A 144,179-nucleotide genomic window follows, 5' to 3' on the forward strand; every position below is an offset into this window, starting at 1 on the left:
GGAGCTCTGGAGCTGGAGGGCTGAATTTTAATACCTGGAAAATCTGGAAAAGGCCATAGTTCTGATTGTACAGCAGAAACCCCAGAAAGTCAGGTTCAGTTAAAGAACACTGCAACAGTTCATAGCAAAGCAAGCATGAAATCCTCTTTCATAGGACATTTTCTTTGCCAGTTTGGCACCGTCTCCACTTTTTACCCTTTTTGCCCCATTGATAAAGGACATATACTTCCTGGATAATAGTTTAGAAAACATGATTCAGTCAGATTCTCAGAACAGAAGTTTACATTTCTGATGCCCTCTATCCCCTAAAATTAGGCCTCTTAAAATCATAAAGGTGAACGCCTTAGTACTTTTCTGATATCAAACCGAAGTCAGTAAGAAACAAATTGTACTGGAGTTTGATCCCAAGCCAACTGTAGTCCCTTTGATCTTTCCATTAAATTTCAACCTGCCTTGGTGTAAGTCCTTGGAAAACACGCACGGTGAATGTTGGTGCTCTCTGAGGGTACCACATGAATGCTATGATTCTCTTTACAAATTGTTTTCTGGTTTTGTGTCTCAGTTCACGTCCGCTGTCTATTAAAACTAAAACATGACCAATGTTTTGGTACCAGCCGAAAGGTATGAATCTGCAGGCAGTACCTAGGTGTGGAAAACAGCGACATACACAAAGGTTCAGGCAGAAGTCTATAAAAACACTCCAAAGATTAAGTAAATGCTATTATGTTCTAACATCTGAAAGAAAAGTGCTCAGAAAATATATGCAGAGGAACCTGTGTGTGTACCAGCGTAGACAGCATCACTGGGGGTCAGCAGTTTTGTGTCTGCGCTTGAATGGCTGTACAAGAGAAGAGTCTTGCTGATGTTAACCTGTTTGCATATTCAGTACACGCGGTGAGTGCAAATTGGAAGCATTTACCTTAAGATTGTAGTAGGACCAGCCTGTAGGACCAGAACTGACGGGGAACCAGCAAAGAGACAGGCTCGGTCAATACCAGTAACAAGAAAGGTGTATTTAGGTTCACAAGTGAAGGAGATGATAAAATCAAAAAAAAAAAAAAGAAAAAAAAAAAAAGAAAAAAAAAAGAAAAGAAATCCAACCTACTGAAGGTAAGGAGAAGATTCACAATTATATTCTCCAGCTTTACCAAAAGCACCACAGTGAATTTTGGTGCTTTTCAGGCATCACATCGCACGTCCACCTGGTTATAGTTACAGCAGTGGCAAACCAGGTTCCGTGGCTGGCATGTGTACGACTACAAAGCCGGTAATTTTCCATATCCAGTGGGAAAGGCTGGCGTGAAGAGAAGCAGGATCAAGGTTTACTTCCAGGCAGCAGACTTAAAAGTTGGGATAAATTTGGACAAGCAGCAGGGCTGCCAAACAGATCAGAGAAGCCGAAGGGATACGCTTCCTAAAGCAACCAGGGCGGTGGGGAAGGTGGAAGAAGAGAGGACTTTGAAGGCAATTGTGGGCACAACTGCATTTGTTCCAACGCTGGCCCTCCCTTCAGAGAGCACTGAGCTCATCCAGAATTAGTCACCCCGCTGCAGCCCAGGGCAAGCCTGCACACATGTCCAAATGCAATCAAACCTTTCCCCAGTGATCGCACTGCCGCAAGAAGGTGTATACGGACTCTGCAAGGAGAAGCAAGTTAATTCTGGAGCGATTCAAATCTGAAGAAGGCTTTGAAATGGGCAAAAAGTAGGCCTGCGTGCACGCATCTATCTGGGACAAAGGGGATTTCTTAGATGTCTTCATTTCCTGCTGCAGAAGCCGAGACTGATTGCTTATTCAAGCCTGCTGTTGTTTATAGCCAGTCTCTGCATCTCAAGAGAGAAAGCAAGAACCGCTTCAGAACAAAACTGCATTTCCTCCCGCACGGGCCCGCGGCGTCTGCGCTCTTAGCAAACGCCTTGTGCAATCGCCCGCAGCTTCCCTCCTGCTCTGCGGTGCCAACGCACGTACCAGCGCGTTGGGGTGGGCCAGCACGCTCCTAATAGCGCTATCTGTCACCAGCCCTTGATGATACTTCATCTCCACGGCTCCTCGGTGCATGCTCTTTGTCTGCTTTCCATCATTATTATACCGTACGCTGCAATTATTTTGGCTGCTCTCTTCAGTTTGAGTTGTTCCTTCCTTTTGTACGTGGGCTGAGGGCATTTTTTTTTTTTTTTTTTTTTTAATTAAAGGGTTTTGTTTTCCGTATATGGTTCTTGACTGAGGATTTATAGCAGGCCCCATAATTATAATAGTCCCAATAAACTGCATGGACTATCATTTACAGCTACAGCACAGTGTTAAAAGTTATTTATATGCCAGGAGAACATCTCCACTATGTCGGACTAAGCATGCATCAATGCACTTCAAGCAAACCGGATCTCACAAAACCAGCTACTGCTGAATTGCAGCTCTCTTGGAGGACTCCTTTGCATTTCCTCTCCTCAGTGCCAGCAAATACCATCCAGTAGGTTAGGGAGAAGAAGCTTAGGCAAGCAGAAAAGGAGGGATGGGCACTAAATTCCTTTCTTTATAACAAACCAAATGTAGCTGTACTCCTCCTCCCCTAAAATACCAGCATAATGCCAGAATTTCACAGCCCATTTTGATGAGCGTGATGTGAGACTTCTGGGGTAAACACACAAATACTGACCATGTCTTTTCCCCCTCCCTGTTGCAGAGTTGCAGCCACTTGGCCCGTTTAAATAGATTAATATTTCAAGATTAATAGATTAAATAGAGGGAAGGAGAAAAGGTGTTCTTGGAGACCACGTGCAATGGGGCAGGAAGTCAGTAGAGAAGAGCCAAGCACAGGAGAAGCAGGATTTCTGGAAACTCAACCACTTGAATGGAAGCAGTATCAGTCCACACGGAACTGCGTTAGAAAACACACAAACAAAATCATTCATCTGACTAATCATCAAAATAAAACCACTGCACTAACAGAAAAATAAGAAAACAAATCAACTTAAACTAGAACTGAACTCTTCCCCCCCCACACTTTTCTTTTTTTTTTGAAAAATGGCCAGAGTTCATTCCATTAGCATGAAGTGCTTCAAAGGATGAGCATTGAGTAGGAAAGCACTGCCAGTTCTTACTTACCTCACCAGAGGATCGTGCCATTCAGCAAGAATGGCATTACTTCTCGTTAAGCCACCATTCAGTGAAAACTCCATCACTGCAGGTGGTTTACAAAGTTTCAGAACCGACAAGACGACTTTCCAGGGAGCAAGAGGAATGCCAAAGACAAATGCATGTGCATTTTCAAGGAAAAAGTGTCAGGGGGGATGAAAAGAAAAGAGAGAGGAATGAAGAGGAAACAGAATAGGGAGAAAAAACAAACAAACAAACAAAGTAAACTACAAATCTAATGTTAATTTAGAGACATGAGTCTCCAGGATCACAGTTAAAAACAGGAGATGTTATTACCATCAAGGGGACCATGATTGATGACTGGCACTCTGACAAACATTCACCACGTGGCAGAGGACTGAGCTAAGACGGCTAATGTCTGAAACACCTTCAGACCTCTCCCTTTTGCAGAAGAGGTAAGACCAAACAGCATCAGAAGGCTGACAACATAGGTGTGTGATATACTGTATCAGAAATGACAATACTGACAGCATTGGCTAACTTCTTCAGTTAGCCAGGGTAAAGGACTGAAAAGTAACCCGATTAAAAGACTCCTCCACGGTACCCATCTATTACTGGTGAACGTTCATTTATCAGCTTGCTCTTCACCTCAACTCTGTGCCTAGCCAGTTGTACAAGCGTCGCGACTGCATTATGGCAATTTGCTCTAAGACAATCACTTTGTCTTAATGGAGACAGGTTATGCCAGCATGAGGTCAGGCTGACACCGGTGCAAAGTCAGGTAAACACCGAGTATCCCACTTTTTACTGGGATATAAACCTAAAAGGATTTTCAGCAGGAAAGCTGGCACCAAAAAAAAATAAAAATAAAAAAAAAAATCAGTACTCATATTCACTTTCAGACACTGGCTGTGCATATTCAGATGGAAATAAACGTTCCACAGAAACCTTCAGATACTTGCTTCGTGATCCCAGAAGCCTGTTCACGCTGCCTGTCTGCTGATGCCCTTACCCTTGACTCCTTCTTTGCTGTATTATCATCATCTACAGACTTAGTATTCTAAACATACCAGCCACCACAACTGAAGGACTTCTTTGCATTACAAATTGTAATTGCTCTGAATGCACTACTGGTTCTGCAACATAAAAAGGAACAAAAAAAAATAATCATTACCAAGCTTATTTCAACTTTACCGAGTTGAACTCAGGTGAAAAGCCAAGTCAGTAACCCAGGGTATACACTGATCAATTACCATATAGAAATATGTATCCTATCTGAAGGAAATCAAAATAAAAAAATAATAATAATGTAACCCATTATTCACTACCACAGTTTCAATTACAGCTGGGAGGCTAATTCAGTTTTTATCAGTGAACTGGCTCACGCCTTAAGAGATGCTTCTCAGAAGGCAACATAAAATTTGTTCAGATGCAGAATTTGGTTTGAAATCTGAAGCGAAACACCTCTTCATAGGCCTTCCTTCCACAAGTGTTTCCCTCCACCCCCCAAAAAAAAATCAAAATTGAAGTTGCTCCCTTTTGAAGATCAGCATTGTTTTCTGAGTATGATATTAACTTTTTTTTTTTTTTTAAAAAAAAAAACTTATTATGATTTTATCTGTGAAATACAGCTAGTGGTCACTCTCAGGGCAAAACCACCTTTCAGGGTGTTCAGAAACCACACAATGCTTTGTTTCATCAGTAAGAGATACAGCAGCGAGGTTTAACATGTGACACATTAATTTGTGAACCTTTCTAATGCTTCATGCATCAGTGCCATATGATGTCAAGCTGAATTCCAAGCTGAATTCACTCAAGGAAATAGAAGAGAACATTTCTTACCTGTAACTTTTTCCTCATAACTGTGGACTCCCACTACTGAAGATAATCTGTCAATTTAAAGACCTTTTTTTTTTAAACCTCCCACTCCTAAACCACTTAATATTACCACATAGGAAAGAAAAAGCAAAGAAAAACGTGTCTAATATGTGAACGGTTAAATGCCACTTCTCTTAGTCAGCTTCTGCATAGGAGCTTGGGTAGGTACCTCAAATAAAAGAGGAGACAAAAATCTGTTTTATGAAAAGAAAAGAAGAATCAAGAAAACATGGAAGAGAAACTGGTATTTTAAAACATTACAGCAGCAAAGGACCAGAAAAAATAACCTCTATATAATATGGCTTAGGCTATAATCTTCCACATTAGGTCATTTCTGCTCCATAAACATTCTCTGTATTTATACATTATATCCAACTGCTGCAGATATGAATACCCAACTAAACCAGACAATACCAGACAATCTTCCTTTCATCCTGAGACCCTTTATTCACGTGGTCCAGGTGATCTATAGCGCTACCAAGGCCTGTGCACTCTGCACTCTTGCTGCTTTACACTTTTCCACTTAAAAACCAGCAGCACATTTTGTTAGGACTGAAGAGAAAGGAGTAGGAAGGCTCACGGCGCAATTTTCAAGAGCTGAGAGTTACTTCAGCAATTTATCTTTCACAGCTTATCGGGATGAACATGTTAACAAGTTTCCATTTAAAAATGAGTCAGCCTACCCTCCTGGAGTAAGAACACAGAACTCATCAGATTCAGACTCTGGAGAGATTGCGCAGGTTTCCCTTACTTCCAAATTACTGAACTGAACTTGTTTAAGACCAAGAAGAAACAAATGTCCTTCCAATTACTTAGCAGGTTTTGCCAAGCAAAATGCCAGACTTAATCCCAAAAGAAGCGTGGTCCCTTTTCTGGTTTTATTTATTTAGAATTTAGGCAAAACCTGATCATTTTTTCTAAGAAAAATTTACAGTGGTTTTATAATGTTTCAGCTTTGATATAACAAAACTCATCATTTAAGTGTAGATCTCGATTTGCCCTTGGTGAAACCATTAAACCAGGCAGTGAGCTTTACAATATAGGAAAGCTACAATAAAGGCTTGGAAGAACAACTGTAAACTTAAAATTTCAGACAAATTTGTAAGATAAATAAATCTGAGAAAGCACTGAATAGAATTATTAAAGACCATGACTTTATAGTCCATTCATACAGTCCATATTCATGTTAATTACCCAACCACCTCTTCTCTCCCAAAAGGGAAGGCTAAGCAAACCCTTTGCTTTTACGGTACAGTGGGACCAAAGTCAGTTTACCTGGCATGCTCTTGGTTCCTCCTTCACTTAATCCTTCAATAATCTGCCTGCAACTGCTGTGTGACTACCTCAGATCTGATACAGGTCAGCCGTGGCTATCTGGAACCAAACTGTGTTGTATTTTGCTGACAGACACCCTAAATCAGCTGAAAGCTGCACAGCTGTCTTAAAACAGTTTCTGCTGTACTTCTTCGCAAGCCTTGTGGGCTGAGACTCAGCGGCATGCTCCAGGCTCACGCTTCTTCCAGTTTGGAGCTGGCTAGAAACTGCCTGGCTTGGGGTCTAAGGAGAAGCCTATGTGCATTCAACTGCGAAACAGGGTAAATCCTGAAGCTCTCCCAGCTCTTTTGCCAAATACCACCATCGGTAACAGCAGCATGGCAGCGGAGGCACTTTGACAACCAGCACCAGCTCCGAGCTACACACACGGCTCCAAAGCGGCCAGAAAACAGAAGCAAAACATCTCTTTGTCTTCCCTCCAAAAATAAAACAAAGCACTGGTGATAGCCAGGCCCTACTCCACACCCATCTGGAAACTTTGTGTATACACATACTTTTGTAAGACTCCACAGCATAAAAGCTTAGACCAAGGACTAAGATATTTAGGAAGAACAGTAACCACTGCATCCTTTAAATATAACATCCTTAGGAAAAGAGTGCTACAGAATTGAAGGGCAAGGATGTGCAAGTTCAGAGGTGACAGGATTTCACCATTTTTTTGTTGTCAGAAATTATTTGAGCCTTTAATGAAAACTGCAGTTGAAGAAACTCAGGTAACCACAATTCCTATAATCTACCAAAACCAGGCCCTAAGTTTTGGCAAAGAGGCTTTAAGTAGTCAAAAACCAGGCGTGCAGTTTTGTCAAAAGATAGGAAAAGGGAGGTAGAAAATGAGGGGGGAAAAAATCCATGTCATACTACACCTTTATTAAGCTGTTACCACTGAAGATTTTTAATGCTTAAGGCCCAATCCAGAAAACGAGGTCAAAAAGGCAGCAAAGCTTGCAGAAACCTATCTTAATTAGCAAAGACTGGGAACGACTGAAGACCTATTAATGAGCTCGCTGAATAGACATCATGTTGATTAAATACAGCGTGGGCAAAAACAAGATGAAGCTTGTTTCAAAAAAAATAATAATTTGAGCTAGTCGTTCACAGTGCTGGGTCATAAATTAACTAACTGCTTCCAAAACAAAATACTTCAACAATTTGCACCTCTATACACAGAAGCTCTTCACAAGGCACCAGGTGAAAAAACAAACAAAATTCAACAAGATTAAAAAACCCTCAAAGTATAAAGCATACGCTAAAAGCTTCACTTGGAAGTCTATTTGATTTAGTTCTAAGTTAGCAGGACTAGAAAGGAGTTAGGAACTACCAGAGCTTGTAAAAGAAGCTAGGAAAAAAAAAAAAAGGTGGATTTTTTGTTTGTTTAAAAAACAACAACATAGCAAGTATATAATTGACTTTCATAACATCACATACTCAAGGTACACGCTTAGATTTACCTAAATAAAGAACTAGATGTTAGATGGCAAAAAAAACCCTACTTTCTCTGCAGAGTTCACTTGTGAAGATTCAGAAGGAAGCCACTGTGCTGTCCTTCTGCAAGCAGACTGTAAACAACTGGCGCTTCTCAGCAACTCCCCAAGGAAAGCTGCTCTGTTCCCAGAACATGGCCATAGGTAGTGCTTGCCAGAATAATGCACGACTGTTCTGGGCTGCCCTGAAACTCTGCTTTCCTTCACGAGGCTGGACCAAGCAGGAGTTTCAGTGCCCAGTTTTTAGTTAACACACATACAGAAAACTACAGTTGTTAATTTGGATAATCTTACAGAAACAAGATTTCAAGAGCATTGGGTAAATAATATGCATGTAGAAGTTGACAAATCGTACCTGCCTGCCAGGGCTGAGCAAGAGGATGATGGCACTCCCAGAGGTACCAGTGCAGTCTCCTGGCAATGTTACAGTTTGCACCACAGCAGGCCGGTGTCTGCTCTGCCTATGCTGCGGCTGTGCACGTAACACTACTGGCTGAAATATAAAATCTGTAAGGAACGTGTTTTAATCGAGAAAAGGTACCAGAAAACATCTCCCTCTTGCAGTTTTCATTAAATCTTTGAACAGACTTGTCACAGAAAGAATGACCATGGAGGTCGTTAGACACTGCCTCGTATCAAACTGTACTCCACAGTGGCAATTTTTTTGTTTTATGTCACACAAATTCCAAGAGAAACAAACTCAGACTTTACTCCAGTTCACCTTGCTAAAGGAACACCGGGACTACCACCCAAGGATAAATGCAGTACTCCATCGTGACATAATACCTTTTTTATTACAATATCCAAAAAACTGAGTATGCAAGATTTAGGAGATCCTAAGATCCCCTTCTTCAGTCTCAGGAGTGTGCCATCTAAAGACTGTATATTTAAACCATAAAGGAGTTTAAATGTAAAGAAAAGAGAGAAATGCATTTTCTTCATAAACATTCTGTGTGTCTCTTCCTACCAATCACACCATCCTCTGTAAAACCTGAAGATTTCTTTCTGTAAAGCAAATATATATATAGTGTTGGTAGCCCGCCCCACCCAGCCCAAGATCATTTTTTTTTTTATTAATCTTCTGTATTAGTGTCAACAATCAGCTACAGATACATATTACTTTGAGAATTAAATACATAATTGTTTAATTCAAACAAGCAGAAGGGCAAGAGGAAAAAGCATTATGTGGATGGCACATTTGGTTGTAGATTACCAAAACATTCAGTCTTTACATTTCAATGATTCTTTCTCTAGTAATCAACTTTCAAATAAAATTTCTCTTTGTTGCAATTACAGACCAAAATACACTAGATAGTTTTCTTTTACTACAATCTTACCATAGTAGTTTAGGAAGTACTATTACAAAACGCTTTTAATTAGTGTACTCTTTGCGAAGAGTCAGAGAGGCAATGTAATAGCAGAGTACAGTGTAAAGAGTGCTTCTAGGAGCTAGGAGTTTCTGTAATATGGGAAGCAAAAGAGCTACAGAACTCACAGCCACAACCGTCATGTCTACTGCGTCTCACTCACTCAGCTGCAGCCTCAGTGCATTCAAGCTGTGCCCGGTGTCTCTTAGCGAAGAGTTCTGTCTGCGGGAGCCGCTGGAAGGGGGTAACACTGGGCTGAATTGCAAACCCCCCTCCTTCATCCGAGCTACCTCCGTAAACGTACACAGGCAGAGGAGGGGGGTTCAGAACTCGCTCCCGCAGGCGAGCGCTGGCAACGGCCACCTGGTGAAGGGCTCGACCTGAAAGGAGGGGATCTGAGATGGACAGAACTGAAACACAAAGGTAGGCAAACGAAAAAGGACAAATAACAACCAACAGAGCAAACACGTTGGAAAGAGCCTACTCCTTAAGCCTGCTTCAGATATTGCTCTGCTCTATAAAAGTGAATTTAGGACCTAAGGCTTGGAAGTTAGAAGAGGCCTGGGCGGCCGAGTCCATCTTCAACGTCACTGAAGTGCTTTCACAAGATATAGCTTTTCCCCGTGTTCACTGGTGAAGATGGGAGCCTTTTTGTAGTGTTCCACCAACTCATCCATAGTATTAAAGCGACGCTGCCCAATACAATAGACATTGTCCACGAGCTGCACCTTGAAATGTTTGTTCTTCCCCGATGCCTTTAGAGATACCGAGAAGTCACTGGGCTGTTGAGAAGAATTCAAAAAAAAAGAAAAGAAACAGAGGATTACACAAAAGTCAACAAAAAGAAGGCACGATTTTGCTGTTTCGGGAACAAACTGTGTAATATAGCTGATGGTGTAATTTATGCTAGCCTTTGTGCTCCACAGCTCAGTGCTTTAGCTACTTAAGAAACCCAATAGTCTATTATTCAATAAATAATTGCCATTGTTATTAACATGCACAGTTAAGTCAGTTAAGTGAAAGCTCCCCAGATGCACAGTCTGAAGTTGCCAATTACCTGACTAAATTGCAAAAATTACCTTAGTTCCTCCATCTAGAAGCACGAGAATGTCAAGCAGAAGAGAAAAAACTTTCATCATTTTGGTTTCTTTGCTAGTTAGGGTGCCCTGGAGAGACCAATTATTGCAATATCGCTTGGGTGAGGTGAAGAAAATCCCCCTATCACTTCTTTTTTTTTTTTTTTTTTAAATCCATGACCACTAGAGGGCCGTTCTTGCTTTGAATTGCAAAAGAATAAAAAAAGGCACCTTTTATCTTCATCACTACATGTATGAGAAATAATTTCTCCTACTGAGCACACCTTTTTCTTAACACGATAAAGCTCCAGAATTAAAGCACGAAACGCACCGTCAAGCCCCCACCCACAGAAGACAAAGTTTCAGCACTAATTAAATTATCCAGAACGGAGTAATTTCGCACGGTAAATTTCTTAGGTCTTCACAACAGGTTGCTTTAAGGAAGAGAAGGGACGATAGCCTTCCCCTTTCTGCACCACAGAGGCAGAAGGGGAGGAAGGTGCCAGCTCCCCGGCTCCCACCCTGCTCAGCACCCTCGCCCAGGCAGAACGAGACCCATGAGGCTCTCGGCACCGCTGCTTGGGGCTGAAGCAGAGGTGTGCACACACACGAAGCTCTGAGCAAGCCCTGGGATGCTGATGCTTCTGACGGTGATCCTATGTCAGAGGAAAACCAGCAGCTGGAGGGCCCTCGTTTAAAATGGAAGTTCATAACCTGAACCAAAACCATGCTTTGTTTGGTGTCAGAAACAGGAAAAGTCTTTACGACAACGGTTAAAAACCAAAATAATCACTTTGTGCTTCACAAATCTGTAATGTTTTCTAACCACGCAGTTGTTTCCAGTATGCTAACAGTATGGGGTTCTCCAACTTCCTTGCACTCGCTACAAATCGTCGCCTTTAGCCCAGCAAGGTCACAGCACTGACAAACAGAGAGGTGCTGGAGCAGCCCCTAGACCTTTCTCCCAGGCTTAGATCTTTGTGAGGTGGCCTGCACAACATGTTAAACCCATTTCCTGCCATTTTGGTTAGGCACTTTAATGAATGAATGTCCTCCCGAACTGCTGTCCATTCTTCCCAGCCTCTGAGCTGCTAATTAGATTCGTGCATAAAGAGAAGATATCGTTATTGCTGATTTTTTTTTTCCCGGAATATATGTCACAAAGTTGCTCTTTTCATCCCCTAATTTAATTTTTAAAATAGCGGAAAGGCTGATCTAACTCTTTTGAGAGTCATCATCCGGTGCAAGGAGATGGAGGAGCCTGAACAGCTGTTGCAAAAGCCCCGAAACCCCTTCTTGGCCTCCAATTAGGATACGAGAACAAACAGCAAAAGCACCCGGGCCTTGCGTTTCCTTTTATTTTGGTACTTTCCCACTGTAACAAATATGCAAAATGATTAAAAAGATTATCTCAAAAAAAAAAAAAAAAGATAAAAAAATCTGCACATCAAGTAGTGCTTTTAACACTGCTGTTCCAAAGTATGCTGGTTCGATGCAGCTTGAATCGGTTCCCTGCTGTCCTCCTTGGATCTGCTCCAAGCCTGTTTATTTTATTTACTGTTTAAGCTATTTTGTTTCAACTGCTGGCCAATTTTTTTTCTCCCTTCTCCCTCTTCAATTAATTGCTCCATTCGGGTGTTTGCACACGAACTTTTCCAGGGCTAAAAGCCTCACGCACGCTGAACAAAGGCGCATCAGAAGTTAAGCTTCAATCCCTGCGATCTACGGGGCTCCCGATGACAATGCAACAGAAGCACAGAGCACAGCCCCGTGGCAGGGAACCTGGGAATATTGTTGAACTGTCATCACTGGGGAGACCTAGACCTGAAGTTAAATCGATTCCTACCACAGACTGTTGAAGATCAGCTGTTACGCGTTTGCAGCTCCTCAGTTCAGGTGTAAAATTTCTGATGTTCTTTCAGAAACCTTTATTTTAACTCTTGCTTAAGGATTAAGGCAACGACAGGCTGCTGGTGCACGTGGGAGGCATCAGGCAGGAAAATGTTCCTTTATTTTACTTCGTTGGTCTTACAAGGGAAAACAAAGCAAACCAGGAGATTGTAAAATCTCCATCTGAGAATCAAACAAGACGCTTTTATCCTAAGTGGCGATGCTGGGAAAATACCCCGTTCTGAAAGCCTTTTACTGATCCCATCCCTTAACTTTCCCATTCAGTCCATTTTCTCCTAGCACCACCTTTCCCTCCATGGAAGATTTTCTCATTTTGCAGGTTAATCCGTGAGCCTGCTCCCCAGCTCCTTCACGTTACAAGCCCAGGTTTCCCTCGCTCCTCCTCCTAATTCAGTCACATAGACATTAAAAAAAAAAAAGAAAAAAAAAGAAAAAAGCAAGTCATAGCTCAAAGGTCTGTCGCCAGGCTGGAAAAAACAATCTGGGAGGGTTTAGACTTTGCTTATCTACCCCTCCTGTCCTATTCAGATACACACAAATACCTTTCTTCTTTCTGTAACATCCACCACGGTCTCAAGTAAACGTTACACAGGGAAGAAATGTGAACCAGCTCCATCGGTTTCAAACGTAGTCCTAATAAAACTCCTGTTCTTCCATTGAAATAAACCACTGGGATATATCCTCGAGCCTGTTTTAAAGCTAGGCTCCCTCCGTCTCTCTGCTGCAGTTGTCAATCACAGCATGTCACGGAGCACCAAGTGCTGCAGGTTTTGAACAGCTGCCGCGTTTCATCACTTCTACCTGATACTTGCAGGATTCAGACTCCAGGATAATAACACGGGACACCCCAAATTCTACCAAATTAGCACCTCAAAAAGCATACAAGCCCCCAGCCAACGCCTCGGTCCTCTGCTGTCGCTATGAAGCAGCCCTGCCTCTCTGGGGGCCCTGCATAATTTCAGGCCCAGCCGCAGCAGAGCGCAAGGAGCCCGCAGGTGCTGGCAGAAGCTCCCTTGGGACCCCAGGGCAGCAGCAGGATCTTCCTTCCAGATTTGCTCCTCTCCCAGCAGAACCCAAGTCCTGGATCTTCAAAGCACAGCTATCACCCATCCAAAAGGATCAGCCCAGACGTTGCCTTGTGCACGTGTTACAGTGAAAGCACAAACCCGACTCCTTGCAATTCAGAATGGGTAAAAAGTGGCTCTACAGAGACTCTGCAGAGATTAAATCTGCCTTAGTTGTTAAAGAGTGCTACTTAAAAGAGACAAACCTTTTATTTTCTTAAATCGGCTGAGCAGCCTGCAACAGGAAGCACAAATAAAGCCATCTTCTGTGCCCTGCTTCAGTCTCCACACCAAAAGCTAAGGTGACATTACCTCCGTGTACCAGAGCTGGCAGAAATCTCAGCAGCAGGTAACTGTGCCTGTTACATAAACTGCGGGCTTAAATGGTTCAAACAGGTTTGTGATTCTAATAATAGCATTTCGTAATTAATGAAGATAATCAGACTGCCCAAGAGTTCATCTCAGGGTATTCTCCAGTGCAGCAGCACCCCTTAGATCTGAGTGCAACCGAGGACAGCAGTTTTGGCTAAAGGAATCTGGCTGGGAGACAAACACCTGGTAAGTCAAATCTAGAGAAATATTGTAAAATATTGCATAGAGTCAAGTTTTAAATGGAAAAAAATGACAGTCTCCTGCTCATTCAGGGGAATGCAGAAGAACATAAACCCTCACCTATCCAAACAGAGCTCCTCATAGCTAGCAGCAAGCACAGAACTCAAAAAAAAAAAAATCTAAGACAGACTTCCTGTAATTATGTTATGTTATTATAAAGATCAGGCACAAGAACACCAGGATGACTCACGTTTATCTATGGGCCTCTTTAGAAAGGGAAAAACCCTATACATTCAGCTTTAATGGGTGGGTTCGTACTACCATGCAAGGGGAAGCACCGATCTGGTGGAAGATGGAGCAAATGGAGAGCCAACAACTTCCCTCTGCTCAGCCCCATCTTTCTCAGTGAGATTTCCCCTGATGCTATCGAGTGCATCAATTAGCTTATTAGATGATTCCTGGTACTTATGGAAAAATGAAAACAATCTGGCAGTCCCTAATACTTTTCTAATTAACGTACATTAAGAAATGGCACGATAATATAACATACATAAAAGATTAGGGCAGAAAAAATCTTGGGATATAGTAAAATATTTCTTTAAACCTAACAAAAATTCAAAGTCCCAGGCACCATCACAAGAAAGCAGGCAGCTTCATGCCTAACTACAAAGCCTCTCATTGCTTAAAAGAGCCACGTACGGGATCTGCAAGACCAGATCAAGATTGAAAAAAGAAAAAAGATGAGTTCTTCAAATCAGATTATTTCTTATTTTGTGTAAAAAACCTTGCTGTAACATGAACTGAGTAAACTCTCTGGGATTCCCAGAGGTGTTAGATGCTGAGAACACCGCAGTCTGAATGAATCTTTTGCCTCACAAAGCAACGACTTCCCCAGTAACAATGAAGAGAACAAGTCTGGAAATGCTTTGAACACCAGTGTGTTCAGTGTTATGATGCCATGTTAAATTAAAAGGTTGCCGTGTCCTTTCAAGGAAATGAGTTTACTCAGGATGTAGGCTGCTACGCGCAAGGAAATGAGGTGTAACGTAGTGGCCAGTGTGACACAGAACGCACCAAGAAATGGGTGAGCATTTCTGTATTTTAAGCAATGCATCCATCTTCAAACTGTCCAAGAGCATTGGCCACTACCAGCCAGGATAACCCAAAATGCAGAATCTGGATCTGAAAGTCAGCCTCCATCTGCTGGACAGATGGACCTGGCAGCCAAGGTGCTGGGCTGAAGGGACATCAGGACTGCTGCAGAGCAATTTAATGCTCACCAGCATCCTCCAGTAGCTTGCCCGTTTGGAAAACTCTGTGCCCTACCTCACTCTTGTTGGCTAAACAATCTCAGTTCTGTCAGCCTCTGTTTATAAGTCATGTTTTCTACATTTCTTTTTTTTTTTTTCCCCCAACCCCTTCTGGGTCTCCTCTGATTTATTTTCATTTAACCTGTTTTCCCCCTAGTCTCCCCTGATTTACTTGCATTTGTCTTCATTTTGTGATTACAGTTAACTAATAGGAACTCAACAAGAGAGCTTCAAAGAAAGTAGTCTGACAGCTACCTGTCTGCTGCAGAGAAAATCAATTGAGAAATGATGCCTGAAACTTACTCAGACAGTTTTCTCTGTCCAGAAAAACTCCTGGAATATTACAGATTTCTATTTTCATCAATACGATGTCAAAATTTCAGGGAATAAAGAAACAGTAATGGTGAAATACCAATGTTTTTCAGAAATCAGAAAGCATTGTTTCATTTGGATTTAGAATATTCTACAGAATTAACAATTTCTTTGTCTTTAAGCTGTTTTTCTACCATCACTAGAAGCCTCTGTTCATCTCTCTCGCCAGGAGCCAACATGCCAGCCAATTCCAAAGTTTAGTTGTTATATTAAAAATACAGGCTCTGTTAATTCAGAAGATATTCTGCTGGACTAGAAAGCTGCCTTTTAATTTATTTAAGGAGGGGAAAGAAGTCTTATTATGAGGGGATGAAATGCGTGCTACCTGTCTCAACCTGCCTCAGTACTACCTGAAATTTTGACTTCATCCTGGGACCTTTTCGGAGTAGTAGAAGTTATAATTCAAGAACAAAATCAGCGAGTGAAGGATCTGAAATATGCTTCAGAATATATCAAGAACCAAAAGAATCTTTACTTGCAGATTTGAGCTCAAGCATCTTTCTCCCTGTTACTTAGAGCCTGCTCTTCGTTTCATGCCACAGCCATGCCACCGCGTCCTATTGACTGGTTAATGAAATCACTTCTGTGAGGAACACTCCACGGGAGCAGCTTCTCCTCCGTTCACAGGCAATTATGATAAAGACTACCACCAGTTCTAACCACAGGTGATTTATGCAATCAATACAGTCTCCTGAAGACACAGCGGAGCCAAGAAGTTGACTCCGCTTTAAATTAAGTTCAAGGCAGTTGACGCTGCTTTAATTTTTATTTGCAACCCGCGCTGCCAACCAGCACAACCCACAATAGGGGGGAAACCTGCAACAACTATAGCATAAAGATAGATGTCTGTAGCCTCCTATATTTTGGCAGCTGTATCCCCTCAAATTAAAAGGCTGAGCGGATATAACTGTATTGATTTCGAATTTTTATATCTGAAGCAGCTAAATACTTAGGTATGAAACAATTTGTCCTCAAGGAATAATGGTCCTACAGTTGAAGCAATGAATGCTGAGAAGCCCCGATCCCAAATTAAGACTACATTTATCTTCAAAACATATCTATTTCTGTAGTGTTAGAAAGGTGTTTGTTTGGGAATTATCAAAACCTGTCATCTTTTAAAAATCACAGCAAAGGGATAATTAAATTTTGTGTGCTTTAACTATGCTTCCCCTGGCTTCAGCATACATATCACAGAATCACAGAATTTCTAGGTTGGAAGAGACCTCAAGATCATCGAGTCCAACCTCTGACCTAACGCTAACAGTCCCCACTAAACCATGAAATACATGAAGGGCCTTTCAGTCTAACTTTAAATTTGAACTTTCGGAATTATACTAATCCCTAATCAGCATTACTTACATCCCTCTGATGTCATCAAGGCTCAATTTCCAAGTAATACGAGCTACTCACTTGGCCTTTTTTGTTGTGCATCATAATCTTAACAATTCGATACAATAATAATTTTATCCTATTACAACCTAAATCATCTAAGTAGAGCAGAAACACATGAAAATGTTTTTAATCAATAGTTTATATAACCTACACTATTAACCTATGTTAATTAAAGGCAAAACAAAACTGATCAACGCAAACATCCCATTTTAAATTAGCTTTAAATTCAAATTAAAGACTAAATTTGCACTTTGCAAGATCTTATTTTTTTCCTTGGGAGTGCTGTAAATTTCAGAAGGACTGCATATGAGGAACACAGGAAAAGTCGGATGGAAGCTTTAAGTATCTAGTTTCTTGTCTGCTAATTAAGAAGCCTTGGATAATACAGTCCGTAGCTGTTAAATTTCAGTGTAAATGTCACTGAATTTCTGTAAGAGACTGATTCTCGCACTCAGTACACGTATCAGTTTGTAGCACTGCAGCATTGCTTGTTTCTTTACGGATTAAAAGCCTTTTTTTTTTTTTTTTAGGGAAATGGTCCTGATGAGCTTCCACAGCTGTTAAGCCAAAAATTATGTCTTACAAAGACCACGGCGCTGAACAGCACTTACCGAGGATTCACTATCTCTAACAAGGAAGTCTCCTTCCACTCCCCTCTCATTTAGGGCACATTCTGCTTGATGTCGGGTAACATTCCCATAATACCACTCTCTTCCAGCAAATCGTCCGGTGGAAGATGGTCCCGTGTAGCTTATCTGAGGTGGATGGGAAGTGTTAATGGTGGGACCATCGCTAACGATTACTACATAGTTTTTAGGAACAAGACCAATTTGCCCTCTGGAATTTTTACATTTCCACCATTCTGGGTCGTTTTCTGGCTTTTCAATGACTTCCATTGTTTCCCCTTTTTCAAAATTGAGCTCTTCTTCTGTGACGGAGCTGAATGGGTACAGTGTCTGAACAACGTGGAGAACTTTGGTGCCCTGGCCGTTACTCATGGAAGCGCCTTTCCTCAAGCTCAGGAAGCTCGGTGAATCTGCAGTGGCCTCCTCAACTTCCTCCACCACATAGTTCGAAGGAAACCAGCCGATCTGCCCGTTGTAGCTCCCTCTCCACCAGCCGTCGCTGCACTTCTCCATGACGATGACCCGGGACCCCTTGACGAGGGACAGTTCATCCTCTCTCTCCGCCACGTAGGCGAACTTGACGTAGGCGGGAATGTTGAGGTCGTAGATGCGGTCCGCGCTGCTGCCGTTGGACGGGTACTCCGCATCGGTGCTGGGAGTGGGCGAGGCGTCGCGCGCGCTCGTCTTCCTCTTCGTTTTTCCCAAGCCTGTTAAAGAAAAGACAGAAGCGTGAAGCGGTCACTCAGCGTCCTCCCCGTGCCGCGGACGGCTCCTGTGTCACTCCGCATCTCAGCTCGGTATCGGAGAGCTCATTTCCAACCCTGCAGACAGTCAGGAAACGTCAACACATTTGAGAGATAATCTTTAACATCAAGCTTACACACCATTAGGCATGGTGTAACTGGCATTAAAATTGCTCTCCTCCCTTCCTGACAGCACCAGAGCCTTAACACACACTTTAAAACGCATACTTTCTTCATTATGAACATTATGAATAGTAGTTTTGCATAGCTCGGTGTTATATCTAAAAACCCAGTCAACTGATCATGCCTTTTCATTTCAGTGATAGCTTTAATCTGGCTCAAGCAAAACAGGAAAACAAAAACCCTCTGCAAAAATAAACGAGGAGAGCGATAAAACTTTCGTTTCTCTACAGATTACGTTCTGCTTTCTTCATTCTTTGCTTCAGTCCCCAGGCAGCTACAGCTGCGACCATGTCCAGCTGCAAGCCCTCTTGTGAATCCTTCGCATCCTCCTCCAAAGCCCAGCCACGTATGGTAGAAGTGCAGACCTCACAGTGAAGGTGACTATTTGAATACGCTCCTCCTACAATGTGCAAGTTCCCCCATAACTCTCGTGGCTTCAATTACAGCATGAAATACAACAGACAGGATAAACACCAGTATCATTAAACGTGTAACTTTTCTTTAGGGGCCATGCTAATGTAAGTTTACATACGGAAGGAGGGCTGCACAATTCACTTCCCAACTTTTGCAGCAAGGACTGCTTAACAGCTTATACATAAACAGAAAGATAAAGTGAGTAAAGTAGCCTGAAACCCAGCTCTGAAAATTGAGAAGATAAATACAAAAGATGAAATCTCATTATATCACAAACCAAGCAACACCCAAAATGTCGTGCCTTGGACAGAACACAACAAAAAATCAACACAAATCAGGGCTTTTGTACTTTTCTTCGTGCTTCGAGGTCCTTGCCGGGAGAAGAGAGACTCACTTGAGAGGCAATGAACGCAAACTGATTATGGAAGACTGCATGAAAAGGACAGGACTTTTGTTTCTTTAAATAATCTCACTGGAAGAAGATGCATGCAATTTTGTTTTAGCAATTCGGGGCCAGTTAAATCGGGCCATGCCACTGCTGAAGAGCGTGTGCATTTTATATTTCTATATATACACGTCCACACTTACAGAGCAGAATAGCTCATTTGGAAGGGACCTGCGGAGATCCAACTGCCAGACCACTTTGGAGCTGGCATACAATAAATAAATTCTGCAAAACTATTTTTTCTTTTGTTTTGTTTAGAGCAATTGAAACTATCAGGCATATTTCACAGGTTTAGCCAAACACCACACACCAAAAGCGGAGACGTGACCACAAACGTAGTGCCTGCTGCAAGTGCTAACCATGTTAACTCCCAGCCTTAACATCTCGGAAGACGGCAGAAAATGACGACGATCCTAAAGAGTTTCCTGACCTTCCCGAGCAGTTCCTTGCTTCCTGTTGGAGCCTGCTTACATCCTAATGTAATTCTGAGCAGATAATTGGAGCTGACAGCCGGTGGCTGCCCTTTCGGGCAAAATGACAGCGACCCACTTATTGTGCTGGGGGAGACAATCGCAGGAAAACGGCGCCTTTACTCCAAGCGAGCCCTAATCGGAAATTGGCCAGGGGCAGATCTCTGCCAAGAGTGAAATTTTTCATCAGTTCAGAGAGTGTTTTCAACCAAAAGGCAAGGAGGTGTAATAGCACAGCTACGGGGCATTAAGTTGGGGTAATATAATCAAACACAACTTGAGGGGCGTTTAGTTAGGAAATCCTTGTCACAGCCTCATGCAAAACAAGCAACTGCATCTCAACAGATCCAATCCACACAAAACCCTGTGCTAACATTGAACCTTTTCAATTAAAAGCTTAGGCTTTGATGAGCTTTGTAAGGGAGATGTGCAGCACCACACCTTGGGTTACAGCAGGAGAACTAATAAAGTGAAAAAAGGGAGCAGATGATGGAGTGGCTGGCCAGAATGTGACTACTTAAAAGTCAGAGCACCAGAGATAACTAGAAAATACAGGGATGCAGTGTGATAAGAGAATGCCATGAGCAGAAGTATCTACAGAAAACAAACAAACAAAATGTAAACAAACAATTAGAAAAAAATTGTCAAAAAAAATCATCAACCTGAAGTCTGATAAAGGTGACTAAACGTTTAGGAAAAGGTTATCATCCGCGCACTTCCTTGGAGTTTCATAAGCTGCATCTTTTTCCACAAACTTTCCAGTGCTGTGCCTGACATTATCAAGATGCCTTTCCATTCTCCCCATTTGAAACAAACTATGACCGTGTAGGAAAGAAAAAAACACAGGAATTTTGCTGGTTTTCTTTAAAAGTTAGGGCAAAGAGAGTTTTTCAGTTTGAGCTCTAACATAGCCAAGCGTTTTAAGGCTGACAACACGCCCTCTGCAATAGCAGCAAGGTGCAGCGAAACCTTGGTTTCCCACCAGCCTGGTTAAGGTGAGGACCACCCCGAGCCCCATCGGCAGCCAAGCACAGCGGAGGGCGCACGCGGCGTTATCCGCTGCTATTTTTAAGGCAAGGTTGTACCACCCGTAGCCACGTCTATGGCAGAAGAGGAAGCAGGTTGTTCTGCAAGCACAGCGAAGGAAATCTGCTCCTGTTTTTCTCCTTGCACCGCCTGCCGCACCATTCCCCGCTGTCTGCCCCGTCTCTCAGCCACAGCCCCCTTACCAGCCGGCTGCCTTGGCTTCTCCGCGTCCTGCTGACTCCTGCAACCCCTGCTGCAGCCTCCAAACTGCCTCCAAACTACCTCCATCTCCTCACTTGGGGTTTTGCCGGCTGGCCACACGCTGTGCACGGCTCGCTGTGGCTCCCCCAGCAGAGCCACAAGCCAGGCTTGCTGGGGCTGGGCTTGCTGGTGTCAAGAGGGGACACCACAGCGACCCTCCCAGCCTCTGAGCTGCGCAGAAGTCCCTCCTTTGGCTCCACCAGTCTGTCAGGTTTGCTTGAAACTGGCGGAGTTATCGAGGGCAGGCAGATGGATGGCCAGTGACAGCTGACTGTGTGACAGCATGACTAGCACAAGCCTCGCTTCCTTGGGAAACGAGACTAAAAATACCAGTCAGTAGGGTGGCCGAGCAAGAATGAAGTTAGGGCCAGTGTAAATCTCACATACATCCATAACAGAAATCGTAACTCCATTAAAAAAGTGCACTCTAAGTGTAATCTGTAGAAGAATCAACGCTGCAATTGCTTGCTGCTACCAGAAACCTTCATTTATAGCTATTTATAAGGGTACCCCTATTCCTGTCTCCAAACTGAATGAAGCCCATGTGAGGAATTTCATGGAAAATTGAACATTTGGGCACTTCAGGAGTCACATCTGGATGACCTGAGTACTCTTGTGAGTGCAGCCATCATTTTGGCCTTCTTCCTGTCCTTGTTGCACTAGCAGATGTGCTGGCATTAAAACACAACAGTATTTGCACAGACCAACTCACTGGTCGCCGCTCACCTGAAATGACAATCCTGGGTAACACAACTGATCGTTGTGAAGAGAAATCCAGAAGGATGCATTGGCTTTCACGTGAGGAGAAAACGAGTGGGGGCACAGCAGAGAGCCCCTTTCATGTTAGGGTGCCTAGCAGGAAATAACACTGTCCGTAATTTACAGTTGCCCCATGCTAAACTAATTCATTTTTATTTCTTACGAACAAGTTGCCCAGGACTGTGAGCAGCTTTAACGTTTAGGTTGATATATTGCTGAGATTAAAAACAAAACAAAACAAAAAACTGGCTGGCACCATTTTTAGAGTATGTTCCCATCCATAGAAAGGATCCACTGCAAATCTTTCTTCTCTCTACAGAGAACCATGCCATCTGGCCCCAACACCCCTAGGGAGACCCAGACGCATGCCTCCCACCTCACCTACCCTCTTCCTTTCCTCTCTCAGTCGCAGATTTACAGAGCAGGCTGTTTTCTGAGTGGCAGCACGGAGGAAGACCTCTTTCGTTTGAATTTGCTTCCTGTCTCCCCTGCCTCATTGGGAAAGCCCAACCTTGCACACTTTTGCTACCAGCTTGTCCCTGCTGCGGCACCTGGGTGTCCTGCAGTTGTATCCTGAACTTCACAAAAGGGGAATTTCCTCCCCATCACCCCTCAGACCCAACGCTGTGGCACTGTCAATTCTCCAACCCTCATCTGCTGCCCCTGGCCACACAACGTGCCCAAAGCTTTGCTGACTGGCAGACAGTCAGTAGAGATGCTCCTTACCTGAGCAGTCCAGCCTAGAAAACAAAAAGAGGATTTCACTTTCCTCCTCCTGCCTCCAGTAAAGGCACTAAAGCGAGGCTGCTTGGCTACATGCTGTTCTGAAAACTGCTGCTTAGGGTAAAAGGTTGAACTGGCTTAAAATTGCATCCTACTTTACCAAATGTGCACACAACGCTTGTATACTAGTGGCAGAAAAAAGCCCTTTCTGAAAGCTTCTATTCCACTTGCTAATCGTGGTTTATATTACTCACCGTCTTTGCCAGACAAACGCCCATTTACAATGCAGATCTATTTGCTTCGTTTCAGTAAGAGTTATTTGCGAAGGCTTTTCATGCTCCTGCACGCTGCTGCCTTTGCCTGAAAGTGATGAGCGGCCACGTTCTGCATCGTAACTGCTTCTCCTCGTCCCCAGAGGTGAAAAGCCCAGATTCACTGATGTGGCTGCGTAATGCATCTCCGCTGCCTTATCAATACTTCCATTTATTTTATTGAGTTCTCTTGAAGAACAACGTGCACTGCACACCGGAGGTATTTGTAGTCAAATTGCCCAGCATCCCCACACCCCAAGACTGCTCCCTAAGTTTTACTACGGCTCTCATCTAGCTTAACATTAAATAGACCAAATACAGCTGCATTTCTTTTCCAAAGGAATTTGAAGGCTGTTTCATACCGCAAATACTGACTTATCCATTCCTCCCATCTTACGTGTATCAAGCCAGACAGCTCCCAAAGCCCATTTCTGAAACATATTTGGCTAGTGAAACTAGTGTCACCTGAATTCTTACAACCTGTTCTTTCTAAAACATTCTCTGATTTTAATACATAAAGCACAGACAAAAATATATTCTGTAGCTTACTGTATACCAAATCAACTTATCAACTTTACAGTAAAGAAAAGAAAGAAAAAAAAAAGACGACCTTGAATAAAAAAGCTGTAATAGAGAAAAACTGTATTGCTTTGAGAAATCATCAAGGCAATGCTAAACCGTTTCCCAACCAGAATTTCTCAATCGAGAACTCATTGAAAGAGACCATGTCACTAAATATGCTACATATGATTACTTAAGAAACCACCAAAAACTTATTATTAAAATATCAAGAACAATTAAATACTTTTTTTTTCCATTGGCCTCCCCTGTTCCTCAAGTGAGTGAACTTTAAACTCTTAAAAACGTTGCAACAACAACAGAAGTGCCTCAAAACAACAGAGTTCTTGGAAATGACTTCCTCTTTAAGTGACTAGATTTCTACTAAATGGTGTCCTTCAGATACCCTGTACCAGTCACAAGGAATGGCTGAGGCTGTCGGGGCCCTGTGGAGGCCACCAGGCCCCAGCCCTGCCCCGGCAGGGCCACCCAGCGCAGGCTGCCCAGGCCCATCTCCAGGCGGCTTTGGAAGGCCTCCAAGGAGGAGACCCCACAGCCTCTCTGGGCAGCCTGTGCCAGGGCTCCTCACCCAAAGAGACTTCAGTAACCAGGTTAGTAACCCAAATCAACGCATTATGCAAGGCTCTGTCAAAAACTGGCCTGACTGTAGTGAGGTAACGCAACCCCCCAATCTTGATGCATCAGCCAAACACCGACATCTTCTTCGGTTCCCTGCTGTCACCAGTCCTGGTCTTGGGACTTGAGCCTTGTGGTCTGCAGGGCTGGGTGACTCAGTGATTTCATGTGATTAGAGCTATTGCCCAACTTCCCAATTTGGGCTCGGTGACAACGCCTTTCAGAAAGATACTTCATTTCAACACTGCTGGTCAATAACAAATGGACTAATGCATGAAAAGGAAAGTATGAAAAGAGATGGGAAAACAATGATGTCTTCAACTACTGCCTTAAATCTTACCCACTCCACCACAGCTCTCATGCAAAACTCAGATTTTAAACACCAATGATGATTCAAAATATATTTATGGGAAAAAAATATAATTTAAATAAAAGGATCTCCCACTGGTGTTGCAAATAACTGAAATTTCTTTATATCACTGGTAATTTTCTGAATTTAAAAAGTAAACTTTCTTGTAAATTTTTTCATACATCTTTTAATATATTTCAATTTGTGTGCTCTCCTTTTAAAATAAAAGGCTTTAAACAGTACTATTTGCTTTACGGTTCAAAATTCAGCACAGAAACCATCACAAAAAACACGAGCAGAGTACTACTTTTTTCATGAAACTATTTTCATTTTAATCTGATTTTTTTATTTAAATATTATTTTTCGTCCTGAAAGTAAACCCATTATAATTCAAATTGAAACCAGGCACTCCAGAGCTGAACAATGTAGTGTTACATAATCTATTAAGACAACTTATATTTATGTTCAAGCAAAACATGTTTGTGGCTGAAAAGCGTAAGGAAGCCAAATGAGCTAGCAGAAATCCTGGTATAAATACCTAGGGCAAGAGCTCATTTAAATCCTTAATAGCAACAGTAATCTCTGAACGAGTTAGTGAAATATTGTTTGGGAAAACATTTCCATCGATTTCAGTGACTTACATAAAAAGTTAAGAAATTAATTTCAGCTGAAATGGAAATAAAGTTTTCTTTCCCCCAAACATAAAACCATATATACGGAACAGATCTTCTACTTCTAAAATCCAAAAAGACAGGGTAACCAGAGATTCCCGTGCAATTTTCTAATTATTTGTTTGGTGTTAGATGCAGCAGAAATGAGCAAGATCGTCAAAAAACACATTTATTTAATCAGCATTTTAGTTTAAAGGTACTTAAAATCATGATTTTTTTTTTTTTTTTTTTTTTTTGCATTTAAACAGAATCGCAATTCTGCGTGGCTTCACACACACGGAGCCAAAACAATTCCCCCTTTCTGTTTACCAAATAAGTTATTCATTTCCTTTGACTACGGCTCTGAATAAGTGCATATTAATGCATACAGCTAATAATTATCCAAAATGTACAGTGCCGTTCTTAAACAAAACCCGAATTATTTCAAGAAAGAAGTAATTAACTTTTCAGGACAATTCTTCAGAAATACATAAACCAATTTAATGTAACTGCTTAAATGAATTCAGCCACTACAGAGGTAAATATATTAACTCTTTGACAGCTGGAATGTGCAGATCACACGTTCCTGGAGCTTTATCCTAGTGGTTATTATCTTTAAAACTGTAAATTAACTTTGCTTCGCTATTAAAAAGGCATTCGGTAGACTGAAGTTTCTTACATTGAAGGGAAAGAAAAAAGTTTCTGCACATGTCCAATCTGCAACCTCCCACCTCCTTCTCCCCCTCCAGCTCCTGAAGCAATGCTCGAAGGCCAAGTGTCCATACGGGACAGGCGGTATTTCAGATGATCTCCATCAACAGCATGCTTTTTAAAGGAATTCGCTGCTGTAAATTCCCCTCCAAAAATCTTCAGCTGAATTTGTGCTACAGAAACGAAGTCTCACAGCTCTTGTAATGATTTTTTTTTTTTTCCGTGCTCTTTAAGAAGCTCGATATCAAGAAAAGTCTCGCTAGGACAAATCAGAAAATGGAAACTCTTCTTTAAATGTCAGCGCCAAGTTCTGACATTTCTACAGCCCGGCTGCTTTATTGCTGGCTGCCCACCCCCACCCTCCCCTCCAAATACAGGAAGAGGCATTGTCAAAGTTTCCCACATATCAAACGCTGTGTGCTACGGAGCTTTCCACGAGAAATCAACCCGACAACTGCACGAAAAACAACGACTTTAATTCTTTTTGTTTAGGTTAAAAGGCTTCCATCAACGGCCTCGTGTCTGTTCTTACTCCAGTGCAGAAGTGAATTGGATTAAGTCTTACTGGGGAAAATTGAAAGGGCCTTGGGATTTTAAATTCCCCGTGGAACCAAAAAAAGGCACATAAAATGAACGGGCTTTGTTGAAGTCACCAATGTCTGTGGTTCCCATTTCTGCCTACAAACTCAAAGACAGCCTACTTTAAAATAGAGTCTTCGCTTTCAAACAGGATAGTTTTAAAACGTTTCCACCTACTTTGTAATCTGAGTGAGGATGCCCTACTGGGTTTCGTAGGATGCCCTGGTAAGAAAAAAATAACCAGGACTACCTTAACCTACAGTAGCCCTATAATTCTAGGAATAGGTGAAGAGAAAAGGATTTCTAAGGTATGGGAAGAAGGCACGGTAGCCCCACAGGGCTTCCAAGCACCTTCTCTTCCCTTGATGTAGAGAACGAAAGCTGCAGATTTGTCTCTCCTTCGCAAATATTCACAGAATATTGACAGACCCCCCTACAAAACCAACCAAAACAAGTATGGAGGAGGTGCTCCAATGTGTCTACCCCAATACATGTGCCTATCCCTCAGTATATATATATATATAAATATATATGTATTAAAATAAAATAGATTAAAATAGATTGCATTTCCCATCTGCCTCCAGCATTTAATGTAAAGATGATTTGCATTCAGATAGCTCACATTTATTAGATGAAGTAGAAGTGGATACAAATGAAATAGCTTTGGATAGAAATCCAACTTGCTACCATGAACACACACAACCTTTCTTTATTTTTTAAAATAGTACTGTAAATAGAAAGGTATTTGGTAAAGGTGTACAAATAGCCTCAATGAGAGATGATGACCCTCCAGCTTGAAGGCTCTTGAAGATAACTGAGAGGGAATAATTATTTTTTGGATACAGGTGAATATAGTATTAACATGGTATTTTCAACTATTGGTAGCTCAAATTTGTTCTCAATTCTACATGTGAAAATGGAAGGCTTAATAGGTGTTACAGATACAGATTGAAGTTCAGATCATCAAGCCCAAATCTAATAAGATAAATTACAAGACACTCATCATACAGCTCCTCAGCTCAAAAAAAAAAAAAAAAAAAAAAAAAAGGTTTGGAGATGATGATGCAAACACGGACTGAATAAGAGGAAACTCTCAGCATCAAGCAGCATAAGGTAGCCCATCGTGAAGCTGCCACGATCAGCAAGTCTTCCTGTTAAGAATGTTTTAGTCCATCTGGCCCACACCCAACACCTGAGGGTGCAAGAATCAAAACCAAGCATGATGTAAATCCGCAGCACTTTACGAGAAGGTCAGACTGACAATGCCATAATAAACTAAGATTTGCAAGCACTAAGTAGCAATGCACAAGAAAATCCAAGGCGTTTTGTTTTCCCTCTCTCCTTGGAAACCATTTAGGAGCATCTCACAGACGGTGCAATTTCATTCAAAGCCCCTTTTATGAAAGGAAAGCAAAGTAAATCCCACCTTTTCTTTACTAACTTCCTCTCTGAACATCAATGTCCACAGCTTCGTTAATCAAGGGCTCTCAGGTTACTTGCTACTACATATGCAAAACCTTCCTGTTACAAAGGGAGAAGTCACAGGGGAAAATGGCTCACTTACCAAAACAGCCCATCTCCTCCTCCGTATTTTCCTATGAATGGCATTTTTCCCCTATATGAAAATGTTTTCTTTCTTTTTTTCCCCCCATCCATTTAAAAGGTTCCAAAGATTGCTAAACAGGATTGACAGCAATGACTGTATGTAGTTTATATGGTCCGTAGCCAAAGTCCTAAGTAATTTTTCTGTTTCAAGCTTCTGCAACAAGCCCTCACCTAGCAGTAACAGCACCCTGAACACCCACCTTGTCAAAGCCAACACTCATCCACATTAAGAGCTGTGTCTGCCTGAATCTGTTTGTGATGTGGACACCAACTAAAAATACACTAAAAATACTTGTAAGCAAACAGTCGTATTTAATGTTGAAGTGACTCTTAAGGAGAGCCATCTTGGTCACTAGAAATCCTATTTCTCAAAACAAGAGGTGCATACCCTGTTTTTCATCTGCTGTATTCTTGCACACATAGCCTGAATTTAGATTGCTGCTCGATGGCACACTCCACAGCACGAAACATCTCTGAGACTCCGGAAAAGGAAGGAAATCTTCTCTTGTACGTGGTAAGACAAAACCCAATTGCTTTTTGGCATGAGTGCTAGTTTAGAAACTTTGTGCAGCATGAAAGTACATCAGTGGATGGACACCTATTGTCCAAGTCTTCAAAAAAAAAAAAAACCCAAGGGACAGAGAGACAGAGACCTATGGAACCTGAGTGGGCCCGTGCACAGAAAAAGAAAAACTGATGCTCTGAGAGCTCCTGGAAGATGTAATGTAACGCAGCCTGAGGCCTCAAGAAAAAGAAAGAAAAATCACCAAAGAGATCCAATAATACTGAAAGAGTTACTTGGGGATGCACGCTGGAGGAAATACTTGTATCTGAATCAGAGGAAATCCTCCCGTGATGCTACAAGAGCATGAAGAGCAGCCACTGCCCCAGCGAGAGAGAAAAATAGCTCACCCTTTGAGTCAGTGGCGTGCGCTGGGAAGCGGTGATCCTGAGAGTGCTCCTCATGCACCTCACACACACGAGGCTTGTGTCAGCCACCGCCCCTTGGGCTGCATGGGGTCACAGCTCCGCATGGCATATCAGGGACTGCCTGGGATGCCTCTGCTCCACAGGGAGCCATGAGCTGGGGTCTCACTTTGGGGCTTGCTACAAGGCCAAAAGCAAGCAGGTGTTGAAACCTAAGAGGCTCGAAGAGGCACCAGCAAGGCCCTCGGACTGTGAGAGTTTAGGGCAGCGACAGCGCCAAAGAAGCCACCACAGGGTGCTCAGCCGAGCTGTGCTCCAGGTGCCAGCTAACACTGGAGCTCAGGGGCACTGCAACAAGCGGCAGGCTCAGCTTTTGCTGCCACCACCTCCGACTTCACACCTCGCATCAGATAAAAGGCCTCTTGCACGCATCCGGCGTGAGGAGCAGCAGTGCTCTGTGCCTTCAGTTCTGCCAAAGTTACCTGCTTGCTCTACTTTCAAGTCTTTTGGTTGCAGGTAACAAAAAAGCGCCACTTTTGGTGGTTTTTCCCCAGTAGCCTGCTCTGGAGTTTCAGGGGTTTTTCCTCCTTAGCACACGTTCTTTTAGAAATTATAACCTGGTATTTTTTGAGAAAGTCTGGGTTTAGTTCCACGCAACACGGACTTCAGTTTGTTTAGTGCTATTTTTACTGGACATAGTTTACTTGGCATAAAAGTTATATGATTTATTTTTATATTTTTTTACAGCCATATACTATGTCCTTACCCATGAATTTCTCATTTTCTTTTGCATTCTAGCACACAATGCATACATTCTTCTGCCATTACGTATATACCAAGCACTGAGACAGCAGACCTACCATGTCAGCAGTATCCTCTTGTATCATGGCCCATGGACAGAGCTACTGCTGTTCGTTGTCTCCAGGCCTTCGAAGGTCATCAAAGGACTAAAAATAGCTGGTTAAGGAAGGCAAACTTAGGCTTTGATGATGATCATGAGGCACACGTATTTCCAGCACATCATCTGCTACCACTAGTGGTATCAGCACTGCTAGCTCCTAACCCTGCATGCTACAGGTGGGGATGCAAGAGCCGTATTCCCAGCGTTGTGAAGTCATTGCAAGCGACTCCCATTTCTCCCTTCTTGGCATCCAATGACTTATTATTGTTGTGAATATAGAAAAAAAAAGCAATTGTTCCAGCTTCCTCTTTAAAAGCACAAAAGACACCACACCTAGCCAGTCTCCATCTGCTTTTGCCACCACCACGACACCACGTTCCTCAATTTCATCACCAGGGGAGTTGGTACTTTTGCCAACTCACAAACCAGCACACTTATTTTGAGCAATGCAACTACAAAGCAGGATGTGGTGCAGCAGCAGAAGTGCTTCTGTTAAGGAAATGCAGCTATGGAATAAGTGACTTTAACCCACACGTTCAAGGAAGCTTAGCAAGAACTTGTACTGCATATGAAAACCTCCACTGCTGCTTTTCTCTAAATCTGAGCCTAAATTCCTGTACAGCCGCTGCTTAGCAGTGCCGATACACGCTGGTTTACGTAGTCCTCCCAGAGATACAACAAGACACCACTATTGCCACTGTATGCCTACATTTTCTGACAAACCAGAAAGCTTAGAAGCATTATCAAGTGATATAAGAAAAACACTTCCTGTTGTTTTCCTACGGGAGGATTTTACTCCTAACTCCAGCTAGAAATTCCATAGAAAATCCTGGAATCATTTAAGTTGGACGCTTAAGGTCATCAGGTCCAACCATCCACCTAGCCACCAAGTCCACCTCTAAACCACATCCCGAAGCACTTCATGAACACGTCTCTTAAATACCTCCACGGATGGCAACTCCACCACCTCCCCGGGCAGCCCGTTCCAGTGCTTGACCACCCTCTCCATGGAAAAAAATCTTCTGAATACCAAATCTCAACCTCCCCTGGAACAACTTGAGACTATTTCTTAAAATAAAAATTTTAACAGACTGGCCTCGGTACCAAGCCCTGGGGAACAGCACTTGTGACTGGCTGCCAACTGGACTGCACTTCATTCACAGCGACCTCTGAGCCCGGCCATCCAGCCAGCTTCTTCCCCAGCACGCCGCACATCCGTCCGAGCCATGAGCAGCCGGTTTCTCCAGGAGAAGGCTGTGGGAAACAGCATCGCATGCTTGGCTAAACAAAAGACTTCCTATCATTCTTTCTTTGAAATCCTCATAGATGACTAATAACTTGACAACCAGCTCCGTTCTGCAGAGAAGATCAGAATGTTGTTTTGATTTAAAGGATCAGATTTATTAAATGCCTGCTCTTGAGTGGGAAGACTACCGCTTCTTACACGACTGCAACAAGGAAGTCCAACAGCACTGGGAGCTCAGTTCTAAAGAGAATAAAATAACTCATGTTTGTCTTATAAGGCAGGGCTGTTTTTATTAAAGCGAGCTCTGCAAGGTTTAAGAGACCGTGATGTACACAAATGAATTTATTATACAATAAGAATGTGTTTATTCTTATACTCATCATTTTTTTTTATTCTGTAGTAAATTTTACCAGAAGGTGTCCAGAAAATATTGGAATTGAAAACAGCTTATTAAGAACTAATAAAAGTATTTTCAAAGTAGTACTTGACCATCCTGTCATACTGCTAATTTAATGTATTTTCCATGATACTACGGCTAATAGTGCTGTGGCAGTTAGTAGATAAATGACCACGAATTTATCAAGCTAAGTTTATGGAAGACAATTTATAGCCAGGCCTGTGACAGAAATACTGTGTGCATTTCTCATGATTACAGTTTCTAAAATAGTGTTGAAAAAGTGGAAAATGTTCAGGTAAGAAGCACAACAGGGAAAAGTCAAGCAAGCGAATTTCACCAATGAAACACTTAAGTTGTAATCTAATTTCAGGACTCAATAAAAGATTTAGGAGTGATTTGACAAATGTCGGAATACAACCTTGAACAAAGAAGAGTTTTCTGTTAGTGGATAGCTCTTACATCCAGGGGAAGGAGTTATGGAGAGTGACAGCCAAATGGAAGCTGGAACAAATCAGGTAAGGCAACAATTTTTTACATGAGGTTTAACTACAGATGAAGGAGCTGTTTTCTGAAACCAGAAACTGAGTCAAGAAGGGTCAAACTTTGAGAGATATTTTGGCTAAAACATAGCAGCCTAACTGGGAATAATCAAACAGGAAAAGAAGAAAATAATCTTGGGCATGTGCTGGTTGAAAAAACCTTCAGCTGCTGCTGGCATCTGTCAGAATCTGGGTAGAAAAGAAAAAAAAAAAAAAGTAGGGCATAACATGCCAGAATTACCCAAGTTTGGCCACTAAGAGTTCATTTTTTCCCTGTTTGTTTGTTTTTTAAATCCTCAAAGCCAAAACAAGAAATAAAGACTGACCCCCACACAAGTTAAAGGCTGATGACATATTCGTGGAATTAAGATTTCATGGCAACGGTTTAGCTTTGAGTTGAAATATTTGTACTAAAAAAAGGAAGTACGCCAAGCCTCTTAATCAACAGTGCTTTCCAGTGTTAAAGAAAGCAATGCATTAGAAATGACCTATTCTGTATTTCTACATTTTACTAAAAAAGAGGTTGTTTAAAGAAAAAAAACAAACCACCTCTCCTGGCAGTTTCCAGAAAGGCTGCATTAATTTGCCCTCATATAGGAAAATGTTAAGAATACGTGTGGGGAAAAAAAAAAACTTTTTATATAATTACATAAAGGAAACCAATTTGGGGAGGGGAGAGGTGCAAACCCAACGATTTCTAGAAGTGATGATATATAAGCACTCGGGAACTGATGCACAGATCTCCAGACTGACACGGGTGCACAGCCCGGAGGTTGACAAACACAGGAAACTGTCCCGTACACTCCCAACACGCTGAAATAACGCACACGGAACGGTGATGCAAGGAGGGACTCTTTGCTGTGCTTTGCATCTCATCTGGCAATTCTGACTTTCCATGCGAAACATCCGGCATCCTGAGCCAACTGAATCAAAAACAGTTACGGAAACGTTCTGCTGACACACACAAGCTGAGAAAAGAAGGAATTTGAGGAGTCTCTCAGACAACTTGAACACTTCCATCACATCTTAACAAGATGACTTACTTGCTTTTCATTATCTATACTCTTCCCCAGCATGTCTCTATTGTTCCTACGCATACCACGTACACTTGTCCTGAAATGTTGATGTCCAATCTCTCTGCCTTCTGACAAACCTTTGTTTTCTTTCATTGGGCATCTGTTAGAACAAAACATTAAGAACACCACAAAAAAAAAGTCTAATTTCTTTTGTTTTTAATGTGACTGCTTATTAAAGGAAGCAAGGTGAGGCACCTTTAGAAACTACCAGCATACTGTACTGGTTGTGAAGCAAAAGCAATGGACAGGAAATCACGGATTCACATGAAACACTGGCACGATGCTTCCTGACCCCCCTCATCACTCACTTTTGGCAGGCTGCTGTCAGAGGAGCTGTACTGGTGCTAGGAAAATGAGCTGTAAATGCGTAAAAAAAAAAATGCTGAAGTGTTTTTTTTGCTTACACAAGCAAGTTCTTAAATATTTTTGCTTTCTTCAGGTACTGCTTCTATTCAGAATGACAGAGATGAACCAGAAGATGCAGATCACTGATGCCACAGAAAAGGGATCTTGTGGCCGTGGATGCAGAGAACTTGGAGGCAGCTCTGGGGTGGCACTGGCAAACACCCATTCGGATCCAACCAGAACCAGGATCCCTTCCAACCTCCCAACGTGTGGGAATAATTATTACAGAAGATCTCAGTTTGGAAGATGTGTGCTGAAGGTCTCTTGCTTAGTATGACTTAACTGAAATGTGTAAGAAATAAATACTGTACGCAATACCCCACAAAATAAATACTGTACGAGGAAACTATTTTAAACTTCGTTATAATGAATGAAAATGAAATTTTAATCACAGGCCTGGAAGCTGGCTTTTGCCTAAAGAATAGTAATAATTACCAGATTTCATTCAATATTAGCAAACACAAGACAGTAATTTGACATGGCTAAATTGCCATTAACTTTCTACTCTCAGCATTACTCAGTTAAGACAGAGAAGGGAATGAGAAGTTAAATCATTTAAAATACTTAGCAGGTGGCCTATACTCTACATTTCCTTAATTAAAATGGTCAGTTGTAGCTACGTGCTAGGAGAGTTCACTTGAGAAAGAGACTTAAGCATACAGAAGTAATATCAGATAGAAAAAAAAGATGGAAAAAGACAACCATCAACATAAAAATCACAAGTGTTGAAATCTCTTAAAGTCATTTTGGGAAGCTGAGAAGTTTGGGAAAATTTCCCTTATGTCGGGACTGAAAGACGATACAAAATAACAGAGTAAGCCCTTAGGAGGAGGAAAAAAAAGGCTACTGGTGCATAAAAGGCTCTTGTTTTGCAAAAAGAGTAGGATATCTTGTCAGAAATTACTGGGGGTCATGTGGGATATGAGGTGAGCTGGTTTTCTGTCCAGCAGTAACTGATTTAACGAATGTATGCCAACAAGTGTTAATCAGCCTTTTAACGTGCATCCAACACATTTAAAAGAGCTGGCTCTGAAGGCGTTTTATTTGCTGCTATTCTTTTTGCAAGATGCTGGAGTACAAGGGAAGTTCCAGAAGACTACCACAGTGCTCAAAAAAGGGAGGTATTTTAAAACAGCAAGCTGCATGTCCCAGGTATGCACACGCTCATTAACCTCCCCTGAAACCCACGCCAAACAACAGCAAAGCTGATGGGATTCCATTAATAAGGTGTTAAGGGTCTGAAACCCAATTAATGACAGTCAACAGTTTTAGGAAAATCAGTTTTTATCATCAAACATGCATGAGTTAATTCTCTGATGAGATTAAATCTTTTTTCCTGATAAAGGCAATTGCATAGAGGTAATAAAACTTTTGTAGTGCACTTGGCTTTTCCTGTATGAGACACCGATGCATTAACTGGTGCCATAAACTTTCGTCAGAACACACATTACACAGATTAAGAACTCTTTAGCTGATGCATCTTCAACAGCCAACTACGGAGGCTATTAATTAAACAGCCATAGATCTTATGGGGTCTGTCACAATTTGAACTGTGACTGGCGTTTTCTTATTTACTGAGAACTGGGAAGTATAAATCAGCCACTGCTGGGGATAACTGTAAGACTGGCAAATAGTCACAGGCAAACTTATGAGGTGGCTGCCCCATCCCTGGAGGTGTTCAAGGCCAGGCTGGATGGGGCTTTGGGCAGCCTGGGCTGGTGGGAGGTGTCCCTGCCCATGGCAGGGGGTTGGAATTAGATGATCTTTAAGGTCCCATCCAACCCAATACCTTCTGTGGTTCTGTGCTGTACTGCACAAGGCACTGCATCACTTGTGTGATAACAGTGCTGTCACACAAGCTGTGTTTAAATACAGAGCCATGCTCTACATTAAGGATGAGGTAGGGAGAAGCAGATCTCCGGGTCACAACCACTTGCTGGAGCGCCAGGACTGACACCCATGACCACCGTTCCCATCTGTGCTTGGTCAGTGGGTTTTTAAACGTGAATTTTCTTGTGATCTTAGGAGAGGCATTTGACATATTCCTCTAAGGAGAGCCTGAGAATTTGTTTCCTTGGACTCAGCAAAACTTCCCCAAACTGCTTCACTAGATCAAACATTAGTCTTCAATTAAAAAAAAGAAAAGAAAAGCACAAAAAAGCACATTCTTGCTGCTCACTCAGAACAAAGGATCCTCTAAGGAAGGACACGCACTCTCCTTGTTCTGAATGGGAAATTAGTCCTTAAGCCTTGCCCGTCTTGCTGTACAGTAATATTTACTGATGGACTTCAGCTCAGAAAAGGCAAAAAGAAAATTGTACAGATGTCTGGTACACGGCACAGATTGAAGTTTCGTTATGCTAAGCAGTTCACTTTACTAAAACCACGAAGAAAGAAAACTCAAGCATCTGCATTTCTGTGTGTGAGGGGATGTCACGTTTAACGTGAGCCAACTTGTGGGCTACACATGGCTAAGGCAGTTTCTCACCATCACAGGATGTAGCACGAGAGCTAGTCTGCACTCCGTACACTTAGCAGGTACACGTGGTCACTCCAAAAGAAAAACCCTGGCCTCTGTTATGTTTTTTTTGGCCTCTATTGAATAAACTTAACACACAAATAAAATTACAGGCACAGGAGGATCGGCAGATTGCAGTTGTGGTCCTTCAGAACTTCAAAGTCTGTGCTGAGGGTTAAAGACGTGACATGAGGGCAGGTTCAGACACGAAACCACCAAGGCTCTTTCTCACACCATCTTGTTGGTCACTGCATGAACGCAACAAAGAGCCCTGCAGCGTGCACCTCCCTTATGGTCAAAGCGGTAAACGTGACCGCATGCTGGGACGCTTCTGCGTTCCTTCACAGAAAAGAGAAGGAACCGAGGAACACATTGCTGTTGGGGATAAATAACAAGTGTGTTCATGTTCATCTGGTAAATGCTCTGCACATTTTACTCTAACACTTGGTGCATTATCAGAATGGAAAAGCAACTGGTTCATAACATAACTTTCAGAAAATATATACACACGTGTGTACACACACATATATATTTAAAATAAGTCCATAGAAAGGAGCTTAAAATCCCAGCTGGGATTTGGATTTCAACTAGTTAACTTCTGTTGGAGCTTATTCTTCGTACAACTCTTTGGAGAGACATCATCACATTTTCTGGTGTTTTAATGAATATATCATGACAAAAACTGCGGAAAGGTCTATTGTTTTAAATATTACCACTGTACATTTGGTGATAGCCTGCAACCCATTCTGTCCTCGATTTCCACATGCTTCACGGCAGCTCAGCAGTGGAAGACATGGTAAGGACAAAGCGACCAAGAAATCGAAGCTGTTGGAAAACAACACTAACACTTGACACCCAAAGTAAACCTGCATGAGCTCTTGCCACGTTACTTTAAAGGTTTTAATGAACCTTTTCATTCTCTAAGAAGTCCAATCCAAACACTATTTTTCTACTAACGAGCTGATACTTTCTACAGAAAAATGCAGCAGAATGAGTTTTCCCTACGCAAGAGTTTGCAAAACACAGGCAGAAATCCAAACACATGCAAAAACATCTCCAAAACACCTCCGGGTACGTTGCTTTATTTATTACATCCTAAAACACCACTAGCAGGATTTTTGGCCTCTGTACGCAAAATAACCACTTATCACTGCGTTTAACTGTTAACAGCCCTATGCAAAGCCCTTCAATTTTCAGTCACTAAAAAATCATTGCAAAACCAAGAAAAACTCATTTCACCTGACTTTCAAGTACATTTCTTCCAAATACACTCAACGTGCTTGAAAGGTATGTTACAACATAAGATGATATACTGTCAAGAAAAAAATAAGTGCAAATATAAAACAGAGCACATATTAAGAACTTGTAAGCAGAAGGATTGTCATCTCAGACCACAGAAGCAGAACGCCCTGACACTGTGCATGGCCACACTACATCACCCCATTCACGAAGTGATCTGGCTTTGCTCTGGTAGCTATGCTGAACAACCCATCTACACCCTTGTATTTCTGAGTGAGAGGACTTGGCGTGAGAGGAGAGGACTCTGCAGTTTGCATCTCAATGAAAACATTGATCTTCAGCCACTGAAAACATATGACCTCTAACAAACTGGAACAGAAGTAAAACATTATTCTCCTGGATGGGATGTGAGAAAACCAGTTACAGGCCACATCATTCTCCCCCACCTCACACACTCTCTCCTCCCTTCCCCCCTCAGTCATCCAATGTCACCTAAGAAAAAAAGCATGTTAAAAATATTTACATGCACATTGCCAATCTGAAGCTCAGCAAGCCTACTAAAATTCCAAAATATAAAAGGACTTACCCAATGTGTCTTTCAGATTTTTAACCAGAGAACCTTTCTTCAAGCTGTTTTTTCGCTCCACATAGTTTGATGGCACATATCCCGTTTTGTTGGCCGCGTTTCTTACCCTCCACCATGTCTTTGAATCATCTAATAGCCAAAGACGTTCATTTTTCTTGATGTCAAGTTCTTGGTCCTGCTGTGCAGTGTAATCCCACTTTGCAATAACAATAACTTCTTCTGTCATCTTTCATGGAGTCCTTCTGCAACAAAATAATGTAACATGTTCATCAATACATTACATCATGCAACTCTTGCTCAAATTTTTCAAGTTCTTCTGAAATAGGCCAGAAAAGGGAAGGGAGAAACAAGAAAGCCACAGAGAGATAAAAATCTCAGAAGGGAACTCCTTTAAAAATAAGGAAAGTACCACTGACCTTTCTTGCTTTTTCTGCCACTGAAATATGACAACACCCTGATAAGGAAGTTTAGTCATAAGTTCTTTGCTGTATATGAAATATTATTCAGATACATATTAATATAGTGTAAGTTATAATCCCCATTCAGTTTTTGTAAATATTGTTATAAAACTACCCCAAACCTGGCATTTGAAGTCCTGATTTGAGAAAAAAATATAGCAGTATTCCAAAGATGTATTTCCTTCCACCCTAGTTTTCATACTTAATACACAAATCCTATACTCACACTCATGCAGACATATTACTTAGAAGTTCTCTGCATTTAAAGTTATCCATCTTTAGGTAGGAAGTTAGGAGTATTTCAGTATTCAATATATTGGGTAATGTATTTTAGTGGGGAAATCTGTATTTTAGTGGGGAAATCTCTGCCACCACAAGGGTACTGGTGCAGTAAGCCTTTGTCCAACTCACCTCGTAAAGGCAGCACATGAGTGCCATTTTAGAAGCCTTTGCTTCTGCTTTGCTGCCAAGAGGAGCACCCACTGCGTTTTCCTGGACCTACTGCCATTTATTCCCTACACTAAACTTCTCCAGAGTGCCAGAGAAGCCCAAACAAGCAGTCTTTTTGACTTATCTGTTGCAAGAACTGTCTTTTCAGAAGCTATTTGTCACCTGCATGCCTCCACATCTTCCTACGCATCAGGTAATTGCCAGGAACAGAGCAGCTCTGTGACAATCAGCGAGCACAATAGTGAGCAAGGAAGAGAGGAGTCCCAGGCCAGTACCACCAACATGCTAGGACATTATAATGCAGACCAAAACAGGGTTACTTTTATCCCCTAAATTAGAATCACAGAATCATCAAAATTGGAAAAGACCCTCATGATCACCCAGTCCAACCATCAAGTGAGCTGCTGAGCCCCATCACTAAACCATGTCCCTTAGTGCCACGTTCCCACGTCTCTCAAATACCTCCCAGGGATGGGGACTCCACTGCCTCTCCAGGCAGCCCATTCCAGTGCCTGACCACCCTCTCCATGGAAAATTCTTCCTGATATCCAATTTAAACCTCCCCTAATGCAACTTGAAGCTGTTTCCCCATATCCTATCACTTGTGCCTTGAGAGAAGAGACCGACACTGTCCTCGCTGCAGTCTCCTCTCAGGTCTCCTGCCAGCCTCCTCTTCTCCACTAAACAGCCCCAATTCCTTCAACCACTTCTTGTTAAATCATTTTTTCCAGAAATTCTTTGAAAAACTTCTGAGAAGTCGCTTCAAGTTCTCTGATTGCTGGGTTTTTGTTTGTTTGCTTTTGGGGGTGGAGGAGGAGGTCAGGAAAGAGTGGGAGATGAGAATTTATTTGAAGATCAGTGTAGCAGACTACTTTTCTAAAAAGCGAAAGCTGTGCATTTACAATAAATAACAGTTTAGTAGAAGCAGTTTCCTGAGTACTTCAAATTATTCATGTCCAAAGATCTTTTTTGCATGATTTGACTTTGTTGCTTAATTCTTACCAGTCCACTAGCCCATGGTAAACACGGACACTTTAATAGTCTACTTGTCAGAGAATTTAAAATCCATCATGTCATTCAGAAATTGTTCTGTTCAGCTCGTAAGTTACACCACTTCTCCTCAGGAGTGATATTGCGTTCTGTTCTGCAATTTGTAAGTGAACGCTCACCTTTCCAAACAGAAAATGCAGAGGAATGTACAGCAGTTACAAACACAATTTGAGTACGGGTCTTCACAGCTGACAGCCCCAAGATGAATTCAAAAGGAAGCTGTGATGTTTTGAACAATAAAGAAGAAACAGAAGTCTTCCAGTTCAAAATGACTGTGGTGCATGCATATAGAATTGTGATATTTACAAGAAAAATCATTATACCCTTAAAAAAATCCCTTCCTAAAACAGCAATGCTGCCTGACAGTGACAAAGACAGCAGAGCCTGAGCTCTGGAGCGCCGTCTCCCATAACACGTCCTGGTTTCTGACTCGCATGCAGGGGGCAGATAGCCTGCGGATCGATGCGCTGATGTAGCCACAGGGAGACTGCAATCAAGCGTGTGCTGGATGCCGGTGCCATCGATATAAACTCTCTCCCCAGTCTACATCGATTCGTTTTTATCTCGGCAATTGTAAAATGGTCAATCCGCACTGTTCCTGGGGGTATGGAGAACATGGAGAGAGAGAGAGAGCTCTCTCAGTGCAGCTGGCTGCTGGTGCTCCCACACAGGTTCTGCTTCTAAAATGGTTATTTTCACAACACAGGCAGGTTGAAATTATCTATCTGCATTACAATCTGTTAATTAAAAATAACACATTAGGTATAACGTTGCACTAATGATTGATGGAAAACTATTGAACTCCTCCCATTCCTCTAAAGCTTAAAAAAAAAAATCCCTGAGCTGTCTGCTGCCCTACGGGTCACTGAGCTTTCCCCAAAGCATTGGGCAAGAACAGAGTGCAAGAAGAAAACATGCGTCAGGGCTGATGAGGTCAACTATAGGGTCCTTGGAAACTCCCTCAGGACAGGATTTCCATAGCTCCAGCTTGGTGTTACACAGGACTGCCACTCTGAATGAGAACTGTCACCATGTCACAAGCAGACCCCTTGCGTCTGTAGACATGTAGGATAGCCACGTTGCTCAGGTGCCGTGCTCAAACACAGCCCAACTCAGTCAAGCAATCTGGGTTTTGCTCCATGTTAATGGCATCTTTGCCCAACAGGGGACAGGAATGACACATTTTGACCCTTTATAAAAAAAGGAATCATACAACTGCAGTTAAACATTTGTCCACTTAAAGCTGTCTGCGTACATCTGGAGGGGTTTACTTTGCTATTTTCTTTTTACTTTTAAGTGTGAGGGAGCAGTATTAAAGTTCTTAAAGTTGCTTTCTTAGGGTTACTTAATTTGACTTGCTCCATCGAGGACAATCCAGTTCTTCCTGTGACATTTGCAGAGCTAAGATTTCCTTGGACGTGAATAAGGCCACATTTGTTCTCCAGGAGGGGGGCTGCAGAATAAATGGTTTTGAAATGTTTCTGCCGCACAGCAATGTGCCGAACAAAGGGTTAGAAGCAACGACATAACTCAATCTGGGGGAAAACGTAAGGAACAAAAAACAAAGCAATCTTCCAAAGCTTCTCAGTGTCCCATCTAAGCTCGACATGCACTCAGAAGGCAAAAATTCTTCAGTATATTGCTTCTACACTGCACAACCAAAACCACCGCAGCCCCCGTAGACACTAATGTTAACACAACTCTTTCATACCAAGAAAACCCATTGCTGCTAGAAGCCTGCAAGCTTCTGGCACGTTCCCCTGCAAAAAGCTCAGAAGTCCTAACACCGAATGACCAAACCTCCTCCTCACGTCAGATACGACAGCAACTGGCGCTTCAGAAAGCGCCGATAAGAAGCTTTGAAATGCCTATGCAAGGAGCGCCAAGTTCATCGAATGCAACACAGCCGCTTCTCACTACAAAGGGTTGTTTTGCTTTAAAAAGCGTGTGTGTGGCCTTGGGTTTTCAGCTTACTGCATCCACAACCCACACCTTCAAAAGGTGATCTCAGTGTTAGCTACAGGACGTAACGCTGCCAAACCCTCTTCTGCCTTCCTTGTTAGCAGGGCTAGTAAGCTACTTGGTTTTACCAACGCTGTATTTGCCAAAATGTTGTAACCGATCAGCTGGAAGCCACAAGTTCTGTGCTTTCACTGAATATTCATGGACTATAAAAGCTAAAGCCAAGCTTGTTCAGCAGACAAGGGCTTTTGGAGATGGCATCCAGCTCTAGAAATAAAAACGAGTGGTAAGTGGCAAGGCTTCCAACTGGACGGGAGCACACCCCTCACTGCTCAGGCTTAAGCACTGAAGCAGAAGAGCAACCGGGCAAGCTGTAGTTATATCCCCAACACAGCTGCGAGAGGCCCAAAAATAAAAACTAGCTCTTTTCCAGAACATGAGGCTGTTTAAACCTGATTTCTCTAGAAAATACATCACGTTTCTTTCTGGAGATTACAGCCAGAAGTTAAAAATGAAGCATGGAGAAGTTGAAAACGATGATTACAGTGCTCTGCTCTGCAGGAGAAAACTCTGAGCAGTGGGTACTGCACTGAAACGACAAGTAGTTTTCTTAGGGGGACTTCAAGCAACTCCACTGTAATGACAATTTCATTAATCCTATCAATGAAATTGAAATTCCAGGGTATCCTTCCACAAACTTCTGTGTCTACGGCTCCTGAGGCAGCAGCTAACTCGAGAGGTAACATCTGCACCGTGTTTCACCCAAGCAGCCATTAGCAGATAAAACCAAAGATAAAACACCTCAACAGCAAACCAGCACGATGTTGTGTGATTCTAAAAGAGCTGCAGTCTTTGAACTGAAGACAGAACTTACTGACGTATAAATGTCATGGAAAATGTCTTTGGGTACAAGAAAATTATTTTTTAAAAAAATTAGTTAGCTAGAAGTAAAAGAGCAGCTTTTGGCAGCTACAGAAAAACACACGCCTTGGGGAAGGAAGACAAGCAAAAGTGAGATGGAAAAACAACTGAGTTATTGAGAATGGATTTCTAATTCATGCATAAAAACAACAGCTACCAGAGTTTCCACTCTGGTCCTAAATCTGGATGGTTCTGAATCAGTTTCCAGAAAAACTGCAGCAACGCTCGGAATACCTGCCTGTAAGGATTGGACCGAGCTCAGCTGTTTCAAACACTTTGTGTCTCTTCTCTCCAGCTGATGGCTTGGTTAGGAGACAAGGTCCTCCTTCAGTGGCAGCTGCACCACTCCAGAAGGCCACATGCAAATGTTCTAACACAAATACACCCCTGAGGCTGGAAACTCTGCTAGGCTAGGATGGCAGTGAGCAAAATCCCAGCCAAGAGAAAGCCAGTTTTAAATAGACTGTACTGAAGTCTGCTCAAACAGGTGAGGGACATTAGCTAACCCTGTGGTAGGACAAGGCAAACATCTGATACTGCTGCTCCTTTATCAGAGGAAAATCTGGAAAAGAGGTGACATCCAATAACTATCAGTGCTTCAAGAATTTAACAGTGTTGGGAAAAAAGACAACCACCCACTCATGGTCTTTGGAACCAGTGCTCTTAGCACTGAACCATGCAAGCAATATTTAAGACTATTCATGGGAACTCCAACGTCGAGAAACTTAGTGTGCTCCCACAAACTTGTAAAGCTGCTAGTGATTTGTCATACAAAATAAATTACTTGCTCAGTTGATAGCATCGTCAATACAAGACTTCCTGAAGTTGTTACACAGATCTCACTCTCTACAGAGGTCCCCAGGCCAGGATTCTTTGTTTTCCTCTCCAGACAGGAGTAATGGGTTTCTTCCTCAGCAATAAATAGATACGGGTACACTCTGGTATGCCATTCAAACAGGAACCTTCTGCTTGAGCCTGACACAGGCACAGAGAGCCACCAGCTGAATGCCTGGGCCCAAGAGGCAGCAAAACATCACCTTCTCTTGCCTGCAGGAGGAAGGCTGGGGGCTGAGCAGGGACACACGGGGTTAGTGAGGACAGCACGCGCAGGAGGCACGGCTGAGCTCTGAAGGCACCCTGAGAAAAGAAGCGGTTGCTCTCCCCCTGCGCACGATTCAGTTTGCAAAAAGGAACGTGACTGAAAAATGACTGACAGTAATGGCTGAAATGTAATCCCTCAGCAAGGGAACAAGCAAAAATGCTATTAATAGGCGGTGACAATGCACATAACAGGCTGTTCTGGAATTGGATGTGCTCCTAAGAAAAGAGAGGCATTATGCTGAACTGATACTGAGGCTCCTAGGTGACACTGATGTGCATAAGACAATCACTATACAATATTAAGTCAACTCTCTTGGGTCTTGGAGGAATGAAAAGCTAACTAATGAAACAGCAGAGTTTTCCCTGAGACCTGAGGGCTGAACAACCTTCCCTTCTCCTACCCTGAAACTTTAAAACTGGGTTTTGAACCTGCAGCCTGTGCTGCTGAAGACCCAGCCACCCGCTGACCCCTCACTTCCTCTTCCACAGGCCACAGCAAATGAGCAACGCTTGGTCCTCCAAGGCAACACAGCTGTGGAAAACAAACATTCGAAACCCGTCTTCCAACTGGGACTCTTTCACAGTAAGTGGATGGGCCTGCTGCATTCAGTAATTAATAAAATAGCTTTTATTGTACCACTTCATCTGAAACATACTCTATTACACTGAAGACTTCCTATTTATGAAGATGCAGTCTACACGAGCCTGCCCACTGCGTCAGGAAGTTCGAAGCTTCATCTTCACTTAAGGTTGTTTTTAATTTGTTGGATGTGTGGTTTCTTTTGTTTTTGTTCTTTTTTTTGTTTGTTTGTTTGTTTTACATGTGCACCTGGATGGATAAACTATCCATTTCATACCGAAGGGGTTCAATAAAGTGCTGTTCTGCATTAAGAATAAGTTTCACTATACCTGTGGGGATCAGGCAAGCACTGAAGTCAAAGACCAAATTCAGAAAGAATTAAGAAGAACAGAAAAGCACATTCAAATGAAAACTTGTGGAAAGGAATACACTTTTTGGACGTGCTGTTAGCTATTTCTAGTAGAGTGTAGCATTTCTGATGTTTAAAGTATGTATGTTTGGGGAAAAACAAAACAAAACATAAAAATACCATCTCCTTCATTCAAAAGCCAAAGTTACCAAAAAACAAGCACAACGTCATACTTCTAATGATTGCTACAAGGATGTCTCAAAATGCAGAAGTTTAGGAAGAGTAAACAAACTGGCCCAAATTACAGCAAATAGCAGCCCTTTGCTGAAACTGATAAAACCCTTTCCACGCTTTGTCACGGCAGCTCTTTGGTGGAGCTCAGAGAAGTGGAGGTGGATCACATAAATGCCACCTTTTCTAACTGCTTCCACAGCTTAACACTTTAATACTGCATGTAATGTGTGTCAGTCAACCTCGGGAGACATTATTTCTTTGGAAAGAGGTCTGTGCAACAAAAATTATAGCAAGGATACTTCCCCCACCATTTTCTTTAAAGAAAGTTTCAACTAAATAGCTTTAGTGACCAAACATTCACCATTTGGCTATGCAGTTTTGAGGTGTCAAACAGATACCTGAGCAGAAAAATCTGCAACAGGATAGAAGAGAAACCACAATGGAGACTCACGTTTGATGCTTTGTTGGACTTGAGCTCAGCAGCCCTCAATCTCAAGCTTTAAATTCAAGAACTGCGACTGACCATCGAAATACAACCTCACAACTGGAGATTTAAAACCAATGGATGCATTGTTTTTATCAAAGGGGGAGTTAAGAAAAAGCTGAAAATGAACAAAGACCTCTCTTCACACTTTAATTTAATGACTGAGGAACAACAGAATTTGAATGCTTAAATATCTATACATATACTGAAAGCACCACTATGTAACTACAGATACCAAAACCTGTTGCAAACATATATATACACACACAAATAATCTCATACATATCTCACATGCATACAAATATGTACACATCTCACTGGAAACCAGTGAAACAGTTCCTAGAACACTATCAGAACATATAAAATACGCAAACAGACAAAAAAAGAAAAAAAAAAAAAAAACAAAACAGAAATTTAAGGAGGCTTCAGACTGGGGACGGAGGAAAGTGATAAATACTAGCACAGAACGCACGGTTGAGTATAAAAACATACCCGGACTGCCTAAAGTTGCTGACTTTTAAAACAAGTGTGACAATTAGTTTGGGGATATTTCAATGCTAGGTCTTATTAGGATGCTCTGACTACTGAGCTAAAAGTGATAGCTAAGTAAGTGCAAGTGATTATCATTAAATTTAATTTGATGTGCATTTGATGGCCAAACAGTCACAATCCATACAAGCTGAAGGAGGTTTAAGGAGGAGGTCAGTTTCCAAGAGCTGAAAACAATGATGAATGGAAACTGTAATGTGAACAAGGATGTAAATAAGTTGATTAACTCTGAAGGAAGAATGTTTTATTACATTCCCTAAACTACTCTCACAATTTTGCATTTATGAAAGAACTATTATATGGTTAAAAGGACAGCCTATTTTTTAAAAACAAGAGATCAAAAGCACTGAAGATTTTCTGTGTCCCCTCCCCCTTGCTCCTTGTTTCTAAAAAGAAAAGTCTGACAACAACCAGCACAAACTTTTCTGGAAATGCAAACTGTAGTATCAAAACAAGTACAGTCCATCTAACTAAGAACCGCAAAACATTCTTAAAATGTGTCTGGCATAAATTAAACATCAGCAATAAAATTCACATAAAATTAGAATATTAAGTTTCTTAAACACAATTTAAGAAAAATTAAACATGATTAAAAAAAAAAAAAGTGTTGAATATGTATTTCTACACTGTGGGATTATCCTACAGTGACAACTATTTTCTGTCCTGTCATTAAATAGGGTAATAAAAATAGTAAGAATAATTAAACAGTTAATCCTCAAATACACCCTAAAATAGCAGAACTGCCCACAAAGCTTTTACAGTTTCAGTATCAACTCTGAAGAAAATGTGGAGCTGTGAAGAAGTTCTAGAGAATTGAATCCGGGCCACTAATTCAAAAGCATAAATTGAATGTCTTTGGTAACACTGCCAAGCAGTCAGCTTAAGCCTAACTCCAGAAAAAAAAAGAATAGACTAAGAATCCCACAAAAAACACAGAGTATCAACATATTACAGATGTGTAGTTAGTATTTATTAAAAGGGTTTTCAGGAAGACAGGCATAATGATATAAATGTATATATTTCATTTCAGCTGCTGATTTAGGTCTATGCATCTACCCAAGTCCACATCCAGGAGCTGACTGGCAGCTCCAAGGACTAACTTCCCAGCCAGGCTCAGCAGAAAATGTGAATGCTTCCAGAAGGCCCTGAGCCATTTGCTCTCAGGTACAACAGCACAATAGCACTCAGATTTGAGTCACCTGGAGAACAAAAAGAATAACTGCAGATAAACGCTTGAGGGAGGGCGATACAACCTGGTGGACTGGTTAATTACGTCTGAGATTTTTTTTGGCCTGTTCACTGCAATGATCCATTTCTGGTCTACTCTAAAGACTATTCAAGTGCCTTTTTTTTTTTTTTTTTTTTTTTTTTTTATTAAGACGCCAGTTCTTACTGAAGCATAATTGGGCTGTGCATCTTCAAAAAAAGTGAAGGATTAGTCTTAATCAAGCAGCAATTCGAAACTAAGCCAGCTAAGTAACATTATCGTGATGCTATCAAAACCCCTGCCCACACACATCTCGAACCCTCTTCCCCTTTTTTGTCATCTATTGTTTAATGGCACAGTGCTGTGAGGTTTTGTTTTTTGTTTCTTCAAACGGATGCCTCTGACAGCTTTTAACCAGCGCTTGCTCCTCTCTGCCCTACCATGTATCTGGTGTCCCCATCTCTAATACGCCGAGCTACACTACGGTGCCTTGCATCTTGGGTTACAAAACAACTGCAAACAGGAAACCTCAAGACTGGTTTGGCGGTAACGAATTTCTGCCTAGCTCCAATAGAGCACAAAAGTTAAGCTTGTTTTCTGCCTTAAGAGTGGTTTAGAAGCCTTTTGAAAAGCTGCATAAAGGAGCAGAGAAGAATACAAACGAAACACACCCAGAAAAATCTTCCTTCCTGCCAAGGAGCCCGTGCGGCCTTTTACCACTCGGCAAGAAGCCTCGCTTCGTGCACGTTCATGTAACAACACGCTGCAAAAAGGCGTTTGAGAGAAGCCTCGCAGCCAGTGTTTTCATGAAGCCTGCCCCATGAATCAGCCTGTCCAGAGGAAGCGAGCAGGGACAGACCAAAAGGCTCGTTCAACACGTGGGCTCCCCGTTGAGGAGAGCAGCACGGCCCGCAAAGCGTGAGGTGAGGCCCTAAGGACGGCCGCCGCGGGGGGACTGGGCCCTGTGGGGCCGGATCCAGCTCCCCAGCTCCCACCGCTGGGAGCAGGGAATAAATTGGTACCATTCATTTGAAAAAGCAACAGGTTAAAGGGTTACTTCTCTGCCTGAAGGTAGAGAGAGAAAACCCTGGGCAATTACCAGAGAGGCTTCTGCAGTGACCAAGAGCACCAACCCCAGTTCAGCCTCCTATAAATTCACGCAGTGATGCCTTAATTGTACGGGGCGTTCACTCTGCTTCACGTCGTAACCTCCATACCATCTTCCTGATTTCACATTTATCTTTTTTTCCAATTAACGATACTGCTATGACCCAAAGTTTCCTGGTCTGGGACACTTCAAGACACAAACACATAACAAACCCGACACTCTAAAACACGGAACGCAAAACGCTTCTTATCCTGTTTATGTGATAAGCACCGAGCTGTTCTGGGAAGGCGAAGTTCTACAAATTTTCTGATGCCTTACTTGAAAAGGGTATTTCTCTACCCTCCCTGGAACAGCATGCCTATTGTGAGGTAGGCAGTGTTCATTTTTAGCTTCTGACAGGTGATTTAAATTTCAGATTTCAAAAGACAAAAGCTGGGATTCTACAGGAACAAGCTGGGAGCACATTAACACACATTAAAGTTCAGCACCTTATAACTTAAAACAAAATAAAAATAATAGAAGTTATGGAGAAAGCGCTCCCTTAGGTCTTAGCTAACAGAGGATGGTCACCTGTGCACAAGACAAAGGGTTTGTAATAAAAAGCAATCTCAAGTCCTTCCCTACCGATGAGATCACTATTAAGCGATCACCCAAGGACAACCTTCAGGAATTTAAAACCAATCCAGCAACCAAAAAAAAACAACCCAAAACACCATATTTCAGCTTGGTGGTTTTCTCTCTCTCTTTTTCCTTTAGAAATCTGTCATTACTTGCATTTTTATTTCGTTAGTTAATCTTTCATAACAACTATTAACAGCCATTCCTAGCAATCTTCTAGAGACCAGGCAGAAAATGGAAGTTTTTTGTAGAGTATTTTTGTAGATGACTTTAGAAGTGCTTCAGCCAACCCAGATGGCGTTTTTGGAAGTAGGTATTTCTCTGTATCTTAAAGACCACACAAAATTGCATCTCTTCCTGTCCCTCTTATTATATACACTTACCAGAGAACACAATGAGCATCAGTTTAGCTCTGGTCTCAGTCTGCTGCAAGAAATAAAAGAAAAAAAAACAACATCTGACACTAAAGCACCTCCAACCGCAGATAGCCAGCTTGCATCACTTCTTACCCATTACTTCCTCTGCCCCCAGCTCCCCGTGCTCGCCCACCTGCCTTCAGAGCCAGGCCCTGCTCCTCAGGCTGGGGGCTCTCTCCTCCACCCCCCCAGAGCCCCGTGCAGCTGCAGCTACTACAGCTGAGCTGCTGTGCTGTGACTTTCTCCACAACCGGGTGAGGAGCTGCTTCTGGCTTTGTTCTGAACAGGCTGCCATCACGAGCAATGCTCTTCTGCACTCTGGATAGCGATGGTGCAACCCCACAGTGTGCAGAGAGGAGGTATTCAGGCTCTTCAGCTGCACGCAGCACGAGGCCGCCGCGAAGAAGAGATCTTTTTTGGCTGCAGAGTAAACCAACCAGAACCACAGCCTCTGCCTTACTCTTAGGTAAATATGGCAACAGCAACAGAAAAGAGCAGCAGCTTACCTTATACTGATTTCTTTTAAAAGCGTTTCTTGAAAAGCCACTTGGTGCAGTTGAGCTGGTTATCAGCTAAAGGAAACTTTTTTGGGGGTTGGAGGTGGACAACAAGCCCTTGCCTCTGCTCTATAAATAGCAGCAGCGATGAATGGCCCAATCTCAGAATTATTTTATGGCTGTTTCTGAAAGTCAGAGCTACGGACAACCTTAATGTTTGCTGGTGTTTAGATCGTTAGTTCCTGGTTCCTCCCAGCAGACAAGACTTAAGCCTACTTGCAAATTTGGAAAGAGGTGAAAACCAAAAGATAGAAAAGAGGGGAATATCCTGGAAGAACACAACACCCATGAAGTGTTTAGATGAGATGAGATGAGAAATCACTTCCCAAACAAACCTCTCCCCGGTCCCTTACAAAAGCAGGGTGTGGGAAGCCAAACACACAAAGTCACAGAAAAACAGGCACTGCTTTCAAGTCAACATTTAGGTAGCACTACCTACACGACAGACTGACGAAACATGCTCTGTGGAATAACAAATTAAGCTTGCTGCTGCTCATGCACTGATGGTCTCACTTTCACAGCAGCCATCAATAAGGCTTCTCTCTCGCCTTGAAATTTCAAGTCAGCCACCTAGGACACGGCAAAGGTTATGAAATTTTATAAAGGACGCACGCTTTAATTCCTTCAAGGACTCAGAAAGAAGTGTTTGAATGATTTGCTTCCATTGTTTCTTCTCTTCCCTTAGCTCAAACATTCAATGATCTGTATGAATTATATTTCATTAGAAGGGCTTGTACATTTATGCACTGTACGAACAAAGAACGGTCCTCAAATGTAAGAAGTTTAACCTTGATCCTACACAGAAGGACACAGCTCAGAATCACTGTAGATTGCTACGTTTTACAGCTAATCCCTTGAAACACTGCTACCTACTTTTCCAGGGATTTCACTTTAAACTGTCTATAAAACGCTGAAAATAAAATTGAACTGCTGACCTTCTGTTCCCCAATAGAAAAATCATATATTCTAACTAGGAAGAGGAGGAGATGTTTTTTTCAGTTCAAAAGAGCATTTATTCCCACCAATAAAAGCTGTTTAAGGAAAAAAAAAAAATAAAAAGGACATTTTTAATTTCTAGGCAATACTCCTTTTACAGTTTTAAGCAATTTATCCGTCACTTTACAGAAACCCTCATTCAATCTACCTAATGACATATTTTGAAAAATATGTAAATTAAAACAATTTTTAACTTTCTGTTTCACAGAGAACTGAGCACTTTAAAGTCCCTGTCCAGCCTCTGTTCCTGTGAGCTTTCCAGTTTGCTGCTATTTCAAATATTGAATCACTTTTTACGCTTATGGTTTTATTTATTTATTTTACTAAGTTGCCTGGAACAGGATTTTTATCCAATATAAAAGGTGTGTGTGTGGTGGAAGGAAGACAAATATTTCTTCAGTGAACTCTCACAGCACAATTCTGTGCAGAATCTCACCAGAGCTCATGGTTACCCTAACACCTATTGCCCAAATCTAGAACAGAGTTTCTCTAGACAGAAAACTACTTTCCAGAATCAAGGTCTTTGACTGCTACAGGTTAAAATAATCACTAGATATAAGATATCATCATTCTTGATTCCATGTGTAACCAAAGAGGCAGCTGGAAAGATGTTGTATTAGATTTCATCAAAAGACAGCTAATGCCATTAAATTTATTCCTGTGTAAATTTGTGCTTCGTTCTGAAGAAAATCAGACCCAAGACAGTTACTCAGAAACCCATCTTTTTAATTTCCTGATAAGAGATGTACACAGAGAAGGCATGATTTAAATGAAGAGACCTTCTTGCATGTTGTGTGAGATATAAGCACATGCTACATCACCACAAGTCACTTGCTGGTCAAATCAATGACCGCTTTGCTAATGCTGCACAACCCAAAAAGCACAAGCACGGGTGAGAAAGGGCTGCCTGAGTCTCCCTCTGAAGTTCTCTGCTCCCGTTTGAGCTAATAACTTTGCAGAGTCAAAACTCTTACTACTCCCAAAACACAAATGCAGATGAAACTCTAGCCATCCCCCTTTTCCCAATAAAAGAGGCTTCAAACCAACCTGTCCTGTAGATCTTAAAATCATTTAAATTTGAAGTCAAGACAGAGCTCTTGGTCTGGAATGTCAGCAGCATTCATGTATTTAAGAAAATTATTTCTTACGTGTCCTCCTCCAGTTCGAATGAGTTCCTCTTCCAGAAGAAACAGCACATGTGAATGCTCTGCCACATGACTACAGCAGGAAGCCTCTGTAAATTCCTCAAAGGGGAGGGCTACAAGGCAGCACCAAAAAGCAACACCATTCACAGAACAGGGACGTTATTAAAGCATTTCTGTAGAACATGCTCCAGAGAACGCAGATTACCGTGAGCATGCTAAGGAGTGCACTTGATACTGAACTCTTACCTCTCAGTTCAAGGGTCAGCTGCTCTAACACCGCTTACACAGATAACATAGAAAGTCAGTGCACTGCTGTTAGCCCTGATGTGATTCTCCACTGCTCCAGAAGCTGAGCTTCTGAAAGCAAACTTTCACCAGGCAGAGACTAGGAGTATCTGCCTTGTTCCATACAAACAGTTAACCAAGAATAAGTAATTACAAGAGCCTACGTTTCTATCAATGAAATATATATCCAACAGAGACCAACACTGCCTGGCAGTGCTGGGCTCTTTTTTCTTCTTTATTCCTACTCTCAGCGCCCATGCTTGAACAAAATTGAGTCTTCCCAAACTCCTCTAAATATCCTCCTACTGTTTTATCTTCTGCCAGAAACTTCTCCTCAGCTCACTTCTGAGTGAAATCCGCCTGCAATAAGGAAACCAGTTCAAAATTAAACGTTTGGCTTTGGCTGCTACATTGCATTCCCTTTCATTTAGAAATCTCACATACTCTTACATGGATGGGATGTCCTATACTCGTGCACTCCCCACACGTTTTCATCCTTCCTCCCACCAGATAACAATAAAACGCATCAACAAATGTGAAAGGAGAACAGTAGTAGCCAAATTTCCAAACATGAGAGAGTCTCTGAAGAATAGTATCTGTGCTAGAAACAAAGTTAAATAGAAGAAAAACAAGTTCAGAATCACACAGCTCTGAAAACTGGAAGTTTAGCTACAGACTTATTCCTTCTAGATGAATACAAATAAAAATTTATATTCCTGCTGCATTTCAATAAAAGTGACTATGCCATCATTGTTTCACATATAAATTTAGTTGGGAGCCACATAAAGTATTGAGTGCTCAACAGCTTCTTATAGTACTTTAGTATTGCTTGCACTAAAAATGCAAGAGTAAAACACCACAACTCTGTTGTAAAGAATATTGCAGCAGAAGTAGAGCATTTCTTTGTTATCTGTATCTTTGACCTCACGAAGAAGCCAGTGGTGTTATCAAATCTGTCTGGGGCCTCAATGACTAACTTTTCATGAGAATTCACACACAAATACTGGAGTTACAGAGAAGCATCTGAAAGGAGTGGAAAGCAACAAGCCCTTGGCTCACCAGAAAATAGCATGCTAAGTATATGAAGAATATACCTCTAAGCATATAAAAATTCACAACTTATCTTAAGGTGATGAACACAAGGTGGGTGGGGAGAACATAAAAGCACCCCCTGCCCACCTTGACATCAGGGAGAACTTAAGGACACGTACAAAAACACCTCCTTTCCTGGATCACAGAGCTTGTGAATGTTTCGAGTGACTAATGCAAAGCATTTTTAGTTTATTTGCTCTTGTTCTTGAGCTCCTTGTTGAAAGTTAAGCTCTGAGGAACGGTTCTTGGCCTAAGGTGTTAATTGACACCATGTTTTTGCTCCTCCTGTGTGTAACACATTTAGGTTCAAAAATTCTCAACCCTGAAACCAAGTTTTGGTTCCACAAACGTAAGCAGTCATGTGCATTGCATCAAACACCTCCTTCAGTGTTTCTTGCTCTTATTTTTAAGGATTCGAGAGAATTAGTCAGGTTACTGGCTCAGGAGGCAGAGATGCCCAGCCACCACTTACAGGCCAGGATTTGACCTGGGTTTTGCTTTGTGCTATCATTTTCCTCAGCTTCTCCTAAACCACAGCAGCCTACGGATAGCTCTGCTGCCACCTTTTTATCCTAAGAATAGCAGCAGCTGTTCCTCACACAATTAAGACACATGCACACATGTGGGACCAGAGCCCACCACCACCACCATTTTGGCCACAAGATGACGGTAGTACATGGGAGAAGGAGCACACCTTACGGCTCTCCAGATACGTGTAGGTTTTACAAAGTAGGTTGTAGCAGCTGTGCTCCCAAAGAGTGCCTGAAGTGCAAGTCAGCATTTGAGAAGGCAACTTTCCGTCCTCCCACTGATGGCAACTTTCCACTTCCAAAGAGCACAACTGTCAAAATCTCGTTTACAAGGTAGTTTTCCAAATCAGTTTTATAAACATTTATATATAGATGTATACACACACACATATGTATAAATAAAAGGTTTATTGTTCCAGTGAAAACTTTTAAGTGAAACTAAGGATGTCACACCCTTTGATTTTGAGATAAACGCTTTACCTCATGAAATACCTCAGTCTTTCATTATAAAGCAGCACTCTGTCCAGAAACAATGGAACAGACCTTTCCAGGTCCTGTACAAATCCAGGGCTGGTAGAAAATGCCGTTCAGCAATCTTCAGGGAGAACTAAGAACAAAACCCAATACTTCCTCTGACTGTTTAATCTTGAAAGACAAATTCATTAATCAAATGTAAAGAGAGGCCTAAGCCTCATCCCAACAGCGTTTTTGGAAGGGTACATGGCAACTTGAGAACTAATTAGACAACCTAACTTCCCAGGGCACCAATGGACAAAGAATCGATGATTCTGGTGCAAGACAGAGAACTCAGCATCAGCCTCTTGGGAAAATCCAGATCCCCAAACTACCAGCTGCTTCAGGTAAAGGATTTCTCTGACGCTGCCTCCTGCAGCCTACTTGCACCAGAGGTAAAGCTCAACTTGCACATAGGGATGCGTTGGTTAAGATGTCAGTATTTCCCAGTAATAAAAAAAAGTATCAGGCCATGGGTAGGTTTTCTAGGTTAGTGGGAACAAGGGGTCAGAGGGGAAAAAGAAATGCTAGGAAGAAATGCAAGGACTCAGACCAGCAAGGAAATAAAAATGCAAATAGCAAAGATGGTAGCAGGGGGCCTGCTGGAAGGACTGTGCATGCAGCTGTTGCATGCTCCAAAAGCATTCAAAACAAAGGAGGAGAAAAAAAAAAAAAAAAAGGTGGCAGAACAGGTAGGCATTATGTTGCACAGAGGCTCTATTATGAGTAACAACTAAGAGCAGCTGACATGGGAAACAGCCTCCAAATTAAGTAGGGATAGGATGAGAGCTGCAGGGGATCCCTGAAACAAAAGGGCATGCAGAGAGAGCACAAAGGGAAGGAGTGTAGAACCCAAGAGACTGCAAGGAGCCTACAATAAACTTAAAACCAGGGACAGAAAAATAGAACTTAAAAGGTTTTTATCTGTATGCATGGTATTCTGTGCTTCTTACTACTACTGGCTTAAAAAAATACACAACAGGACAAGCTCATTTTCTCAGTCCCCTCGCCTTAGCACAATCCCAGCTTTGTTACTGCAGTGCAAACAGTAATTGTAATCCAAGATTAATTAACCGAGTTATTAGCAACAGAATTCCACAGCAAATATATCACGGCAATTTTTGAACGTTTTGCTTTTTGAAGTCTACCAACTTTAGCAGTTACCAAGAATTCTTCAACACACAAAAGATGATCCATCAGATGTGAAATAAAATGAACTGCATGTACAGTCCCTTCCCATTCATTAAAAGAAAGAAGGAAGTAAACTTGGTTTTTAATATCATAATACATTTATTATTTCATTTATAACATATCATTTGAATTTTATATTAAATTTATATGTATTTGGATACAGAACCTGTTAAGAGCACTACTGAAAACATGCGCTGTATAGTTTTAGCTGCATTTTTATTCTGGCTTTTTTCTTTTTGAATGCAAACAATGAATCATTTAAAGTTCCCTCAAAACCTCCCGAACAGAAGAACTGTCTTCCAGCAATTACCAAATGGAGAAACAATTCTTCAGCTGATTTGATAACAAGGCCCAATGCCAATGCTGGCCTGCACTGCATTCCCAGCTCTGTGAAGCCCCAAATCCAAAGCTGCCGAAGCGCAGAGCCCTGAAACACATGTGGCATCCCTCAGAAAACCGAGGGGAGGGCATCTCCAGGAAAACTTTGCAAGCAGCAGATAACAGCAGTGCCTTCAAGGGCAGGCCAGAGCTCTTTGGGTAACTAGATCTTGGAGCAAACTTGGTAACGCCAGCCTCGGCTGCCTTGCTAATCTGTTTCCTCCTTTAGGAGGGCTGCGGATTACTGAACTGCCCCGGCGCTGATACAGCCTTATCACCCCGCACAGCGCTGGCACACAGACCAGCAATCCACACATCCCGAGCCCTCCAGTCGACTTTTCCTGACAGATGCCCCCACATACAACACTTACCTAACTAATAAATGCTTTCGGCACCACGGGATCCTCTTCCACTAATGCAGCTTAACTGCATAAGCTATCAGCAAGCGTTTCTATAGATCATATTGTAAACCACGCCAGTTGTCCCTCAGAAGTGCAGTGCGTGCTCCAGCCTTTGCACTGAAACTGGTTTAATGCAGGGAGGTGTTTATTTAGTAACGCAGGAAACATGGGCTCACCTGCTCCAATGGCATTCCAGTTAGCACTGGTCAGGACAGCAGGTTTGCTCACCGAGTATTTCATTGTTAGTTCAGGAACAGGCACAAACTTAATCTTAGCTTATTTGTGTGTGAGTGTATGTATATAGGCATATAAAGAACATACAGCTTAATTCACAGCAACGTTCATAAACTAAGTAATATGCTAGATTCTTTTCAGCAGGCAAAGCTTTTTTTTTGGCTCAGAAAAAAACTGACATGCGGGATGAGAAGACAGCCAAAGCCCATTCCGGCTATCGGACCACAAAGCTACTTCCACCAAGGAAAATGTTGTCACCTTTCCATTCTTTCTAAACTGAATTTACACTTACGGATGAAAGCTGGAAACTGTTCTCTGTGACTAGGAATCGACTAGGAATCCATATCACAGTTAGAGTATAACACAAAGGCTGTTTTGGGGTCATAACAGGTAGTGTTGGTATCCATAACTTTAAATTGCACCTGAAGCTATCAGAAAAAATGGAAAAAACTATAAACAAATGCCTCTTAGTCTATTTTGATATTATTAGTAAATAAAAGCATACTTTTTTCCCTATATACTCAGTATTTATCATACTTTCATGCAAAAAAAAAAAATCTACAATCTGATTACAAAGAGAAACAAAAAAATACATAGTTAAACCATGGAAAAAAAAAAAAGACTTAATTCAATGAAAAACTATTCTGCAATTTATTGACAAAGTCAAGATATTTGGAGGTCTATTAGTTGTTACAAGGGCAAGGGAATGGAATGGAAGTGTTCTTTACCAGCCACAGCTCCAGATCAGAAAGCATTACGCCACCAGCACGAGAAAAGCAGCAGTGTTCCCTGAATTCCATCACTATGCTAAACTTCTGGAAATGATTTTAAGTAACATTAGAAGTTACATCAGAAGGCTTAAAATCAACGCTTCAGGAACTGAGGATAACAGACCTAATTACATGAGATTTTTTTTCCTTAAGAAAAGGAATCTAGACATCTAATCAGTCCAGAGTTTTCAATCACTTAATTACTGCCAGAATAAAAACTTCCCATGAAACCAACTCATACGGGTCATTAAGAACAGCTACTCTTTTCCTCAGGCTTAAACTCCTCAAAAATCCATGAACAACTACAAACACACTGAGCCGCAGAAAAACACCAAGAAAGACTTTGATACAGCATTACAGATAGTCGCATCAAGTTGAGATCTGTATGGTGCTTTTACCTCTTCACAAGAAGATGACAACAGATCTTTCAGATGCTACGAGCCTTGCAATACAGACCTGGCTCTCCACAAAGCGTCATGATACTGTAATCATTGACATCTGATCTCAGTTTGGCAAACCTGCTGAGTATGAAAGACTGAGGAAACTTTGCTTGTACCTGCTTAGTGCTCCTTTCATCAAGCTATCTCCCTTCTGTGTACACATATATCCCTGAATAATCAAACAGGACATTCCATAAGGGTGTATGAAGGCAGGCTTATTCAAAAAAATTGTATTATTGAAGAAAATTTCCCAAAACATGTTATCTAAACATCACCACTGAAAGGTATGTATTAAAACTGTGATCACTTTTTAAAGGATTTTATTGTGAAATACAAGATGCAATCTTTTTGTTTGTTTTATATTTAAAGACACTGTAAGTGAATGTCTAGCAAGTTTGAAAGCACAGAGTACCATTACAAACAGTATCACATTCTGAAATTGTTAAATGCTTTTAGGATAGTTGCAGATTTGCAGCAGCTGAATGACTGCAATAAATTGCCAGAACATTACACTTGGTAACTTCATCCTAATGTAACTGCAGAAGTGACAGAACGTTTTATCAAACAAGCAACAACAAAATAAAGGGTGCCTTTCCATACAGTTCTCTTTTTTTCAAAAAGCAAACCCAGAGAAACAAATAGCTGAAAATAGCTAGTGTGCACAGCTAGATAAAAGATGACTCGGCGGATTCAGCAACCACATACAAATTATGCCATAGCTCTCAGACTCAACAAAACTCTGGAAGGACACACTACTGCCTGCAGTTTGGTGAAGTTTAAAGAACGTTTTCAGTGTAATTTGTGAATGGTGACCAAAGGGCAAAGGCTTTATTATATTCTGATTCTGCAAAGCACTTCAGGTACAGGCTTTACTGAACCTACAACATTCATTTCCATTTTGGAAAGGTATCAGCACGCTCTGTGTTCTGCACAATCATCTTTACCAAGCAGAATACAGGCCACCAGAAACACGCACTTTGGTATATGTGTGCACACAAAGGACAGATAAAATGTTAAATATTAATACAGAAATTAGATTTAATTTTGTTACAGAAATAAAGTATTGCCTGACTGGACATTGCACATGTCCTGGGTACCTATACAGATAGACAGAGAGCAGAACAATAACTGAGATGTCCAAAGACAGACAAAGTTCCTCCTCTCCTACTCTTACTGAACTATTATCTACTTACAGCCTGTTTGGGAAGTATATAAAACCTTCATATGCTGTATACATTTTCAATTTGAGTATTTGTGGTGTTTTGTTTTTTGTTTGTTTTCTTAAGTTGTTGTTTTGAAGAGTAGGAAAAATATTCAGTAAGGCAAATATCACAGAAATAAGACAAGAGAAATATATAGTTTTATGTTAAACGTTTGAAATTAATACAAGATTTGGACCATAGTTAAAAAGCTTAATTTTGAGTTGAAATTTTAGTGGAAGTTAGAGTCATTTAACTATGACTAAGTTCATAGTGTAACAAATCACTGTCTTTGGGATTGTATATTTGTTTTCTATTTACATTAACAGACTTTTCAAGAGTTTTTTAATTTTACTATGTAGGTCTGCTACCTACATAATGCACAAAAACAAAATCAACCAAACAAAAAAAAATTACCAGCATTTCTAATCTAAAAATTAAGCCAGAAGACTTCTCAACATTAATCTTCAGTTATATTCATTTATTATTCAAGACTATACACTCTGATCTGCTGCAGAAGTTAGAGTTATAAATGCATCTTTAAATATAATAGGCAAATATCAACTGATCTGAAAATGTAGTGTAAACGCCCACCCATTTCAAAGTATTTCAGAACTTCCTCTTCTACCTTGAAGGAAACCCAAACATTTCCAAAAATATATGTAGATGTTAAGTTTAAGACTGGATTAAATTCTTAATTCTAACTGGTTCAGCTGCATTTTATAAAACAAATTAAGTCTAATTTTAATGTCTGATAACACTTGACTGAACAACCATTTAACACAGCTCACAGCAAAATCAAGACACACAAGGACTTCATGCATTGCCTTCCATCTAAAGGCTCCAAAATGTCAATAATTATCCATCATAACTTCCTTCTGAAGAGGGTAATGTTATTTTTATTTTATAAACAGAGAGCTTGAGTAAGAAATAATAAATTTGTCTGCTAAAGTAATGAAGTAAAACTGAAAACTAGGATTCCTGGTTTCCTGTTCTGTGCTGCAGCCAGTACAATGCTGAAAGTTCATCCACTGTTCTGCCTTTTATGTATTGTTGGTACGGTTGTAACGATGTTTCATTTTAATAAAAGTTTCTGTTAATAAATCTCGGCTAAACCACGGAGATCAACTACAGTTACTAGAAACAGATAACAAGGTACATGAATTAGCAAAAGGAAGCCAGACATTGCCCCAGAAATGAATCCTATGGAAAATATCAGCTTCATAGCACTACTTCAGGTCCTCAGAGCCTGCCCAGAAGGTACTTTCTATATCTTAAATGCAATTCTGATCTACTCTTACCATAAAAAGAGGACAAAAAGCCTACCAGGGGTATACAAACATTTCAGTATTATATAATTTATTACTTAGTTTTAAGAAATGAAATACTGACCTATATACTGACCTGAGCCTTTTTGCAATAGGCTAGGACTGACCACACCAATATATTTCATCTACAGCTCCTCTAGAGGAAAACTCTCTGAAGTCAAACTAGTAGGTAACAGGACATAGGAGCCAAAAACAGCTGTAATAATATCTAGTGCTTAATTAATAATCTAATCTTTTTTTAAAAAATCTTCTAATCATCTTGCTTTTTTTAAAAAAAAAAAAAAAAAAAAAAAAAAAGAGCTAAATCAGACTTATCTCAGATTGCTGAAAGAAAAAAGACCTGCTATTTAATAAATGATCCAGCCGTTTGAAAAAAAAATTACAAGTACCACACCACATGAAAGCACAACCAAGCAATACATCTAGTTAACTCCTTATCTTTAGTTACAAAAATAAGAGCTGAATCACTCACCTTTGGCACACTGTTAAAAGGATTCAGGCAGTGAAAGGCAGGACTCTCCAACAAAGTTACGTACGCAAGTATCTGAAACAACAAACACGTATCTTAGTTTTAGCACTGAACTTAGAAGATCATTATCAAGGCGATTTCATTTTCAAACTATCCAAATCTGTTAAGAGATTACGAAGTAAGGGGACACGAGCACAGGCAGCAGCCTGAGGGATGGACTGCCTCCAGCCAAGGGACACCTGCAAGATGGCGCCTGGGCTAGGCTGCATGCTTCGGGGCCCTCCAGGACAAGAGCGAGCGAGCTCTGAGGGAGGTCAGGAAGCTGGCCAGACGGTGGAGAAGTCCCTTAAGGGACTCCCTGGCTGGACATGAAGAAGAAGGGTTTCCTCACTGATTACACAGTGTGTAATCCAAGGTGTTCTGGAAGCTTCTGCCTGGAGAGGTTCAAAGTTCACCTTGATGGAGCCACAGCTCTGGCAACCCCAACGAGCCACAGGCTGGACCACACGACCTCCAGAGGTCCCCTCCGGCCCAGACTGCTCTTTTAACTATTTCTAGCCATAAATACAGCATTTCACGAGAGAGACTTCAAAGTATTTAAACAGTTTGTTTCTATTTTCTAATGAGACTTCTAATTCTATAGGATGTCTGACCAATTCAGGCTGTGGAAATCCATGAAGATCCAAATCAAACTGAAGGAAAAAATTCTGAATGTCTTCCTGTGCTTCAACCCTTGGCTTGTAAGGACACACGGTTACAACTCTGACTCACTTGGAGGCTGCGCATGCACAAATGTTTGTGTTCAAAATCTTCCCTGAACAGATTCAAATCAGTTGCCACACTACAAAAGCATCCTATGAAGAAATTCAATTAAAAGCAGAAATTCATCTTGTGTTTTGAATTAATCTAATTTGTGAGTGCACCATAATGGAAGAGGGGTAAAAAAAAAAAAAAATATTGATGAAGTATTATAAATACCTTCCACAGACACTTGAAAGCCAGATTCAGACTTCCACCTTTTAACAAAGGGAGCAAGTGAACCACTGAACCCTAGTTTGATAAACATTGAAGTCAGAATTGTTACGGGGTGAAGAATAAAAGGAGAATCCCTGCTCTCCAGCTCCACTGCAGCTGCAAGGCAAGTGGGATGCTGCTCACCCTCCTGACATGCAAGGGAAAAAAAATGCAGGAGGCCAATTTGCGATGAAGTTCTGTTCACTGCATGAATGAAAATACACCTGTGACAGCAGAGAGCAGATGGGAGAAGAGAATGACCTACCACCTGCCCTCCCTTCTTCCTTTGTGCACTAGTGTGAGCTGAAATGCCTTGTATGCTGCAGCCTGGCGCTTTCACCGAGTTCTCAGTAGACACAGACAACTACACTTTATCAAATCAATTTTCCTCCCCACTTACAGTTTTCTTATTCTCCATGAACTATATTCTCCATGAGAACTTGCCCTATATTCTGAATTACAGGACAGATCTCAAGATGTATTGTAAAGGGAAAAGATACTTTAATAAATGAAGCATCATTAAAACCCTGAGGCAGGGTAAATCTGTTTTCCTGCTGGCTAAATGTTTTGTAGTATGTTTCCTTTCCTGCCAATAAGGCAAGAACAGTGTTAATAACAAGGAAAAAAAGAGAAAATAAAAATCACATCATTCTGTTACAAGACCATCTTCTTCCCCTCCCACCTCACGAATCATCTACTGCCCATCAACATCTACAAACAAAATACTGTGCCAGGCTTCTGACTTGGTTTGGGGTTCTATTCACTGAAAAAAAAACTCAATATTTCTCAATTACTGCTTCCAATGTCACAAATACACGTCAATGTACAGAGCTTGCCTCTGAAATTGAGCAGAAAAACCAGGATTGATAATCACCAATACCTGAAAAATTATATTTATTAGTTAACTGGAAAAGCAGTTCAGTTGGTGAAAATAAAAGTTCAAACCTTATCTAATCACATAAGGAAAAAAGAGTCGTGATTGTATTTCAATACAACAGCTATTTTCTACAGCAAGAAAGGCTCCACTTTCACAGCTCAATTAACATACATTAGAAGTATCTCAGCACATTAATGGCAGTAGCACAAAGAGTCAAAGGAGAAAAATACACCAAAAAAAATCACTCCTACCGACACTTTGACTGAACTAACATTTGGATGCACAGACAGAAGATGCAGACTGGTCTGTCCTCTCGGGGCTCAATTCCATTGCACTTTGACCTCTCTTTCTGGTTTTCTCCTGGTAAAAATCTTCATTTTATTACAGAATAGCCAGAGGAAAATTTCTACTCTGACTCTTGTTAAGTCATTTCCCGCAAAACACGAATCTATTGCCATCACACCTCCCCTGCCGAAAGCTACATCGGCAACACTGCAGCTTGCCAAGTGACTCAAACTAAGGGTGGAAACCTGCACCACAGAGAATTCACTTATACACCAAATATGTTCCTTGAAACAGCATTTCAGTTAGAGATGTTTGAGATCTTCCTTCTCACACACAGTGAATGGAAACAATGGTTACGGTTTGAGATGGCTCGCCCCCGAACCACAGGCTTTGCACCATGAGTAGGGATTTTTGTTTGGTTGGTGGTGCTCCAGCAGCCAAACTCCAGAAGGCTGTATCTGCTGATAAAGCCAGGGTGGACCGGGAATATTTAAGCTTAGAGAACACAACATAAACTCCCCAAAACTCAAAAAGATTTTGAATATATGTGGAAAAGTCACTGTCCGCCCACAAGACATACTGGTGAATCACGAGGAAACTTTGGAAATGAATGCACGGCAGACAGCCACCGCCACAGCTGCCCAACAGAGCTGGATGGGCTTCTCTATAGACATCTTCAGTGTCTTTCTTCTCTACCTTTTGGTATCACATCTGTGTGCCACATCCATATGTCTTATCTCAGTTCAACTCCAAGAAATGCCTGGAATGCTGGGTCCAGTTCTGCCTCCCCCCCCCAGTACAGGAGAGACTTGGACCTACTGGAGAGAGTCCAAGGGAGGCCACCAAGGTGATGGAGGGCCTGGAGCACCTTTCCTGTGAGGAGAGGCTGAGAGCTGGGACTGCCCAGCCTGGGGAAGAGGAGGCTCAGGGGGATCTCATCCATGTCTGTAAATACCCGAGGGGAGGCTGCAGAGAGGACGGAGCCAGGCTCTTGTCAGAGATGCCCAGTGCCAGGACCAGAGGCCCTGGGCACAAGCTGGCCCCCAGGAGGCTCCCTCTGAGCCCCAGGAGCACTTCTGTGCTGTGCGGGTGAGGATCCCTGGCACAGGCTGCCCAGAGAGGCTGTGGGGTCTCCTCCTTGGAGGCCTTCCAAAGCCGCCTGGAGATGGGCCTGGGCAGCCTGCGCTGGGTGGCCCTGCTGGGGCAGGGCTGGGGCCTGGTGGCCTCCAGAGGGCCCTGACAGCCTCAGCCATCCCGTGGTGCTGTGGTTCTCTAATGGCAGTACTACCACAAGACTGTCAATGCTCACACATGCAATATACCAAGGTCCCTTACAGGTCACGACTCAGTCAACATCCTACACTTACTATGAGGTCCACAACAGAGGCACAGAAGATGAACATTAAGAACAGAAACTGCAGAGTAGAGGAGCCAGGTGAACATGTGGTTACGGACACAAGGTAGAAAACCAAAGCCGTCTAGATATGAACTGCAATCTCAGTCACTCATTTGTTTGCTAGACCAAAATCTTCCAAACACATGAACTATTCAAGTCCCACAGTTAGAAGCGCTTCTGAACAGTCAAAAATGGGTTTGAAGACAGTACTTCCAAACAAGCATCAAAAGATAAGAATCAGTATCATCTAATGAAATAAGCACCTTATAGCTGTGTAATCTTTGAAGATTACAACTCTAAGAATAAATTAGTGCTCTCATAATGATTATTTTAAAAGCAACCTCCAAAGTTATTAACCACCTTTCCTTTCACTAATGTGCTATAATGTGCCCCATTTTCTTTATCCCCATGGCTAAAATCCAGATTCAGCCTTACAATAACTATTTCAATGACAATTCTCTCAGGCTCTTTTCCCAATACCTGGCCACCTTCTATTTAAATTCTGACATGAAATAGCTAAAATAATCTCTTTGATACTTAATATGCTAATACACAAAAATGACCTGACCATAAACCTGTACTGCACAGACTGGGAATTTTAACTCAAATGATAAGTCATTCAAGTGACTCTGATAACTATGATAAAATTCAACAATTGACGTATTGCTGGTGACCTTCTGGAGAACAAATGAAAAGCACCACATTAATACAAATTCTCCTGCAGAGAAGATCATACTGGCAATCTGCCAGTTCATTACACCATCTAGCTCCACTTCAACATTAAATATTGCCTTCCTTTGTAATTGACTCAAATACACTAGAGCAATTGCAGGTAACCACTTTGGGCTATTAAAGTATTCCATTAAGACTTCTCCATTAGGCAGATATTTCAACTGAAGTTACATCAAAATATGCTATGCTCAAAATATTTTAACTGTACAGACAATTGGGCAAGCACAACCCAGTGCCATGCAGGAGCAGACAGATCAGCAATAAGCACTCAAAAGCTCAGTGCCTGAATTTGACTGAAGGGAAAAGAAGCCATAAAATGTATTCAACATTCCAGTATATCCTTAGTATTTTAACAACCTACTTATATAATATATAATAAGTATAATAATATATAACATGTATTATAACAACCTACCTCACAAAACACAGTTAATATTACCTTCTGAAACTAAGATAATGGTAAAGTTAAAATATGCAACTATTCTTTAACTCAGATAAGTGAATGCAAGCAGTGAGCACTACATCAGGTATACAACAGACGGAAAACAAGACTGGATTCATGTCATAAGTTTTTATGTTACACAACAATGTCTAAGACATCCTGAAGCAAGCAAACGAACAAAATCTAGTGTCTTCTGTGTGGCTAAGCTTTTCTTCTCTAAGACAGTGGCTCCTTGAAATGCATGTAAGGAAGTAAAATGAGACAAAAGAACGGATTCAATGCTTTGCACGCAGACAAGATTGCCAGGTACTTAAAACGCTGGAAAAGATTTAAGCCTGTATGCCAGCTGCAAAAATGACACTAGCCCTTGAAGCAAAGGCAAGCTTCAGAGTTTAAATGTGTCTTCTTAATGGTCCTGGTTTGAAGCTACTACCAAAGGCCGTGACAGTAAGCTTAAGAAACGTGCTTATCTCCCAAACAGGGGACAGACTCTCTGGGGTACCCTTCCTGTCCATGCCCTCTGTGGTGAAGAAGCATCAATTAGGCATTTAAGTATCACTGGTCACTCAAGCATTATTTTTTCTTCATAATATACCTGTACTTTTCCTTCTTTTTTGGTGCGTGTGGGGAGGAACACAGTGAAAGCATGCAGTGGGGTCACACTTGACCCCACCACAAGCAAAGAGGCTGCACTGACCTATATTCTCATTTAAATCCTGCCATCAAATCCCTATCCTCTGCAGATTCTGGCACAGATATGGTATGTTTCCAGAAACAATAACCAAACCAAACCAAAAAAAATATTTTACATCTACTTGCACAACCACCAACTCCTAAGCCCCTACTGAAACACAGGCAGTTCGTTTTCTAAATAATATTGACATTTATTTTAAATATATTTCAAAAAACAACTTCCATTATCAGCTTCCTCTGAAGCTGCAATCCAAAGTGCATGCATAAATAGCATCTTTCTAATTTTGCTAGAAATGATGAGGAATGATGAATCTGCCTATTACTATCTGCCAAGTCTACCATACACAGTATACTGAATCACATTGTTTTATTAAGGGAACCATGCATTTCTTGTGTTTATCTCAGCCAGTAGTTTCCCTCAAAAGTTTGAGCTATTAAATAACCTAATACTGATACCGAATTACTACCCAAACTCGCTACAATATGCAAACCTTTACAAGAAAAAAAAAAATATCCTGGCTTAAGCAGGATTTTCCACCTTGATACTTATTGATATTGAACTTATTCAAATTTGATTATGCTCAGCTGCAAACTTCCAGTACAGTCCTTGCACAAGAAAAAGAAAAACCCACAAAGCAGAAGTGGAGAGCTGACGGAAGCAAGGGCAGAGAGCCTCATCCCACTTTGGGTGCAAATGCTTTGAGAGGACACACGGCAAGCACACAAGCAAGGCAGGGTGCCACCAAAACGGCCCGAGTTTCACTGAGCATTCCCATTCAAAAGCAATCGGTGGAAGGAAAAAAAAAATCCAACTCCATTTTATCCCCATCCAGCTACTTACTCTTTTCTACCAAGAAATATGAGCTCAGAACCTTTCTCATTTTCCTTATTTAAGAGTTTGCAGTCTTGCTGTGTAAGTGCACGTATCCATATCCCTGAAGCCCACAGAGCAACAAAGGTCTCCATTAATGCTTAGGGCAGCTCTAGGCGCCTCATAAGCCCTTACAAAGGTGCACTGAAAGACCTGAATCATCACTTAGAGCTGCAGATAGATAAGCAGAAACCCAACAACACCTATCAAGGATGTTCTTAAATGCTGTATCACAGGATCTTTGAGGAAGGAAAGGATCAGACTTCAAACCTTACATAGTGCTTAGCTTAGCAAGGTTCTCAGGCCGTGGTTTGAACACTAGGTAATTATTTGCTTTCCTTGATACCTTACCTGGAGTCCTTACCTTACCTGGATACCTTTTTATTCAAGCTATAGATTTGCTTTTTAAGAAACATCTTTGAATTTACAGCTAGATAAACTAACTTTCTTTAGCACCTTAGAATCTAGAAGGCGGTATTTATACTTAACGGCGTAACAATTTACTCCATGGGAACCTCAGCCTGTTTCTGGTTGATATTTTAATTTTAATTTATTGTAAAAATCACACATAGACAGTCTTTTCCATGAAGATCACTTCAGAAACTTTCAGGACTTGCATGGTGATTAATAAGCCATCAGCCCAAGCAGCTCCCCAGCAAATCTACTTTTTCTACTGTAACTTTGCCATTTAATGCTCTGCACACCAAAATACATGCAGAACCAACTGAATCTACCAATTCTTCCCAACGCCTCTATTCAAGCTTTTAATTCAATACTCACAGATTTCAGGTTTGCGGAAGACGTCTACAAAGAGCACGTTGATATTGTCTTTATGGTAATCTAGTGATCTGCACATCTGAGTAAAAATGCTTGCCTCCACTGAAAAAAAGGCATTCACAGATGCCTTCTGGAGAAGTGAAAAACCACAGATTCTGATGAATTAGCTACCACGGGAGGATGCAACGCTTAGTCACTGGCAGATTATCAGAGCAACATGAAGCAGACACTCCTGGTTACCACTCTTGGCTAGGGACACGTGTTTGAAGTAAGCGAAGAAATCTCCCATCTAGATAATTAGATTAAGATTTGCTCTGGGGTGAGACGTAACAGAAAATGGACTGTAAGAGGGGCTACAGAGAGGCTTCAGGTGACTATTATGGTGGAACAGAACAAGGCATGCTCATCTCAGTGGCAATTCAATGATAAAGTCCAACTGTAAGCCTTATTAGAGCTCCTGTGCTGCTAAATTACTCATTATTTCTTAGTCAGAAAGAAAACCTTTCCTATTTCTGTATGCGTGCTTTCAATGACATCACTTGTCTGGCCATGGCAGAGCTGCCTGCCTTTGGACAGCAGCGCCATGGCTCTCTCCGTGCCACAGCTACAGACACAGTGATGTTAGAAGGGCTACAGCAAGCTCAGTGGCTGTCTTCGAAACCTCCACGGAGATGAAGGGAGTCAGAGGAAGCGCACAGAGCAGATTTTGTGCTTTTTTTTTTTTTTTTCCTTCAGTTGGGCCATCAAAAGACATTTGGAAAAACATTAAATCTGGAATGTCAGTATTTCCCAGCCTTGGGTATATGAATGTGTTGGGACAAAAATGTCCTGCACCTCCCAGGAAAGATCCTTTCGATCAGTGCATTGCTGGATTTTACCACCAGGTGCTATTTGAACATACTACAATTTAATTATGGGATCCCGCTCTCCCCAGTTTCATTAACAGGTTCCCATTTACTGTCAGTTGATGCAAGTTCTACACCCCTGCACTTTTTATTTTTATTTAGTTTGCCTGAACAGACTAGGGCAGAGCTTGCGTACTCTTCAGAAAAAAGATCTCTACTTTGGCAGCAATGCCTCCAGCATCCCTGCATACCCAGTCACTGTGCACCTGGAGGATATGGGAGAGAGCCAAAAAACAAACATCCCCAGCAAAGAGGCAATCAACTGCTTTAATGGCAAGGGGGAAGTGCTGAGACCAGGCCTTGTTCTCAACTGAAAGAGGGTAGGTTTAGATCAGATATCAGGAAGAAATTCTTCCCTTTAAGGGTGGTGAGGCCCTGGCACAGGTTGCCCAGAGAAGCTGTGGCTGCCCCATCCCTGGAGGTGCTCAAGGCCAGGCTGGATGGGGCTTTGGGCAACCTGGTCTGGTGGGAGGTGTCCCTGCCCACAGCAGGGGGATGAAACTGGGTGGGCTTTAGGGTCCCTTCCAACCCAAACCTTTCTGTAATTCTATGGTTTTCTGGACGTTGCAGAACGGCAGTCACCAAAGTCAGCACCTTGAATTTGCAGATCAAAACTGAACTGTGAGGTTCATCAGATCCAAGAAAAGAAACAAAAACTTGAGTTTTTAGTTATTTCACAAGAACAGAGATCCTAAAACCACCTCTTTTTTTCTTCCAAATTTGTGATCGGAAACCGTTGAACCATTTTTTTCTGAACTTACCGAGAAATTTCACTTTGGGTGGGCAGGAAGAACAGAATCCTTCACGTAGCTCTGATACTACTGCAGCACAGGCACTGCTATTACTGGTGTTTGAATGATAACTAGATATTCCCAAATCTCATAATATCCAAATAAAATTTGGCAACAGCTTTGCTTCTGATGTTTTCAGCACTGATTTTCTCCCTTTCTTGTCTTGCCCACATCTGATGGTGTCTTGTTCCACTCATTTTATTCACACCACTTCAGTGAAAAAAGGCAGCAAATGGAAATGCAGTGAGAATTTTGCAGGCCTTGTAACAATAGCCAAAACCCCAAGATTTCCTATGGCAGCTGTCAAATGAACGACATCTCCAAAGCTATCTATATACAGTATCTGGGCAGAAATCCAATTATGTCATTTCTGTCTGAATACCCCAAAAGAGAGTCCTACTGGGGTTAGAAGTGGAAATAATTGTAAGCACAGATTAGCTACATAAGCAGCTCCACGCTCGAAACCAGAACAAGGGAACAGAAACCTGAACACATGACATTTATCTGGACACAAGGGAGAGGCAAAAAGAACCACTAGACAGCTGGCAAAAGGTCAAAGCCAATTACGGTGTCCAAATTTGCCCCCCACGATAATAGCTTCCAGGTTTGTTTCTTAGAAATAAGGTGTACTGACTCCAGGAATTCAATGATTTCTGCTTATTTCTACATCCTCCAGTATCCCTGTATTTTTTTCCAAAACTTCTTTTTCCCCTCCCAATGTATTTTTCTAGACTCCAGTGTCAGGCTGTTATTACAAACCACAATTACAAGTGATTGTCAACATTTTCCATAGGCTTTTAGAAAGCTACTGGTAGGCAGTAACCGAGAGCTCTGGTACAGCAAGGCTGCGTGTCTGACTACTGGAATTACCTTCCCAAAAACACCAACTACATTGATCTAAAGCTTACATAGTCAAAACAACAATGATATTCTTCCCCTTTAAATATTCCAGCCACCGATTTCCCTTCTACCTTTGGAAGTGTCTGCTACTGCTTAATTATGTGGCATTTGCAGCTTGCTGAACTTCACCACAGAGTTCTGTTTATTTGCGGTTTTAGAGCATGCAACTATCAAATAGCCTTTTAATTTGATAAAGAAAAGGGAAGGAATTTTTTCTTTTTTCCCTTTTTTTTTTTTTTTGGCATACTAAAGTAACTGCTTCTGAAAATATAGGGAAGTACAAGTTTATCAGTGTTTCAAATGAAGCTATCCAAGAGATTGACTGCTAAACCAACAAAAATGCAGGTGACAAACAACTGAAGGAATATAAATTGTTACTACCTAAAAAGTAACTAGAAACCTTTATCTTAATTACAAATAGATAAATGAACATTTAAATAAAGTGAATGATGACGAAATACACCAGGCTGATTGAGACCACATTTCTAACCCTGATCCTGGATGACCAGAATAAACACTTTGAAGGGTAAGAATATAATTCACCACGTATATACGGTAAGTGCATCTGCTATCAACATGATACCAAGTTCAGGAGAAAGGGAAGCTAATTTAAAAAAAAAAAATGCAAAGAAATGGGTAATGCACAAACATTGGGTTGTGCTATACAACTCCAGACAGTCTTAATTGAGCTCAGTGCCTGTAAAGACCAGCTATGGTCCTCACCTGCTCAGTATGTTTAATCCCAAAGTGACTTCTACAGGCATGTGCAGAGTGCCCTTTCCAAGCCAACAATTTGGGGTATTATCAGCTTGGTCCAAATTTAAATCAGAAACTTGCCACATTTTCTGATGCCACAGCGTAACGTGGAATATCAGACTTTAATTTTAAATAAAATTGCTAATAATATGATTTACTTCAATTCTCATTTTACAATGAAAAAACCCCACCATACGGTTTACTCAAAAAATACCTTCCAAGTGAACCACGCAGCCAGGTAGCCTGTCAGACACATTTAGGCAAAGCCTAGAGAACAAATTTCTTCAGCTTCCAATTTATTTATTAAGGGAGCAAGAATATACTCGAGGAATCTATTTGTTGCCACTTCTTTATTACAAGAGATTTCATTTTTGCGTTTGCTCTCCATAGCACACAGAGCAGCACTATCATGAATCCTGCTCTGTCATACATGCACTGCAAATCCAATTACTGCTCTATTAGATCTCATTTAAGTCCCATACGGCGCGACAATAAACTGCACAAAACGAACGCCAGCATGCTTTTCAGCCATCTTTACAGTATGATATAGGTGGCAATCACGGCTTAATAAAATTTAATTTATAACAAAGGCAGCTCCAAATTGTCTCTGTCTGCCACGTGTTCCAGGGAGAATTCAAGAACACCTACCAACCACAACCCACTGAATTCAACTTGTATTTCAAAGGCATCATGGTTTCATTTGGATTGGTTGGTTTTTTGGTTGTTTTTTTTTGCTTGTCATTTACTTTTAAACTCCCCTGGGTAAGCAATCACGTCGATGCAGGGAAACGTCAGGTTGGGAAGTAGAAAAGGGGAGAGCAAGCCAAAACCCCACAGAAAAAGGTAATATGATTTTTTAATTTTTTTTTTTATTTTTTTTTTTTAAGGTAAGCTCTTATCCTGTCTGGCTGTAAAAAAAAAGTAAATCTGCAGAAATTTCATATGCTCTGAACACTTTGCCACTTCAGTGGAGTTACTTTATAGATATATTACTACCACATGCCCCTCTACTTTCATTACAGCATTCCAAACTTATCTCACTACCCAGCAACCTACTAGGTAGACATGTTCAGAGCTATACCCTTTTTTTTTTTTTTCACGAATTCAGTGGGGAAAAACAAATAAAATAACATCTCAACATCATTTACCAGTAAGCACTTGCCACACTCGGAGCTCGCTCTAAAGGATGCCTAAGAGCCCTGTTGAACAGCTCACTCTTTAGCAGCTGACCTGACTAAATCGTCTTTGTCGTGTGGGCTAGAAATAAAAATGTCACACTGACATTTACACACACAATCTGTTGTTAAAACATGAACGCCAGGTAAACATATTCCGTCCGCTTTCCAAAGCGGTGCCCAAATCTGGACGCTTTGCAAAACAGAAAGGCTCAACCCTTCCAGAACTGGCTTTTAAATATTTCTGTCATCGTGTTAAATGATTTTAGTAGTAATGTCAGCACTCCCTCCCGTTTATCTTCGTTGTAGACCTAGAAACGTGGGCAGGGCACAGCAGGGAATCCCCTGACAAGAGCTGAGGACCACAGACCCCAAATTACCATCCCACTCTGTCTGCAGCTTTGAGCCAAGTAACAGCCCTTGAGGAACGTAGGCTTTGCCTACAAAAATACGGAGGTGTCAACTTCCTGACTCAAACGTCTTGCCTGAAAGCACAGCTAAGGGTATCTCCCAGCTTGAAAATCTCATAAGGAACCGAAAACATTAAGTTTAAGGTACTTGCATATTTAAATGGCTGGGAAAATTCTGGTTTCCTTCTAAGGAAGCGGAATGATTTCCCCTCATTTCTAGAGAACGTTCATCAGGGCTGCGTTCATTTTATTTTACCATTCCTTCAGTAGCCTATGCTGGTAAATACTGACCCTGTAACAAGAGCTTTCTCTCTCGAGAAAAAATTGGTTCTCAAAAATCAATCGGAGGAACCTTCCGTTTAAATCAGTAATATCACAGACGCCACAAGTGTCTTTCCTCTTGACAAACATAAAGGAACAGTTCCCAGTAAAGCTCAGGGAGTTTCAAAGACAGTAACACTGTAGTCTGTATTTAGGCTCTAAGTGCTTAAATTATAGTTCCTGTATTTTTGGAAGCATCAGATACCTCAAGAAAGCAGTGAAACAAGCTTCAAGTTCTTAACACGTCTGACATATGGTATCAAAGAACTATAAAAGATACCAGTTCAGGAACAGACACCCTGCGCAAACGGGATTCAAAATTCTGGTGATCATCCAAAACCCAGAGCCAAACACAGCACCACAAAGTAATAGTGTAAAATGAATGATACATCACAGAATCACAGAAAAATTAAGGTTGGAAAAGACCTCCACGATCATCTGGTCCAGCCATCACCCTACAACCCATGTCACCCATTAAACCATGTCCCTAAGCACCAGGTCCAACCTTTCCTAATGCTGCCTCCTTATGAGGTATGCCATTAATTTGTTCCTTTGCCAAAAAACAATTCCCACCTTACGTTTTACTAAGTTGTAGTACATTTACGTGCGCAAACTTATTTGTTCAACTACAATGACCTTAACTTTCCTGCTGGTGATGTGTATTAATGACCTCAAGAAGGGTAAGACCATATTCAGCATTTCGAAATACAGCTGGAACAGGGCAATTCCGGATTACTGACTTTTACTACAGACAGTTTACAGTCTCATTTTGTGAAACACAAAGGAAATAGTATACCAGGAAAAAAGCAACCCTCAGGAGTGCATATCCACCAAAATTTCCTACCATGGATGTGTATGGCTATTACTGATCAGCGCTGTAGTTTTGAAGAAAGCTGTGTGACAATTATAAAACATATAGCAAAGCCTTAAACACTTGGCATAAATTATGTTTCTGAAGCCAATTTCAGATTTGCCACCTAGAAGCTGGCAGGCTCCCTCTAAAAGGAAAGTAAGAAAATTCCTTCCAGCAAAATAAAGCTTCAGATTCTTGAAGGAAGGATCACCACAAAGGAGGGCAGCGTTGCTTCCCCATCAATCCTTTTAATATATCCACAAGCAGAAAAATTATTTCCCACGACTTTCAGAGAACTGCTGGGCCTTCTGCTGAAAGAAGAGAGCTGCTAACGAGTAAATGGAGTATGCACGCTGACAAACACAAGCTTTAAAAAGTTCTTGGCACCTATTGCTCAAATTTATCAAGTCAACTGAAGGAGGGAGCCACCAGACTAAGGAACACGTCTGCAAACCCTGAAGTTATCCTGCATGCCTATATAAATACATTACTGAAAAACAGACTGTAGGGTCTCACCCAAAAAACTACAGAACTTTTGTAGGTCTCAGTCAGGCAGGATTTCCCCCAAAATCTGGGAGACTGACTCAGGCTAATTACGACCAAATGATAATTAAAAAAAAAAAACAACACACACACTATTGCTTCAAAGAAAATTTACAGAACTAAAAGTATTTGTACATCGATTGCCCGAAGGCAGCCTGAGTTCTGCTTCAGGTCTCCAGGGCTTTTCCAAACAGCACCAAAGAGTAAAGCAGAGTACCAAATCTACAGGGGATCTATTCTGGTTGCTAGACCATACTCTCCCATCTTCATTACTGTCATTACCTGCAATATCTAGATTAAAGCTTGAATGGGCATGCAATCATTTCTTAATTTTATTGCAGAGAGATCTGCCAAATTGCTTCTCGCTGATGTCTTTGAAATGAGTGCTTAGATAGCAGATTTAGGCTTTTAATAAGCGACTGCTAAAGATCCCACGCCTCGCATAAGGTACGGAGCGAGAGACTGGCGTAAAATATAATGGTGTGAAAATAAATAACAAGGTCGAGGGGTGCAAAAACTACGGAAGAAAAAGGACAAAAACAGTCAAAATGTAAGCCAAAAGACATTGAAAAAAAATGCAGGAAGATTTTATGCAATTAGTAATTCCTTGTACAGACAAGGGAAAGGAAAGCACATACAGAAGCACTGTGCAGTTTTGTTTTGATAATTAAGCTGATGACATTTAAATGTTATTTATAACCAATTTTTAAAAGTATTCAGAACAATCTCACAGTAAATAAAGGTAATAGCCTAGAGAAGGACATCCTTTCTGATGCATCTAAGTTTCAGAGTCAATAAATTTAGAGACATTTATAAACAAAACAGAAAACGCAGACCACCTACACTGAATACTGCACCGAAAGAACACGGGTTTCAGCTGAAGTTTTCTATCTGACAGCTTAAAATTTAATCCTAGAAAACAAAGTAAAATATTAATGTATTCAAGCCAGCCTTTCAGAAGACAGCTGTGGAGATTTTTGTTGTTAATTTTGATCCAAGTCAAAGGTACAAGATGAAAAGGTTCAGCATACAGGGATTCTTCCAGTGGCTGAATCCACGTTCACCTGGCGATTTTAAGAGTTTCTTTTAAAAGGTTAACATGCCCAACTTCCCTACAAAAAGTGAGAGAAGAGTTTTCGGATGAGGATACAAAGAAAAATGCCTTCCTAACAAACCCATGGTGTATTAACATTGCCCTTAAGCTATTTTTCAACCAGCATTTCTGCACAGAGGGAAGCCTGAGAGCTGCATCTCACAAAGGGACCTGCTTATGGCATCAGGAACAGCACGCTGAGTGTCAGCCCATTCTGAATTATGATGCCCTGAGCAAGGACAACAGTGACCTGTACCTGTATGTGGGGAAAGGCACCCTGGGGTGCACTGAGGGAACCTGCAGCATACGTCCCAAAGAGGCTCCTGGTGCTCCTACAGGCACCGCGCCTTCCTGCTTCTCAGTCCTGAGCAGAAGCTTCATCCTTGCCAAACGGGTGTATTAATTAACATAAGCTTAACGAATCGATTATTTCCCAGGAATAAGAAAAACATTTTTTCCCCTGGGACACCACGGAAGGAAGAACTGCTGGTACCTCCACACACGTGCAGGGTTACTGCCCTGCATCACTTCACAGCACCCCTCCACGCTGATGCTGCTTCTGCGGTGGGAAGGCACAACCACATTTCCTTCCCAAGGTCAGAAACGGCAGTGACCGGGCACACGGCGCTGAACCCAGCTACGGAGGTGGTCAAACACACAACAGTGAGCTTACAAGCAGGGCTGGAAGCTGGTAGGAACAATCACCATGGCAAGGTAAAACAGCTCTAAAAAAATGGGGGGAGAGGATTTAGTAGAGGAACCATTTCCCCAATGAACCGACTCATACTGCTGAAGGAAGACAGAATTAAATTGAAATTCTACCAGCTAAGTGACTTCTGAAGCAAAATACTAATCATTCAAATTACGTATGCCACGAGATTTCCCCCTCCTCACACAGAAATGAAATGTTAAAATTCATCATCTTTAACTCTGTCAAAAACATGTGCAACTGATCTTAATAATGAACTCCCTTATTTAGTTTCCTCTTCAAACAACTGAGGTGCTTTTTCTAACCTAAACCAAATTCCCCACACATCTTTTCTACATTTCAGAAGCTTTCATAGAGTCTCCAGGATTAAAAATAACCCTGGGACAAAGATCTCCGGACGAACTTCCTCAGCTTTTGCTAACCAAAGAGAGCTTAAGAAAGCGACTCAGGAAAAAACAATCAATAGGGTACTTTTGAAGGAGACGCGGATACAAAAATAACAGTTCGACCATATGTAAGAGTTAAGATCAGTCATTAAAGCCTGAAAGAAAGGTTAACCCATGGAAATGGTTGAAAATTAATGACTGAAAATGGTAACGGAGCTGCCAGGAGCAAAAAGAAGCACAGGGCACGGGCTCCCTATTCCTCAGCATCTGTGAGAATAAACACAGCCTCGCATGAGCCGACAGCCCTCCCGAAATTAGCGTGCATTTTGGCACATAAATTACATCTACACCTTGCTGCATTAGGGCTGCAGCTCAGAAATAAGCATGCGATCCCTCAAGCTGAATTTACTTCAAAGCCTCCCCCGTCATCTGCCTACAGAGCTCCGCAACAGATAAAAATTGAGAATGTGGTTTTCATTCATTTCTTCCAGGCACTCTAAAATTCGCACATGCACCTCCGAGTGGCTTGAAATCTGGTGTGCCATATGGCAGCGCATTTGTCATTTCCAGAAATATGTTGAGTAGCGGTTCCAGAAATATAAAATCCCTATATAAAAAAAAAAAAATACAATAATAATAAAAAAGCCCACAACTCCCGAAGCCAACAGATTCTACCCAAATGCCAGCGACTTCATCCCGCACACAACCGGAGAGCTCGGGCTTTGATCAGGCTTCAAAGCACCTCTTCATTCGCCCCAGAAAATAAATCTAATGCCTTACCTCGTGGAGGCTCATTTCCCTACTGTTTTACAACGATGTGAAGTTATTTACACTTTCCTTAAGTGAGACTGAAGCAGAAATAATACATAAACATTGGTACCCAAATTATACAAATGCGTTGCACTCGTGCCACCAAGTAAATGATTTACACGCCACAGAAGAGTGGAGAATTGGGATCAAGAGTTTTATGGCTATTTCAGCGTGAAGCAACTGAAGAAGAAATAATTACTTCTCACCCTTCCTGCATACAAAGTTTAATGGTGCACGTTATGAAGTAACACTCAAAAATTACAGAACAATTAGCAAACAGATACAATTTTGATTATTTTTTTTTTTTTAAAGCCGAGAAAGAAATAAGATCTCCTGCTGGCTGAAAGAACCACATAGTCTCCGAGCTAAGCAATTTAGGGTGAGGTTTCCAAAAACTGGCTGAGCTGAACTAAACATCTTGCTGTTGCCAAAATGAGCAAGTCCTGCGCCGTAGGTACGAAGCAACTAGTTCATCCTTGTACTACAACTTCTGCTTTGCAGGGACGCCTGCCTTCCCGTATTGGCAATCTGTGACTAAATGATCCTTTTTCAAAAAATAGAAAAAAATATAGATTAGCAAGCTGCATTCAAATCCCATTCCATGACTGGAATGACTTTCTTCCTCACTTTCTTTAGCAAAGCCAAAATCACAAATCATGGTATTTTCCAATAGACATAAATGAAGATTTTTTTTATTTATTTTTTTGCTGGCACATTCAATTTTACCTTCTTTTTTCTCCTTATGTCACCTCTTGAAACTAAGTTATCTTAGCAAATAAATACCTTTTCTTTTACCCCAAGGATGAAAATGAACAGCAAGTAATAACTCCACTGACAAGAAGCGCTATGGGGTGGTACTTAGTTTTTTGAAACACACACACCTGAATTAAGAAAAATCTTACTGCAGACAGGTAGATCCAAGAGTTTTTGAAGAGCTTCCTGTGTGCATATTCCACAGCAACATTTGTTTTGGAAGCCGAGCACTTCTATTCTATCCAAAGAAACCACTCGTGAGCACCTAAAGCACCTTATGGCAGCAGCGACTGGGATATTTACCACTGCTCACCCACTGTTGCCGTACCCTCATCAATCCTGTCTGTCCCAAAGCAGGATCCACGCAGCTGCTCCAGCTCCCCAGAGACGAGGTTACCGCGTGGCTGCCACTTGCATCTCCTCCCCATGACAGCGCATCTACTCGCCGCTGCTGGAGGCAGTGGGGTTTGAGAAATCTGGAGCTTTTTTCCCCAGGCGTAATGAGCACAGAGCTGCCAGCTGCTGATGTTGCCATCTAGGGAACCTATTCCTAGAAAAGCAGGAAAAAGGTGTGGGCTGAGCTGCAAAGACAATGTTGAAACTAAAGCAGGCAGACGAGTCCTCTGTAATGAAAGAAGAAGTGAAAAAAAAAGTCACCGTGCCTGCTGAGATTTAGGTTGATGAGCAGACCTCTCCCCCTCAGCCAGTATCTGGGCTTTTTAGGCAGACTGAGCTTGTGGGTGGGATGAAAAGCAGCTTCCACATGCTACAGTAAAGTTTTACTGTGTCCAGCAGACAAGTGAAGTATGCTAGATTTCCTGAAGACTTTAAGATTTCGTTGCAAGGTGGAATAAAAACAAACAAACCCCCTGCACTTTAGAGCACTTTCTATGTGTTTTGCAGGTTGCACGGAAACCACCTGCTGGTGCTGCCAGAACAACTCAAGAAGAGCCCAAGACTGCGTCTGACACGTCCAGACCTGCTGCAAAGAAAGGAAAATCCCACTCGGGAAGCTGAAATGAGAGAGACTTCAGTGCGATACACAGAGGTGTTTCTGGATAAGACAGAAGAAATTCCTTCTTCACATCTTCTTGCGGCAAGACATGGTGGCCATGGGTTTGAAATTCGCCATCCATCATATTCTGTAACCCTCGGCGTGGGAAGCAGAAGAGAAGCCAGCTAATGAAGCTGCACAGGCGCTGCCGTCCTCCCACTGCTGTTTCCACACCGTTGGCGGAATTGCTCCAACTACAGCTGCCCGTACAGGCACGGGCACGGGCACGCAGCTGGACCCGAATTTTAACCCTGCCGTCACCTAGGCTGGCTCCTGGCCACGCGAGTGGCTACAAGCCTGCAGTAGCTGCCTGTCCTAAGGCTCTCTGGAGTAACTACAAGAGGACAGAAGGACAAAGTTTTATAAAACAAGATGCAAGACAACAGTTTTGAGTGCAGAATTAAGATGTAATAACTACACGAGTATCATACCCCTCTGCAGCAGGCAGATTATTGTCTTCCCGTTACAATGGGGTTTTGGTCTGTAGGATTTCCTTCCTTTGAAGCAAAAGCTAGCAGCCGCTGTCAGTGACAGGATACTAGCCTGGCTACATTTGGGACAGCAATACAGGACCTGCCAGGGTCCTAAGGACCTCTCCTAGACAGGAGTATCTAGAAAAGCAATTCTTACAATGCCACAACTAAAACGTTTAAAAGACAGAACTGATTCTCAGCTATGCATACTCTTCTTTTAACCACCGTTTTCTTCTTCACGTGTTTTTTCTTCCCAAAACCCCAAATCTAAGTCTCTGCAAAGTTAACTGAATATATTCATGCGTAAGTGGTTTAAGTATCCTAACTCAGTTTATTACATTTTTGGAAGAGTTCAACTGGTGGCTTTGAACTGAAGCAGAGAACCAAACCAGAGCTCTGCAAGTAATAATATACTCCTTGGGGATCTATCATTAAAATGGTAACAATCCCTGAGCTGAAGCAAAGCCAGAAGATTCAAGATGGGAAACGAAGGTATAAACAGTAAGAGCATAGAAGTTCACTTCCTGAACCCAAGGTTAGCAAACTATTACAACTTCAAGGTACAAGCCAGTAAAGCTATTTTCCTTTCTCACTTACAGATTTAGCCTTTAAGGTGTTCTGTGCAAATTTTTTTTAAAGCTTTCTGCATATTTTAATTTTATACTTAAAGATCTTCCTGCATTCTGAGACAATTCTTATTATTTTCCTTTGATGCTTTTCTCCTTGGATGTTTTCCAGATCAAGCTCTAAATTGAAGTTCAGTAGAAAAACGATCAGAGCACTACATTTCAATAACAGAAGCACTGAAAATGTGGCCTTCGGTGTATTAAACTCATTGCTGGAAGCTACATATGAAAATATATTACCCACCTCAGAAAACTCTCCATTGTTATAATTTGGTCATTTCACACACCAGTGATCAATCTCAGCTGAGCACATTCTGTAAGTCCACACATAATGATAAAAAATTAGACATACCAGAGAAAAATTAAAGCCCTTCTTTCACGAACAAGTTTATTCACCTAGTGACTTCATATAAAAATCACTTTGCTGCTGCTTCTTCTCGTGAAGCTAAACTAGCTGAAGATATATAAGTTGTTGGTTATATGGGTCAACAGCTTAGGCACCTGCGTTGTGCCTACTTTGCAGTGAAAGATGGCAGACACCAAGAATCACCTTTTATAAATATAGAAGAAAACAACCTTAAAAGTATGCTTTTTTTTTTTTTAAGCTACAAAAGGATTTAACACTAATAAGCGTAAATCATGAATCCCTCTTTTCAGTCTCTTTAAGCTCAAGCTTTATATCCTCCAACTCGCTTTCCTGTACCTACCCTTAAAAGTAAAGTTTCAGAGTGCACTAAGGAGCCTCAGCAACTGGCATGAAGTATGTTAAAGCCCATCTACAAGCTGAAAACCTAAAGCTATGTTTCAGACTTTTCATAATAACAATGTTCTAGAGGAATATTACTAAAAAATGAACATCTAGCTTACTTTCCTCCCAAACAGATGAAGCAAGCAGCCGACCATGCTTCTGTGGCTGGTGTGGCACTCCATGCTCAGCATAGTGAGCCACCACAGCAAGAACAAAAATATCTCCAGCCAAATCCCCTTTGCAGCTGTTAATTTCAAGGAATGACTCCCTGGACGTGAAGGATATACGAGTAACAGCCTCTACAGAGGCTTTACGAGGGGCTGTTGGACAAGGGGCTTCTGACACGCCAGCAGGATGCCATTCAGCTCCTCGACAGCCACTCGGAAAGTGAATTAATCCCAACACGTGCATTTCTAAGGCGATGCCCAGCGCCCACACGGGACTGCGGAGGAAACAGAAGGGAGGCTGGGGGCAGGAGGCACACACGGATGCTCTGAAAGAGGGGTTAGGGCACGGAGCTGCGGGATTTCCGCAGGGGGTGGGAGGAAAGACAATGTCCTGCCACGACGCTCGCACCGCAGCTGCAGAGCCGCACAGCCTGCTCCCCGGGACTGCTACAAAAACACAGCACTCCCCGTTTCAGCCTTCTGCAAATTTACTGCCATTTTCAAGCAACTGCGCTGAAAACGATACAAACCCGACATAAAACCTCACGATTCTTCCTCCGTATGAAAGCGCTGCTTTTCCTTTGGTGAAAAAGCCACTTACGGACTGAAGCGTGTGGGGACTCACCTTCCAGCTGAGCCCATCCCACCGTCCTGCTGCAGCGCCAGAAGGCATTAAGGGAAGAAGAAGCCAGCTTAAAACAATTCTACAGAAATGCTGCAAACAAGGGTTCAAAAGTGTGGATGAGCTGTGCTCAGTTCAGAAACCTCACCCACTGCATTTTTAACAAATTTTAACTGTGGCGTTTGAGTCAGCTCGTGCTGATTTACTTCTTAAATGAGCAGAAATATGCTACACTAGATAGAAAGGGTTTTTTTTTGGTTGGTTGGTTTTTAGTTTCATTTAATGATTTTTTTAATTGCTAAAATATTTCCGCCATACGAATGGATTATAGGCAACCCCAAAATACACGCACTCGCTGTCAAGTCTATTCCCTCTCACAGCTACATACAAAAACACCGCAAAATGGAAAAGCAGGAAGGAAGAGATTCACAAACTCCCCAAACTGAAAGGCAAAATACGATTTATTTCCCCCCGGCCCAAGCCAGCTGGGCTGAGAGCTGCTGGGTGGCAGCTGGCTGGGGGATGTGACTGAAGCTGTGTGATGCTACGTTTCATGATCTTGGTTTCTGAAGTGTTGGCAGCTCACGAGCCCTGACCTGGACCTTTATGGGCACCTCCCACACGAGCAGAGAAGGCCAGAGGTGACACGCAGCAGTCCCATGGTTACTGATTCCTAACCCCTCCTTTGTCAAACACATCCAGTTTGTACACTGGAAAACAACCATTAAACCACCAGCTGCAGCTGGAACTCGAAATGCCAAGCTGGTCTTTACGTAGTCAGTGGCAAAAGAGACTTTACAATCGCCGGGTAGCCAGCAATTATTTTGCTGAAGAGCACGCTCCTTCCCAGGCTGGTACTGGCATCTCAAAAATGTGCTCTTTCTACAGTTAGCTAAAGACACAAGCAGAAAGTGGAGGTAAAGAAAGATGACTCTAAATACACAAGCACGATTCTAGCCAAGACCTTGAGGAATTGCATCTAAAATGCACTCTATTCCCATCTTTAGGTATTACCTGTTATATAGGGCAGTTATGAAAACAGTTTATGATTGCTTGTAAATCAAGATTTCAATTTTTTATAAAAGCTTAATAAAGACTACAGAATTTGTATTAAAAAAGTTAACCTGTAGTACCCATATTCTGACCTTATATTTATATATTCAAGTGATTTTATTTTGAAATGCTGAAGTATTTTGACACGCACACATCTAAAACCATAAGCCAGTTTGAATGAACGCACCACTTTTTATGGCTGCACTTGCCACAGCACACCAACCCCCTACTACATTTCTTTGTAACTGAAGGGACTTGATAATACAGCAACAGGTGCTCAGCCTGAACTACCAGAAAAATAACCTAGTCTGGTAAAACTCCACCTTGACTACCTGCATTCACGATTTTCTGGCATCAGACTCAGGATTTCCATCTTTGAGGAACGCAGCATTTAAAATGACACTAGCTACTTAGCAAGCACAGCACAACTACTGGATACTAAGCTGCTTCTGTCGCTGCACACGCTTACTAACACACGAATGCCATTTCTGCAGAAGAGTAAGACAATATCCATTCAGCCAGATACCATAATTCGCAGTTACACATGGTATCATCTTTGAACCATGATCACGTAGCTTGTATTACCTCTAAGGAATCCAGATGCCCAACTACTTGACCGCTAAAATTATCCATCCAGAAATAAGAAAATCAAAGAACAAAGCAGATAAATCACAAGGACAACCTGAAAAGACAGATCAACTATGCCTAGTTACACTATTAAACAACATATTATAGTTAAAACATGTTGAAATAACCAGTTTTTAAAACTTTCCCCAATCAGCATTAACACACATCTCAATTCCTCCAGAAGAGAGGATTCTCAAAGCCTTTCAGGGCTTTTCTTGTACTGTGTTTTTTACCCTTTTTTTTTGAGTTGCTTTCATACAATCTGCTTTTCTGTTTTAAATTCTAGGTTTCCATATTTTGAAATTAAACACCAAGCTAAACTATTCCTTGTCCTTCCCAGTGTGGAGTTTTCTTTGTCCATCACCTTCAGCAGGCGCTCCATCAACCACTGCCTGATCCCTCCTTGTTTTTCTATCTCAATACTGTGTTGTTCATTAAATAGGGATAAACTACCAGCAGCCCCACTGATTTTATGGAAATGTTTAAGGTTATGTCATTAGTTAGTGGATAGGCGTTGAGCCTGGCTGTGTGACACTGCCGACAGAAGTTCAGCACATAATTTAGCAGACGTGTCTTGGCAAGTTAAAGAATGTATAGCTTAAAAGAAAAAAAAATAGTTGACCAGCAGTGCAATTTTGGTTCTTGACTTGAGAAGACTTACGGGCTTAGCTTCGTGTTTTGTAAACACAGGGAGGCATTTCAATAGGACCACTAGCAGTAGCTAAGCACATGCCTCCGTTTTCACAGGGCCACAGTAACAACAGGAAAAGTTGGGATACAAAGAAAAAAAAAAAAAAAAAACAAGATCATTGTGACTAAGCTCTAACAACTTGTCTTCCTGGTATTCCGGGCTGACAAAAGGAATATCTGAACAAAATAAACAGCCAGGACCTCTGATCAGCAGAAATGGAAAAGACCCTAGCGGAGTACAGCCGTCAGGATGACAAGGTAGTACTGGCGGCAGAAGGCTCACAAAGCCCCAAGAACAACATTGCGCAGACTTCAATAGTTTCCTGTCATAGGAGGCCTGTAACAGTTCATTACGATTCCCCGCGCATCCCTTAAGAGCCTCCGAGCTCATAAAAACGATGTGTCATATTTTGATACTCGTGCTAAACACAAGCTTTATTATTACCCGTGTTTAAACCCAATACAATCCGCACAGTCCTCACTGAGCTATCTGATTAAATTTCTAATATTCATGAACTAGATTTTTAATATTGAATGCTCAAAATGATTCAAGCCTTTTGATGTAATGGAACATAAGTCATTCAGTGTCAAGTGGAAGGCAGATCCTTTATTATAGCATTAATTATTTGGGATATTAGCATTAACTTCTTTCTCTGTTTGAATTAAATGGAATTCAAAACAGTGTGAATTTATGAATAGCCCACAATATAATTATTTCTGTTATCCCCACAGCACTAGCAGAAAGAGTGCCTACAAACTGAAAACATAAAGGAAGGATATTGATCATCGTTCTTCTTTCAACCTTTTTTTTTTTCCTTTTTAAAAGACTGACACGGTGATGCTCAATATGTTTATGCTCTGAAAGGCTTACACTCTCTTTTGATGTAAAAAATTTCAGCCTTTATACCTACAAACACCATCTACATATTTTTTTATTCAAGATGTAATGATTAAAGGAAAACAAATTTAAGCAAGATATACCGAAGCCAATTTCTTTTATGACTGGAACAAAAACATTCTTAATTAAAACCACAAAGCTCCAAAAATAGCAAGGACTTTCACAAAATTTCAATACTCACTGGGAAAAATGCTGTGCCTTCGCTTACAGTACCAAAGTTACTGCATCAACAGGGTTCCACACAGTTCTGGTAGGGAAGACTAAAGATACAAAAAGGCACCATTTAGCTGCTGAAAAAAGTACCTTATTTTTAATTCTTTTGTGGTACAGGCACAGACGGTGTTGCTAAAAAAAACCTCAAAGCACTACTAAAAATAAAATAATACTAATAATAAAAAAGTCAAATACTAGTCATTAAAAACTGCTGTTTGCCTATCAGTTTATTCAGGGCTACCCCAGAGTGCCAGATCCTTCAGGATTATAACCCAGCATAACATTCCCATCCGAAATCCACAGAATCAGTATTTACAGGTTTGTATTGAGCTTTACAAGACTTCTGGAGTCGGGTTAAACCAAAACCAGCTGTCTAACTGAAAGTGCAACGTTATGAATAAACAACAGCCGAGGCCAAAAATAAACCAAACCAAACGTCTGTGCCACCGTCCCTGCTCCATCTATACAGGTGTGAGCTCCCTGCCCTGCTCTCTGCAGCACACCCCCTGGCAAGACAGCAGGAACACTACCTGAAAAAAATAAATAAAAATAAAAAAAATAAAGATCAGTAAATAAAGTGCTTGCTCTGAACTCAAGGCTTGTCCTTCTGGTTTTGTTGAAGTCCTTAATAAAAAACACTGAAAGCATTCAAAACATAATGATCTTTAAAGTGACCAGATGACGTACAAATGTGTTTTCTCTTCTGTTAACCTGGCAAACTTTCAAACTAAAATTACTAAGTAACTTTTCAACAAATACTAAATCTATTTAAAAAAAAAAAAAAAAAGCAAAACAAACAAACAAACCCAAAGGGCACTCGTTTTTCTACCTGAGCTCAAAACCAAGGAAAACCTGCAATAAGTTTTGTGAAGCCAGACATTCATCCAGCCCCAGCCTCCAGGATCCCCGGCACGTCATCCTTCCAGACCTGTCAAATTGGGCAACACCCTTCGTATGTTTGGAGGCGCACCATCCATTCAGAGAAACGAGCATGCGATTTGTTGTCGTGACAGCTCTCACAATCCGCCACAAGAATCTGTCTTATCGTGCAGCCGCCTATCTTTCCTTCCACGTTACAAAGTTCAAAATAATTCCCTCGCCTCCGTCCGCAGCAGCGCTGGGGTGTCAGCTCAGAAGTAACTTCATCACGAGCGGCAGCAGCCCGAGGTGGCACTGGAAGCACGTCAGGACCCACAATGGGCATGGGAGAAAATGAAGGTAATGAACACACGGCTACTGCAAGGGCAGGAAGGAAAAACAGCCACACCTCACCGTGCTGAGGGTGCTCCCCCGTTCATTACAGGCAGGAGGTCGCGCCGATCGATACCTGGGATCCCTCCCTGCTGTTATCAGTGCCAGGCTTTGCTAAACAGGAGGCTTAATTTATTGCTGTTCCTTGAAATGTTTGCTTAGTCCAGAATGCCCTAAAGAAATTTGGAGTTATACAATTTAACTCCCTGTGTGTACAGTAAGTTTTAGCTGGATTTAGTGTTCCTCTTCTCTCCTTCTCTTCTTTTCCTCTTCTGTCCTAAACCTGAGAAGGGACTACTATTTTCCTACATAGTGAAGTAACTTGAACAGTATACAAAAAAGGATTACTTTGGTCAACTTAAATTGGGCAAGTTTGAGAATCCTTTATTTACAACCATAGATTTAACCTATCTTTTGCATACGTAATAAATGCAATTCCTTTCTGAAACACTCCCAACCTGCAGCGATCCATTCCCAATCTGAAGGGCAAGTTCTAAAACTCTGCTCAGCGACTACTCTTTAATATAAGGACAGTGAAGTTAAATCATGAGAGAACTGGGCTCGCTTTTAACAGCTTTTATCTTCTTTAAATAAAAAAGCACACAAAGAAGGCCAAACCACCACACAGACCAGACCTTTTTTGCTAACCCTGCTCCCACCATCCTGCAGTTGGACTGCTTCCCCAGATGTGCACCAAGCTGACCTAGCGTAACCCATAGAAAAAGGCAGCCGAGCAGCTCCTCGCACCCTAACGGGACACGCCTCAGCGCCCCTGCTTCACCAAGGGGCCTCAGCATCCTCCTCCCTCAAACTGGGCTGTCTGCTTTCATATCCCTGACATTTCTCCTTATCAAAGCCCCCACAAATGCTCTCAACACTCTAGACCTTAAAAACCGTAACAGGGTTAAGGCTGAAATTTGACTTTCCACAAAAGGAAAAAAAAAAATCTGCAGGCCTGCTCATTTATTTTTGGTTATTAACCCATTTTGGCTAAACACTCCAGCCCTGACACAGCAAACACTATCCACGCTCCTCCAGAGATGATGCTTTAGGTCCCTGCTAAGCAACAGACAAAGAAAATGCCCTGCCTATCAAACGTGTTTCTGAAACCTGATGAAACACTGGTAATGAGCTACCACTTTCGTTCCAAAATCATTTTTAATTTAAAAAATGTATTTCATTTGACTTTTGCTTCTCGTTACTATCAGATTTGGTGAATGTCCTAAATATAGCAGGTTTTCGTAGTAAAGTTTCAGCTACACTCTACCTGTGGTATCTCTCAACACCTGTTTTCACATTTCCATAGCTATTTATATAGCTGTGAGCTGTCTGCAGACAATAACTTAAATGAGTCAAGGTTGAGTAAAACTGGATCAAGTTTCGTCAGCTCAGATCAAAAGTGCACCTGTATTGCATTCATTTTGCATCTGTATCCTCACGACTAAGAGAGATGCAACATTTCTCAGCATTCAGGTATCTGTCAGGAGTCCCAGCATGCTCACTCCACTGTGCTTCACTGCCTAGTGACTATTAGTTACATGTCACCATATTAACGCTCGTTAATGAGATCAGGACCAAAAGCAGGGCAACGAACCTATAGAGGGAAAAAGCCTCTAAGCCACGCAGCGCGTTTCTACCCCTTTGAACAGATATTGGGCACTCTGCCACGTCTGAGCTTCCACTCTAACAGACGTTTTTCTCAACAGGAGTATTTCTAAAACTTCACTGACAGCGGTTTATTGTGCAATACCTGTAATAATGTAAAATGCAACGGGTTGCTGTTCTCTAATCAGGATTTATTTCTCTCCGTATGAACTCCCCAAATTTACAATACTCTACCCAAGGCTTAAGAACGTACGCCGCCAAGGCACCTCACTGCACACCAAGTTATTTACGCTGGTTTTAAAACAGGAACTCGGCTTGTTAACGGTGGGAGACAAATTCATTTGTTGTGTCATATATATTTAATGGGATATAAAAGTATGTATTTCATATCTCAATGCACTTCCAATTTACTCACTTCATTAGCATTTATGAAATAATTAAGAATCCTCACCACGACAGAGGAAAAATGATTACTCTAGAAAAAAAAAAAGAAAAAAAAACAATTGAAAGAATCACTGTACCCACCACGAAACAGAGCAACAGTTTAACTGGGCAGAACGCTGATGGCTAAGTTACGATGAGGAAACTAGTGGATCTAATTGAATCGGTAAGAAAAAACTAAATGGAGCGCCCTAAAACAGGAAATAGCTTAGGATACCTGGGCTGGCCAACCTTCATGCACTCACAAAGCAAAACAAACAGGAAAGCTGTTTTTCAAAAGGCAGAAGTCACCAGATCTCATCCAGCATCTATTTCAAAAGACCACATGAGAGTATGCTAGTTAAATTCGTCGTATAGGCCTCACTTGTGTGCTTTAGGAGGAAGAAACAATGCTATCTGCCTATCTGCCACATGACAAACGCCATCCCTGTAGCCTGTGAAGGCCCTCCAATCCAGGAGCTACCAGGGATCCTTGACTCTCCGGCTCCGTGGGAGCTATCGTTTTGCAACATTCCTGTATGCCTGGTAAATAGAAGGATAAAGGGTATTGCCTGTAAGTTTATTATTTCAGCAGAAGTAGAAAGCAGCCTGACTGCAGCGCGCCTCCGCTCACGGCACTGGCAGAGCAGACCACGTGCGATGACCTACTTCAGCTCAGCGGTGTGTCCAGCACCTCACCTCAGGTCTGACCACACTAACCAAAATGCGGCAGCACCTGGGGTTTGCTGGTGCCTTCCTTCAAACATCTCTGCTAACTCCCGCCAGCAACCCCCCTTTCGGAGAGCACAGGGGACGGGAAGAGCCATGGTTCAGAAACCGCAAGCCCTCGACGCAAGCAGAAATCATTTTCTAGAACATCTGTAAGCATCAGATTCAAAGGCATCTTGGTTTTGATTTCGATCCTGCAGCAGGTAAATTGATAGAGCACCTGCCTCTGTGAGCCTGGAGCAGGTTTTATGCTCGTATGGCATGAAAAAGAAGGACACTTCAGGTAGTTCTGCTGCTGCTTGAGGCTATGACCGGCAAACAATACTGCCCAAACATCGCTTTTGAGTCACTACTGTAACTGCTAAGGAAAGCACCATGAGCAAAGGAATAACAAATGTCAACAGCAACACCACGCTAAAAAAAATACAAAGGCTGGAAACAAAGCAGATGCTGCTGACCTTGTCCCTCTTCTTTAGCACACAGTAGATGTGACGTGACACATAAGAGAGCAAATACCTTTCCTCAACGCTCCCACGCAGCTAGGCAGGAAACTATAGAGAAAAGAGAGGAAGGACAGAAAAGGGATAAGTTCCCCTTCCATCGCAGCAGCTAGGCAAAGGCTGAAGTTTGGGATTTATCGTATATTCAGCAGCAAGGACACAATATAAGCAACCATCAGTGACTAACTCTGCTGTTGGTTTTGGAGAAAAACAGCACAAGAGATCCTGAGTCCCACTGTACCACAACAGACATCAGAAATACCATCTAGCAGAGGTAAAAGGCTAGTACGAAAGATAGCAGCGCAGCGACAGAAAAGCTGCAAGGAGAGCTAACGTTGCATTGAGTCTGTATCTGTTTCATGGCCTATATTAAAATATTTGCTAATTACAGGCTTGATCTTAGCAGTACAGGTGCCTTCTGTCTCTATGCTTACTTTCTGCTCCCAAAAGCGACATCTTCTGTCAAAGTTTCAAGAAAGTCAGCTATGAGGACGAGGCTGCTTAAATCAACCGGGGCCAGCCCAGAGACTTCCAATTTCCCCAGCCGTAAACCTGGCTATTTCTGAGAAGCTACAAAGCCATTTTCCAGCAGAAGCCACGATCCCCCCTCGGGCTCACCACACGGTGCCACTGCCACGGTGCCGGCTGCTGAGGATTCCTCAAAAGCAGGAGGAGAAGCGAGCAGCGCTCTCGGGAGACATTCCTGCCACGCTCCTGCCCTGCCAGCCCTTCCCAACTCCTCCATGTTAAGCTCCCGGCCCCGGCTCTCCGTGACACCAGGCACGCGTGGCTAGGCCGGGGAGCTCCGTGGCTGTCGAGGACACTGGTGGACGACGAGCCCGGCTCTCCTCCGAGCCCAGCTCTCCTCCGATGAGCCCAGCTCTCCTCCGTTGGCCGGCCACGATGGCAGCAGCGTGATCCCGGGGAGCAAATGTTGCCTCCCGGCACACAAAAGGAGCGGGGTCCGGCTCGGGGAGGCAGGCTGGGACGCGACCAAGTTGGAAACTAACAAAAGAACAGGAGGGCGGCGAGCGGGGGCCACATTTAGTCTGTGGAGGCACCTCAAAACCCAGTGAGGTTGTGGGCACCCTGCCTGTGCCTTGCCCTGTGTGTGTGTGGGGGGGGGGGGTAGGCTGTTAACTTTTGGGGTTTTGAAGCTTTCTGTCGTCCTGCTGACGGCGAAACCCCGCGGTTCGGGGTCTGACGTGGTCCCGCTCATCGCTTTTTCGGGCTGCTGAAGTGGGAGCTCAGGGATGGAGAGAGGGCTGTGGTGTTGGGGGGGGTGGGGGGGGTTACCAGAATATTCCCCGCACCCCGCCGCCTTTCACCCCTTGTGGGACGAGGACGCGACCCCAGCGGGGTCCCCCTTCACGGCAACTTTTGGGGACCCCGCACCCCACGGACCCCCCACACCCCTCCGCGGGCACAAAGCGGCGGCTGCAGACCGGGATTGCGATTAGGATTGGGACTAGGATTAGACTGGGATTAGGTTGGGGGGCCAAGAGGGCGGTGCCCCCCCCCCAGGAGACACCCCCACCCCCCCATACCCCGTTGGCCACAAGTTTGCGGCGCGGGGCCCGTCCCGCACCGCCTCCACCGCGCTTACCTCGGCCGGGCCGGCGGGGAGCGGAGCGGAGCGGGGCGGGGAGGAGGCTCCCAGCCCGGGCGGGCTCCGCTTCTTTGTCTCCTCGGCGGCGGCGGTGCCCGCTCGCTCCCCCCCCTCCTCCTCCTCCTCCTCCTCTTTCCTCCGCTTCCCTCTTCCCTTCCCCGGAGCGGATGCGGGCTGCGTGCTCGGCTGGGGGCCGGCTCCCTCCCCCCTCCTTTCCCTTCTTCTTCCTCCTCCGGACGCGTCCAAGGCCTCGGCGGCTCCTCCGCTCCCCGCCCGCCCTCAGCCCGCAGCGCCCGGCGGCGGCAGCGGCGGCGGCCCCAGCCCCGGCCCCTCCTCCGGCAGCCGCCCCCCCCCCCTCCTCCTCCTCCTCCTCCTCCTCCTCCTCCAGCCCCGGCAGAGGCACGGCCCCGGCCCCAGCCCCCGCCCCCGCCCGGCCCTTCCTGCCGCTGCCGCTGCCGGGATGGCGCGGGAGGAGCTCCCCGGGCTCCCCCTGGCGCTGCGGGAGCGCCGCCCTTCCTCCCCCCGCAGGAAGGCCCGGCCGAGCCGAGCCGAGCCGAGCTGAGCCGTGCCGAGCCGGGCAGGGCGGCTCCGTGCCCCCCCCCGGCAGCGCTCGAGTTGAGGGGGGCACCTCAGCACCTTCCCCCCCCCCCCCCCCCAGCCGTCCCCTCGTTGTGTTGAAGTTGACGCCCCGACGCCCCCCTCGAAGTGGAGTCACAAAAAATAAGAAATAAATAAAAGCCCCAGCCCCAGGCTTTTGTCCCAAAAGCAGCCCCATGCCGCGCGGTGGGTCAGCCACCCGTGGCCGAGTGTGGGAGGTCCCGCGGGGACATCCCGAGGGATGAGGTGGCAGTGCCTCTGTCCTGCTGCCAGCCCCATCCCACCCCCACAGATCTATAGTTTGGGTTGGAAGGGACCCCAAAATCCTCCAACTCCAGCCCTCTGCCTCTGTAGGGACACCTCCCACCACACCAGGTTGCCCAAAGCCCCATCCAGCCTGGCCTTGGACACCTCCAAGATGGGGCGCCTCCACCCCAAGGTGGCTCTCTGAGGTGGTGAGCTACAAAAGGTTTGGCCTTGTGGAAGCGACAACAGGGTCCAGTAGGTAGAAAGCCACGTGCAAATCCAAAATAAACTCATCAGTACCGAGAAACTGCTGTCCTGCTTTCCCCAACTGAGGGAAAAAACAGTGGGGATAACCTCACGCAGATTTTCAACTCTTTACACGTACCAGTTACAGAAACACATGTCCCGAGACTGGCCTGTGTTTCTGTTTGAAATAGTTCAGAAGTCTTTGAATAACTCCCTCTTCCCCTTCTTAACTTTTATGTGTTCTTACAGCATTTAATTGAAGGTTTCAGCAGCCCCAGTTGCCTTTCACATGCCTGCTAGATAAAACCGAAAGAAAAGCACGGCCTCTTGTTTCTTCCAAGACTTAGTGTGCACCTCAGGGAGGAACAGAAAGACTCAAGTCCTTATGTGCACACATTTGACTGACTCAGAGGGTTGTTAAGCTCCCCTTCTGAACGATAATCTCACCCTGCTTTTTCAGAACTGGGAAATATTTGAGGTCCTAGGAAGGTGAGGCCTCGCTCCAGCCTCCCTCCAGGCTTCAGCCTGCGAAGGATTACACCAAATTTAGATGAGACCGGCTGCTGAAGGACTTTTGGAAACAAGTCTGTTGTTCCTGGAATAAAATATACTGTAGGGGCAATAGTAGAGAGGTGAATAACCCAGCTCTAGTTCACATTTATAATGTACAATCCGTTTTTTGTTTTTTTTTTTTTTTGTTTTTTTTTGTTTGTTTGTTTGTTTTTTGTTTTTTTTTAAGGTTTTGTCCCTCCTTACCACAACTTGCTAATTTCATCATGCAAGAATCTCCTTTCTTGTCATTTTTTTTTCTACAACGCTGCTGAGCTGAGGCTGTGCAGGGGAGGGTGGCAGGATGGTGCCAAGTCTCCAGTCCAAAAGAGACCTCCAAAAATGTTACCAGCATAACACACCAAATGGGCAGCAGAGCTCAAAGCTTCCCAGGTATCTGAAGGAAAAAAAAATTAAAAAATAAAAATGATGAAGCACACCTAGCTCAGGCAGATTAATGCTAATAGGATTTATGGACAAAAAATGTTCTGAGACAGGATTTGAATGAAGACATTGTCTTCAGGCGAAGGACTAATTTGAGGACTCTGAAGCATACTGTTGTTAAATATATCTAATTACATTAAGAAATGATCCATTAAAGGTGGTTTTGCCATACTGTGGCTTATGACAAACAGAGGACACCGTAGAAAGGGATTGGAGTGATATGTTGAAGGGTGCTCAGATTGCCTGCTGGAAGTATCCTTTTGTTTCGCCAGCAAAAAAGACCATAATGTTGCTTTGAGTAGTATTTCAAAATGTTGAGCCTACTGAAATATTAATGTGTACTTTTTGAAATATCATAATTAGCTGTTATCTCTGGAATAACCGTTATTAAAAAGATCTGACTGCTTGTGATTCGAATGAGAATTATGTTCTATATATCAGAAGATGATAAATTTGGGGGAATGTGCACAGAAGTGAAAGCAGTGCGTGATGCGGTGGGCATGCTATTTTGTATAAAGAAAGTAAATATGCAAAGCATATACTTTTGCATATGCATAAGAGTGGCGCAGTCCTTAGAAACTATATACACAGGAGAGAACAGCATGAATATTTCTCCCAGCCTAAGGCTATAACTGTATAGTAAAAATAAAAGAAAAAGTGGTTAAGCAATAGGAAGATATCTCTCCATCTTGGTAGAAGAAGCAGTCTGCCTCACACTGCTCAGAATAGGGTTACATGCAAACTACATATCTAAAGGTGACTACTTAATGGCAGTGATTTGCACAAAACACTGGAGAACTATGTTCTTATCTTTTTGCTTTTATTTCTTTATTTTTTCTTTACCTTTCTTATCTTTTTGACCACCCGTTTGCATTCCCTGTGTAATGCTACCTGTGCTGTATTGCCCAGCAGAGCCATAGGTTCCGCAGGACTGTGACGCGCTGTAATTTTGCCACGAACTCCAGTCCTGCAGATGTCATACATTTACAATTCAATGCGACATGAATGGAATTGCCATCTCCGAGATAAGTCTCCTTCCTCATTCTGCACAAGTCACTCACCCTTACCCAGATACTTCAGTTCTCAGCTGCCCAATCTAGACTCTGAGGTAATACAGGTACCTGAAGAGTGATGTGAGAAGTTCCTGCGAGGATGTCAGAAGAAAGAACTTTCTGCTAAAATCTGGAAAACGGCATAGCCCAGATCAGATATGGACAGCAAAGGTATTTTGCCCCTCTGTGTTAGTTCACTGCAGAGAAAATATACCTAAATCCAAGTATACCTCTTTTAAAAACTGTTACTCCTGCTTTTCAAAACTGCCTTTTAAAGGCAACAATATTTTAGTAAACTCCATATATACATGCACTGTTGTAATACTATGATGGAGAAGTGAAGGAACAAAAGGTACTCTGGAAAAAAAAAAAAAAACACACAGGTGGGCTTCTAATTCTCTGTAATCTGAAAAGAAAAAAAAGGTTAATTTTAATAACACCTTTGAGAAAAAATACCAGCTTACAATTAAGTAAATTTTAAAACACTGAAAGCAGTGTCAGTGTGTTTTCTCTCCCTCAAAAAAAAAAAAAAAAAAAAAGAAAGAAAAATCTCCTTAAAGGGTTTGCATTGCTACACATCATGTAGTTTCTACTTGAAGCATCTGCTTGATTCCCCTGTACATGATGAGGAATTACAAGACCACTACCAAGGGAGAATAGATCCCAAATACTCAATTAGTTACTGCTGAGTCACTTAAGTATATTTGCACAATGATTCTAATTCAGCCTGACAGTAACACGGCTGCTTTTCGCAGTTGCTGCATGACTGCTGCATCTTCAATGACATTTACAAAAAACATTGAGGGGGAGAACGCGTCCTCAGAGCTCCACATACATCCAAATTCTTCTATTCAATGGACCAGAGCTACCCAAAGGTGCTGTAAAACTGCAAGCTAAATCTATCAGCGGATCACATTTTATTATGACAAATTCTATCGTTATCTTTTGTAGACAGTTGCTAAGATTCAGTGTATTTCTGCAAGGAAAACAAACCCGTGTCGTGGGCTTTGGAAATGTCAGGGCCCTTGATTCTGCTGTTTATTTAAAAGTGGAAGCGCGCTGAGGGACGCCTTTTGAACTCCTCTCAAAGGTTAAAACTGATCTTTCATATAGCTCTGAAATTCAAAATACTACTGCTAAATGGTTTGACTCTGCAACGTAATCTCCGCTTTGCATTTAAATACCGAGTCCTGTCCAGAGCTGGCTGCTCGGCAGGCTGCAGCAACCCGGGTGCTGCATCTTCCAGCCACCTCTCAAGGGAGAACAACCCCGACACGCGGCAGCACCTTGCAAGAGTTGAGAGCGAGCTGCGCGGGACGTGGAGCCTTGCTGCCAAGGTGGGTGATGTTGGTGAGATGCTGGACCCACGCTGGACTTTTCTTGGGGTTGGAGGCTGGTAGTCCCTTCTCGAGGGGAAAAACAGGCAGGGAGAAGCAACAGAAGAGAAACAGAGCAGGTCACACCTCACTTGGAGCCCCAGCAGGCTGCCTGACTGATTTAGAGATTGCACAGCACACGGAGCAAAGGGATGGTGGCAGTGGTGTGGGCTGAGAGGTTGGAAAAGCAGCTGCAGGTTGTGAGCGAAGGCAACTCGGCAGTCCCATGAGGTGACACGACCTTTAGACTGCAGAGAAGGAAACCAATACTCCTTCTTAGCCTTCCTATGTCTTTTATAAAAAAATTGCCTTTGAAAACTGTATCACCAATTGTGGTATTGCCTTCATTATACATAATATTTGCTTTCTCCTAGAGCCCCAGCTCCAAGAAGCATAAGGGTATGCAACAAACTCAACTTTCAGAAAATATTTTCACCCTCCATGACTGACAAGGTAAATCTGGAAGCCTGATATCCCTATGAACTTAGAAACCTGTAGATAAAAGAAAAATCAATGGGCTTTTAAATGAGGACTTCACGTTGGTCTCGTGGTTGGTGTCCTGACTGCATTTCTGAGTATTTGAGGTTGGTGGTTCTGAATCAGGTCAGATACTGAAAGTGTTTTTCTCCTGTTACAGGCTGGCTATGAAATTTAGCTTCATGCAACGTTTTGTATCTGAGCATGCAATGTGGGCTGTTACCGAATGGCACACAGTGTTTTAGTCTGCGATCCACACAGATCAAACATCATCTAGGGTCTGCACGGGTCATAGCCATTTCTGCTTTGTGTGATTCAGGCAATCGGAAACTGCAATCTGTATTCTACATTTCAATCTAGGATGAAAAGACAAAAAGCCCATAACTGTAAGGTGATCGTGGAAAGAATGATTTTCCCTGCATCTGCAAGATCTACAGTAGTAAGAGCTAAAACACCAGGGATATGCAGTAACAAACCAAGACTGCACCTGCCTCTGATGAAAAACTTGACTTGAAGATGAATTGCTTGGCCAGTTTTTAAAGTTATTTCTTAATCTTACAGAGCTTACGCTTCCCACACTTAACAAATGAAGTCATCCTTGTTTTCTAATGAGAAAATTGTTTTAAAAGATTGGAGGAAGACAATGTGTGACAAATGTAACGTCTGTCACATCTTTTGTCAAGGATGTTTTTAAGCAAGGCTTGTTACGCAGGGAAACATTGGAAGTGAGTGTAACTAGGTGTGACTTTAAAATCATCATTTGGATATACAAGATGATATACTGCTGTTTCCAGTAGAACTGGTACATAATTATTGTAAAATACTGTGTACTCTGGTATTTTGCTGTCACTCAGCAAATAACCTCAGTCACCACTGCGGAATTAATTGAATAGTACATCAGCACAATCAATTGCTGCTGTAACTAATTAAAATTAGAATTAGCTGAAAGAAAAATAGTATAAGGAACTAACACGATTGAAGGAGAAATTGTCCTGTGACTCCATCAGTTATAATTTAAATTGCTGAATGATTATACATAATAGGAAAACTGAATACAAGACAGCAGTGTAAAAATCACTGGTCAAATACAAATATTATATAAAAGAATCTGGAAACACTGAATTGTTAAATTGGCTATGGTGAGACTTTTAAGCTATACAAAATGATAAATATAGGTTGTTAACTGAAATCAAGACAAAGTAAGATTTATTTTAAATGCTGATTGCATTTTAAATGGTACTCATGCGCTGTATGGTTAATTTTAAGGAACAAATTTATTTTTTAGTTGTCACAAAAGAGCTGGAAAAAATAATCAGGTTGCAAAATATGGTTACAGGTTCCTTCTTTTTTTGCTGTTGTTGTTTGTGGGTGTTTTTTTTTTAGCTTTAAACCAATCCATTTTTCAACAGCTATTGCAAAGACAGCAACCTGGCTACAGCAAATGGTTGAGCATATCTAACCTCAGATCTGCTCCACTACAATTCTTTTAGCTGATCTCTATTACACACAGGTATTGTCTAGAGACAAGAGAAATAATTCAGAAATCAGTGTTCTTGGGCTTTGTTTTCTATCTGTCACTGTCACCAAACCGCTGTATAGCTTTAGCTTAGTCAGTAAAGCTTTGGCAGTTTAGCCCTCCTATATGATTATATATATGAGCGCACTTTTATATGATTATAGTTCACTGGGATGATGGAGGGCTAATTTGTAGATGTAAAGCACGGCGGGTGTTGTATACAGGTAATATATTTTAGTGTTATGACTTGCAGCAGCTCAGTCAATTCTGATTTAGCTGAAAATTTCTGCACTCAGCTGATGTGTATCATGTGCTTTTTAAAAAAAATTTGGTGGGGTGGATCTTCTGAATTTATAATTCTGACACTCATTAGGCAGATACTTTTGTCATATTAATGTACGTCAAGCTGTGTTGAACTGTAGTGTGTGAACTTAGATGGGCACATGAAACAAGAAGAATCTGGACGTGCATCTGAGCCAGTGCCATCTCCCAAAGGAGGAGGAGAAGCTGACAGCGCTCCTTAGAACAAATCCTGCTGCTGGCAAGAAATAGGCAACTCTGGGCAAATGGTCCACATGGTTCTGCAGATTCCCGATTTGACATATCACGACTCTTTCAGTGCCAAACTCCTCTTCAGCAGAGACCGCGGGTTCTGCCATCAGGCAGAAGGGACACAGAGCAGGTGCTGCACTACTCAAAACACCAGAAAGAAAATGCAATGGTCCAATGCATTTAGGATCTATTTGACCTAATACTAATGACTGGGCCTATTCTCGGTTTTCAGTCACCAACCTGTTAACATTTAAGTGTATGTGAAGCAAGTTGTTTCTCACGAGCATCCACGTGGTGTTCTCCTCTTGGCCTGCTGGAGGGGTTTCTGCAGAGCTCACCACCACAGTATCCTTCTGCTCTCCTGGGGTTTTACCCGAGGCTGGTGAGGTCCTTAGCTGGCAGGGCAAATTGTGAAGCAACTTTAATTGCAGCTCGTTTACTTTATGTCAATACCAATAAGCCTTGATGGTTCTTTCTCAGATCAATCAGCCAACAGCCCGTGTCCTTTCCCCGTGCCCCACAAAGCAGTAGGTTCATTGACCACAGGAGTCTCCCTGCAGGCCACAGGGAAGCCCACAGAGAGCTGGAGGTCCTCTGCCTCTGCACCCCCCCCCCAAATCCCCTAAATCCCTGTCAACACAGCCGTAGCCAGCTGCCGGTGCTGGAGTTCCTGTGGGAGGAAGGCTTCACGCTGTGGGAGGGCGGGTGAGCAAAACGATAACGGGGAGTGGCTGCATTCTCCCCATTCCTGCCCCAAACTTCCCAGTCACCGGGCCCTCCCCACCAAAATACCCACGGGAGAGGAATTCCTGGGAGGTAGCCAGGCTGGAGGGAATGAATTGTGCCTTGGGTCTCGATGTTTTTGTTCATGGAGACCTAAACAGCTGGCCTCCACGCTGTTCTGTGCCCGGTGCAGGACATCACTGGCACTTTGTTTTTGTGTTTTTTTTGCTTTTTTTTTTTTTTACTAGGAGATAAGTAAAAATAAGTCCCCTCTCACACTTTGAACAGTGCTTATTTGGGGTCATGAGCTCCGAATAGTGGTGGTTGACAGTCTGGGTGTTTGGCTGCTCAGAAATTTCCAAGCATCTCCACGTGGAGACTCAGAAACTGCATTAGCTCATCATTAAGGCACTGATGTTTTAACCCCTTGCAGCGGGGTTTTGAGGCTTGACAAATGTTCGTGAGGCACTTTGACACCCACCAAGGGAAAGCTTTGGTATGGTAATTCTGTGTTTCGTCTTAGGCTTCTGAATAGCCTAGGTCTGAAGAAGGAACAGAAAGCAGGGCCAGCAGGGACTGTGGTGGGAGTCTTCTGAGATCTCTACCACCACCTGGCCACCCTCTAGCCCAACGTTTCACTTTCTGCCTCAACATGTGGTGCAGAAATGAAGTCAGCCTCATGCTCTTTTGCCAAAGCTGAGCCTACAGAGAGCACCGATTACAGTGAAAAAAATTGAACTATGCTTTTGGGGGGACCCTTTTTGCTTTTCGATATGCTGGAGCCAGGAAGTCACTAAGTGAGTGCAGCCCTCTGAGCGGTGATGCCTCTGAAAAGCAAAATCCATCCCGGTTTCGAGAACAACACATTCAGCTCCACTGGCCAGGCTAACAGAAGGGTAAGTTATTTTTCCCACAATTTGGCTAAAAGTGGCCTAACTATGACCATTACTTTATCAGAGTTGTTACCTTTGCAGTTGTAAACAAGAAAGCCTTGCCAGTTTTCCACTCAATGGGAAAATTCTGTGTGCTTTGATAGCAATACACCAGGGACAGCACATAATGGAAATGCTATCACGGAGTGCCAGCTCAGAAAGAGAGGAAAATGGCTGAAGAATTAACTCACAACTGACTTTTTTCTTTTTCTTTTTCTTTTTCTTTTTCTTTTTCTTTTTCTTTTTCTTTTTCTTTTTCTTTTTCCTTTTCCTTTTCCTTTTCCTTTTCCTTTTCCTTTTCCTTTTCCTTTTCCTTTTCCTTTTCCTTTTCTTTTTCTTTTTCTTTTTCTTTTTCTTTTTCTTTTTCTTTTTCTTTTTCTTTTTCTTTTTCTTTTTCCTTTTCCTTTTCCTTTTCCTTTTCTTTTTCTTTTTCTTTTTCTTTTTCTTTTTCTTTTTCTTTCTTTTTCTTTTTTATCTTTTTTTCTTTTTCTTTTTTCTTTTTTTCTTTTTCTTTTTTTTCTTTTTCTTTCTGTTCAGAGCTGTATTTTGGTCCTAATCCTTTTCCTGTAGCAGTGCAAAGCTGTGCATTCGGCCCAAATAGACCGAGTCCTCTTTAATTCAGATTAATTATTTGCTGACCAACAACAATTGATTATTTGAAACAAATGCAGACTTTACACTAGACGTTTGTGGTTTCCCTAGGGCTAATTCCTAGATTAAATCATAAATGTTTATACTCTGGGATGAAAAGTTTATTTGAAGCTAGGAGGGAACATATCCAGTACGGACATATCCCCCAGCAGCCACCATCTAGGCCGTATGTCACTCCTTGGACAGCTGCCTACATTCAGGAAAATGCTCGTTCATCTTTTTTTAATAAAGTTATACCAACATTCGTCACTCGTCAGAGCCTCGTGCGAGCCTGTGGATGCGGCCACCAAAATGCTTGGCTTGGGAGAGAGGGGAGAGGACTGGCATCTCCGTCCCCCTGGTTCATCATCCTAACCCTTCCTCGTTAACTCGCAAGGCATAAATCTGCACGGGATTCGCTGCTGTTTGTTTTGTTTTCTTCCGGGCTGTTGAACTGAAGTGGTTCAAGTGCAGAGCTGACACATGAGCATCAGCGTCACTGCATGATGCAGAGTGGGACCGTGCGGTGGCCATGGGTGGGACCTCCGGCTTTGGCGTCACCAAGCAGTTTTTTGGCTCCCCAGGACTTGAGAAAGCAAATCCTTGGGGAAAAGGGTGACAATAAGGATGTCCTCAGCCAGCACTGTCTACAGGAAGCTCCTGGAGGCATGGGGATCTCCTGGAGATCCCACCACTGCTCCTCCAGCCAAAATGAAGGGAGAACAAACTTGCTTTGCAGACAAGTAGATGGGCATCTTAAGATCCATCTTTGGTTTCACATGCATTTGATTGACTCTTTTCCACGTGAGGGCCTGGTACATTAAACGATGACACCACACACCCATACTCTGGCCCCATAAATCTTGCCTTTGCCTTCAGAGACAAAGCATCAGGGACATCCTGGGCACGGAGCTGGCGGTGTCCTGGAGTCAGACAGCAAGGCGTGGATTTGGATGCTGAGTGTAGGCACCTTAATAACACACGAGTCTTTTGTTAGTCACTTAAGCCTTTCATTGGGTCCAGCCCTAAGCATGTCATTAAGCTCCATTCATGCAATCAGGAAGCCAAAGCAATGTCCTGTAGAGTCACTGCCCCCACCTTGTCCCTCGTGATTACCTGTGAGGGCACGGTGAGCCATCCTGCCCAAAAATGACTTCTGCCAACTGTTTCACAGCGACTGGAAGGTAAGGTGCATGTCTGTGATTTGTGAGTGACTGGAGAACCAACTTTCATATTCCCCCTAGTTTTCTCGAACATTTGGTGTGCTATTTGAGCAGCTGTCTAATTTCTTCAGATTAAATTGACAGTTGTATTTAGACGAGGAAAAATCTAGCACAAATGTCTTATTTTACAGATTCTCATGTATTAGGAACAAATTCTTTATCTACTTCAGGTGGAAGTGGATCTAATGAAGAAACAATAGTCTGAGCATTAGCCTTTGGGAGCAGCAATTTGTTAGCAAAAATAACAAATACAAAAAAACAGCTGTAGAAAGGGAGGTAGAGGTATCTGGAAGTTATGGGAAGATTGCAGCCAGAGAAGAGGGAGGCCGAGGGCAGGATTAGCAAATGAATTTCCCTAACTCCTCTCCTACAAATAAGTCAGTGGAACGTGGCTGACCCTAATTCTGGGAATGAGGGGAAGCAGGCAGTAACCCTACCCATCTGCTTGCTTGCGGCTTGCTTTGCCCCTGCAACGCCTTGACCCCGCCAAGCAGGCATCCCAGCCTTGTCCCAGGTATTTAAGGAGCCCCAAAGTGCCAGAGCATCGTGTCTGCGTCCAGCTGGAAAGTCAAACTTCTCCTGCAAAATTCATCTGTTCGCTGCTACTCGAAAAATGTTCTTCCCAGGGTTCATTTTTTAGAGAAGATATATCCCCATCCAAATGCTTTGATATAACAAATGAGTTTAATAACACTTCCATTCATTTACTGCTTGCTGAATGAACAATGTAATCAGTATGTCTGATAAAGGAAAGTGTTCAAGAGGGATGTTCGCACTAGGACAGACTTAGAAGAAATAGTATATATACAAGAAGCAATTTACTTTGGCTTTTCTTTTTTTTTAGTTATGTTGCCTCCTATTCCATATGATGCAGTGCTGCCATTTGGAATATAAATGATTAATCAAACATGATTACTGATTGCTGTATTCATTTTTACTGAATCTGAGGAGATAAAATATATCTGCTATAAAACAGGACCATAAACTTCAGATACATCTCATACAGCTCAGGCAGGTAGAGAGAGAAGACAACTCTACATTTGATATATATCCTGGAACTATGCATCTCTTATTCATACCTAGGAAAATTTTGCTTCAGAATTAAGTGCTCACTAGTTCAGATGTTAGGATGATGGGCCAGGTATAAAATGTTAAACCTATTGCATAGGATGAACACGTGCACGTTGAGAACTTGGGGAGGGGGGAAAGGAGATCACCAGGCACAATGCAGAAGCAGCACAGAAATACCAATCTCCCAATTTCCCCCCGTGACAGCTTTTGTGGATGATTTTGGGTCTGGGCAGAGGAACAGGCAGTGAGCACATCCTTGTGCCCCAGCACTCACGTTAGGGATGCAGCCTGAAACACCCAGGTGAAAGGACCAAAGCAAACGCTCATCTGTAGTACCAATATAACCCCTCAGTTTAGTCTGAAACACTCAGCCAAACCACAATATTTTGAGAAAGAGAGGATATTTAAGTACCCATGTCCTTCCAGCCAGTAAAACAAAATAAAATAAAATAAATGCAGCACGCAGCTGGTTATAATGGACAAACATTCCTTTTTGGAAAAATTTCCCAAGTCAACCATTAAATTCAATACATTTTTCCCTGTTTGCTCTGGGCTTCTAAAGAAAGGGTACAACTCAGGGGAGGACAGGGTAACTGAGGAAATGAGATAAAAAAAGCTACAGAAATTGAATTTCCTTGCAGAGTTATGCTTCCATAAGCTGCATAAACTTTCTGTACTTAAACAAATACTTTGAGGCCAACAAGTTTTTACATTTCCAGTGTAACTAACGGTGGCCTTTGCCCTATGTTGTGACTGTCCAGGAATCTCAGAAAATAGCTTGTACATTTGCATCCTATATAACACCTTGAGATAGACAAAATAAAGGGAAGCACAAAATTCTTCCAGACATTCTGCAAATACCAGAGCCTTATAAAAAATGAAATCTACAAATGATTTTAAATATATATAGAAGAAGAACCTTGGTCTTTTTGGTGACTGTACCATAAACACCTCTGTTTCTTTCAGTGTCAATGCTTGACTGATTCTGCCTGGACAGGCCACATATAAGGACAAAAGAAAATAATGAGGAAAATGTTTCAGATGCCTAGGCTAGAAAATATCAACCTGAATATCAGCTATAATAGCACTAATGCAGTATTTTCAGTATATACAGTTCTGCTCTCTCCTGGAGTTTCCCACGAGGCAGGTGTACTTTATATAGAGCTCCATTTAGGACAAAGAAATTGTGGCATACAGCAGTTAGGAGAGTTGCCTTTGATCAGAAAGCAGTTCATTATTAGAGATGAAATTCACCGCAAAGCTCCCGATACTACTGCTCCCATCCATTGTCTGAGCAGGAAGATAAATAATTCTGCATTTATAAAATGAGAATTAAAATTATTTTTGCTACAAGTGATTTTCTCAGTTCAGAAATATTCTAAAAAATAAACTCAGCCATCAATTTCTTACCTGATCTGTAATCTAAATGAATGATAATAGCCATCCCTTAACCACTAATGCCACATATGTCTTATACAGCAGCATGGAGTCTAATAGCATCAGCTCTTGACAAGCAGAGATGGATAAAGTCTTACCTCCTTGATCTACCACAGCCAGCCTTTGGAGAGTTTATTTTTAATCCCTTTCCTCTCTATTAAATGAACAGTTCAAATCAGATGGATTGCCTTAAATGCATTAATTTATTTTTTCCTCCATGAGACTCCTTTATAAAGATCTATTTTCCATCCCTGAAAGAAAAAAAAAAAAAAAAAAAAAAAAAAAAAGGAAAAAAAAATCTAAATAAAAGCAAACAACAAGCAGCAAGGCAGGATCTGTGATTTATTCAGTCTGGTCCCTTCCGAGGGTCCAAACAGCTGCAGTCTGCCAGGAAGGCATCTCACAGTGCTGGAGAATCAGTTCTTCACTCAAAACTGAAGCACAGAGAATTTAGAGCCAAATTAGCTCCTTTCATTCAAAGAAAAGACAATGAATCATCACTTGTTTACACACAGTCTGTCTTACTCTGCTCTGGGTAGAGGAAGTGCTTTCACCCACACATCGCTCCGCCTGACCTGTTCTTGTTCAGATTTCATTGTCAGATGTCCTTGTCATCAACAACAACAGGAACTAAACATGGTTTTGTAGTATTTAAATTGTTTCATCCAGACCGTCAATAAAATATTAAAAAAAAAAAAAAAAAGACACCTTAAAGTTAACCTCCTCAGCAGAAAGAGGATAAAACCCATCATCCATATAGATTTTTTCCCTTCGCTACTCATACTGCGCTCTGCAGTGTGGCCTTCAGCTCTGCATGGCCGGAGTTAATTACCTTTAGCAGAATTTTGCTGTCCCCTCACTTTTATTGTTCAAAGTAAACTCTTTCATCATAAATTATGACCGCCATAAACTGAACCACGGAACTAAGATGATGATTATTGCTACCACCAATAATGAAAAAAGTTATCTACCGTACTGGAACAAATCCCACAGCCTTTTAAGTTTCCTGCATGAATAATCTCTTATGTGCCTAGTTTAAACCTTTACTAACACTGTCTCCCAGTTTTGAGAGTTTTCAGAGTTTGACAGGGTAGTTTTAATTTATTGCAGCCTAAAGATCTTTACAAGACTGGGAATAACAAGACTCCTTGTCTAAATGGCAGGGAAGAGACAGCTGCAGGCCCATTACCTGCAACGTTTGCAAATACTGCACTAGCTGATGATACTCACGGGGGCTAAAGCCCCTTCCATGCTGCTGTTTTCCCTCTCCTCCCCTTCCATCATCTCTTCTCGGTGGCTGAAAACAATATTTTCAATAAAACACTGCCATCGGAAATAAGGGAAATACAGCGGAACGAAAGGTGAAAGTGTATTTTTAGTGCACTGACCTGAAAACTCAAACCAAATCGAACTGATTCATTTATAGTACGAAGAGATTTATGTTATTTGTGCTGGCTGCATGCATACTTCTGCAGTCTCTCTTACCAAGAAAACACCATCACTTCAACTGCTTGGAATAGCATCAAGTGAATTCTGTGGTAAGAAGACGCATACGCAATAACATCACTCAGGTATGAAAGCAGTTGTAGTAAAAAAAAAATATTATTACTTTATAATGAGGCATTACTTTTACTGGAAACATTGGAGAATGTACTAGAATAAGTGGCTGTGCATCTCCCCAAATTTCCTCAATCTACCTAAATTTCTTCAATCTCACATAAAGAGGGACAAAATTGATGGGAAAATCACTTTGGGAAAATGTATGAATAAAGGTAATATTTAAATAATTCAGTTCTCTAGAATGGTCTCTAAAGTCTTTTCCCCATCATAGTGAAAAATGTAACATCCACTTGTGGCAGCCTATAGATGAGAACTGTACTAAGAGACATTTAAATCAGGATATGATTCCAACAATTTCCAGCTTCCCATGCCTCAGACAGCACTTCTGACATGGACAGAGATTATAGGAGGTGTAATAAATACTCAATTTATTAAAGAGCTTACATAGTTTTTAGACTATTTGCTACCTAGTAGCAGAACCTTTCAAAGAAGAGAACTTAAAACAAGGAGAGAAACCCAGCTCTCCCACAAGATTTCCATCTTTGCAGGATTTGTGGAAAATCAAGTACTTTGCATCGACTAGTCTAAAATTCAGATGTAATGGACATGGATTGGAACAGAAGAGTGTTTTTAAATAGATGGAGACGTCCCCAGAGATACATGGTTCTTGGGACTGCAGTATTCTGGCATCTGTGCTTGGGGGCAGGGGTCAGCAAACCTCAAAAGCTGTTCTTATGGGTGTTATCTGTAAAAAAGAGCTTCATACACCCACTTTTTTTGGAGGGGAGGAAGACATGACACGAGGGACACTGAACAAGAGATATCCATAGGGTAAAAGGTCCTTTCCCAGGTCAAGTGACAAATGCCCCATGCAACACCCACAGCACCTCCAGGGAAGAGGGGGTCACAGCCCTGTTCCTTCCCCTATAGGTCCCCCCAGCACATAGGTGTCAAAAAATAAAGACCGGGCCTTCAAATGTGGTCAAACACAAGAACCACATTTTGAGACATATATTTCTGCACAATCTTTATTAGAATTTTGTTTTCCCAAAGTACGAGGGCAACAGTGTTACAAAAATAAAGCCAGAAAGATGAATTGGAATAAAACATTTGGGTGGAAACACTGAGTTGTTACCATGACTAAAGGGAGCTAATTTATTTACTTATACATTCTTTGTAATCTCATCTTCTCCCATGTGACTGCCAGTGACTCACAGTTTGTTTACTGATGAAGAAAACATGCTTTCTGAAATCTATAAATGGAGGCATCTTCTCCGGACGGACCACATTCCTCCCACGCACAAGGGGCTCCTCTGCAAGGCCAGCCCCACGGACGAGGCTGAGCATCTTTGGGGTCGGCAGGGCAGGAAAAAGTGGCGAGGCACCTGCACAGGTGCTGCCCATAGGGACCACTTAGGGCAAATAGTATGGCTTGGGCTTGTTTCGCTTCTCCCACAGGGTTTCCCGACCTTGGTGGTTTGGGGACTTTCTGGACAGAGAAACTGCCTAGTAATGATGCGAGGAGAGCTGTAAGGCCGGTAGTTCAGAGCCAGCTCTGGTGCACTCTGCTGCTGTAGGAGGGTTCAAGCCTCCTGAAGGCTTTTGTGGGCATGGGCTGCTTCTCAGGATCAGCCAGGTTGGGCCACGTGATGTTTTGTCTGGTTGCATTAACAACCCTCTGCATGGGGCTTAACCAGAGAGAGAATTATCTGCCTCATTGGCACCATAATGCACGAGGCAAACTACTTAGCAATCCCAAAAGAAAACAAAACAAGGAAGTGCATAGTTTCTAGTTCACAGATTTCTACAAGGATGCTCCAGCTTCCGTACTGAGGCCAGTCTGCTGTACTTCTGGACTTGATATATGCCTTTTCAGACACCATGACTGAGTAATGCAAAAGGGGAGATGTTTGCCATGTCTCTCCTGTCCTGTCCTGTCCTGTCCTGTCCTGTCCTGTCCTGTCCTCTCCTCTCCTCTCCTCTCCTCTCCTCTCCTCTCCTCTCCTCTCCTCTCCTCTCCTTTTTTTTTTTTCCACTCACATCCCCATTGCGATAAAGATGAGCAGAAATTGAAATCTAAAGATGTTCATGGGATGCTTCTTCATGTTAGCAAAACAGAAAATTTTCTGTTGTTAAAGAAAAGAATAGAAATTCATAATTGCTAACAAAGAAAGCCAGCAAGAATCACTGTGGTAATCTGCCAGCATCTTGGGAATGAAGGAAGGTTGCCTGTAGGTGTGTCATGAGAAAAGCTGCTACTTGATTGTTTGTCTTTCAAAGGGATTTGCTGGACCTGGCTCCAGGAGTTGTTAACTGGCTGTGTACGTTACCAGCAGCACGGCCGAACACGGCTGTCCCTCTCTGCCTGTCCCCAGGCCACAGCCCAGTCCTCCGTTGGAGGTGCCGGAGAGCCGCAGTCATTTGATGCCGTGGCTTTGCATCACTCTAGGCCTCCACTTATTAAAAAGTAACAAAACTGCTTGCAGGTAAACACATGAGATCATCAACCCTCCCATTAATTAGGAGGGAGTGTTCCAATACTAGCCATAATCATCTCAAGCGGATACGGAAGACCAGCCTCGTGGTAGAACTTACTACAGCAGGGAAGCTCTTAACACCAGGAGGTAACGTTAGTCATCTAAAGGCCTGAAAGGCCTCTCCGAAAGTAAGGCTAGGCTGCTGTCTGCAGCTGGAAAACAAATGATGTGCTGTGGGCTAAGTCACAGCACGTGCCCAAGCCCACAAATTCTGTCCATTGCTTGGCTGTAGACTGGCCTTTGACAGCCCACTTCATGGTGCTGCAGCTCGGTTCCTGTAACTGTAACATAATGCAAAAGGAGAAAGCCCAGGATTCAGAAAAATAAAAATAAAAATGAAATTATTGAATATAGATGCCTAAATCAAAAACTGCAGCTTTGAAAGCCTCTGTCTTAGGAACGAGAAAAATAACTGATGCCTTGATTCGGCCAGCGAAGCCTTGCCCAGCCAAATCTACAGGTGTAGCTCATGCCACTGTTAAGGTCCGCAGTACTGCAGTGGTTAAATAGATTACTAGAAATATTTTTAGTCAAGATCTTAACCTGCACTAACCTTACGGGTGCTTTTGTTTCATAGAAATGAGCTGCAAAAGCAGGAAGCCCTGTCGAGCACAGCACTCCAGGAAGAACACAGAGGGTGCCAGCAAACCTGACCGCCTCGGAGTATGGCGATTGAGTGCTTTTATGCGTGTTCATCCCTGAACCTTTGCTTATGTGAAGATTCAGATGGACGTATAATTTATCTGTCTCTAACCTAAAATTCTCCAGGGTGATTGTTTAGCTTGTAAAATATTTAGATGCACACACCCACACATGGCCCATTTTGTTTTTTTGAACGAGGTTTGTATAGTTGTATGCCTAATTTGTTTGTGCAGCTTCTGTCACTGAATATTCAGATTGTAAATGGACATGCAAATGCTTAGATACAAAGATACCAAACTCACTTTTCCTCATTTTTTGTGAAAACAAGAATGCATTTTGTCACACAATGAGTAGACAGCAGTCTGTGCTTTTTAAAGGGAAAGTGGGCACAGGAAGAAAAAAGTTCCAGTTACCCCACCACTACATGCATTAAGCCTAAAATAAGTTGTTCTAAAAATATATGTACCAAAGCTGTAAGTGGGAACTATTCATAGTGGATGGCCACATTCTTGACCCCAGTCTGTGCTGGTTATAAGATAACTGCAGGAATTCCCAAGTTGCAATTAGAAGTGCTACCCCATTCTAGAAACAATTGAAGATGAAGTTAAGGTTACTGTAGAGAGGTGCTTTCTATTTTTTTATTTATTGACTAATTCAAAAAAAAAAATTTAAATTAAATGTAATTATCATATTCCTAGAGGTTTATGCTAAACTTCACTAGGGTTTTACCAGATACCTTACATAATTCCTAGTAAAAGCTCACATAAGTTTTAAACTTGCATTAAAGGAACAGATGAAAATAATGTCACAGTCAAGGTGCACACAGAGCCTATATAAAAATACGTGGTGTTGGCACATCAGCCAGTGCTGTGACTCATGTTAAACTGCGTCGTGAACACTATGCCGCTGGGGTACAGCTATTGACTTTGAGCGATCTTTTGCTTTACAATGCTCTATTGCTTCCTCCGTACTTAAGAAGCATGGTTTTCCAAATTCCTTTCTGTAAATTTGTAGATGTCATCCTCGTGGAATTCCTGACTGACTGCTCATCCTCATCTCTGCAAACTGCCTGTCTTCTAGTTGCACTCTGCATCTTTCTCAAAGGAATCCCTTCCCTCTCCTTGGCATTTTATTTACCCTCAGATTTTTCTCCACTTTCCCTCTGAACAACCACCTTGTGTCTCCAGAGGCCGGGAGGGAGAGCCAAGTGCTTTCTCTGTTTTACTAAAGGCCAAGACCAGAGGCATCAGTTGTGATGGACTAGGGAGTCTATGAAGTGTCTCCTTCCTCTTCTGAAGTCCATGGGACATTTAGGGTTGAGTCTAGGGGCTGCTTGTGCCAGCTGACATTCCCAGGGGAGCTGATATCCCTACACGGGGCTGGCAGATACGATACCTGCATCCTCCTGCATCAATGCCAGGAGTTTGAGGAGCTACTATGCTGGTTAAGTGTAGGTGCCTATACTAAGATTGGCTGACATCATTTTAGACATGACTTTTAGCTGTCAATAACTATATTGAACTATTTGTCCATTGGGGGAATACAGTAGGAACTTTAACATCCAATGTGTGTGCAGAGACAGACATTTGGTGTCTTCATCAGGAGCTAACTCCTGCTCCAAGCTCTCAATTCAGTTGGTTAAATGGAAAAAAATGGAGCATTTTGAGATGCCCAGGACCTGTCCCCTCCTGCTTGGCCTCCAGCTCTGTGCTCCAGAGGGACATGGGTTTCCTGTGGCATATCTGTCAGTTCTCAGTGCATCTCACAACCTCTGGGGCCATCAGGCCATGTCTGCATGTGAGCAACTGAATGAAGCCTTAAATCACTGCTGATTATAAAAGGACATTCAATATCTCTATCGTGTAGACACTTCCCTGTTCAAACCAGCAAGCTGAATCTTTCCCCACATCCTTTCCCCCATCTTAATGTACTTTTCATTTGCTCTAAGACATAAGAAATAATATGCAATTCTGTAATACTTCCTTCAATATTATGGATGAATTTAGTCAGGGCAGTTAATCTACCAAATATTTTCTTGCATGCTTTTTTATCAACAGCTAAAATGTTGTCAATACTTCTTAAGTGCCAGCACTCCACCTTCATTTTTCTTTCTATTAAAATAATAATAATAATAAAAGTTTGAAAATAGTTCTGTATTATTCCTATTTTGTAACAATTTATTTCACTTCCATCTATAGAAAGAGGTCTGCTTCCTCTTTGGTACAGTGTTCATTTTATCTGATGCCCCTTTGGCTATCCTTAACTCATTCTGCTTTCTTGCTGTTTTTGTCTTTTCCTGTGGACTTTAATCGAGTCTGACAAGCAGTCTTTCTAAAGGCACACTGTCTGTTTCCTTCTCCATTTTGTTTTCTCTTTCATGGGGACTGCAGACAGATATGCTGCAAATGCAGTTTCTTTTAAAGTTCTCCAGCGTTCCTGTAAACTCATGATTAGTTGTTTGTTCAAGTGCTCCATTGCATCACAGTCACTAGTGGTCTTAATACCTTCCAAATTTGATTCCACACCTCTTACCTCCTGTAGTAAACATCTAATCCAAAACTTCTGGTTATCGGTGTTTATCTCCTATACAACAGATTGTTTTGGTTTTGCTTACTTGAACTCGTTTCACTGTGAGTGTCAGGATCAAACTTTCCTACTCCTCTCACATACCTAATTCCCCTTCGCTGGACAGAAATAACTCAAGGCTGACATCTTCTTTGAAACAATTCCAGCTGTGCCAAACCCAAAAACATGAGGAACTTGTAGATCAGCCTTTCCATATATAACTATGTGATCCTGGTTAAAAAAGGAGCATTGGAGGTCAAGAAATCATGGAAGTAAGTTAGCTTTTATTTGTGTTCAGGTCCTCTGAGTATACAGGCCATCCTTTTATGCTTTTCACTACATGAAGGAGAGAAAAAGAGATAGGCAGAGGGATGAAGGAGGGAGAGAGGGAGAAAGGAAAGGAAGAAAGGAAGGGAGAAAGAAGGGAGGGAGGGAGGGAGGGAGGGAGGGAGGGAGGAAGGAAGGAAGGAAGGAGGAAGGAAGGAAGGAAGGAAGGAAGGAAGGAAGGAAGGAAGGAAGGAAGGAAGGAAGGAAGGAAGGAAGGAAGGAAGGGAGGGAGGGAGGGAGGGAGGGAGGGAGGGAGGGAGGGAGGGAGGGAGGGAGGGAGGGAGGGAGGGAGGGAGGGAGGGAGGGAGGGAGGAAGGAAGGAAGGAAGGAAGGAAGGAAGGAAGGAAGGAAGGAAGGAAGGAAGGAAGGAAGGAAGGAAGGAAGGAAGGAAGGAAGGAAGGAAGGAAGGAAGGAAGGAAGGAATTTTTGTGTAAAAGGACAGCTCTGACAATGATGTTTTAAGACAACCTTGAAAGCTCACATTAAAGTTAAAATGGTTAGCAGCACAAAGGCTCTTTATTATCAGAATTGTGATGCAGCTGTGTCTGCAACGTAGAAATGCCTTGATATTTGCAGTAGCTATAAATGTCACACCACAGATGTCCCCCTGGGGTGGGGTGCCCCCCTGGTCCTGGTATTCCCAAGATCTGTGGTTGTCAGTCCTGGGATTGCTCAGATTCCCTCTCCTCCAGCCAGGCCCTCACTTCCCTACCACTTGTCCCTCGCACCCGTTCTTCATTTTCCCTATTAAAAACAGCCTAACTCCACATACTCTGCCATCCCCTTTCCTGACCTTATCACATTGTTAGCACCCCCTGCCCCATCCCTGTCTGCTGTGACACCGTGCTGGGCCTAGGCCGCATGCCCATGACAACCCCACAGAATCACAGAATCACAGAATTTCTAGGTTGGAAGAGACCTCAAGATCATCGAGTCCAACCTCTGACCTAACGCCCCACCATGGCACAACCCCATGGCATCTCTCCTCTGCTGGAACACCCCCAGTGCCATGGGGGCTGCTCCCTGCCATGAGGGTGCTGCCATGGGGAGGGTGCCCACCCTAGGGTGCCGTGCCAGAAAGCCCACGCCTGCAGGATAGACGGAGTCCATGCTGCAGGTGGCCTGACACAAGTGCCTCACGTGCCAGAAAAGAAGGAAATTAGGAGGTTGGCAGCTATCAAAACTAATAGTGGCTTTGTGCTGGAAGCACTGGATAGAGGCGGTATGAAGACAAAATGATAGGAAAACACCATCTTCGCGCAGTAAATCAATACTGTTAATATGACTAAGACCTTCTTGAAAGGCAAGGGCACAAATTTCTGACATTAGTTGTTGTCATAACAAGTGGTCCCTACTGCTCACATTTAAAAATTGACCTTTTCATCTTTCTTTACCGCCATGGAGATCAATAATCTCATGCATGAGGAGAGCTACTGGTATCTGTAGGATGTCCCGAGGATTAAAAAAATAGAGTTGTACTTCCTGCACTGTCTGCCTGGGCACCTTTCTGTGAGTCTTACAGAACAACCTGGGTGAATTTCTTCTATGGTGCAGAGACGGAAGATAAGACGAGAACTCATCATCATTCATTCTACATAATTAATCAGCTATGATAAAAGCTTGATGAAGCAACATTTGCAGTAATGCAGACTTTAAAAATAGATTGTATAATTCCCTCCATGTCTACACTCATGCAGAGTGCTATGCAAATGCATAATCACATCCCTTACTCCCACACACATGTACTCGTAGGAAGGCTCGCTGATACATATGGGAATAAAACACACGTTCCCATGCAAAAACATGCTTGTTTTGAGGTGTATAAATTAAACATGCTAACATTTAATATTTACATTGTTTTCATCGTTCTTTTTAACCGCATATTTCTGTATGTGTTTACATACCGTGCCATCATAAGATATCATGTAAGCACACTGGTATCCATATATCAAGCTATCAAGCTGCAGAGACATGAGATGAACACTGCTGGTTAGGGACACAATGTATGTGTTCAGATGCATCCTCATTACATACAAGCGTTCAAAAGATTTTTGTTCTCCCTAGGTATATATCACCAAATAATTGGTTCGAAGGCATTTTTAGTTCCTAATTATTAGTCCTACATCTGAAATCTTTCTTTTATCTCTATATACATATACGTATAAATCCATATTTTCATTTGTGCTTGTACCTATACACACAAGTGTGTGTATATACACGGCATATAAATACCAACCCAAGCACAAAACTTCTGCAAGAGGAAGACAGCAGTGAATCCAACCCCAAAACGCCTTACAAAACAGGGCAGCCAGCTTATGCAACCTGTGTCTGCAGCTCATCCTAGGCACGAAGGGCTGGTTCCCAGGGGACACGCCGCTGCTGCCAGCAGCGCCTTGCAGGCAGGTTTGCTGCACGAGCAGCATCAGCCGCGGCAGAGTGGGGATAAAGTCACTAAAATCGCTGACACGGCTCCTCAGCTAGAAAAAGCCCCGCGGTGGCCCAAAAAAAAGAAAAGAAAGAAAAAAAAAAAAAAAAAGAGCCAATTTCTTTCCTCATCACGTCCTAATATACACCGCTGTCATGTCTTGGAAGAAATTCAGGGCTTTCTCCTGCAAGAAATAGCAAAAAGGAGGATAAATTGCTTTATCTTTGGCAGAAGTGGAGCAGGCCTTCAGTTATATCCCCAAAGCTGCTCCAAGGAGAGGATTTCCTCGCATGCATTCAGGCAATTATTTCACACTGAATGAGGAGCAGAAACGTTTCTGCTTTGTGACTGAGCCTCCCCCGGGGTCCTCTGTTGCAAATGCCTGGAGCCTGCCGTGCCTGGGGACAAGGCTGAGGGCAGATCTGCTGTTGGCAGCCCTTTCCTCCCCAGGGTCACACTTCCTTCATCAGCATCAGTTTTTAGAAAGGCGAATGGGCAGCCAACACTGATTCTGCATGCAGTGTGACCATTTTAATTCTCAGCTCCACAGTTTCCTTCTAAACTCTGATATAGCCAGAGGTCAAGCACAGCCCTGAGTAACAGCAATGAGGCATTCGTAAACTGAAGGACAAGCAAACTTCCAGCACCGATCTACTTATAATTTTGTACAGCAAAAGTTTATTTTCCTAACTATCTGCTTACACTTATGGGCATCAGACTTTCAAATTTACTGGGGCACACCCGTGGTGAATACTGTTTTCTGCAACTTTTATTATTCTGGAGATTGAATCCCAGCAGAACATTAGAAGAATAAAATTGGACTTGTAAACTTTATGTCCTGAATCCACCCACATGTAATTGAAATAAATACTTGGATGGTTCAGTTCCACTTAACTGAAACTCATATTGATTGTGAGGGTGACAAATATTACACAAATATATACATATACATAAGTACATATGCAAAGATTTGTCGATCCTTTGCATCTCTAAATGATCTTAACCTGAATTTTCACATTGATATGTAGCTTTGAAAAGTGGAAACAGTTTCATTTTTGCTACACTCCCATGTGAAGACTAGCCCTCAGCATGGATTTTTACCAGAACTACAGCATCAGACTGACTGCCACAGTGCCTTTAAGTGTAATAATTAGTTTCTTGGTATATTGAAAGCACTTGGGACAGATGTCAAGGAAGGGGAGAGAGTTGCTCTATTTTAATGGAGTGGAGGCAGAACAGATTTGGCCAGCTGTGCAAAGTCACAGGGCTGGCAGTACTGCCACGAGTAATTTGAGTGGGAGAGGAGCCTGCTCAGCACTTGTCCATTTCCAGGTGCTTTCTGCACCTACGTGCACAAGCTAACACCACAAAGAAACTGAGTCTTTGGTACATCGCTGTGAAGAGAGTGGAAGTTGTAGGGAGTTTTATTTGTAAAATGGATGAAAGATATTTCCCAAGACATGAGGCTTTGCTGAGATAAGAAGAAGCCATAAGGAAGAGACAGGAGCAGCCCGCTGAAGAGCAGTGTGCTTGCTTTCAGCAACAGGGATGTGTCTGGCGCAGAGGGTGCTGCTGCTTGTCTGACACCAAAGTGCCCTGTGGGATCTGTAACAATGGGGGCTGGGAAAACAGGGACCATTTCTGTACAGAGAGCATCCTGCTTGTGGCACAACCACTGCGGTTAAGGGAAGAAAGGGAGACAAGAAACAGGGCACATGGCAGGAGAGGGAAGAAAGCTGTATTTGGCGAAGGCTTAAAACTCAGAGACATTGGTTGGCTGAGACACCCTGCCTGTGGACGTTTCTGAGCTCTCATTTCACCTTGGCTAGTCGGCGGCACACTATCGCATCCCAGCACACCCACCACAGCCCTGGCGCTGCCCAGGCATGGCACCCGTGGAGCAGCTGGGGCTCAAGTCACGAAATGCGTGACAGTAAAAACACAGCTGAAAGAGAAAAGACAGAGGCTTAGGAAACAATTAAGCTGCTTAAAAGCTATGTGAGACTCTTGGGAGAAAACAAACGAAAAAGAGTTCTTACAGCTCTCAGCAGGGGAGCGGGGAGAGGTTTGCACAGCTCTTTCTCATGGTGCTGTGCCTATGACATTTTGCAGATGTGAGCTCACCTTTGTTTAAGGTCAACTTTCCGGAGCTTGAAGTTACTAATCCTGCTGAATAGTCAGGCCCCAAATGAGCTCCATCCCAAAGGGAGCTGTCAAGCAATGCTTCCCTGCTTAACTGATTAAGACCTGCTCCTAGTTTTTTTGCAGGCAATTGATGGATCTAGTAGTTGTCTTTCCCGTGCACAGTAGATCAATTGACAAGAAAACTGTTTAATGGCAAAGCTTCTAAATGCTTGTCTAAATTCTTTTTGCATTTTAAGAGTGGAGACAAGTTATTCAATCAAGCGTGGCACTTCACACCACGGTGTCTAGTTAAAACATATCAGCCTCTCTGAAGAAAATGCTTCGGGTCATATTGTGGACGGAATATCCTGAGGAACATTTAATGTGACAGGCTTTGTCATCCAATATCTATGAGTTTTGGTTGGAAACGAGCTTGCAGAGGTGCTCGAAAATGCCTTCTGAGCTTGCAGGCATGTAGCCTGATTTGCTGGTTTAATCCCTAAGGGCGCTGCTGTGGTTGCAGCAGTGTGAAGGTGCAGATGGGCAGCTGGTGCCGTGCAGTAGCCCCAGATCTGTTTTCTGCTCAGTTGCTGGCTGCAGGCTTTGTTTCACCTCTACACAAGCATTTCTCTGGTCACGGTTTTGTTAGGCAATGCCTTCTCAGAAGGTCTCTGTGTTTTCCCTACCTTTACTAATTGGAGGCACAGTAGATTACACTCTTGCTGAATAGACTAATTTATTTCTAAGTCAATGCTCTTACACATTTATGAATTTGGCGTGAAGGAGAACTTACATCGGTCTGGAAAGTTTTCAACCATAGTCTGTTTTCCCCATATTAATAATCCTGTTCATAAATAAATTTGACTGATTTTATACATTTTGTGCATTTTGGGAGAGTACCAAACTTTCCAGAGCTCAAAGAGGCAATGTAAACAGTGCACATTTTGCCTCGCTGAGCAGGGCTTCAGTTCAAGAAGAGCCCATCTGAGTCATTGTGGTAATGGCTCTCAAAGATGGCATAACCCGGTCTGCTTTGAGATATTCAGAGCAAAAAGCAGGCTGACTCCAAGGTAAAAAACTATTCTCTCTGAATTGGATCCTGCTCCTCTTGTCAAGGAGTCATCTTGCCCAGCAGTCACTTCTAAACTGAGCATTTCGAGCTGAAGAGGCTGCCACCTGCATAGGGTCAAATAAAGTGGGGGAAGCCAGCCTTTTGTGTGCTGAGGTACGTGCCCTTCCTGAACTCACTAACAGCAGAATCGTGCTTCAGTACGCCCTCCTTCTGTCAGAGAAGCAGCAGAGGAAAAGCAAGCCTGGAGCAAAACCACAGGTTGCCCTTGGGATTTTCACCTTTTCTCATCATACCTGTTTGTCTAAGGCAGGTCGTGCTTTCCTGTCTTTCATGCTTGTGGGCAGCCTGAACTAAAGACCCCAAAATGCAGGCAGCTGCAAAGCTGCAAGCTGTTAGAGAGCACAGTCTATTGCTCCAGTCTGAATTGTGGCATTCCTGCCTTTAACTATCTTTCCCCCTCTCTGGCACTGCCATTTGTTAATAGAGGCTGCCTCACCTTTTAAGTATTAACATGAAGTTTATTGCCTTGAAAGATGGGGTAAGACTAGTTAGTGTATGATACCGCACTCGTATCTATTTAATTGAAAATAACCACGATTTCCCTGCAAATTTATCTGGCCAAGGAAACCAAATAGTCCCTTTCATGATGTCCCAGTTATATTTCTTGTGTGCTACAGGACAATAACAAGTCCAGAAAGTACTGCTCTATTACCATTGATTGGAGGCTGATGCTCCAGCTGCGCCTGCTGCCATGCTTCAGCCACCCTCAAGATCAGGACTGCTGTGAGTATCACTTAATAAGCCTTCTTACACCGAAGTTTTGTCAGCCGCAGACTCCTGCAGAGCACCAGCTGCCTCGGTATTTACTCTGTCTTACAACAAAAAAGTTGAGGCTGCCAAAAAATTGCCAGACAACTTCCCATTTTTGCACATGAAACAGCTGCAGCTACATTCCCTTCAAGGCATGAAAATTGATCTGAGAATGAATTTGGGGTTTGGGGAGGCTTTAGGAAAAAAAATCTTTTTCTATTTTTGAAGTAAAAGAGGGTAGAAGAGTAAATACACTGAGCAAACCACTTCCCTAATATTCACTGTGTGGTTTGCTCAGACTTCTTTGGAGGAGAAAGGCGAAAGGCAATGGTTTGAACACATCTAAGAATATGTAGCCCAGCTGGGTGCAGGCAGGTGTGCTCCTCTTCCACCTGCATTTGAGAATATGCAAAGCAAAGGCACTCATCCGCACCTGTTTATGTAGACACATCCTGCATTTTGAAGCTTGAAATTTGGTATCAAAATAATCCCTTCTGTGCTGAACAGGTGTTTGAGGAGCTGCGCACAGCTCGTTGTAGAAGAGCAGTCCTGAAAGCTAGGCAGTATGTGCCAGCTCTCTGGAGCAGACTGCAGGCTTTGGGCTGTTGGTTCAGCCTGAATGCACCCACAAAGAGTGCATTCAGCTCACCTGTCTCGTGACATCAACCTACAGCCATGACCTAACACGTCAACTTCCTACATTTCAGGGGAAATCAAAATGATAATAATAATAATGTAATAGTAATGCTGAATAGTGATGCTGATAGCAATATAATAACCACTATCTGCTGGGGCTGCCATTGGACTTATGCAGCATGAGATTTTGCTAGAATCGCAGTTTGGATGCAGTTTGGCTACACGTAGCCAATGAACTGAGGGGGCACAAACCACCTTGTCCAACTTATTCCCTTCCTCGCCTTGTTGATGGATGTTTTGTGCAAGGACTTGTTCTGATGGCTTGAGGCCCCAGTGATTTTGGCTTTCTGTCAAGCGTGTTACAGACAAAGTTGGATGCAAGTCATCCTGTTTATGAAACTGAGAGACCTTTATAATGACACGTCTACACTGTGGCAAGACAAAGGAACATCTACACTTCTAAGAATCTTTTTTTTTTTTTTTTTTTGGGATGGGGCTGAGTTTGTTTAACTGCACTGTCCCAAATCTTCTACTGGCAGTACTGAATGCCTCCTCCATGAGGTACCTTTCCCATGCACAAATACTTACAGAGCGTGGCCATGGTGTCACTGAGCCCCCTGAATGATTAGTTGTCTCCAAGAGCCATTGGAGGCAAGCACTCTGATCATTCCACGATCCTCATTGCCACTGGTTTTCCATCCTGAATCAACTGGTGTCCTTGCTCTGACATCCCTCAGTATCTCCACAGCAAATACCAATAACAAACCTGCACACAACAGTCCTCACGAGGCTTTGTTGATGTGGCAGGCAGGAGTAAACTCCTTTCCTACCTCCCTTCTCAACATTATTTTAGGCTGTTAATTGTTGTAAAAATAGCTTTCCTTCTTGTGTATTTTATGTAGATCTTTTCAGAATGCTTTTTTTTTTTTTTCCTCACATAGGAAGACCTTGCTTTTCTAGTCGAGCTGATCTCTCACTACCCCAACCCTTAGTAGTTGGGCTAGATGAGAAACATGAATGCTGAAGGCTTTCTCTGCAGTCACTTGTAAGCTACCTAAATGTTTGGTGCCTTTAATTATCCCCAAAGTGAATGTTGCAACACAACCGCACCACCTGGATGGGATGGCTTGGGAGCCAGAGAGCTGTGCTGGCTGCCTGTATGGTACTTGCAGGGCTTTACTTTGTTCCATAGCAGTATCTATTAGGCACGCATGCATATGCATTTCTGCAAGACAGCCATGCTAGAGCTCTCCAGGCTACCAGCTGGTGTGTCTCCGTGGTGCACAGCAGCTTTGATCCCAGAATCTCCATAATTATGTTACCGTATTGCTTCCTCCCAACTGCCTAGCTAAGCCGAGAAGCCATCTGCAAGACGCTTTGGGTCGGATGACGTCTTGCTCTCCCGTATCAGGTGGTGATGCAGGTTTGCTCCCAGCCAGCTCTGGAGCTGCCAGCCTCTCTCACCTGGCCCCAGCCTGGAGCTCCCCAGCTGCTGCTGCTGCACCATGGCACGGGCACCGCTCGGCTTGTCAACCAGAACGGGGTGCCTGCACGCCGACACCCGCTGCTCATCTGCTCCCACCCAGGGCACAGAGAGACCACAGAGCTGAGCAGAGCTGGGGTTGTTCCTCCCGTGCTGAATGGTGCTTTCCCTCACTCAAAGTACCAGCTGCTTATCCTGGTGATGGGCATTTATGTTGGATTCTCTCCATCACAAGGTCTGAAAAGCATGACTGGCTACTAAGGGGGCTTGAATGATACATAAAGGGAGACTACCCAGTTCCTACACACTTCTGCAGTGACAATATTTGTTTACTAGTTCAGGCAGGGAAACTGAACCATGTACATTTTCATTGTCTCATCCCTGCTCTGAAAAGCTCACTGGTGATGGTTGTTTGTTTTTTTTTCAGGACAACACCTGAAAACAAACCTGTCAAAAACAGAGAGATTACGTGAGGGTGGATCCAGATAAAGAGGAGATTGCCTGTTTTTAAAACCCCGGGGTGAGAAATAATAGAAGGAATTTGGGGAACTGCAGCTCTTCAATCAATACATTTTCTGTCTGAAAAAGAGAGAAAGAGAAAGAGAGTGAAGACGCGCGGAGTAGGAAGGATTGCCTTGTGGTTAAGGGTCTCAGGAGCTCTAGCCTCATTTCCTGGCTCTGCTCAGGCTTCTCGCATAACCTTGGCCAAAGTCACTCAATCTCCCCGTGCCACAGCTCTTCTGCTATTACATGCATCCCCATCTCACAGCATTGCCCCTCTTCTTCCCTCCTTTGCCTCACCTGCTGAGAGTGTAAAATCTCTGAGGTGCAGACTGCCTCTCATTTCAGATTTGTCTCTGTTTTTATTGTCTCTGGTTTGATTTGTTTCTGTTTGTACCCTATCCAGCAACCTCAAGCAGAGCCTATAGGTGATACCATAACACAAACAAAATAGCAACTGAGTTTTTGAAAGCTTCTGTGTTAAAAATAAAAAAAGAAAATCTGAAATGTTCTGCTTCTGATAAACTGGTAGTAAATTCTGAGAAAGATTGGCTTGTTCTGACAGTGTAATGGGTTTGCTGTAATGCAGACACTAACTGGCAGATTCTTATGGAGTTACTCTATGGATTTTTACATAACACATTTAATGTTGTAATCTTAGTCTGCTGCATTTAAATATTTGAACATAGTCCTATGCTCAGGGACTGTAAACTTAATTTTGCTAACAGTCAGCAGAGCTTTCCACAGGTGAAACTCTGGTGTAAGCAGTAATCCCTGACATATGGCTGTTATCTAACTGGGCTCCAATTACCTCACTGGTGATATCCCTGTTGCTGGTAAGAAGCAAATTTCCATGAAGTCACACGGTATCAGTCAGAAGGCTCATACATTTGCTGTGCTAGTGACGTAATCCACCCGTTTAGATAACTGCTGTTCACTGTAGGAATGAATAAAGATTAATTCAGAACCTAATGTACATTGGTAAACAAGGAAGACAAAAAATGTGAAAACTTTGTTTTCATCCAGAGTGTTTGCTTTCTCTTATCAATAAGCTCGCTAGCAATAAAGCTTGCTGCTGTTTCATTAGGGAAAAGGAATGCAAATCAATGTGTACAGGTATAGTCACTGTTCAGAGTTTATACACTATTGTTCAGACATACCCACAACATTTTCCAGGCAGTAATGGCTCTATTTCAGGTAAATTTTGTTGAGATCTTTGCCACTGGGTAGAGGCAGGGAGATCCTTTCTCAGTGCTGACCTTGACCCATGGCACATGCAGAGAGGGTAGGCTGGAAATGGAGGAAGCACGACCCAGGGGGACTGCCAAAAAATCTACTTTTCTCAGCTTGGAAAGGGGAGAAGCCTGGCTCAATGGTTTATAGGGTTTTGTTGCTTCTGTCAAGTGGGAAAGTGATCTAGTGACAGTCATGGATTTCCAGTTCTGACACATCCCGTTCTGGAGAGATAACACCGCTACTCGCAGGCCTTTGGAGCCAACTGCAGGGATGTCTCCACCGAAGCCATTTTACAGTGCTTGTTCTGACACAAACCTGGCATTAACAGCTTAAAGCGAAGCGAGATAAAACAGTTCCTTTTATGTGCTTTATTTATTTATCTCCAGATCCGAGATAAGTGCCTGGCCAAAAACAAAATCTCGCGTGGCCCTGGTTCAGCGTCTGCAAACAGGAACCTGTGAGAACCCACCAGTCACCAACGCCGGAGTCTCCTTGCCAGGCTCATAATTAAATATAGATACGCAGGAGATGAAAGCACGCTACAGTGCTGAGACAGTTTGCTATCACAGCGCTGAGAATGAGAAGCAGCCAGTGCAGAGCCAACTGTGAGGAGTCAGTGGAGCTCATTTGCAAGGGAAATGCAAATCCCGAGCTGATTGCGTTCCCTTAAATGGGAAAGTGTGCTAAATCTGATAAGGGCGCTCCGAGGGCCTCCTGAGCGTGGGCTTGTCTCGGTGCTGAGTTTCTGTTCTTCAGTGGGTGAGGGAGTGAATGCTCTTCTGAAAGCGCGCACAGGTGAGAGATAGCAATTATTTCCCTCTACTTCTTCCACTATCTGCATAAATTATCATCTAGATAGCCTTCATATCTCCAAAGCACTCCACATATATTAACTAATTAATGCTCGCTCTATCCCTCTGTATTAAAGAAAGAATTATCCTCATTTTGCTAATGCTGAAATACAAGGAGGAAGATTAAGTGCCAGGGAGAGAATCCAGCTAAGCACTTTAGTCACTGAAGTCAAAGGGACTAAAAATTAATCATATGTTTGAGAGCTTCGGTGGGCTGGGACCTCGGTCTTGCACAACGCTGAGCACCTTGTAGAATCAGGCGTGCCCAAAGCCGCGGAGGAATGAGAATAATAATAAAAAAAAAAAAGCAACGAATATGAGAACATGGCATGGAATTGCTCTCCAGGAGCCGTCACGCAGACTCTGAAAGAAGCTGAAAGTCAGCTCTAGAAATGAGCTTTGCAAACTTATGCCCGTACAAGGTAGATATGAGAAAAAAACAAAAACAACAACAAAAAAAAACTCCTTGAAACAAAACGACATTGCCCACATGTAAATTGTGCATGTTTTCCTCATGGCCACATTTACAATGTGCTAATATACGAGCCTGGCACTTTCCAAAACCCCACTCTGTCATTACCTGCAGCGCCCATGGCAGAACGCATTAGCTGCTACCTGCACGTTGCATACAGCTCTCGAGGAAGCTCGCTGCATCTTCCCACAGTCATAAAAGCAAACAGTGAATTTTGAAATACTTTTTCCTGGCTTCAGAGCAACATTGCCAGGCAAGTGATCTGACAGTCCTTTCCAGAAGAAATTAATTGAGAAAAAGTATTTAGAAGAGCCGTGCAGACAGTGGTCTTTAATTACCTTCATTTGCATATATGCAAAAGAACTTTTTGAGAGACAAAGAGGGGAGAGCTCTACCTGAATCTTTAACAAGTGCTTGTTTTATCAAGTTGAAGTTCAGGACTAAGCCCAGATCAGATACCCAACAAAATTTACATAGAGCAATCCCAGGGCCGCTTGAATGTGCCTTTCCCTTACCGATTTGCTGCAGTTTACTGATACTGCACAAGATTGCAAGTTACTTTTGTAAGCAACCCTGAACTGCTCGTATTAAAAATCCTCCTGACTCGTGTTTGTGGGGGGCCTTATTTGGGGATAAATATTCATCAGCACCTGACTATAGTGAGCGGGGCATTTTCCTTTTCTCAAGAAATGGCTCTTTTGTTGACATTGAAAATAAACGGTGAGCTTCTGAACAGACTGGTCTATTGTAAGAGTTCCCAAAATTAGGCTAAACGGCTGGTGACTCATTGCTGGAATATTAATCAGAGCGAGATAAATGTGTGTGCAAAGCAAGGGACATGGCTTATCTGATTGGGTTATTGATTGATTTGGAATTAATTTCAGAAGGAGACAGGTGTTGAAGGGGGGTGAGACCCACAGCCATAGAAAACAGTCAGGGCTCAGCTCCGTCAGCCCCTCCTGGCGCTGATAAGCTGAGAAGAAAAACGCTTTCAGAAGCAGAGGAGGGATAAAGGAGAACAGCAGGGCAGGGCAGCTTGCGAAGCCTGGTGCTCACAGGCAAACAGGAGGCAGCTTTTGTGTGTGCAGACAATAAAGTGGCAATGTGCAGGAGGGGTCCAAGGGCCAGCGAAAGGGAAACCTGGGCCCGGGCAAGCCTTGTGCAAGAAGAAGACCTGTGCCAGCCCTACTGCCGTGGCTGGTTGTAAAAGAAGAGGGGTATTGCTATGAGATGAACAAACTCAGACGGGCTGGGTATGGCAGAGCAGAGTTCACCCGCGGAAGTTATCAGGCCCAGCAGTTGTGAGTAACGTGGAGGGAGGGAAGTGCGAGCGGCCAAGTGTGGAGAGGAAGCTGCCACTGGTCCCGGGGGAAGGAGGAGGCAAGCAGCAGAGAGAAGGGCTGGTCCTGGGGAGGCACAGTGAGCAGCACCACCATGGGCGAGGAAGAAAACACTAAGGTGGAGAAAGTTACACCAAGGTAGTGACTTTCAGCAGCTCCCAATGAAGTCTGGAAGAGAATAAATGAAAAGAGTAAATACCCTTCTTTCAAAACCAGCTGCCTAACTTGACTATTTTGGGGGCCTGCAGAATTTCCCTGTGCGATAGGGATGCACTAGATGGGCACAGCATGAAGGCAGTCCTTGGTATTTAGCACACGTCTCCACATTACAGCTATCGATATGTTCTCACCCTCTGAACTATGTAGCACTTATTTTTCACATGAGTAAACCAGCTTTAATATTGGCTTTGAATGCAGATAAATACACAGAGCATATAGATTTCTCTCTGTCCCCATAATACTGCATGCATCTCTGGCCTGGATCTCTGGCTTTTCGCACTGGTAGCCCATCGCTAATATTGATTTGGGACGTAGATAGATAGTACACACATTATGGATTTATTTCAGTCTTTGTTGAATCTCTGTTGGTTTGGAAAGTAGATAATCTGCAAGAATGATTTTTCCCCATAACATAGCTTTTTGCACGTACGGGGTGAGAAAATATTATAATGAATATCTTCCAGTGCACTCAGTAACTTCCCTTTTGCTGACTGTACCTCATCCTCCCCAGCATCTGATATCTGTGGCTGACTATCTCAGTGAAAGGGCTGTGTATTGTCGTAGCACGGCACTTTCGCAGTGAGCCATCCCATCTGTCTTCCTTTCCCACAGAATTTCAAGTGTCCCTTCACTTGAATACCAGTTGCTGAGCCTGTCTTTCATCTACTGATGCACATTCAGAAGTGGGAACGCTGTAAAAATGTCAGACTGCTGGATTTGGGGTGTTTTGTTTTTTTTTTGTTTTTTTTTTATCTCCTGATGGGTTGGAGGTGGCTTTTGGTTTTTACTTGAGGGTGGCACATAGCTTGTGACAGATGGTGTGCTGTAAAATGTGTGGGAGCATGATATGCTACCACCAAGGAAACCAGTATGTCCACACCATGCCCCACTGCACAGCCGAGTGTGGTGACATGGGTTTGGGTCCTGAGCACAGGGAAGCCAGGCATTACCTAGCATTGACAGTTCTTCAGAGCCAGGAGCCTGAAATTCTCAGAAGGCAACCTGAACATTTTGTGACATCATTCTTTGTAGCACGATGGGATGAATTCTCCAGCTTCATTTTTACAGTGCTGTCAGGTTTGTTGCTTGCCAGTAGAGGAGGGCACCCAGTTGTGTGGTGTCCAGGTGGCTCTGGGTGGATGCCTGTGCCCACCCCTTAGAGCTGCTGGAGAGGAACAGGTACTCTCAGGGCCTCCTCCATCCCACCCAGAGAGGAACACCGAAGATAAGTTGCAGTGACTCCTGTCCTTGAGGTGTTGGTTTGCAATGTAGGATGACCAGATCACATACAGACGTCTGCAGTATGACCGTCAGAAGAATCCCACTTCTTGTAACTAATGGCCAGGCTCCTGCCCTTACAAAATCACAAATAAGAAATACAAAGGATAGTTGATTTGTTTACCTTGTCATTTCTCCTCTGTGCCCATGTACAGTACCAGCCACCACAGTAACTGGACTAAAAAAAGTCTTAACACTTGTCCTGTTTAGACTTGTTCTGCATTCACTTGTTTTTGGCCTACAGAACATTTTCTGCATGCTTGTTTCATCATCAGCCAGGCTATTTGTAATCCACCTGTTTACTTTAATAGGATTTTATTGTCAGATAGGATTCCCTTTAATATTATAATCAGTCTTAGCTTCCTTAACATCTTGCTGTTCTTTATTAGATTCACCAAAATTGCTGGAGGGTTAATGTAGGTCTGGCCTTTTGGGGAGGACCCTTACATTTTGGAGCCTTTATGTTGGTGGCTGGCTATGTGCAAAGCATCTCAGGTACCATTACACTCAGTGGTACTCCAGACCTCTGTAGAAACCTATTACTAAACACAAGTGTCTAATACTGTTTGAAGCATGTGAATGGGTAGAAAATGTAGTGCTGGTAGATATAACACAGGGCTTCTGAAGACCTGTGTCTTTTTGGAGCAGCTGCTGGAGGTAGGGAAGGAGACCCCAGGACTTCTCAAATGGCACGAGACTCTTCCATGTGTGCTAAGACATTGGCTCTCCAGCAGCCAGTTGGCTATGCCCTGGATGTGGTCTCATTCATGCAGGCTGTAGAAAATACTGCCTTTACCAGCCAAAGATTTCTATGTAGCACCATGCTCCCAACCTTCATTTTTTTTTCTGTTAATTTACTGCATTTAGAGGATGCTATCCAGAGCCTTTGCTTTGCATTGATATCAAAAACATAACCACATCACTTCTTTTTTGCTAAAAAAAAAATACTGGTGCAAATAATTTTCAGTAAGGGCTTTTATTATTTTTTTTTTTTCCTTTTTCTCTGTAAGCCTGTATTTTGACTTTAAAAATGCATATAAAGCCCACTTTTCCTCTCAGGTCCCCAGACCTCAAAAGGCTCGTCATAACTTCAGCCAAATATCATCAAACCTTCATTTCCTGCCTATAGCTGCTCTTATACTGAAGTTTAATAGGGACTTTTATGAATTTGAGCACAATGGAGATAAAAATAGGCAAAGCACAGGATGTTCATCAGGACTCCTTTGTAGAAGAGCCTGAAGCTGCTACCTCTCTCTGGATCCCCATTGTTTCCCAACTTTACCCCTTCAGGGAGAGATGTATCCTTAGCCAATTGACAAGAAGGAAAATATGCTGCTAGAGGAAATATCTTACTGTGATTTCTCTGCATGAAAAATATGTTTAGCTCATTGCTATCCTTAGCTTTCATGGAGCAGAGTACGGATAGGATCGTAAGATCCACCTGTCTTCAACTGTCTTTTGCTAGAGGGATGAGATGCAGAAAACCTATCCATGATATGTAGATGAATGCCAAAAATATCTAGGTCATAGGAAGCTCCTGATTATATCTCTATCCATTCTTTTAGAACTAAAATTTAAATTACATCACCTCATCTCCAAAGTTTTTGTCTGGAGTAGCTTCTGAAAAATTTAAGCAAAATTCCCTTAAATTAAACTGCAGCTGAGCTTGTTTTGCTTAATTAGCACTTTTTTCACATCAGGGAATAAGAGCAGAATGCAAAGAGACTGCCTTAGTAGATTGGAAATTATGAGCATTTTATACTGTGTAATAGGACTTTGTGCAAGTACAACTAGCAGGCTTAACAGCTCAAACTCTCCTGGCTTTGAACACTGAAAATGCTGTTAAATTATTAAGCTTAGTCTCAACTGGCAAGGACGTTCAGTGTCTGAAACCTTACCAAACCTCAAGGCAGTTGCCAGCAGATAGTATAATGAACTGAACAAGGAGAAATTAGGACTTTTTAAAGAATTCATTCTTCAGTTCATCCTTCAAACCGCAAAATTTTAAAACAGCAGCTATAAAACATGAATCAGGATTAAAACTTTTTGAATTTCTCTGGTAGAAGAAAATGGTAACAATTGCCACTTCAGACTGAAGGAAAACTTATCAAATCTATTTCAAGCCTTTAATCCCACATGAAATGAATTGCAAAATATAGGCATTGTTCAAAACTGGGAAGGAAGTGAAGAACGTAGTGCTTGCTTTACACAAAAGCTCATGGGTTAAATATAAATTGAGTGAGAAGCAGAGAAAGATGGATGGAGTGCAGGTCAGGGTGTTCCTCTGGGACTTGTAATACCAGGGTGCCAGTTCCTATGCCTGTAACTTTTCAGATATGAAGATAAGTTACATTAACAGGAGCATCCTTTTATTACACAGCCCAGTGTTTAGGCACTTCTGGGAGGTAAACGTAGGTTCAAAACCACCCTGGTTATTGCACAAATGAATTATGGATGTCACATATTCTAAGGATCACTTTAATTTGTGGACTTCAGCCAAAACATGGGAACATGTGCAACAATATTTTCTTCTCTGTCCACCTGGTTTCATGCAGGCAAACCACCCATAATTCAGTTTAACCTGTTCCTCTGGTTCGGAAGCCCAGGTATTAACATTTCTTAAAATGTTGATTTTATGTATAACCAAAGTGAAAATTATTTGTAGATGTTGCACAAAAAAAGTAGTATAACATTCGGATTGTGATAAGAAGAAACCTCCATGGTATATTCACTAGCTTCTGAAAAGAGTTATAAAGAAAAAACTGTGTAGGGGCATGGGAGAAGATTATGCCAGTTGAATCTGTGCTGACTTTTACAATATTGGATTTCTGCAAAATCAAGTGAGGAAATGTTTCTTTCACACCGTAGAAAAATATGGTTTTAATATGGTTTAATAAAATTTCCCATATGAGTAGTAGACAGAGACTCTACATCATACCACCTTGTGTCTCCCACCCCATTGAGATACCCACCACCACAGTGCCTGGTTCCTTCATGGGATCTCCTCCTGGTCTGTGTGTGCTGCCATTCCTCCTGGCACTTTGCAGCAGTGCCAGGCAACAATGTGGAGCATCAGCTTAAAATGCTGTCACTCTACTGCCAAGAAGAAGCCCGTGAATCTCAGTCATGTTGCATTTCCTACACTCACAGCTAGTCAAGGTCAAGATGTCCTAAATGTTTACAGGAGATCACTGATGAATGAAGCACTGTTCAGACATGCTGAATTGCAGATAGCTACTTTAACTGACTTAATTAGAACATGCTCACTATAAATACTGGGTGAAGATGAATTTTGCTTCTGCTAGAAGCTAAGTGGTCTTTATCTAGAGGCTAAATAGGTTGAAAAAAAAAAAAAAAAAGAGACATGGCAAAACTTCAAATAAATCATAAAAGGAGTGTGAATAAATGAAGAACTGAGTGCAAGGTTGAAATACATATGGTGTTTAGACAGTATGCATATATACTGTGCTCTCCGATGGTAGTGTCAATTTTCCAGGTCAAGCAGAAAGAGTTATGAGAGAGTTTGACCCAGTTATTGCTGAGACCCTCTGAGGCAATTCAATATTGGATTACTGCTAGTAAAGGGCATGCAGAACAAAATACAATCTTTCTGCTAATTGCTGTGAGCCTGCAAACACTTTTTTTTTTTTTTTTTAATAATAATAATAAATAATAATAAAGAAAGCCAAGTGTTATTCAGGACTCTTGGACGGTACTCAAGATCTGTCACCAACAGCAGATGCCAGTAATAAATACAGACACGTTTCCAGAAATGCAATAAATATGGAGGTACACTCTGTTTTTTTCCCATTGGTTCTGTTTTAGAATAGAATATATACTGTAAACAAGAGGAAACAGTATTTTGGTATTCTCACCTGGAATTTATCAATTAATTTTAAATATTTTATTGTTGTTTTTCCTCCCTTCCATCCAGGTAACACAAACTCTCACTCTCTCTCTCTCTCTCTCACACACACACATACACACACACAAAGGCACAAAATAAGCACACGGCAGAGAGGTACAAAGGGTCTTTGTTCTGAGTCACCCTGCAATGTTTTCCTTTTATTCCTTTCTGGAATACAGAAAGATGAAACCTTTGCTGGAGAAGCAGGGTGCAATTTCATTGCATCCCTAAATTTTTATGGAGAGCACTTCTGTCTTTTATGTTTTATCACTACAGGCAAAGCTGCCCTGTTTCAGTTCTGACTTCCAGAAAGAAAAGGACTGTGCCCTGCAGCAAACTATTACATGGGAAGATCCTGTTTTGAATGCAGACTTCCCCTATTATGACAGATGATTCCTGTCTGCTCTACCAAAGACACAGAACACACTGGAGAGACACTTGATAGCATTCATCTCACCTAACCCGAGGCACCTGCCAGGTAGATGTCTCCACCTGAGCAGGACTGGAGTTCCCTTCCTAGACTAATGGCTAGAAACATGCATTTCTAGTTCATGATTCATCTGATCTGGTTGGGATGATTACCTTAGGACAAGATGAATCACAAGTGAGCAGGGCTCATTTCTCTCTGCTGATAAGAAGAGAGTGGGTAGGAGAAGAGCCCTAATGGAGACATCTCCTTTGTAGGCGCCTACATTTAGTTGAGTGAATTCCACCTTCTGATTCAGAAAGATCAGTAATTAGTGTCTGACACATATTCCATAAAACATGGACAAACAATTTTGCTGAGCCCATTTAGATATTTTGGCCATGGTTGCTGGGGTTTTGTCAAAACATTTCTGGCACAGGTAGGGCTGTGTTTTCTCTGGGTGTATCACTCTCAGCAGGAGAGTTAGCCTGTTAAACAAACTTGCAGGAAATAAAATGGTTATTTCCTTAGCGTTGGGGTTAATCTCTTGTCTTGTGATTTTAAGGAAATCGTGAAGCTTAAATGCTGTAATGAAAACCCATGAGAAAATCACACAAATAAAAACCACACAATTAATTTATGTAACGTTATTCCTGAATGTCTAGCTATACTTCTCGAATCATTAGTGCAGAACAAAGCATTACAATTTTTCCTTGTTCTGCCTAAAAGACTGCCATTTTGATACAATTTTATCAGCAAGTTCTACAAATTACTGCTACTTACTTTAAATATCAAGTTAACTAGAAGGTCTGGTAGTTTTTGTGAAAAAATGCAGGATTAAAATATTGCTGGAGGCCTTCTTTCAGCTGCAAGGAGCCTGGGGTTTCTGAATGAGACATGGTAATTCCTCCTACTTCACATTTCATATGAATGGAGCCCCTGGGAAATAGAAATGGTACCAAGGGCAGGTACCAGAAGTGTTACTCAAGTATTAGCTGCATTTTAACCATCTGTCAACAAAAAGGATAAACCAGAACTGCATGACCAGCCAGCACTCAGAGAGTTCAAGAGGGTATAATCCAAGCAGTACAATGTGAAAATCTCTTTTCCGCTCTTCAGACAAATATCATCACTCCTCAGCTCCTGCACATCTCTGGGAAAGCACCATGAGAGTCCACACAAAGCTGGTGGCCCAGAGACCAGAAGGAAGATCTACGCTCCAAGGAAAGAGTCCAAGTTCAGCTCACTATAGTGTAACATAATTTACTGAGTAACTCATCATTCAGATCACATTGTTTAGGCTTGGAGATCTCAGTTAATTCTGCAGTAGGTGCAAAACTGAACTGAGAGTGGGGAATACAGGGATTTGTGAGAGGATATTAATGCAGGAGAAGAATCAATATTAGGGAAAACTTGATTTTTCTAACTGTTATGGCTTTCATGTACATCCAAGGACATCAAACACTTATCTCTGATTCTGAAAACATATTGGGATTAAAAAAAAATAGGCTAAATTAATACTATTGCTATTAATAACCATAATAACACAAAAAGGAAACAAATCCCTCTGTTCTAAATTTATTCAGCTGTCTTTGAAAAGACGCATGTGTCCTTATTAAATCAGATGTATTCCATTTTCTCGTCAATTTTTGTTCTGTTTTTTGCCCACTTGTTTTCTTTAAGAAAAATTCTGGCATTCTTATTTGAAATCATGTAGCTAACTGCATCGTGTATCCATCTGACACAAATGGTTATGTCTTGCCTGTGATAAATTAACTGGTGATGTTATACACCCAGATATTGTTTGACAAAACTGTCTTCATTCTTTGCATAAAGAAATCACTATAACAAGTATTTTTATTGAGGCATTGTCCAGATATAAACAATATAAACACTTAAATGAAACTTTATTAAAAGCTACTGCAATAATTAAAGACGTTAGTACATTAAAAAGAACTTTATGGATCTGTAGCTAATAGTAGAAATACAATGAAATTGAAGTTTCAATCCTACACACAGCCCTAACTTTCAATTTTAACATCTGTCCCTCCAAAACCCCTCTGAATGAACCCTCCTTGGCCAACCAAACACAACAGTTCTTCCAAATCACAAGTGCTTAATGCAGAATACCATCTACCACAATTTAAATGAAGTCACAAGCTGCTCTGCATCGCAGAGATATGGGATGCCAGCTCAACACGTGGTTATCTCCGTTTCTACGTAATGCCTGTTGACAGCACAGCACTTCCCCTGTCTCAGCTGTCACGTACTTTCCATCTACGTCCGGAGTCCCCCTTCTGATATATGTGCATTCAACTCATCTGTGTTTAATCCTTCTAAGTATCCCCTTCCCCTCCCTTATCCAGCTCCCGAAATATCTTAAATATATACTGTAAGCCTCTGAACTCTGATATTATGCCTCAGTTACTCATTCATACAAGTTAAATGAAGTATAAATAGGAGGTAAGTGGGAGGTAATAGGATGGAATTAACGTCATTTTGGTGGATCTTGATTTGCAGGCATCAAACCTGTGTTTCAGGCTTTAACGTCCTGAAAATAAAAGTTCCTGTGTGGACACGAACATTATGTTATGGCTTAAGATAAATACATCGGGAAGACATATTACTATTAAACCTTTTATCGATTCATTTAATAGATAACTCTATTCAACTGTTTCTCAGCCCTGAAAGAGCCGTACAATGAATCCCATCTGATCCTGATTTATTGGTATTCATCCCTCCCAATATGTGTGGAGTCCTTTTGGCAGAGGCTTAAGTTCTCTCATCTGCTGTATCCTGGTACACATCTGCTCGTAAGTGTCACATGTAGGTCAGGCACAGCCAGAGCCACAGACAAATAGTACAAAGGCAGATGGTTACCAACTGCATTCTGGGCAAGATTTTGGCTGAACAAGGTAATCACTTGCTCTGCTCTCAAACACAGTCCCTATTTCTCTAAAGTTTTTTTCTACTTTTATTTATTTTTTTTTAATAATGATATATTTTGGACAAGGAAGGTTTCTCTACTGAGTGATGCAACTTATCATTGCCAACAACCTTTGTTATTTGCCAGTAGCTTTAGCAGAATCGAGTAATTTAGCCATAAATTGTTCACATATCACTCTTTAGAGAGGTCATAAAGGGGGGCAGTTTTTGATTGAGAAGAATTGCATGGAACCCTTCCACCCTGATCTCTAGTGTAAATGTTAAACCCATCACTCACACCTAATCCAAAATTAATAACATAGTCTAGCAATACCTCTGCTGGAGTTTGCATCTCTGTTGCTTCCCATGTTTTATTATCTTGACAGCTTTTCTTCACAGCAACATAATAGTTTACCCCAAAACATCAGATCAAGCTTCTATTTTTAAATGCAGAAAAGCAACTGTAGCTAAACATAAAAACTTTAACTTACTCAATAACCTGTGTAGGAAGGTTGTTTTATTTCCATTAGGAAGCTGTTCGAGGTTTGGTATTTTGGGATTTATTTTCAGCGTCTACGTGATGTGTTTAACAATACTAATGATGAACTGATAATTATATCTTGGGCTATTGTATGATGTCTAAAATGTGATGGGTGTTTACCCTGTAAATTTTGAGTACAATTCTGTATCAACCAGCGATTATTTAGCTACATGAAAGACTACTACAATTAAATGATCAATCTTATGTGAAGATTAATGCTGTTTTCAAGGCCATTGTCCTTTTCACCAGTCATCTATATTGAGTGAATAAACTGGTAGAATATAATTTCCCCTCACCCCTTATAAAAATCACGTCAATTCTGTTGATATGTGATGTACTATTGAAATAATATCTCAGATGAATATTTATAGGCATTTCTGCTCTGTACACATCCATTGATTGGGTTCATCTGCACTGTGCAGACACACGTTTCTTGTTGGCTAATGATAATAGTAATTATAATAGCAATACTAATACTGCTCTTCTTTGTAAGGCATGTTGATATCTCTGATTCAAAAGAACTAGAGAAGAACTAGGTATGATTGGTATAGGTTGTTATTGCAATAGCAATATCTTACTTCAATATTTTTTCAAAATCTGGGCTTCTTAGGTATAGTAATACTCTGAATATTTTTTGCACATCCTTGTGTTTAAATGCACAGAACCCAAAGTGTACAGAGAAGCCAGGTTTATATATGTTGTTATTTATGTGTTTGTTTATTTTCCCATTCAGAGCATGAGTAAGAATGATAGCTCTCAAGCCTTAGATTTTTATATTTCAAAGCAATGAGATAACAAGGGGCACAGTTCAGCTGAAATTCCTGTTTACTTTCTTGACTCTTTGCCTATGTAACATGTGCAGGATCTGTGCCCCACACGAGCTCCAGTTGCTTTGATGTGATGAATATTATCTGTGACTTTTGAACCATCACTGGATGCTGAGAGATGTGCTATTTAATTGTCATGGTTAGGACTACATCTGACTGTGCTAGTCAAGAAAAGTCATCATCCTACTTAACATCAGCACACAGCTACCCACCCCTCTCCAAAAATCTCTTCTCCAGTGAAGTACCCCAAATTGGTACACACAGGCTGAAAAGACGCCCATCTGCTCCATGAATGCCCCTGTTAATAGTCAGTATTTGTAAATACTGCAAATGGTATTTTTAATATGTCGCAATCACATTGTGAAATCAGTTATTTTGTGAAATGACTGTTTTATAATGTCACTGTAGCACATACATAATTGGACTCTCTCAGAGGAGACAAACTGACAGAACACATACTGAGAAAACTGAAAGGTCTGTGTACAGCTCCAGATTTCCTAACGAATGAAAATGATTGAAAAAGTGTTCTTTTTTATTTTTTTTTTCTTTCTTTTGGCAGCTTAGTCAGAATGATGAGACACTCAGTATCTAAAGCCAAATGGCTTCTGCTTAGTGATAGCAAAGACACAGGAGGACAGCACTGACCTCATTGAAATCTACAGGACTTCTACCTTTGATTTCAAAGGGTGAGAAATTAACCAGTAATTTCTAATGGACACTGAGGATTATGAGCTACAGAGAAGTGGAAAGTATGCTCAAGATGACCAGACATTTCTTGTGCACTTGTGGAACAGAGCACAAAAAACTTCAGTGAAGCACCTTTGCAGTGCTGAAGAACAAGAAGAAAACAATACATTACTGAGCCAAAAAGCAGAGAAATTATGCAATTTTCACATATCTGATAGCTTTTAATCTTTTTTTTTTTTCTCTGCTGTGTTGTTGTGCACATGCCTGTATGTTCTGCACACAGCAGATGTACACAGGCAATTGCATAGCAGATGTTAGTGCACGCTCCAAGGTCCTGACTCACCAGCTAGGGACCTGGCTAGAAGGTGCCATCAAGCCTGGTCACCCAGGTTTCCTTATCATGACAACCATAAAAAAAAACAAAAAACAAAACAAAACAAAACAAAACAAAAAAAAACAGAGAGATATTACGTACTGGGGCTCATCCTGACACAACAACAAGACACTCTGATGTCGCTCCATTTGGATGTGGCCAGACTTAATTCTCTAATATTTGATCAGCTTGCAGGGAAGCTACATGTTCAGAGACCTACTATCTAAGCAAGTTGCCAATTAACTAATGATCTTCCAAGACAGGCTGTAATATCGCCCAGTCTCTTGGGACACAAAGTGATTATACAGCAAGAACAGATCCCATTTGCACTTTTCTCCAACAACATTAAGAAGAGAGGGGGCTTTCTGTGTCTGAGCTCTGAAGATGTGCTGACTAGGGGGAGCAGTACTCTTGCATTGGACTTGCTGTGGACTTTTGGGAAAAGTAGGGGCAAAATAATTGTTCACTAAATTGTCCTCTTCCAAAGCTTGGTAGGAAGATTAACAACAGTGTTTGTGAAATGCTTTGAAAGCTATGGATTAAATTTATGTGCCTGAAGTCACGTGGAGTGCTAAATACTATTATTGTCTCCCGAAATTAGAAACACCTTCCAAACACTTTCAAACTCTTCTCCCGCACAGTCAAATAAAGGAAATTAATCTTGGCCACAATTAACTTTCTATCCTCATTTCTCAAGCTGTTCTGTCTGCTACTTCATCTGACCTGTTCCTGCACTTCACTGATCAAATACAGTTGTGAGCTTATCCATCATCTTTTAACATAATGAAGTGTAAATATTTTCTGCATCAATCTATCATGTGAGCCATAATTTGAAGTTCAAAAGATTGTGTCCAAGACCATTTTGAGCTTTAATCACAACCAAGCTGAATGATGGGCTACTTGCCTTTAGCAAATATGTTTGTCCTTTACTGTTGGACACTCTCAATGAATCCAGAAATTTTATAATCTTAATAAACTTTTGGAGTTAATGAGAATTTTCAAAACAAAAATAACCAAAAAAAAATCATTTATTTTTTCCAACATGACCTTGTTTAATAGCTATCTTTAATCACTAGATTGATATTTGAGGTGAGTACTAAAGAAAACATGATAACAAAATTATCTCAATGACCTGAAAGCAGATGCTGGGAGCAAGGATGCAAGACTAAGGATGATTATACCAGGGGTATTGCCTGTATCTTTCAATTTTGCCTCATAAAGCCCATTGCTACATAAAGGCCATTTCAAAACATCCTGCAGAAAAAGTATCCACGCACCATTTCAAATACATTTTGCATATATTACTGAAGTAATCAAGCAGCAATGTAGCACTGGTACACCAAAGACAAAAAAAATGCCATCACTGGCTTTCATACTGTTGTCAAAAAATATTGATAGCAACTGACTCCAGCATCTGGTCCTCAGTAAGAAAGAACAATCTTTCTCCACTAGTCGTCAAATCCATAATATATAATATTGAATTGAGAACAAACAAGTTGTAAAATATGTTTCAAACAGCAAGGAGCAGGGAGGACACCGAGGAATACAGGAGAACAAGAGGAAGACAAAGGAAAGCACAGGTCCGACATCTCACAAGGGAGAAGAGCAACAGTGAACAAAGTATTCAGCAGCCTCAGTCCTCACAAAAAGAGGTTAACTGGACCTAGATTCTTACCACAATTAATTTCAATAATGGGGACAAAAATCAGGATGAACGTGCAAAAGAAGAGATTAAACAGCATTTAGGTAAATAGAGGTGTTCATATTGGTAACACCCAGAGAAACACACACTGGAAAACTTGGAGGGCTAGCTGAAGCAATTTTCAAGTCTCTAACAATTATTTTCAAGACTTTATGGACAGCTGAGAGAAATGTAGAATGGCAAATGTGGCGCATGTTTTTTAACAGGTTTGGAAGAGTCCTAAAAACTAGAGTTCAGGGAATATAACTTTGATGCTTAGAGCTAGTTAACTGAACACCACAGAAGCACCTAATGCATAATATGGTGATTGAAAACCAGAGATTGTGGAGTTATCAAAAGGAATCATGTAAAACCAATCTAATTCCAGTCTTTGAGAAAATAATTGGCCTAAGTGATAAAAAACTAGATTTGCTTTGATTTTCATACAGCTTTTCAGACTGCTCTTTATGGCATTCCCCTAAGCAAAAATGAAGATAGGTAGGACAAGATGCATCATCAGACTTGTGGTTCATGCAGAGAGATTTCTCTTTTTATTGTGGAGGTGTCCACACATAAGCTAGCTTTCTATGTTTCCTTTGCAGTGACATTTAGGGCTCACTGCAGTTGCCCACATAAAAGTGTCTTGTGCCACCTGCATGCCTCCTGGCTGACCTTCAGCTACCACTTCAAAGCCAGGTGGACCTCCCATACATCCTGCGTCTGACCTGTCAGCCTTGTAAGACTGCTATGAGGGCATCATGGTACACTACTTCTGGGCAACCAAACAGAGCAATTAGCCAATGCAGCCAAGGGAGCCTAGGGATGAATTTACCTGACCATGCCTGACCATGTTGTGCTTACTCAAGGATGAGCAAAATAGGTCTCCAGCCTCCACTGCCTGTGACAGATGTTTAGATACCTAGCTCAAAGGTGGACACATACACTGAGGGAAAAACACGTGCAGCGTTTTATTTATTTATTTATTTATTTATTTGTCAAATTGGGATGCATTTCAAATAATGTTCAGTGGAGTTTTACCTTAGATTTGGTCTTGTTAGGCAATTTGCCAGATGGAACAGAAAATATTTTTCTGTTGTTCATAAGTGACAGAAAGCCAGAGAAGTAAGTAGATACTTCTGAGGGTGGGGATAACATTTAAAATGATCTTGACAGGCTGGGGAAGTGACTCAAGGCTTGTAGGGTCTCAGTAAATAGAAATGCAAAATTCTTCCTTTAGCCATTAGATTCAAATACAGAAATACACAATGGAGAGCTAACAGTAAGTCAGCAGTGCAGTGGAAAAGAATTTGGCAGTTGCTGTGATTCACAAACTAAAAATGTGTGTGTGATGTTGCTGCAGAAAAGGCAACTCCCATTCTTGGATCTTTTGGCAGGGATGTCATGTGCAAGGCATCGGAACTATTTAACATGCTCTGATTCATAATGATAAGGCCTCGGCTAGGGTGTTCCTCTGGCCAGGGCTGATAACCACACTTTAAAGACAGATAATGACAAGCTGCAGAGAGGCCTAAGGAGAAAATGAAATATGATAGGAGAGTTATATTACTTGTGCATAAATTCAGGGATTTTGCTGTGCTTATTCTGGAGAAGATTGGAGGACAGGGGGTGAGGGAGGGCAGGAACCAGTCACCCAGCTCATCAAAGGTTATAATAAAAGCGAGGAAGATCAGACTTCCTCTGTCTGCTAAGTGAAGAATGCAAGATAATTGGCCTGATTTGCATCAGCAAAGGTGTAGTTAAATCCTAGAACCTGCAGAAACTGCTGAGCTTTTTTATGTTAGGTTTTTAGGAACAGGTTCAACAAAAGGGGAAGGTTGAAGCTGTCAGGTGTAGTGATGGGACTCAGTAGGTCAGGTAGATTGTTGGACCTGATGATCTCGAAGGTCATCAGAAAGAAAGAAAAATCAAGAAAATAAAAACAGCTGCTTTATGGCAGCAGAAGATGGACTTGTGTCTATCTGCACACCAACAGCCCCCTAGAAAGAGGAAGGATGAAATCCTAGTCAATGGGAATGGTTGAGAAGACCTTGAAGGAGGTGGCCGAGTGCTACATGAATCAAACCTGATTCTTGCAACAAGTGCTCCTTGGCACCTTCCCACCAAGGTCAGATAAAATACATAATAATAGCTGGAGCTGACTCAAGCACCTGGTCCTCAGTGAGGTAAGTAAGGAGGAGCCCTGGTGGGGTGGCCTTTCTCTGCAGAAGGCATTCATTTCCCAGGTCCCATCACAACTCCACTACGGCACAAAGCTGGGTTTTGGGGGCCTGTTTTGTTTTGTTTTGTGATTGCTGATCGAAGGCAATATGCAAACATTCTGCTCATTTTATCTTTTCTTTTGCTGTGAAGATGGAGTGAAGCGAGTTTTATTACAGCACAACAGTTCTTTAGGAAGGTGGTTAATGAGCTGTCAGGATTTCTGTAATAAACTTCTCTTTCAGAGGGGTAAGTAATAACTCACTGCAAGATGAAGCACACTTTTAGTCATTGCTCAGAAATGTGTTTTACCAGTTCTGAAAAATAAACCTCATTTTATTCAAGAACCTTATGTCTCAGTAAAAACAGACTACAGAGTTTTCTCAGAGCAACTTGTTTTTCAAAATATGAATATAATTGCTCCTTTATACTTATATTGAAAGTACGTGTGTTGTAGAGCTGTAGAACCATAGAGGGAATTGGGACATTCTGGCTCATTAGTGTCATTCTTTCTTTGTCTAATGCTATTTCCCTCTCCTCAAGTGTATCCCTCGCAGGAGATGACTAATCCTGGCCACCAGTAAATGACAGTGTGCAGAACTCCAGCCAGGACATGGCTCTGCTTTACAGCAGAGCCAGGTACTTTCTCTGCCACACAGTTGCTTGGCTTGACACTTCCTGAATTTAAAAAAGAAAATACAAATAAAATAATACCATTTTGTTTTACCAACCTTGACCCTTTCTTTCCCAACATATGTTGCCTGTTAGAGTGGTCAAAGGGACAGGGAGAGGACATCGTGTTATGTCATGAGTAATTTGTCTGATAAGGCACATTGCCTTTTGCAAACAATCTGCATGCAGTTTGCAGTCCTTGACTTTAATAATTGTTTAAAGGTTTATGGTGTGGATACCTGAGCCGATTTTCACCCTGGGTTTTCTGCAGCCTTCCTAATTTTGCAGTCTTACAGCTGATCAATGAGATCAAGTGGTCTTGTTTCTTTTCTGTGAGCTGATACAGGCTTTATGGCTGGGAAAATTCCCTCTCTTCATTGCTCAGATGCTTTTTTAGCATTCCAGAAATGTGCTTGCAAATAGTAAAAACACAATTTCAGGCAAGTGCCTTTTTTGAATATGCACACAGATTTTGATGGGGCTTTTTGGTTCTGCACACATTCTTGAAAAGCACAGGAAGTTTCCTACATTAGCATTCATGAATAACCAAACACAAAAGGACAACAAATGTCAACAAATCATTGTTATATTCAGCAAAGGGTGCAGAGCATATCTCCCTGCCCGTCTCCCATCTTCCACTCTTGCAGACTGATGGTTTCATTGCTAAACTTGCCTCTTTCCCTCTAAATTGCTCGGGATCCTTTCTAATATGGTCTTCATTTTCCTCGTTGTGAATGAAGCAGTGTTTTTGCTGATTTTCCACTTCTCCCTCTCCGGGGTACCGATTGAGGAAATCAGGGCTCAGTGGCGGGGCTGCGATGTTTTGCTTCTGACCTCTGGTGGTTAGAGGGGGCTCTGCAAGCCCATTACTTTCAGAAATAAGGGGCATGGAAAAAGCAGGCAGCCTTGGTGGTTTCCTGCTAAGAATCAGATTTGCTGTGGACGGATTGTTATCCAGCACTGAATTTACCTTAAGTACATCCTTAGGTGATGTCTAGCTGATTGAATGAAGGCAGTCATGCAAACAACGCGATGGGCAGAGGCACACTCAGGGACACGAGTACCTTCATTCACCCTCTTCTAGAGTGCTCACTATGCACTGAATGTCCTTATTCTGCATTTTACATGGTGTTTTATTTTACCAATTCTCCTTCTCTAAAGAAAAGTACTCAAAATAACATATACATATTTTAGTATTGAAGACTTTGTTTATAAAATTCAATTAAATCACAGTTTTCTGAGTAATTTATACCAGGTAAACTAACTGCAATCCTTTTTGCAGCCATATAAATCTGTAGGCAAGAGGGAATCTGGCCATAGCTTGGTTAACTAATCTGCAGAGCCACAGTGAAGTGCATACACATAAACTATGCATTCATTAAGTATTTATAAATATTAACTGCGTATTAGCGAGGAGGAAGTTGTGGAGAATGGAAATCAGGTAACATGCACACATCCGTATAACAAAGTCAGGGCTGGGCATAGGACAGGAATTCCTGCAGTCTAGTCCTGTTTTCAGCCAGCTGCCAGGCAAAAGCAAGAACCAAAGAGCTTTACTTCCTTGCACCAGCTGTAGCTGCTGCCCTGCTCCTGCCCAGGCTCCGGAGGTGAGCAGCTGCGTGTCTGTTGTCTGGTGGATTTTAAGTCTCAAGTTTTACCTCTGCTATGCCATTCTGAGGGCACAAAAAAACTAAGATTTTGCCCCTGCTTGAGCTGCCTCTCCCTGTGTGGCAGTTATCCTGCACCCTGCAGGGGTAAGATGGCCCTCTGATGGAGAACAGGACAAGGCAAGTCTCCGTCTCCATCACAGTCCTCAAACTGTGCGGAAAATCACACAGCAGGGATTTTTGCTTGAATCGACAACCTCCTCTTGAACTGCACAGCAAAATGAGGTTTGGCTTCCTAGACCCTCAGCAGTACTTCAAAATCCTTTCTATATGAAGTCCGATGTGGGAGAGCTAGGATTAATGAAATGGCAGGGAGGGGATGAGCTGCAGGAGAGCACATTTCCCCCGCAGAGTCCTGCAAAGAAATCGGGTCACCTCAATGGGTCTGACAGCAGGGCTTCGTCCTGACAAAGCATGTCAGCCTACTTTTAGCCTTGTGTACATGCAGATCCCACCAGCCTGTCCTTAGTTTTAAGCCTGCTGACTTCACTGGGATCTTTCCTTTGCTTAAATCTCAGGGCTTTTTTTGAGATGGGTCAGCAAAATTAGCCTTTTCAAGCTCACTGGGTCTGAATTAATGAGGCTGGGGCGTTTTTGAAGCAGTCTTTTCAAAAGTTGATTTAGAAATCTTTATCCTTTATTATCCATGCCCTAAGAAGGTAAACAGCTCCTTTAGTGTGATGTGGTATCAGAAGACATGTCTACGCAGCTGCAGCCACAGATACATTTTCTTCCCCGAGAACTCAAAGAACATGCAATTTATTCCAAGGCCAAGCAATTTAATTGCTGTTGAGAAGAGTTTCACTACGGGTAGCAGACAAAGTCCTCTCAACAGATGGATGTAAAATCTCCACCGCATTTCACATATTTGCTTGAAGGGAGTCCAAATCTGAAGTCACTGTGGCTAATTTACATGTATTTTTATTTTATTTTTGGCTTGTTGTACCATACATGCCCCACCTTCTACACCTTTACACCAGCTGTGATGGACTTGGAGAAGGGGCACAGCAGCTCAGACTCATGCCCAGACCAGTACCTCTCACCCTATATCTATCTATCCCCTGGATCCCCTGGTAGGCTTATCTCCAGGCCTCCTGTTGACTACAAACGGAGACAACGATTGGGATGAGCCATTTATCAGCCATTTGATTTCCATGTGTGAAGGTAAGCCCATGAATCTAGATTGAAAGATTTACAGTAGTTACGTAGGAGAAGTCCTGGAGAGAGACGAAATCAGCTCTGCTAAGTGTGGCGTGGAGTGCTGGAGGATCTGTGGACTCGTCCAAGTGTGCACAGACGACTTGGGTGAGAGCCAGGGATAAACACACAGCTCCAGTACCCTGGTCTTACATGTCCCAGAGAGGTGTGAAATGGGTAGCTGCGGTCTGACAGCTCTTCTCAGGACTGGCGGTGAGCAAGGAGGATGGAAACAAGGATCAGAAGAGTAGAGATGCTCAGCCAAGTGCTTGTCTATCCACCGTCTCACACTTCCAAAGCCAAGATATTCATGGTAAAGGAAGTCCACTGCATTCATGTCAAACCTTTAGAGATCTCTTACTGTACCGGGAACCTGGAGTAGATGTAAGAGATGAGAAGCCCTGAGGCTGTTCCTACCTCTCCA

General features: G+C 42.2%; 1 protein-coding gene across 5 annotated transcripts; it reads right to left on the reverse strand.

Moving 5' to 3' along the window:
* Nucleotides 1-8,373: 8,373 nt before the first annotated feature.
* Nucleotides 8,374-91,652, reverse strand: NCK2 (NCK adaptor protein 2). 5 transcript variants are annotated; one of them, XM_082761149.1, is made up of 6 exons: nucleotides 91,504-91,647; nucleotides 85,361-85,439; nucleotides 60,733-60,804; nucleotides 37,715-37,956; nucleotides 17,443-18,164; nucleotides 8,521-9,936 (listed from the first exon to the last, which is right to left on the reverse strand). In XM_082761149.1, exons 4-6 carry the CDS (start codon nucleotides 37,938-37,940, stop codon nucleotides 9,742-9,744), a joined length of 1,143 nt encoding a protein of 380 aa, XP_082617275.1. In that variant the 5' UTR covers nucleotides 37,941-37,956; nucleotides 60,733-60,804; nucleotides 85,361-85,439; nucleotides 91,504-91,647; the 3' UTR covers nucleotides 8,521-9,741. The 5 variants fall into 5 exon arrangements, with proteins under 5 accessions (XP_082617278.1, XP_082617277.1, XP_082617276.1 ...); XM_082761150.1 differs by lacking the exon at nucleotides 85,361-85,439 and having other exon boundaries at nucleotides 8,515-9,936; nucleotides 37,715-37,953; nucleotides 91,504-91,652; XM_082761148.1 differs by lacking the exon at nucleotides 85,361-85,439 and having other exon boundaries at nucleotides 8,526-9,936; nucleotides 91,504-91,652.
* Between the last annotated feature and the right edge of the window lie 52,527 nt (nucleotides 91,653-144,179).

Source organism: Aythya marila, assembly GCF_965140915.1.
Source record: "Aythya marila genome assembly, chromosome: 1".
NCBI lineage: Eukaryota > Metazoa > Chordata > Aves > Anseriformes > Anatidae > Aythya > Aythya marila.

Excerpts from the sequence above, each read along its gene's own strand:
- NCK2 (XM_082761151.1), bottom strand. The coding sequence starts at position 37,940 with ATGACAGAAGAAGTTATTGTTATTGCAAAGTGGGATTACACTGCACAG. Across the intron at positions 18,165-37,714 it reads AAATCTGAAAGACACATTGG|GCTTGGGAAAAACGAAGAGG; the intron begins GTAAGTCCTTTT and ends TTTCTTTAACAG. Across the intron at positions 9,937-17,442 it reads TTAGAGATAGTGAATCCTCG|CCCAGTGACTTCTCGGTATC; the intron begins GTAAGTGCTGTT and ends TCTTCTCAACAG.